Source organism: Larus michahellis, chromosome 4 (genome assembly GCF_964199755.1).
Source record: "Larus michahellis chromosome 4, bLarMic1.1, whole genome shotgun sequence".
Lineage (NCBI taxonomy): Eukaryota > Metazoa > Chordata > Aves > Charadriiformes > Laridae > Larus > Larus michahellis.
In genome coordinates, this window is record NC_133899.1 from 90,949,788 (window position 1) to 91,077,623 (window position 127,836).

Below are 127,836 nucleotides of genomic sequence, written 5' to 3' on the forward strand. Positions count from 1 at the left end.
AATAGAAACAAGTTTTGTGTTTGCCCATAGCAAATTTGAGGCAGGATTATGCTAATAAGGATTCACTGGAAGAGGCGGGGGGAAGTTAACACAGAGAAGCAGGGATCTGGAAGTGACCAAGAAATAACTGACTATACCTCGATGCGTCTCACAGCTGCCATATGGGCCAGGTTTGACAAAAGATAGCAATATTTGTATTTGTACAAATACAGGTGAATTCCATATTGGTTTGACAGTATCTCCGCAACATGCATTCAGCCCATTCTTGGCACGCTTCTGCCACAAAATTGTAAGTACAAAACCCCATTTCCCAGCCCTGCTTTGATCAAAGATTTAAAAAACAAAGAAAAAGCCAAACCCCAATGTATCGATGTATTAAACGGAAAATCATTATGCTTTTTACTTTACATAGTCCAAGAGCAAACGCAGACACGAGTAGGAAAGATTACACCTGGCAGTGGCTGCATTGCCCATTTTTGAACCATTGCTAAAACACGCTCTTCACTTTTTGCTACCCAGAGTTTGTGGCAAAGACACAACTTCAGTTGGCATCTGAGGAGCAGGAAATCGTACCCACCCTATTGTGTCAAGAGTACGAGTCTGAATCTTCTGGATTTCCATGTCATTGTGTTTCTAAGATACTGTCTTGCAAATATTTTGCAGTCTTAAATAGCTTAAGGGTGAATAAGTCTCAAGTCAAGGCACAGATACGTTTCTATTTTTAAACCCTCTGTGCTCTCTGGTCCTGAGCTGTTAATGATCTTTTTGGCTGTTGTGATTTCCAATAAGCAATAATAAAACAATTTACTTTTCACCTCGTTACCTCAGGAGTTTGAACACTCCTGAAGTTTTGTAGATCACTTGAGTCCATTTATATTTTCCTATGGAGCTTTCAGAGTAAACAACTTTTTTTCCTTTTGCCGCTGAAGAAACCATGTCTTAAAATTTATATGGATTCCATTCAAATTCCGGTTCAATTCTTTTCGCGTTTGAGTACTATTTATTCCATGACCAAACACAATATGCCATTTTTAGTACAGCAGAGAAAAACTAAAGTTCCTTTTTTAACCTCCATCTTTTTTTAGCCCAACAGGCCTTTCTGAAGAAGAAACTAACCATTAATCTGGCTTCTTTTTAATTTTAAGCTCTTTCCTTAATTTTTAATACCATGCATGCCGCCTGATTCGAGGCCATCTGAAGCCAAAGAAAATATTTCCTTTTGACTCCCTTTGACTGCAGCGCACTTTGCAAGAGACTAAGAATTGCTTATTGAATGATTGCTTCCACTTATAATAAAAATCAGTCAAACTTAGTCTACGGTGCTTTTATAACCCAGAGTGTCAGCTAAAGCCAAAATACATTGATGCAGATGAGTTGTGCGAGCAGTAAAGTTCAGAAAATCAAATTAGTAGGGCTCAGAAAATCAAAGGCATGATGGGCACGGTCATGAATTTAGTTACACAAGTTTGACGGTTTTGAGGCCATAGCTTTCGTCTTGCTTAGTATCACCTGCATGAGAAAATTCATGCCAGAAAGGGAAATGTGTGCATCACAATGCTCATGAGAAAAAGAATCATAACACAAAATATTTGGCAGAATGCTTGTGCTGAACAAACTTAAAAGCATATCAAAGTCTGGTTTTCAGAGCAAGAGTTAAATGCAGGTAGTTAAGCAACCTTTCTTAGAGCAGAACAAAAGGTTATTCCCTATTTTTACTTCTACATGAAAAAGAGTGGCCTCCTTCTCCAGTTGAAATATAAGAGATGGAGGCTAGGGAAAAGCGCAAATAGGGAAGGGAGGAAGAAAAGGCTTTTGACTGATGTTCTCGGGTTCAGGTTATCTGGCAGATCAGCCACAGTTATTGTTTTTCTGGAAAGAGAAACACTCGTTTCCTAAGGCGAGTCCATCTTGTAGGTAGGTTATCAGGTAGCTTTTGCCAATGTTTTCTAGTGATGTACAATCTCATCCTGCCAAGTGGTGCAACACTGCTGGTCTTGTGTTCGGATGAAAGCTGGACGGCATTAGTCCTTTGGGAGGAAATGAATGAAAACAGAGTAAGAAAGAGAAGAGACCTCTCCGAGCATCAGTGAGGACTTGGTGGCTTTGCCTTTTCCACTGACTGCAAATAATACCATGATCCTCGGCGATCAAAAATAAACAGTTCCTCTAGGAACACACTTATTTTTAAGGTTGATCGGAACGATGTATAAACTCTCACACAGCTTCCAACATTGAAGTCGGGTCCCAGGTGGTACAAGCCCTTTGGTTCTGTAGTAGGTGAGTCTCTCAAGCCCCGAAGGTGAGGTGCTGGTAAGTGGCTGAGACGCTGGTGCTGCCTCCCTTGAGCCCAGACTGTAGTGGTGTGTCATCGCGGCATGGTGCTCACCAGCATGGAATTCCCCTCTGTCCTGATAGGAGCATGTAATTAATCAGATGAGCAGCTCACATTTCTTAATGTATTAATCTTCAAAATACCTCTGTAGGTAAAGAAGGTAGGTAATTACAAGTTATTAACCATCAAGTGGGAAAGTAATAAATCTCAGCAGGCCAGCCTACTCCAGCTTTACTGCACGACCTCTCGGGTCAGCAAGAGACGGTGGTGCATAACGAAACGGCTCCGCAATCTGGTGGATTCTGGGCCACACTCCTAGAGTTACTGAGGTATTTTACTCTACTCAGGAACAGTGAAAGTCCTGAGAGTAAATTAATGTGATTTCAGCTACATCTTCCTGGCTTCAAAGAGCAAAAGAAGACAAACCAAGAGTCAGTTCTGAAATTCTACTAAGCCTCTTCACTTTTGTCCTTTTGAATTTTACATCTGAAACCAAATTTCTCTGCATCTTTATGACACTTGTCTTTTAGCTCTGACCAGAGAGAGCTGTAGAGCTAAGCTGGTAATCATCTCTGGGTCTTCTTGTGGATAAGAAATGACAGTTAATCGTTCAGGTTATCGGCAAAGGTGTAACACAGGCTACTTCTGCCTTAAAAAGCCTCACTCCAAAATTGGTGAGGAACAGCAGAGCTGTATCTTTATATGTATATTTGAGATAGAGGAGAGGGTGAGCTTGGGCCTGATCTTATATTGCAAGTTAATTTTGGTTGTATCTTGAACAAGAACTTCTCAAGAGAAAAGAAAATGCAGTAGGTGAATTTTTTGAGGGTAGGCAGATAAAGCTGTGGCGTAACTTCCTTCTTCTAAAGTATACCGACTGTAAGGAAAATATATAAATGCTATAGATTGTATTATATTAATCCACTATTATCTCAGTGAGATATTATTTATTATTTATTATATCTCAGCTCCTTCATAGACTCTTCATCCCTGATGCAACAAGTTCCCATTATGTTTGTGGATGAAAATGAACTCCGAATTGGGGTTTAAGACTAATTTGTATCTGGTTCTGAGTACAACAGTGTGGACTAGCTCAAATTAAAATGTTTCTTTAGAGAGCAGAAAATAGTACTTCCTCCCCCCCTCCCCCCCCAAGAATCAAGGGAGGGGGATGACAAAACCAGATTTGCTTTCTTATTTATTATATCCAAATCCCTATGAGTAACTAACCTAGTCATATCCTGTGTCACTTGATGGTTGTATAAAGCTATTCACATTTTAAAAGGAAATGAGCGCTCCAGATAATAACTGTACTGTGTTCAAGCAGACAAGGCACTCCCTCTCTAATCGGGTTTGAAAAAAACTTACACCTTCCAACTTCAATGACGGTGAGGTAATGACTCAGGCGGAAAATACTGTATTGGCACATTCTTGAAAGGAAGAACAAAAATCCACCGCTCTTTCCTCTAATGGGTAATTCTACTGCCAGTCGTGGGTATCTAAGGTAATGCTTGTTTTTAGGAAATGTATCCACCTTTCTTGGTTTGTCATTGTGTCCAGTCACTGTAGTGGGCTCACAACACCTGAGTTTAACTCAGAAATCAACCAAGTGTGGCCAGGCTCCTTCATTTATATTTATTAAAGCAAAACTTTAGTAACTCTGGCAGACATTTAGAGGCCAAAGGATTTTCTGGACTGTAAAGAGGCCACTCGACAGGCAGAGACATGGCTGGGAAAAAGGTTACCTTTTTCACACCACTTCCATGACAATGACCAGGTCCAAAGCAGCGTCTCTTAATGCACAAAAGATTGCAGCTGGAAGATTCACACACACAAAAAAAATCCCCGCCGCTACTTTTTCAACTGCAATGCTGTGTATCGGACAATTGAGCGCTGCTGTACTCAGTAAAAAAAGGCGAAAACCCACTTTCCTTAGGTGGGAGGACGGAGTCCTGTGCTACAGCACTATTTGCATGCTTGTAAGAAATGCTGCCAAGTGGTGCAAACCAGTGCAAAATTGATCCATTTTCTGCAAAATAATTAATTTTAAGTTACCTAACCTTTTTTATAGCTGCTCAGAATATTGTGTTTTCCATTGCAAAGAAGGAGACCAAAGAAAAACACCTTCATTTATTTTCTATGGAAGAAAATAAATCTTAATGTGGTAAGTATTTACCTCTTCGTGTTTTTATAGGGCTTGGGAACTGGCAATGTAGCAGCTCAGGAAAACAAAGAACAAAAATTTATATACTCTTCAGAAATTAATTAGTAGTAGCTTTCAAGCCTGGCAATCAGAACCGCTGGATTATTTCCCTGGATGAATAGCAACTTCCAGTTCGTATCTGAACTTTGCTTTGCTCTCCATCAGTCGTAGATCCCACCTCTGCGCAATGGGGCATGGTCCCAGCATGGGTTTGAGAGTCACGGGGTCGGAGCGAGTTTTGGACTCACAAATTGCTTATTTCCAGTGTCTCTTCACCACCCTAAGGGAGATATTTTGCCTTCAGACCCACGCCGGTATTTCTGTGAGGCAGTGTGGAAGACAGGTTTGTGGACATACCTCGGCTTAAGTTAACAGGAGATTTGGCATCTCTGTATCATGTTCTGCGGTAGGTTTACCCTCAGGAGGAAACTGCTCAGAATAACTGCCTCAGACAGCAATTCTAAGGCAACCCTCAGAGAGCGGACACTTCCAATGCTCTACAGGTCAGCTTAGTCTAGTTCCAGCAGGGACTGAATAGAATAGAAACAGAAAGGGCCCAAAAAGAGATCTAATGATCATTCACTGCTATTTGGGGAGGTTTTTTATTTCCTCCCTAGCTTATTTCACAATGACATTCCTGTGCAGACAACCTCATTTTCCATTTCTCTCTTTTTCCAAGTGCAAAATTGATGTTGCAGAGCTTTGAGTATTAAATACTGTTTAGAGGAATGAAATGTGCTGGCCTAATATATACACACAGCTTTATTGACATGTGAAATGTTTGTCTGAATGATTTCATACTTACATGGTATGATGAAAATTCACTACAAAAATAGGTAAAAAGTCAAGTCCGAGGTTTTTAGCTGGAGAAAATAAACAAAAGTCTACAATTTACCCTTCCCCTAAAGTTAAACTAACTTCTTCTGCCAACAATAACACAACGGAACTATATCAACAGAATTATATCAACACTTCTTCTGTTTCAATATTAAGTTCAAGCATCTGTTAACAACTTATTGCTTGTTGTTGTTGTTACTTGGCCAGATCTTTTATCTGTAAACAACCTATTCATGCTGGAGTTCACTTTCTTTTCTATACTTATTTACTTTTCCCACACTCTGCTTCTAATTTTCTCTCTTTCAACACACAGTAATTTGACATTTCTTATAGGCCCCTGTCACGGACAGTCTTCTCCTGGGATCCTAAGTCTCTTCACAAATAGTTTCTTTACTAGAGCACTTCTTTCTATGCTCAACATTATAGCAACAGAGAGGTAATATCTGACAAAAGAAACATGGACGGATCAATTAATTCACAAAAGAAAATGCGGAAACTGTCTTTGCTGAAAACACGCATTTTAGGATTTTGCAAACAATGGATGAGAGGCATTGAATAAGTATATTAAGAAATTTTATGGAAATCAGTTTAGTCACTGAAGGAATAAAAAAGCAAGCTACCAAGCAAACAAAAAACCTGTTACTGCCCAATTCAGCTAGCAGGGAGGGGTTTGCATTTTTTTAGTACTGCTCTTACCTTGAAAACAAAAAAGAAAAACTGAGATGCTCCTAATTCCCTTGAGAGAGAATGGCAGTTTCAATAAAAGAAGTGGAATATTGACTAGACCTCAAAAGAGAAACAATTTCTCAGCCCTAAGACAAGGTTAAATATATCTTCCCTAAGCCAAGAAGTCTGTCCAACCTGTGTTTCAGAACTGTTAGGGATGAGAATTTTATGGGTTATTTGCTATTGAGTTGTCTGATAGGCTAGAAAAGTTTTATCAGCTGCTTCATTTAAAAACACTGTAGCTCCTAAATACTCTAGTTTCTATGGACTCATGCAACTAGAAAATGCATCCCATCACATTTCTTATTCCTGGGTCCAAAAGGCAAGAGCAACCCCCTCTCTAGCTGCAGGGCTTTTGAAAGCACCATGCAGTCCACCCACAGGGTGCGCATCAGCATAAAGATTTCTCTTATCGCAATGGAATGGCTTGAATTTTGACGCCACCTCCACTGTATAGATATTCCCCTTTTCCTTCCGCTTGCTAAAAAACCAAACAAATACACCTTTGACAATTCTACTTCCACCTTGACAATCAGCCCAGCCAATCTAATAACTACCATTAAGCAGCTTGTAAAGAAACAGCAGTAGAGCAGCAAGCACTCCTTGACTTGATTCCAGTTTCTGCCTCTGAAGACACCTATTGACTATCTCTTCATCCCACATAGCAACACCACCATCAAGTCTGTGAAGCCCTGATCCATTGAGTCTTTCACCTCTCTCTGCTCTGTAAAACCAGACAGGAGATCCTGCAGAAGCAAATCCTTTGCACCTTACAAACCCGGGAGCAGAGCTTCACCCTCACGTGACAGGACTGAACTAACAGCAGTGATTTAAGCTTTAAACATATCAAAGATAAGCAAAGTACGTTGTAGCTCAGAACAAAAACGAAGAAGAAAAATACATCTATTAACACTGGAAACTCTACCGGTGCGTGCAGCCCTTGCTGTGGGCCTCAGAAAGGAGAGAGATTTCTTTGAATACCTGCGTTACCATCTCTGATTTGAGCGTGCCACATACTGGGCTGAAGTAGCTGTGTTGCAACCAGCATCTGAAATCGCGAGATTAAAACTAGTTCTGGTGTGCCAACAGCAGGCTGCAAGCACACCCCTTGTTAGTGAAGAGGGGCTGGCAGAAAAGAGAAGGCAAACTATTAATATTTACAGAAAGCTATTTGTCATATGAAGAGTAAGTTGTTTGACCGTGATGGAGAAAACAGTCACCGAAGGCAGACTCAGCAACTCGCACACATGTTAATGAGCACTAATAGCAAATCAGATTACATCAGAGGGATTGCAGTGCCTGCAGAAACTGTCAGACATTTCCACAGCCCCACGGCAGATGAGAGTAGGATGCTAGAGCAAAGAAGAAGGGATAGCCGGAAATGTATGTTGCCTTGGCTGGAAAACACAAAGCATCTTTTGAAGCTTCCATGCAAACGCATCTCAGTCACCTGTGGGTCAGTACAGCTACATACATTTTACCAAAACGTTTACTATTCAGGGCTTTTTTTGAGTCATGAACCCTCCCAAGCAACCTTTCAGCCACCCATTTATTCACACAATGTGACGGTGCAAAGACCCCGCGAAGGGCAGCCATGCGTTTCGCCGTTTCGTGTCCACAGTCTCTAACCGGCTGTTTGTTGCCTGAATGCCCTGGTGACCGACACCTCACTGAAGGCTCGGCAGAAATGAACCCGTTTTGTTCTTTCCCCTGCTCCTTCAGTGAAAACCACGAAGTCAAAAGGCTCAGTTTGAAACACTCCCAGGCTTCGAGCTCCCTCTGCAGCATTTTGCAAGTCTTGCCTCAAGAAACCGCTAACTTATTTAGTTAGGAACTGGATCATTCATAGCACTTTAATTTCTGGGAAACTTCTACTGAAATCTGAGCTGGCCTAATAAATCACTTCTATTAAGTTTTGTTCTGATGTGGAGCGGTTATGATCTGTTGACCTTGGCAAATATTTTCTTTGCTAAAGCCCCGTGAACTGCTTTCAAAGGAAATAACTGGAGGAAAGCACGTTCCTTGGGTATTTCCATCTGTGAATGTGTCAAAGTAGAGTTAACGGGTCAGATTCAGACATAATAAAAGGGACTACTAAATCACTACGCCAGGCATTAGGAGGAAGTTTAAAAGCATTCAAGTGATGATTTATATCTTAATTAAATGATGATTTGTATCTTTTAGTTCCACGTTTGTTACTAATTTAGACTCCCTCAGAGTTACACTGACGTACAGAATCACTTTCACACCTCCTTGTACATCAGTGCTGAATCTGGCCGCTAAGTTCCTGTGAAACTACTAAAATCTTAGTTGATGTTGTTTTCAATTGCATGTCAAGGGACAGAGAATAAAGATATAAATTACACTGATTTAGACTTCCTTCATGTAGACTTGCCTCTGACTTCGGCCGGCTGCCATCACCAGGCACAAGCTATGCACCGTGTGATTTGGTTCCTCCTGTTCTGTAGAGTCATCTTCCTTGACAAAATTAAAATGAGGTTTTTATTTAACTGGATTTTATACTTCTTCTATTGTTACTAGGGCTTACATTTGCTTTCTAAATTAATCCACACGCTGCAAATATATTTCTCAATATATTGGCATCACGCTACTCTTTTTATTAATCTTTTTTCCTTCAGTTTAAAGCATATTCAGGACTGCAGAAAGAAAATACATCTCTCAACTCACAGCTCACCCCACCTCCAATTCTCAGTGCCAGTTCCTCTCGCTATTTACTTTACCGTCAGACGCTGCAACAGGTTAATTCCCTCCACTTTGCAGCATTTAGGGACTACACAAAAATCTCTCTTTTCAACAGGTTTTTTATATTTCACCTGAGAGACTGGGAGTAACACGCATGTTAATTGCTTTTTCAGGTTGGCATGATTAGGTGCCTGTCACCTTTCCTGGATGAGGAACATAACGGGGAGGGGGTGGTGAAGGAGGGTGATGGAAGTCACAAATTTATCGTGAATTTGGGGGTTATCCGGTTAAAATCAAAGAAAATATTGCTAATGCTGTAGCAAAGAAAATTATTTTAAGGGAATGTTTACTTGCAGGAGATGAGGCTGCCCACTGTTCATATAACCTGGGAGGATTATATGGGAAACAAATCTTGTATTCAGTATTAAATATGTATTTTCTTTTGTCATTGTGCCCACTGCTGTGGATGCACAGATGGGCTTTGTGCATGTAGCCAGTTCCAGACATTGGCTTTCTTGATCATGTGTAAGACTAGCTCTGTCTAACGGACTGAAACAGGATGCTGAAAATCTGGCAGTTTTATCTAAGGAGGGCTTGTGCCTGTGGGAGTTTTTTAGAAATGTTTTGGGAGTGGAGCTGTTCATGATGTTGGAACGCGAGACTGGGGAAGTAGATGCAGAAAATACTAATGCTTAAGCTCGCGTATCTGAGATGGCAATCATTTTATGACGAGGACTGTAGGTCTATTTGTGTGTTGCAACAATAATAAATTAAGAGACTGTGCTGGAAATGGGGTAGCTAGGGGAATCAACATGCCAGGTTCAGAAAAGAAGGGAATTCCTGAACTACCTACACATGCTGTGAAGAAAAAAACATTACATTTTTTCTGAACTTTGGGGACCTAGAAATGATGGGACGAACTTGGAACTTTCCCCTTTAGGAAAAGTTCACCACCTTTCACCTTCTATAAAAATTGCCTTCAAAATAAAAGGAAGTAACATTTGCCCCACTTCTTCCCTTCGAAAGGTCAGGAGTTACTTCATGTCACAGTTAATCTTTGTGAGGAACGAAGCACAGGCTGCAAGCCCTGTGTTTGCAAGGCAAGGCCAGGGGTCTCAGGCCAGGCACAGAGGGCAGAGGCCGCTTTCCCGGGCAGCTGCCAGGGAGGGACGTGGAGTGAACGGCAGCATCTCCTTGGGAGCTCTGATGCGGCCTTTATTGTTCTTTGCCGAGCTAGTCCTTTCATCCTTGTACTTCCTTCTCCTCTTTTGCAAAAAAAACAAAACCACCCCAAAACCTAACCCATGTAGGTTTAGGTACCTCACAAAAAGGCAAATAATTCTTATTAAACGGGGAACTTAGGATTCCCCCAACTTAGAGCTCGGCTGAGGCACCGAGACCCGGCTCGGCTCCTCCTACAGCAGAAGACCGACCGCGCCGAGCTTGGCTCCAACACACCTGTTGCAATCGGCACCATTAAACAAACCCGCTCGCCTCCGAAGGCCTTTTGAGCACCGCGGGGTTTCTAAAACCTCGGCGGCGACACCCGCGGCCGGCCGTGGCAGAGCCCTCTCTGCAGCCGCCATCTTGTGGCGGGCAGAGGGGAACGCGCCGCCGCCGCCGTCATGTGATTTCCGGGCAAGGCCGCCTCCGGCGCGCGGGCGGGGGGTCAGGGTCAGCGCTCCGCCATCGCGGCGGCGCCGGGGCCAGGCAGGGCCGGGTCTCGTCTCGTCTCCCCGTGCCCTCCGGCCTCCCGGGAAGTCTCCCTGTGAAAACAGGAACGCTAATCCGCCTGCGGGGGGCGGGGACGGGACTCCGTCAGCCTTCCCTCCCCGCCGGTGTCTCGCCCCGGGGCCTGCTTGTGGTTTGCGGTGTAGGCCTCGGCGCCATGGATCCGTTCTTGATTCTGCTGAACTCCTTCTCCTCGAGCTTGTCGGACTCTGAGCTTGATTCCCTGAAGTTTCTCTGCCGGAAGGAAATTTCGAAAAGGAGACTGGAGTCCGTGCGGAGCGGTAGGGATCTCTTTGGCATCCTCCTCGAGCAGCAGCTAATTGCAAGCGACAAGGTATCGGTTCTTGAAGAATTGTTTAAGAACATTAAAAGGGAAGACTTGGTCTCACAGCTAAAGCAGTTCGAAGAGGAAGGGGAAGTTAATGCTCCCGATGATCAACCAGATGCACACGAAAAACGTAGGTGGATTACTTTTTTTTTCATTTCCTCCCCTCCCCAGCCAACCCCAGTAAATCTGTAGGCATCCCCCAGCGGTGGGTATGCCGAGAGCGGACACAGAGCAGGGCTGCCCTCAGTGCCTCCTGTAGCACAGCCCACTGCTAAGGGTGTTTCAGCTACAAACTGCTGCACGGGGCTGTGTTGCACCCTGGAAACATACCATGAGGGCAGCATATGCTGCAAACAGTTTTCCGGGGTGGAAACTTCTAATTTCTTCCGTTTATTTTTTTTTTTTTTTAATCGAATGGTCACTTGGAAATCCTGCTATGTACTTGGGATTCCAAGTATATCCAGTGGCTTTTCAGAACGTGGTGTGACTTTCAGTATTTGCAAAGCAGCAAGAGTAGTAACGTTTTGCTAAAAAAAAACCAACCCTAACTTAAAAACATTCACCATTTCTTAGTAAATCCATCACTAACTTGATATGTTTTTGCTATTTCAGGTTTTCAGAAGGCAGCTATTGAAGTCATATGTGATAACGTTGGGAAAGACTGGAAAATGCTGGTGCGAAAACTTGACGTTTCTGAAGTGAAACTGGAAAGAATAGTGGCAGCCAATCCATATAACTTGCGTGAACAGTTTTATCAGTCACTCCGAGAGTGGCAGAAGTGGAAGGGAAGAGATGCGAAGGTGGCTGACTTAATAAAAGCTCTTCGGGGCTGTAATATGAATTTGGTGGCAGACAAAGTTGAAAAGAAACTCTTGCAACTGAACACTGAAACCAGCTGAAATCTGTATAACAACACTTCCCTATCCCACAGATACGGATGAAAAAAACTAAAAGTACCGCCTTCTCTTCTGAACCAGAATCAATATCATTGGTTCCTGTTACTTACTCTGCCATTAATTTATGTGCGTTAATAGGCTGATTTGTGGTCAGATGAAGATTAACATAAAAACAAATGCCATTCAGGTAATGCCTTGTAGCTTGATGCTTCCTTGAAGAGATTTTAACTTAGAAGACCTAAACTCCATTTGGTAGAAATTCTTACACTTTTGTTCTACTACCCACCTGAAAACAATATTTGCTGTACTGTTATCTGGAAATACATCCGTGGGACACTCCTGAGGCAACTGTAATTTAAAATTTCGGGGGGGGGATTGGATATTTTTTATTTCTGTGCGCTGTTATAACTGCAGGGTGAAAGGCAGGGGTAGATCTCTTAGCTGTGTACTGGGGTTTGGTTTTTTTTTTTTCATTAGCGTAAGATAATATCTTCCATAATTTATCAAATACATTTGCGCTCCGTAAAAGAATACTAAGACAACTGTAACCTCAGGCCCTAAGACTGCAGTGCAGGAGGGCTAGTAACTATTGTGGTGGCTTTTTCTTGGCAGAAAATTTGCCAGATTGAAAATTAACCAGTTGAAATCAAATGTCTGTATCAAGTGCCTTCATCATCCTGAAGGAAGTATCCTCTTGAAACTATCAAAGAAATTGTGTGCATCTCTCAGATGTTTACAGTAGTCTCTTTTTACCTCTGTGAATGTTTTAAGATTCTTTACTATTCCTTTTGTAACCTATATCACAGAGTCTGGTCATGCCTGCTGGAAGTTGCAGCTCACCTCATAAGTATGCTGCAGTTATCTGTGCTCCTGGGTAACAGAAGTCTGTACTGTAACAAAACAAAAAAAAAAAAAAAACCACAGCAAAAAAAAAAAACAAACAAGAAAACAATTTGGTTTCTTTTTAGTGGAGAGGTGTGAAAGCCTACTGAATCAGTATGTGGTACTGACTTTCCTCTGGTGATACCCAGCGAAGACCAGTTGTCTTTCGCCACAGTTTGTTCTCTTCAAAGGTCGCTCCAGATCCAGTTCCTCATCCAAGTCCTCTGCAGTTTTTTAGTTCATTCCTGCTCCTTCACATTTTTTTGGAAAGTGGTTGTAAAAAACTTGCAGAGGATTTATGAAGTAGACCAGATTCAGTTTTCATCTTTAATTTGGAACAGACTTCGAAAAATGGCCTTCATACCTAACTTAAGACTGGAGAAATTGCACAAGCTTAAAGACATGCAGGGCTGTAGAGGCCTCTGGGGACTATCCCTTATGTGAGGGGGAAAAGTTCTCCGAAATCATTGTTGCTTGAATGAGTAGGACTGTTTGTTACTGCGAACATCCTTCTAACTACATCAATAGAAACTTGAGAGGCTTCTTTTTTGCTACTGTACCTGTGTGACTTTTAGCTCCTTTCAGGTTCTTAGTACATGGTGCCATTACTGTGAAGGCCGGGTGTCAGCACAAAATATACCACTACTCTGCATAAATGTTGTGAGATTGATAATTTTTTTCGAGTTTTTATTGCAGTTGGTGCTCCTCGTTTAGAAGATGACACTTGAATACTTGACTGTAGTTAATGGAAACTGCTGTAAAGTGGACTTACCTTTTTATTAAGGTTTTCCCTTAAATGATTTGCAGAAGTATTTTTTTAATCATAGTATACTAAATATCAGGGGTTGTATCCAAGCAAAGGAACAACGGGTAATACAGAAGTTTCCACCTGTCAGCCTTTTGGGCAGGTGCAGTTCTGTAAGTACTTGCTCCAATACCTATCAGTATCGATTGTCAATTCCAGACTTCCAGTAGGAGATACAGTGCTGTGCCTCAGCTAAATGACTAGATCAAATGTTTCAGAGGGTTTTGTTTAATAGATACAGTCTTCATTCTACAGTATTTAAAGAAAATCGCTTCAGGCACTTCTTCTTCATGCCTGTAAGCAATCTTTGTGAGCAGAGTGGAGTAGAAGTGGAGATGCGTTTTGTTTGTGGTGAACCAGCTCTGCAGCAGTTCCAAGTTCAATTTGACCAGTAACATGTTTTTCTTGTCCAGTTGTAATAGGTCTTCTGGGTCATATAAGATACGTTTATCGGGAATATGAAAAGTAGTGCACTGCCTACTGGATATAACCAGGATCTTTTAAGAATAAGTAGGAATAACTTGTTAGTTGTAGCCAAGCGCTCATCAGCTACAAGAAATATTCTGCCTCAGAAGATAAAAAATCTTGTTCCTTTAAGGATTTGTACGTACTGGTTGTTTTACTGTGTATGAAGCCAATGACCTAGACTGCATCAATCTGATCAGTACCTCAGGGCCAATTTAAAACTGTTTTTATTAGAGATTAAAAAGTTGATGATGCGAGAACAAAATCAAGCGGAACAAAGGGAACAAAAACTTTTTATTGGGAGGGGGGGTAAGGGAAAAGGGTGCAATTTGAAATGTGTTGTGATCCAGTTAGCACTCTTCTTATTTTCAAATTAAGTATTTTGGACTCAAATATACATATTTTTATAAATTGAATTCAATTTTTATATTGTATAATTTTGTGCACATTTCATTAAAAAATACTTCCTTTAAAACAAAATAAATGGAACTGGTTTTTTTTATGTTACAGGATTGTTGTCTATGATGGTCTCTAATTGGGGTAAGATAAACGTTAAGGACAGTTTTAAAGCAAGGAGTGGCGCTAAATGGGCATTATGTTACCGATGTCCTTCTTGGAACATTAAAAAAAGAAAAAAGGCAAAAAGCTTTGTTACTGAATTTCTCAGAAGTGCTAAAAAGGCTATAGTTTTCCTAGCAGGAATAGCATTTGAATGCTGTCACTCAGAGAAGTATAAGAGAAAAAAAATTCTCTGCGAGCCCTCAGGAGCCTAAAATCAAGTGTCAGTGCAGCACGTGCATGGGATATAGGCCTTCTGTGAGTAAGTGCCTTGCAACTGTTTTCTCTGCCAGTCGTGCTGTGGTAAGGATGTTGCATTTGTTTTATAATTAATTAAAAACACAGCTTATAGCTTATTCTAAACCTGTTCAGGCTTTTAGAAGATGTGTTCAGAAGTCAAATTGGTAGAGGCTTCTGTGAAACATAAACTGGCACTGAAGCGTTCACGCACACTTAAAGCTTTAAATGTGTAAGACAAGTAACTTTACCCATTTTATCAAATTCTCTATGATACTCTGCAAGAGTTCCTGCCTGTGAGGAATTAATAAAACCTTTTAGTCACTCGAGAGTCTTGTTTCCTTGCAGCCTTGAGAAAACAACACACCAAAACACGCTGAGAGTCAAAAATGTCATCTCGGGAGAATTCTCAGTTTTGGCGGATTGTTTTTGCATGTCGCTTCACAGTCCCTTTTGGTACTTGCTGCCATGTCCTATGATTTTGGAAGATACAAATTATATATTGCATATTAAGTTTGGTTTGGGTTTGGTTTTTTTAATTACATTCTTTTCATTACTGAGTTAAATTTTCTAGACTTTTAATTAAAATTCCTCTTATACAAATTGGTTGCCATGAATATTTCAAACGCAATGCTTTGTTTTCCTTTTTCTTCATTCCTCAGACACAAGCAGCTGTATTTCCTCCAGCCTTTGTTTCCGTCCTGACATAATTGGCTACTTTATGAAATCTAATTGTTTCATTTAATTGTCTAACGCAAAAAGCTTAGTAACACATGCTGTATCTCCGAGCTCTCTCTGGCACTCAGCATGTTGTTAATTCAGCTTTTTGGTCGAGTATTTTTCAATTTAATTTTACTTCTAATCACTGTCTTTGTTTCTTTCACAATTATTAAAAGGTGGTTTGTGCTATTCTTCCCGTCCCCTGCATGGATCACGTATGTCCTTAAAATGTGTTCCAGCATGGAAAATGTTGTTCTAAGTTGGTTTTGATTTATTACTTCTTTCTTCTGCCAGTGTTTTTATTGCAAGGATGCATTGGTAGAATTACGGAAACTAGTTCACAGTTTTAAATGTATACCATAAAAACAGGAATTGTGGGGGTGAGATGAGGGGTAGGGGAAGGAGTTTCAAGTAAAGGTTCAAGAGCTTGGAAAGAATCAATCTTTGTCTTTGTGAAAACGTTTGTAGCTGAGGATTACTTAACATTACGAGGGTGTGTTGCAATGGGTCCTGGGAATGGTAGGTTTGGAGCAAAGGAAGCACAGCTTTACTCAGCTGCTGGGAAAGCACAGATTAGCGCAGGCTTCTGCGTGGGAATCTGCATGGAATACATTTACAGGCACTCTTAATGATTGCATAGGCATAAGTTTCATCCACAGAGCTATTTCTGCTACCGTTTCATTCTTGAGAGCACTATGCCTTCATGTCTTAAAACAGACTAAAAATAAAATAACAACAGATTTGTTCTTGTAAAATTTGATGTAATATACACAATGAAAATATCTTAAGTTGGTAATACTTACTGAGCTTAAATTCAGTAATTACGGCGATTAGATCAGTGTTGGAAGTTGAAAGCTTTTTCATCGTTTTCCAAATATGCCGTGTGGATGGTAACGTATCTCCTTTCTTTTAGCTTGGGGTTTAGTTTCTCAAAAAAAAGGGTAATGCTGCGTTTCTGGCAGGTCACACTACTTAAAAAAGCTTTCAAAGTTACCAGCTATTGTAGCCACATTAAGGTTTTTGTATGTATTCTGTAAGACTCTGAAGAGATTGCTATATAAAAAATAACATCTATGAAAGAGGTTTTGAGGATTACATCTCCAATACAATGCAGTAAGTACCTTTGCTAAGGAAAACAGCTTCGTGTCAACGTTGTATGTCTGATGTTTCAAAAAGTTATCAAAGTGGCATTTTGATTTACTTGGTAGTGTTCAAGCCTTCAGACCAGGCTCTTGTGCTCTTTGAAGCTACACAGAGAGAAAATTGGACCATTGTCATCAGAGATGTAAAAAACATCCAGCTGGGATTTTCTGTTGGCATTTTAATTACAGGTGAGCCTGGTTTTATAGAACTTTTACGTAAAGCAATAACCTTGCAATTAAAATGTTGACATTTTTTGTAATGTTGTTTTCTTTTCCACTTCTTAATTCCATTATTCCTATTGATCTCAGCAGGACTATTAACTTCAGAAAATAATTTGCAGAATTTAGTAAGTCTAACTTTTAAAAGGGCTTTAACAGCTATTCCGCAAACGTATGCGCTACCTGCGGCAAAGATTTGTCCAAAGGGATACATCAAAAGGGATGCCTGAAGACTGCCTTTCTGTACAAAAGTTAAGTGATTTTTGTATGCAAACCAGATACCAGATTTGTACAGTGAGCATATAAACTGTGAGAAAGGTTTAGTATAAAAATTAAGCTACAAAACTTTCCTTGTCATTAATGCCTTGAGATTTCGAGTATTCACAGGCTTTTCACTTTAGAGTTCCACTCAAAATTAGCTCATCTTTTTCCCATTCTTCAGAATTGTACTATTTGTTTTTAAAAATAGAATATTTTCTTTAAGGAATAGGTTTCCACATCTGTTAAATAAAAAACAACTGAATATGTGAACAATTGAGCTAAATGCTTATCTCTTTTTTTTCTTTTTTTTTTTTTTCCCCACCAGTGGTCTCCCTGCGAGGTGCTTCCTGTCGCTTCAAGGCATATTGCCAAATTTTGAAAAAAAAAAAGTTGCAGAGAAAATATGAATTAAAAGGGTGCAGCACCTGGCAGGTCTTGGCCCATGGTTTCTAGGATCCAAATCCTATATTTTATTATTTTTTTTTCTTTCATTATGCTCATTGTGAGCAGAATTTAGTCACAGCTTCCCGACTATAAAGTCCCTAACGTGGGAAACCCTGGATAGCCTGAATTACCCCCAAAGCCATTATTCCCATGACAACCGCCGTGCCCGGCAGTGCATGGGGCATGTGGCTGCAGCACGCTACCTTCTGGCTATCCCAGCCAGCGGAATAATGTTTGGAAGCTGGTACTAATTGAGAGATTCACTGCAGTCTCCCGTCGGTGTCAAAAAATCCAAGCTCCAAGTGCAGGAATGCCAAATGAAATTTCTTGACTGACTTCTCTCCTTTTGGTTCCCTCACCCCATTGGGACAGGGAGAGCAAGAGAACGCAGGGCTAGAAATTAAGAAATTTACTTTCAACGTTTTTCTAACCACCAGTTTAGCACATGGAGCTTTCATTTCTGTATTCCGCTTGAACAGTAAGATTCAAACTTGTGTGTCTAATTGCATGTTTGTGCATGAAGTAGCTAATATATATGCAGATGAATTAAATCTAATTAGAGCTAAAGCCAACAGAGTGTACATTTCTAGCTAACGGCTACCTGCAGCTCTGTTATATACCACCTAAATAAGTTATTCACTGTGGACCTGCTCATACAATCTTCTGTAAAACGTACTCTACTTCTGACAAAAAAATAGCACTTTGATGCTGAAGAACTTCCTATCTCCGTAGAGTAGGTGTGGTTCTTTAAATCAAAATGTCAAATTCCATATCTTGTCTGGGAATTTTGAGGGATATTTAAAGTTATGGTATATCTTAGATGACTGTATTTATTAAGGCCCTTCGGTCTGTGCAGTGGTTTTTTCCTTTCACTTCCTGGAATTTCGTATTCACCAGCAGTCCTGCCTGGATTCCCTTCACTCTATTGACGAGACCGAATGAGACCAAATGCATGAATAAGAATTTAAACCCCTTATTTCGTGTTAGACGAACAAAATAAAACAGTAACATGAGTAAGTACCTTAATGGGAGCAAGAGGCGTGCACAAACCATGGACTCTGATGGTAACTCTGTGGAGGGGACCCTCATTCTCCATCCTGCATTCAGTACACGAGTGAAATGCTGGAGAAGGAAGGTGCCCAGACCCCATCGGTGCTGAGCCAAGATCCCAAGCAGTCCTTGAGCTCCTCGCCATATGCAACTGATGCTTGTGCTCCCTACAGCCTCGGTGGGTAACTGAACGCAGCTGGAGCATGGCGTAGGGTACTCTGATCATGATTTTCTCCCTAGGAATATCTCCTCCTCTCTCCTCGTGTTGCTTATAGCCGGAATGGACATGGGAATCCTCGTGAGAGTGAGAAATCCTCAGCCCTAGAAATTCTGGATTCTCCGGTAATCATTTCTACCAGATGAGCTACTGAGTAAGGACCAGATCATTTTGCAGCTTGAAAGCCAAAGAGATTTCACCTGTCTTTACTTCTGTGAATTAAGGTTTGCAGAAGTGTCTAGAGCAACAGTCTCGAAGCAGATACCATCGCAAAACCAGCTGGAGTACTTCACCAATTTTACTATCAATCAATACCTTTGAAAATCCTGAGTTTGCTTTCGCACATAATGTAATGCCATTGGTTGTGCATTTCCTCGGTTAGCATTCTTACTGTTTTGTAGAGTAATATTATGAGGGATACTTGCATTTAGGTTGAACTGAATTTTTTAAGGGTGACTTTTAATAATCGGTGACTCAAATAGGGTTGTACCATGTCTTCTGCCAGAAGAGGCCTCACCAGTGAAGTCTGATGTCTGTTGCTCAGGTCTGAGTTGTGGGGAGCTCAATTTGTTTTGTGAGGTCTGAGAAGTTCCCGCAGGCTAATTCAGAGGAACTAGGGAAAGAATTATGGAGAAATTAGATCACAGTTTCTCTTATTTAAACGGTACCTGAAGTGCCCTATAGGCTTGTCCCATTTTCTTCTTTAAAGGTTACTTTCATCCCTTATCTCCCTCCCTCAAACTCATCCCCCCCACATCATTAAATGTTGAACAATTATAACACACAAGCCTGAGGGAGGACAAACGCTTGTTTTCTTGGTGGTTTGAAGAGGACTTTGACATTTCTCGAATCGTCCCTAGTTATTCAGACAGACGGTTCCTGTGATTTTTAATGTATTCAAATAGGATACGACAACCTCAGCGACGAAGAAATGGGCACGGATGGAATTGCCACAGTACTTGTAAGCAGGTAGGGGATATCCTGTTTTTGAAACATTATCATGTCAAATGTTGCAGCAGCAGTAGCAGCTTCCTGCTTTTTCCATGCCAAGAGAAGGAACGGGGAGCTGCTGGCTCAAGAACGCTGCCAGCTTCTTTTGGTCACGTATTTTGGTACTACAAAGGTGGCATTATTAAAGGCAGACAAAAAAACCCAACTCTAATCATGCAGCCAAACTGAAGTCTAGGAGCTGAAAAAACCTTCTATTGTGCACTCATAAACCTTGCTAAGAACTAACTGGTGTCCATATACGCCGGCTTTTCTGCAGTATTTTGGCTGCAAACCGAGACAGGTAAGAGATGCTGTCTCTACGAACGCTTAAAACGGGGAGTCAAGAACCTTCCCCGTTGCTCCCGCTGGACATCCTGACCTTTCTGCAGAATGCGTGATAAAGCAACCCAATCCAGCAAAACATCGCTGGATTTGGTACCTAAAACTTTAAATTGTCCTGTAGATTTTTTTGCTGGCATAAAATTTGATGATTCTGTTTACAGCAAAAACCTGGTACTGCGGAACTTATTTTTGTTGTATCACTTATACCGAATATTCCCCTTTTAGCTGAATATCCACGGATATGTAGCAGGTAAATACTTATGCATTTGTATATTTCGTAAATATATATTGGAATCAAACTTGTGCCGTGTTATTTTGGTGAAAGGGAACTGTACGGTTTATTATGGGAGACAAAGAAAGCGCTGGACGTGAAAATGACGTGCCTCTCAAATCCTGGTATGCTTGCGTATATGTATATATACACACACATCTCCCTCCATGTGTATATAGCCTGTGTATACATATGCATATATACACACACCCTTAAGTAAATTTATTTGATATAATCTGGAAAACAAGATTTTCCTGACAGGGCTATTTCTCAATACTGCTTCTTGAATTTACGTCTCTCACTGTAAAGAAATATCTCCCTACGACAATCTCCAGGAGCAGCCCTAGTTTTGCTAGAAACAACTGTGTCGTATTTCTGGGACAACACTAAACATTAAATACAAATTCAGGGCCAGCTGCTGCATCTTCAAGAGGCAGAGCAAAAGTGATTTTAAGCCATTGTTTTAATCTCACAGATTTAAATGCAAGAGTTGGCTTAATTCCTAGTATATGTTGGAGCGGTCATCAGTGACAATAATTTTCAACATTTTCCTTCAATCTAATATTTTGGGTCAATGCAAGAGCTGCGATGCTGTTTTCTTCCCTGTTACTTCTGCTCTTGCAGGCAGCAGCTTGTAGACACCAAAAAGAAAAGACTGAACAGGTACAGTGCAGTTTAGAAACGATCTACCTGACCACAGCGGATGGAAGACTCCTTCCCTCTCGTTCTGCGTGCACTTTCATGGTGCCCCTAAATGATTACGGCAAAAGATAGGCGAGCCCCTGTCATTTCAGTCTTTGGCTTCACAGGTAAAAACTACAAAGAACGAGTTGGCGCCAAGTTCCTCGATGGCTTTTGTGGCAAAGGCAACAGTTCACTAGACCGAAACCACCAAATTAATCTCACCTTGGCTAGCCTTAATATTTCACATTCATATATGAAGAAATGTTAATGATTTCTGGAAGTTTTAGGCATCAGCACTTAAAATTGCTTCAGGGACAAAGGAAAGTTAGAAGTTTATTTAGATTTGCGAGAGGATGTGACCTGTATCTGGAGCACTGACTGACTGATTGATTGTAACACGAAAGGAAAAAGTGACCAATATTCCTCCAGCTCTTTGCGCAAAAGCTTAAGTGTATTGCGGCAGCTTAACTTACAGGCCTAAGCCAGAACCTGATCGTGAGTCAATATTTATGTTGACTCTTTTAAATGTGAATTACAATGCAAACAGATGGTACGGGTCAAAGGGTCTTTAATACGAACTGTGTTCAGGAGAACAAGGAATTTAGCTTTGAAATAAATCATTTGCCCTCGTTGTTACGGCACAGATGAACAATGTCAAGTCTGCTATTTTTTCATTTATGAGTTATTACCCTTTATATTTTACATGTGGCTTTTAAACATTTCCTAAATGTTTGTGTTTTTTTTATTTTCGCTTGTGAAAAAGTCACAAGATTTTTTCAGCTCTTGTCCACCTTCCTAGAAATAATGATTTCTTAACCAGGAGCAGGGAGAGGACTACCTTTCATACCCTTTTCTCTTGTCTTTTTTTCTCTTGCAAGCTACATGCCGTGTAATCTTACTTTCAGCAGCTAGATTGTAAATGGCTTTTTATTTAATAACTGCCAGCATTAATTACATGTAATTTGATGAAAGCTATGTAAATACCTCTGTACAAAGGAACAAAGCATTCAGGCAAAGAGAAAAAGGCAAAAAGAAAACTCAAGTGACTAAGATATTATTTGGTGTAATAAAGGACAAATCGTTTGTTGGTAGCTAAGATGAGTCAAAGGAATACACGTGAAGACCTGGCACATGACTAGACTGGCACAAGACTACACGTGAAGAACGGCAGCTGAGGACACGCTGGATCAAACCTCAGGTGAAGATAAACACGCTCCTGTAAGACGCTCGAACTCCGAGGAGTGACCCACAGGGATGGGTCAAGAAGCACAACCTGCTTTATAGAAAGTGTGACTCCAGTTAGAGCAGGCAATGTGGACCGTGGTGGTGCCCGTGCTCATAAATGTCCACATGAGGGGCGGGAGTCCATTTTCACTGTTAGCCCTGCTATCGGCGCTGCCATCTCCGCAGGATGCCACTCTGCCGTGAGTGTCTGTGCACACCACTGTAGCGTGGGTACTGCTGCACGCACAAAGCCCAGCCTCATCTGGCACCTGGCACTTGTGGTTTTGGGCCAGACAGAAAGCCGTGTTATGTCAATATCAAACAGGAGGTTAATATAATTACTTATGGCAGCATTAGCTTCAGTTCCCAATGTAAGTACTGCTCAGTAGTAGCTCTCTGAAGCTGCATATGTCTTGCTCTGTTCTTAACAACAGATCTATTCTTTTTTCTAGAAGGGGATGCAGAAATTGGCCGTTTTCAGCTGTATAATTGCACAATTACACGCTGGGTTATCTTAGCAGCACTAAAATTATAATTTCAGACTGGAACCCTGAAACTGCCTTTCTTTAAAGGAAACGTGAATCCAGCGGTAGGGACAACGTGTGCAAGCAGGGCGGTGCAGAGGCAGCTACCGCTCCTGTTGACGTTAGAGAGGATGCTGCTGGCACCCTGCCTTCTCCGGCAGGCACTGCCGGTTCTCCTCCCCGCTGCACCTCTCGCCCCGGTCGTGTGCTGCACGCCCTGGGCTTATAGACTTGCCGGGAATTTTGCTCAAAGTCATGGCATTTCTTTAAAAGCTAAGGACGAGAGCACTCGCAGCTCTCTTGGCTTACATGTTGACAGGCATGCGCTACCTTCCATGTATTTGTTAGTTCAACATTGGGGTAGGGTAGACTTTTCGGCACAAGGTATACTGCTGAAAGGTAAGGACAGACCAATAGAGAAGCAAGCAGGGAAGGAATTTACTTAAAAAGAACCTATGGTAACTATACAAAAGAGGAGGAGGTCCACTTACTATGTTTCCATCATTTTTCTTAGTATTTGTTTCAAGTTCACTTGAGCACTGTTCCCAAAGGTCTTGGGTTTTTTTCTCTGGCAAAAGTAGAGCTGCTTTTTCTAAAGTATTGTCTGTTTTCCCTGAAGGTTCTCTTCTGACTCTGATTGCTCTTAAATGTCACTCTGCTGCTTAGGGCTACTCGTAGGTGGGCTGAGCTGAATGTTTACCATTAAATGGCTTATACCTATACTTATTTTCCATGTCAGATCCTGACCTAATAACCTTCTTCTCAAAATGCCGAGGGTGAAATTTAGTTTTAAATGACTTGCTTGCCTAGGCAGAATTGCTATTAATCAGAACAGGAAAATAATACTGGGAAATTAACTTTCTTTGATAGCAGCGTAATACACCATTATCTATTGGCAGACAATTTCACCTGTGCCTTAGGATCACCTTGAAACTGGGAATGGTTTTTTTGGTAAAACACATTGCTGCCATTCCAAGTTTCCATAGTTTTTAGAATTTGTATCTGTTGCGGTTTTCTTTATCACTTCATTTTGAGGCTGTGTTGTTTTTTAGTCACCATCTCAGCCAATTAATGTTAGCAAATTAATATTTTTAGTAAATACTGTGAAGACAGTGGGGAGTTCTCAAATGGTAAAAATAAGCATTTAACTTGTGTACATAAACCAATGATTCACTGAAAACGTTATTTGCATTGTCATTTGCCTATAAGCTGAAGCTGGTTGCACAGAAAAATCATTTTGCCGTGTTTACACCCATAACAATTCGGGACTGATACCTTAACAAAATTATTCTCTTCACATACACAGGTTAATATTTCATTTCAGCATGCATCTGAATAACGAAGATAGCGATTGCTGCATACAACTTCATGCGGGCAATGTGCATGTAATGAAAGGTATATTATCACTTGAAATCTAGTCAGTTAAGGATTAAAAATAGGCTAACGTGCTATATGAGTTCTCTTTATTTTTAAATGCTGTTCTCTACTTTACAGTAATATGAAGGTCTAATAATAGAGGATCCTGAGTACATAGAAATCATGGTCTGATTTGCTTAGTGCCTACTCCAAAGCCACTTGAAACAGTAGGAGCCTCTGCATAGCAGACAAAGTGAAAATAAACTTCTTTTTCCCCTTCAAATGCCGATTTACAGGAACAGAAGTGTTACTTCCCAGGCAAATCCTTTTTGCTCTAGTCAGACTATTTAGAAAGCTGATTGCATGTATTATTAAAATAATACAATCCTTTATTTTTTTTTTCTCTTAACAGGTCTCAAAACGTTCTAAAAGCTGGAGCCTCAATTTTGAAATGATCTGTGTAGAAACCAATTCCCGTTCTCTCTTGGAGTCTTGCGAAATAAACAGGTGAAAGGCTCAGCATCTACAGAGCTCACCCTGGGCTCAGTGCATGCGTAGACAAGGTGTTTTGGAATAAAAATAACATAATTCTTTTTTCTAGGTAATTGATTTTTTACATATCCTGATAGGTTGCCATGGTTCTGAAGCTATAGGCTCCAGTCTTGCAAATACAGTAACTTAATTCCAGACCAGTTAAAATTAACAAGACAGACAAATCTTGGGCTGCTGAATCCAAAGCAATGGAGCCAATAACGGCACTGCTTATTTCTATGGACATCCACATTCATTTTACTTGCTTTCCTACAAACAAATTCTGCTGTTTCTTGCACGTATCCAGCATCCCAGCCCAGATTCATCTCACGCTGGTTTAGACATCTAACCATGGCTCCCACGGCAGGAGTCCGGCTGCCTTAGGCTGCCTCTGTAGTCAATGAGAAGAGACAAGCATCTTGAGCGGGTGATTCATGGACCACACCAAAGATCTGAATCACTCCCATGGAGCGGCTCTCTCGCTCCACTGATTACAGAGGCAACCGAGGGTAAATGGGTTCATGATGTAGGTGGTCAGCCAGGTGGAATGTATCCAAACCTGTTCTAGTTAGTCAGGAGCTGCATTATCACAGCTGGTTCTGAATTCTTGACTCCAGACAGTTTCTTCTTCCAATATTATTCACAACTATGTCACATGAATCTGGCCTTTCCTAAAAGTATTCTTTAAAAAAAAAAACGCATAGCTAAATAATGTGCAACCCTATTGTCCTGAACTTATAACCGAATGTACTTTCATTATAGTTCCAAAAAAAACTATTTGAAGTTGTGCTGCAAGCAGTACATTCACTTAGTGTAGACTATGTTTGCATTAGATATTAGAGGTATATTTCACTCAAGATTGAAATAAATGATACTTTGCTTTAGAAATTCTTTTTTGCTCAGGGGGATTTCTGCTGCTGTAAATCCATACAAAAAAGACAACAGCTGCAACAATTCTGAGCTGCAAATTGCACAACTGAAGCTGAAACTAAGCTGAAAACCTTTTCGAGTTCAGTGCGTTTGTACTTGAGTGGGCTTATGTGGCTTTGCAGGAATAGCAGCTAAATTTGGAAAATATTTATGGCATCGACATAGGGTATGATTCCCATTAAAATGAATCGTGTAAGTTTATTTGGTCTCTTAAGAGCTTTCTGCATGTCTTCACTTTCCTGTGTGTTTTGTGCGGACTTTTCTTCCTATCAGATGCAGTACGTCCAAATTCGGATTTGATTTACACCTGCTTAAATCTGACATAGATCCCTGTAGACCCATATTATATAAATAAAATGTCGATGTAAAGAAGAACTGTGTCAAGGCATGGTTTCTACAAGTCATGGCTTCTGTTGCCGAAGGGCTGACACATTTACTAGTGCACTTATCTTTATACATGGGCATAACCATTAATTACCTCCGTCCTCTTCTTTATAGGCCACCTTCCAGCCTCTTCCCCTCTTGTTCCTTCTCCCTCAGGCAAAGCGTCTCTTCTGTCTAGCAACCTCTGGAGACATTTGTTACGGTAACAGAATAGCCCAGGTCACATCTATCTACTGACAAAAGAATAATCAGTGCTGTTGGCAAAAATCCTGTTCTTTCATCTATTCATTTTGGTATGAAATGCCTGAAATGTGTTCAAAATGCATTTTGCTGATAAGTCATTAAGTCATCTGTAAAGGACAGGGAGTAAATAAGGTACCATCGGCTTGATTCAGAAGGAAAAAAAAATGCGTAGGCGCTCTTGGACTATTTTCAGCGGAGGTTTTGTGCTGGCACAGGGTGGCTTTGAGGCTCACAAAGGAAATTTCAGTACAAATGAACCATGAAGCACTCTGTGGGCAGAGAAAGCAGCGGATGCAAGCCTGTGCTGCTGGGAAGTGAAGAGAGGAGCGCTTTGCTCCTTCACCTTCTGGTGAGAAGCTCTTCCTCGCGGGGAGCGGGTGGCAGCAGGTGTTTGTCCTCAGAGCCCCGCTGCCGACAGGGAAGGCAGCTCGGAACGGCCGGACCCTGACACCGACACCTCGCCCTGCAAAACTTGCTGGCAGGAAGAGGTTGCTGTTTTGCTGAGCTTGGATAAACACTAGGATCTAATTTATCATGTGACAGGAAAGGAAAGCTGCCTTTTTTTTTTGTTTTGTTTTGTTTTTTTTTTTCTCCTCCCTGTTTTTAACAGCTTTTGTTTGAATTGCATCATGTGGATTCTAGGTGCAAAGAGATAATTTAACCTGGGTCTCTGAACTGATTACTTTGCTGTCAGCTGCTTTAGAGCATGGCTCTTTCTGGACATGTCTACAAGGGCGATGTTTCGCTAAATGACATGGACAGGGAGCCAGACCTCTTGCTGAACTTACAGAAGAAATATCATACTCATTTAGTTAAAAAGCCCTCAGCTGATAGTACTCATAATGTACATGGTATATCACGGGTTACAGGCCCAGGAGGAAGAAAGAAAGGCAACTGTTTCCCTTGTACTACAAAGTAAATAGGAATGCTGAAAAATATTTTGGTATTTTGCAGTAAACACCTAGGAGTTCTCCTGACTTTATTAGTTCATGTGTATTATGTGCAACACAGAGCGTTATGCAAAGACCTGATTATTCAGTCATGTTTGTGGTATTTGAAGCACTGACCCTACAATGATCCACTCTGGGCTAGGGTGGACTGCACACAGGGATAGCAGTATGGCTTCAAAATCAGGCCTTTCAGATATTTTTGAGGCATCGCAGAAATTCTGCTGCATCCACAGTCTGGACTTTGAGCGTAACGTTCACAAAGCAAGGTGCCTAACGAAGGTATTTGCAGTATGACACGTGGGAGGCATATTCCTTAGCTAGGATATTCTGGATTCAAGTTCCCTCCTGGACTGAGCCATCCTTTTGGGCATGAATAAATACCGAGCTCTTTATACATGAGGAGACAGTGCCTCCCTTTTATATAGCAGACATTTATATGCCATGGGAACGCTGTTCCCACCTGAGGCTGAAACCCATTTCTCAAGAAAGTGCCTAACCACTGACATTTCCATTTCTCCTCTGAAAGTTGTGTTAGGAGCGATACGTGGTTTGAAGGTGACAAAGATAAAGGTGACAACTCCTTGAGGCAGAGGAGGGTCTACAGCTAAAGCCGCTTAGATGGGAAGTCCAACCAGAGACGTGAGGAGCTGGGAAAGCTGAATGTGAGAGTGTTTGTGCCTTGTTAACAAACTGGTTGAAGTGAAGATTAATATACAGAATTCATTCGTATTTATTCTCCAGTTCAGAATTGTGTGGAAGGTTATTTGCTTTCATAACAAAGCATGATTATAGTTGGCAAGACTGGGTTTTTTTTTTTTATTTTAACCATTTAAGGACAAAGCAAAACTTAATTTCAAAAGAAAAAACAACCTCATTCCAAGTCATCCAAAATGGAGAGAAAAGGTAACGACACCTTTTAGGATCTAGGTGAATACTGAGATTCACTTACTAATTTATTACACATAACCTGGCTCAGGATCAGTTAATCTGACTGGATGTATTGCAGTGTCCAATCTGATAGAGATTATCAACTCTGTGCCTATTACGGTGTTTAACATTTTGCCTTTGCATTCACAAAGTCTCCATTTGACTCGTATCTTAAATGCAAATCAAATCAGGCCAGATGCTTTTTACTAACGTTATTAGGTTTCAGTTTTTATGTGTGATGAGCTGAAGTGAAACTGTGTTTGTTCATGCAGATGTAAATTCCACTTTACTTTTCAGCCTTGTTTTGGTTTTGCTTGAACACGCTGTTCTGAAGATGCTACCTTGACGGTTCCTCAGACTGAAGTCCGCAGAAGTGGTACAGCAAAAGTAACCAAGACGAAAGGTGAGGACTTTGCCTTTCCTGGCATGCACTTGAATTCTGACGTGGAAGGACTTCCTCAACTTGCAACATTGGGTAGGCGGAGGCAAGTCAAACAGTTTCAGCACACTTGAACTCTGACTCCCTAAGGATGAGGACAAAATAATGAGCACTATCCTATCAGTAAAGGTATCTCATGACTCCATTGCCCTCACCACCACAGCTGACACGCCTGAGAAACACATTCACAGGGAACAAAAATTCAGACCTCAGAGCTTAGGAAGGGGCAAAACACAACCTATAAGGTCTGCAGTGAAGATCTCCCCTGTGATGCTGGAACTGTTCATTGCTTGTCGACTAGTGGCAGGAAAAAAACCTTGAATCTCCCAAAAACTTACTATAATTTTTTTAAAATGCTTTTCAGTTTTTAAAGTCTCACTTTACTAGACTGGTATCAATTTGATTTATTTATATTTTTATATTACCCTGCTGAATATTGCATAACAGAGGAAGGAAAGAATTATCTGAAATCCTAGTCAGAGAGGTAAGGAAATACTATCTCTCCTTTTCTGCCAATACATTTTCATTCTATGTATTTGTGATCATGCTTAGAAAACTGGGTTTGTTTTTCACTTGCACATGAAGAGTTTAAGTATTTTTACTAGTGGTTTGCTTAACTTTTTAACAAGCGGGTCAAGCTGGCAGGGTATTTTTGTTTTCTTTAAAGAATCAGACAAAATCAGCACCTCTTGTCTATAAGGAATACAGTCATCGATGAATTGTGAGCTATGGGAGACAATTTTGTTGGTGCAGGTAAAGACAAAGAGAGAGTTTGGGGCAATGAAATAGAAACATTTACCTGTAGGAATGTGCTTAGAAATAAAGAGCTGATTGTGTTCAAGGTAATCTTCAGGACCTAGTTTTAAGCATTAAGTAACTGCCTTTGTTTGACCCCAGAAATACGTTGCTGTGCTTCTTAAGTACGGCCCGCATTCTGCTGACAGTTCTACATTGATGCGAATTATGTGAAAGAAACCCTCAGTTTGGGTTAAACCCTCAGTAGCAGGTTGAAGGAAAAGGCCAGGTGAATGATGCTTTCCTTCCTCCCCTCCCACAATCATTTTAAGTAGTTTAAGTTAAAATCGAAGCCTAGAAGTTTCTAAATATATCAATATAAATATATCAAAGCTTGTAATAGCATTGAGCTATGCTGAGACTATTTGACAACACAGGTTAATTCACAACATTGGGAGGTTTCCTCAGGAAGAGCAGAATTGATTTTGGAAATTTTTTTGCTACTCTCTTTATATTGAAAAGTCAGATGTCAGTATTTATGCAATTACACTTAAATAGTGTATTACTCGGCGTTAAACCTGTGCTAACCAGTATTTGGCAAAACTTGTGATTTGAATGTGCCTCATAATATTTGATTTTTTCCTTAAAGTTCCAGCTCCTGGAGTTGTGTGATTATATGAGAAACTTCAAGAGGAAAAAAAAAATAATCTTAGACCTCATGGCTGTAGAGGAAAAGTTTAAAAATGTAATCTGAATTCACCCTAAAGCTCAACTACCAAAGGAAAAGAACACAATATAGTAAATTTGTAATGGTAAAGATTTTCGTATTTGGGGGAAGGATGAGTGACTCATTAACGATCCTTTCTATGCAGCGCTAGGTGTCGATATGTTGTATTTACAAATTAAGCGTCATGTAATCCAGTCACAAACCTGCACATCCTTCAGTGCAAGGACTGCTGCTTTTTGGCACGACCTGCCTCTCTCTGCGTAATTGGCCCTTGATGCTTTTCAAAGCTTTCCACTCTGAAAAAGCAAGAATAGGGTCTAAAATGCAAATGCTCTATTCATAGTGGTAACACAAATGGAAGAGAGAAAAGCTACATTTTTTTCTAAGCTTTGCCTACAAACTCCAACCTTACTCAGGTGCATGTAAAAAGCTTTAGAAACAGGCTCATCCAGGAACAGCGTAAAAGCAAGTGGAAAATGTTTATATGCTGTTTTGGAAACAGATTACAAAGGGAAAAAATGGAGTTATTTTGTCCGTGCAGCCCAAGCCAGTTTCCTGTGGAGAATAGGCGATGACGGCGAAGTCACCCCTCGCTGGAGCTGTGCTGAGGACATGGTGGCACCGCTTCCTCACAGGGCGAGGCGGGAGAAGCCTTCGTTGCCCACGCCAAGCCTTCACACAGCACATACGTGGATGAATTACGGCAGCAGATGGCTTTGTTACACCACTTCAACTGTTCACTGTGTCCCACAGACTCACACAGGTGTTGGCTCCTCCGGTGGCTTTACTCACCACACAGCCATTAGTTACACCGTTTAATTGGTTAAACCCATCACCTCACAGCTCTGTGAGGCATAAGGCTTGCACACAGGGCTCACCACCACTCAAATGTACGTTGCGAGGGTGCAGGTGGAAGGCACTGGCTGCCGGCTGAGGCCGGGGGAGCAGGTCAAGGACGAGAGGGTGGGCTGAGGCGACGGGAGTGGGCTGAGGCGACGGGAACGGGCTGAGGGATCGGGGCAGGGCCCAGCTCCTGCCCAGCGGGCGATGCCTGTATGCAGGAGCGGGCAGACCCGCCTGGCAGGGCCCTGCCGTGACACGCAGGCCCCGGGAAGGACTGTGATTGCCGGGGCGACTCTGGCACAGGCAGCGCTGATGACTCCCGTCCTGCCCTGTTGCTCAGCCCCACAGCGAGCACGCCTCCTACCCCGGGGCTCTGCTCCGGAGACACGGCAGCTCTCCTTTTGGGCGGGCACCCGTGGGCGGCGGGAGTGTCGCTTGCCGGGGAAGAGAACGGGCGCTCGCCGGGGCCTCCGCGGGGGAGCGGGTCTCGAACCCGCGCTGAAGGGGCGCCCGAGCCTCCCCGCGCGGTGCATTCTGGATCCCGCACTGATTTATGCAGGAGCCGCAGAGGGCGCCGGGAGAAGCGGGAGGAGGCGGCGGTGGCGGCGGCGCTCGGTGCTGGCGCGGAGGGTCAGGGGCCGGCGGCGGCGATCGGGGCTCTCCCCAGCGCGCAGGGCCTGTGCCGCCCCCTCGGGCCGCGGCACCGTCGTCGCGGGACACAGCGGCACCTAACCCGGCCGCAGCCGGCCCATCGCCGGCCACCACGGACGTGGAGGCGGCGGAGGCGGCGGCGGCGGGCGGAGCCGAGCCGGGCCCGGCCCGGAGGGACGCGAGTCCTCCCGCCGCGGGGGAGCCTGCCCCGCCGCTCAGTAGCGAGGGCCCTCACGGCGCCGGGGCCTCCACGGCCGGGCTCGCTCCTCCGGGGCAGCGCGGGCAGCGCTGAGCTGCAGCCGGCTGTGTGCGGGCTGCGGGGCTGCGCTCCCGGCGCCGCTGGGGCCTCCGGCGGGGAGGGAGGGAGGGAGGCCCGGCCCGGCGCTCCCCGTGAGGGGAGGCGGCGGGGGGGGGAGAAGGGGGTGAGCAAAAAAGCCCCATCTCCGCGGCCAGCAGCTTTGTTTGTCGGGCCCTGCCGCGGGGAAAAGGAGCGGCGAGACCCGGGCGGGCGAGGTGCCGGTGCCCCCGTCTCCCTTCAGGGCCTTCCTCGCCCGCTTCTGCTTCCCGGGCGCTGCCTCCCTTCTCGGCGGGTTTCTTTCACCCCCCTCGGCTGGATATCGCCGGTTCCGGAGCATCGCCGGTGGGACCCGGCTGGGGCGAGAGCGAGTGGAGGATTAATGCAGAGGAAACAACAGGTCTCCTTTCTCCGCGCCTTCCAAAGCGATACCAGCGCCTTGCTCTTGGGATTATAAATGTTTGAACTAAGACCCAGGAAACTGGAAGGAGAGCCTCCCGTTGGAATTAACAGAAGAGGAAAGAAGGGAGGCTTTTCCAAATCCTTTACGAGAAAGCTCGTGCCGTTTTCCCATGCTGTCCACGCTCTCTTTAATAATGCGATTGTGACCTGAGTGGAATTTATGAGCGATGAACTATTGAAGCTTATTGCACCACTGCATCGGACTACATTTTTTATTATTTTTTTTTTCCTCAGCACATGATTCCCCCATGCCAGCTGTTTCAGGACCTATGGGCCAGTAATAGAGGGACAGGAAGCTGAGACAGTTTATTTTCACATTCTTGTGTTCTGGGGACTTGGCTAGTTAGCTGAAGCTGCTGCTGCTTTTTACCGGATCTGCTCTTTTCTCAGCAGGTTTACTTGTTTTCATGTGCACGGGGTGTTTCAATTAAACAGACATTGAACTAGAGCTGAATGGATGCTTTGCAATCCGAAAGGTTTTTGGGGGTAACAAAAAACTACTAAAAACAGAGAAGAACTGGTACTGCAGGAAACCTGGGGCCTGTTTTCCAAGCCTTTATAGTTTATTGAGCAAGGTAAATAATGTAGGGGTGTTGAAAATACAGGGCTTATGGTAATCATGCATGAAAATGTTATAAATCACTTCAGGCTGTTCCAAGTCTTTCAAGGGATTGAGAGGTCCCACTGTAAGGCTCAGAGTAAGTTTAACTGTTCTTTAAAATAAGTGTGAAATTGAAGGCTAAGAACAAACTTTGTGGTACCTGAGAGATTGAAAGAACTATTTTTTTTGTGATCTGCCTTACGTTCTTGTAGGTTTGTGATGTTGAGAGAGGCGGTCTGAAGAACTTTAGAAGCCTTAGTGATTCAGCGAGCATTTGCAGTAATTATATTAGGGATTTTTTTCCATGCTTTTAAAAAACGTGATGCCTTAGCCCCTTGTAAGGATCTGTTAGGGTGTCTTAAAAGTCTTTCCAATTTAACAATAGTACAGTGTTTACATTTGCATTGTTAATTATATTCGTACTCTGCCTTGAATTATTTTTGCTTACTTTTACTTTTGTTATCCACAGTGACAGCTGCTACCACTTCATATTGATATTTTTGCTTTTTATCTTCCTTTACATGTATATCTCCTGAATTGGACTATGTGGATTTACCACTAATTTACATGCATCACTTTTACCATAGACACAGCCAGCATAAGCTCACAGTACTGTTTTAGATACTATCTTTGTATGTTTCAAGTGTTAGAAGAAGCAGATAATGATTCTTAAAATATGCAGTGTAAGCACTTACTGGTTTAAGTGTATAATTTTTGGTGGCGTGCTGCATGCCTTATCTTTGTTTTTTTAAAGATCTCAGCAGCAGTTTACTCTTAACAAAAATATAAATCCATTAAAATGAGATCACAGTTTGAAACATAGCTGTAAAAATCTGGTTTTGCAAGAAGTCGCAAGATTCTCATTATGAAGTGATGCCTTGATTAAATTGACTGTATACCTTTTCTCCTGCAGTCTTAATGAAATAGTGGCAAACACTAAGGTGTTGGCAACCTTTGCTGATGCTATCATTGGGAAAGCTGAGTTGGTATTATGGGTAGTATCCAAAGTTCCTATGCTTATCCTGTTTAGATTTGTTTGACTTTAAATTTATGGTCTTTGTTTTGTCTTATTTTGTTTCAAGATGATGTGTGAGGTGATGCCAACCATCAGTGAGGCAGAGATTCCCTCTGGGGGAAATGGAGGCCATGGTTCAGGTTCCCCGTTACAGTCAGATGCTGATTCCCATTTTGAGCAATTAATGGTATCCATGTTGGAAGAAAGGGATCGCCTTCTGGAAACACTAAGAGAAACTCAGGAGACGCTAGCATTGACCCAGGGCAAGCTTCATGAAGTTGGTCATGAGAGAGATTCCTTGCAGAGACAGCTCAATACTGCGCTTCCACAGGTATGGACATTTTGAAAGGAAGGTATCTTTCGATAATTTTTGTATTCTTTGTGGGTTTTTCTGTTGGCTTTTTGCATATTTAATTTACTGAAGAGTCAGGCTATGTTAGGGGAAGGTCAGTCTCGCTTAGTACTTTCCTGAAGTATCTGTTGGTGCTTGCTCACTTTGAGAAGGACACAAAAGCAAGGTGAGCAGGGAACATCAGCCCTTTCCCTCCAGTATGCTTTCCCAGTTTCTGCCATTTCTTTGGCTTAGCTCGAGCTTGAAGTCTTACCTACATCCTTTTGTTTTATAGAACTTGATGGACTTTCTTCTGTCACTAGTATTTTTTAATGTTGTTTCTAACCAGCTGATTCGTTCACATGCTGAAGAATAACGTGCAGGCCATTCTGGGAAAGAAAGCGGGCCTTTCTGTTACAGTTACGAACTTTGATGTAAAAACTTGAAAAGTTTAGGACTGCTACCTTGTCATGGCAGTGTAGAAGTCTGAATGTGTTGTTTAACTCATAGTTTCTTTTGGAGAGTTTGGATTTTTTCTTTTTTTAGGAGTTACTAATTGACTGCTGGAGGATGCAGTGTACCAATATACAGCCTGTAGTGCTCCATGTGTTACGTAGGGCAGTAGTGTGTAGTTAGGAAAGGTGGTTGGTGTCTACAGGACTTGTTTTTTATCCATCCTAGTTAAAAAGGATACAACTGAACTTTGAACGCTTTGAAAAGCATTTGACTGTAGGCAAAGCAGAGGCCGCTTTCAGGTGTCAGTTAACTGTTGATAGCCTTAAACTTTCTAGCATGGTTGGTTGTTGTCCCAAGCATGTCATGATGATATTATACTTGCATACGTTATTTCAAGAATACTTAACTGTTTTTACAAACGTTTACGTATGCTTAAATATTGTGGTTCCTGTTTATACACTTTAAAACAGTAGTTCTAAACCCGTCTGTTTCTACTGCTCTCATTATAATGTAATCACCATATGACTCTTGGTATGGTAATTGGTACTGGCAATTACTCAGGGATAGAAACTAAAAAGTAACACATGTTAATCTAGTTGTGTTACAATGGTATGATGGAGATCAGAAAGGGGATGTTTTCAACCTTTGCTGCTCCCTGTGCAAAAATCATTCTTTGGTGGTTTTTTTTTTTTTTTGTAATAATTGTGGCTTCTCTTTAGCCGCTATTTCAGGTCTGCTACATTAATGGATGCCATTAACCAATTGTATCATCTGTAAACTGTTATACTTGAATTTGTGGATAAGTAGAATCACCCAAGCTCTAAACTGTACTGTTCCTCTTTTCCCTTTTCAGTTCTCAGCTTTCTTTCCTAAATCTAGTAAGCTACTTACATGTAAACATTTCTTTCTAAACATTTCTAAAAGATTAACGCATTTAAAAAAACCAATTCCCATTTTCAAGAATGTCATAATTGTATGGTTTCATGTGAAATCTGTAGGAAGGCAAGTCTCACGGTTCAGCTGAGAGAGAAATTTTAGTGCAATTTTATATAAATATATAGCACTGTAGATTTTGTAGATTGCTGTTGAAAAATACTGCTGTCGTGGTGTGAAAACTATGCCACTTTTGTCCTCAGTGGTGCTTAAGCTGAAAAGATTGTGGAAGGTGACGATTGATGATGCCTTCAAAAGTCAAAAATACTTCATTGTTCTTGCTGCAATCAGGAATAACTTCTGTATTTGACAAGTTTTTGTTGTTGTTATGGTGAAGATTCACTTACTTCATAGGTGTAAATTTCTGATGAGGTGAAAAGATGTGGGTTGTTTTTTTAAAAATTCTAGTAAGCGTTCACTAGGAAAACTTTGCGGTGACTGTAATATTTCAAACTATTCAAACGTTTTTGTTAATTATTTCAAGCTGAGCATTCTTTTGAACCTACTGCCTCAAATGACCCGTTGTTTAGCTGTGGATTTCAAGGAGGGGTTGAAGCAGGATAACTTTAAATTTACTGACAACCACGTTGTATTTTTTCAGGAAAGAAGGGATTTAGTAGTCCACATTTTTTTTTTTTATCATAGTAGTTGTTTTCAATTTAGTAGAAAGAGATGTGAAGATCAATTTACCTAGTTGTAGAAATACTAGTATAACTGCATGAATTACTAAATCACTGTGTAACCAATGTATTATTTGTCCCTCAGACTTGGCATGTAGCTGTAACACGTCTTTGCAGCTGATTTTGGAATACTTTATCTTAAGGAGTATTGAATTGAATTGTTTGTGTGTACACTTTGCCTGTTTCATATATTTAGCTGAATCGGCCAGTTAGACCATTCTGATAACAGATGGAAACTCCTTGAGTAATAGAAGGAATGCCAGATTGACTGCTTCTGTACCAAAAGGACTTTGCTGTTTTTAGTATGAAGACACACAATTTTTAATGGCATCACTGTACTTGATTCCTTACATTAGCTGAGTTTCCGTGTGTAAAGAAGAGGCTCACACTGGTGTGTATGTAGTTATAAAGTGGCAAATTGGTAGTTGTGTATTTGCACATCTTGTAGATTATAAAAGTAAACAAAATTTTTTCCGCAGCAGTGATGTGCATTCTCTGAAGTATCAGAGAAGTAGACTTTTCTAGTGTACTTGTAGTGTGGTGGTCAGCTAGTAATTTAAAGACATCAGTTCTAGCACACGTAAACCCGAAACAACTGTTTAAAGTAAGGAGACTTTTGTTCTGGATGTCTAATTCACAGAGAGGAGAGCTTTCTACTCTTACATAGATGTGCTTTATCTGTTCCGTTTACACAGAGTAAAACTGACAAGTTTTTCTTGTACGGACAGCTGGAAATGAAATACATCAACACTGTCTTGATAAAATAACTGGATTCTTGGCAATGCTTTTTGTTTTCTGGGAGTTACCTTCTATTACATATTACCCTAGTCAAACTGTACTCTGACCTTGGAAAACGAACTTGATGAAATCAAGTTGCTGTGCAAGAACTTAAAATTAAATTTATTCTTCCTATAATTTTTCATGGAAAAAATGAAAATTAACTGTACTTTGAGAATTTAGAGAACTGTTACTTTTCATGTAAACACATTCAATTATGATTTAATTATGGTCAGAAAAATAACTCCTCTCTGTTATTTTTCATGCCCTCAATGTGTCTTCTAGAGTGCATTCCATAAAATTCAAGGTTAGCATGCTTAAAATTTGTAAGTTAATCTGTGAAACATACAGGATGCTACTGCATTTAAAAGTTAAATTTTGAACTTAAGGTAGTTGGGGTCCAAGTGACTATCGATTCTTGCTACGAAGGTGTTGCAGGCTAGGGTTCATTTTGCTGGTAGAATTTGATGTAGAAATTTCTGTAAATAACAAGAAGATGGTTGTTTTAGATGGAGAAGACTAGAGTTGAATTTACAGGGAGTCTGGTACCTAGCACAAATAAAAGCATAGTTGATGAATGTCACAGGATGACAATTTTAATATGTATTTTAAGAGTTTTATAAGCTGACGTACAAACATGCTTCTGTAAGACAGAAACATTCTTATGAAGATCCATCTTAAAATTGCGCTTCTAACCTTTTGGTCTTAAATTTGTCATACTTTCTTTTCATTTCTATGCAAGGTAAGGAAAATAAAAGAAGTTTTTTCTGCATTTGTGATGGTCCTGTTCAGAATTTCTGTATTTAGCAATGTATATATAGGGGCAGATGAGAACTTTCTGTCAAAGGCTGTGAGTGTCTGTGTGTAAATATATTGTAATGTGGATTTAAATGTGGGAATAAAAACTGCCTATAACTTTGGTTTGGCTTCAGCTTTACTAGGTTGCCCGTCACATCTTAATTTAAAGTGAGTCCATGGCAGGCTGTCTTTAGTTGCTCTCTATCTATAGTAAATATTTTATTGCTACTGCACACTTCAGTTAAAAATAGTGTGTGATCGTTTATATTTGTATTCAGGTAAATTCAGGCACGTCCCTATAGAATGATCTTCCTTAGACCATCTCAGAAATACTGTTTGATGTCTCACACAAGAAATATCTAAACGCTTGGTCAGAAAACTGCCCTGTTATTGTTTTATAATGATGAACTTAAGGATCTAGTTGCCATTTTAATAATGGTGTTACTTGGATTTCCTCCAGACAAGTTTTCAATAATACAGGATGTCATAGATGTAGAAGGGAGGTTTTGAATTGTACATAATCTGAAGAACACAGTTGCAAAAAGTACATTAAGTAAAGGGCTTGCCAAACTTTGCAGCAGCTGAGATTTCCTTAACATTTTAAGTGCAATTCCATTTACAGTATTCACAATTGTTCAGCCTTGAGGTGACGTAGCTTATATTTCTTGCTCTAGCAAGATGTGGTACTGACTTCTAAATAAAAGACATTAATCTCAGCGGAGCCATGTGTCCACAAATGATAAAGATCCAAAAGGATTTCAGATGTGCAGATGTCTGTCAGAGCAGACATGTCCTCCGTTTCTCATCCCGTTCTGGCAGCAAAGATGGACATGAGTCTTTCCGTTGCGTTTTGGCAACTGTAATTTTAGTCTCATCTATGTAGAGTTTCAGTTGCTAAATTTTACTTGGCTTTTACTGTTAGTAAATTACTAAATAGATTTGTCTTTACCCTAAGTGAGATGGAGATGGGAGTTAATGTTTGGAATTCTTCCCTGACCAATAAACCTTAACTTCCCTAACATTTATTTCTTTACAAGGCATAGAAACAGACAACTTCTGTCCAAAACCCTCAGAATATGAAGTTATCTGAAAGTATGCTCTACGATTGGGCAAAAAGAGCAGTAGCTACGCTTAAATAATGTAGTGGAGTATATTGAGGACCAAGTCTCTAGCATTTGTTCTGACTTCTTAGTTTCTCATTTAAATACGTTTGGATGAGTTTGTTTATTGAAACATCCCATCCCTGCCCAGCAGACATCTGCTTGCCTATTGTTAGCAACTTGCTGTTTATACTGTGCTTTTAATTTAGGTTATCTTGATTATAAATAAACCTTTTAGCTAGATTAAATTTAGAATGAGTTTTAGGTTTTCTTGTATTTGAGGATAAACCTTAGTGCTGTTCTGATGTCCCATCAATCCCTTTAATAAAAAGATTTTATGAAGTCTAAACCTATTGTTTTTATTTTCCTTAGTTTATTTGTAGGAACAATGTTTTGGTGACTACGCAAAAATGCTTTTTGTTTGTTTTTAATAGTGGATGTAGCCCAGAAAGATGAGCTGGTGATTATTTTTTCCTACTCTTCTGTTACTGTGTACGAATGTCTGATAATGGGTTTATTAATGTTTGGTGGGCTGCAGTCTAACAAACAGGCTGTATGTAAGCTTGGGTGAAAAGAGCTATATAGGAAACAAGCTGTTTTAAAAATATATGGTATATTTAGAACCAGGTGAACTTCACATATTTATTCATCTATGCTAACTTGCTTGTAGCCTCTGGTATAGCAGGTAGTGTTTATTTTGGTATTCTGGGAATTCTTTGTCTGCAAGCCCTTCTGTTTTTCTCAGTTCTTTTTAAGAGTATAACTAAAAACTACCTTAAAGATGTTTGTTAGCAACACCTACAGATTCAGTTTGTCTACATAGTTGCAATTTCCACCTAGATCTTTAATAAAAAAAAAAAAAAAAAAAAAAAAAACAAAAAAAAACCTCTTGGATTTTTTTTTAAAAGATAAATAAGAATTAAAAATGTAATTCCCTCCCCCACTTCTCCTTACAAGGTCTTAATGTTTTAACATCCAGTGGCCTGTGGCTTTGGTTTCTCCTTTCTGGTACTTTTTTAGGAGAGGTGGATGTTGGTTTTACACACTATAGGATTTGATGTTAGAACTAAGAGTACGCATTTGTTTGTGTTTTGATATATGTAGATCCCTTATAGTTAACAATGTTGTCAGAGAACTTGAATTTTTGGAGAGAACATTTCAGCTATCTATTAGTAATTTTGGGTTGCTTTTCCTAAGTTAGCACTGCATCCAAGAACTCAACTAATATACCTCACACTAACTTAATGTTGCCTTTTTTTTTTTAAGTTTTCCTGCTTGAAAGAAATATGATAGAGGTCTTCGTGTAAGCTACTTTTAGCAATTTAGGCAGCTTAAGTCACTTTAAGCATGTAAGGCTGACTGTTATCTGTTGACATATATTAGAAAATACTTACCATAATCTCTTGCGCATATGGATCTCAAGCTACAAATACTGAGAAAGGATAAATTCGCATTGTGTGTGTCAGGTAATGTGGGTGTTCATCATTTTCCAAGTGTATTTTTTTGTAAGCCTGCCTGTAGATTCTCCCAAGTGTAAATGGGGAAATGTGTGGCAATTCTTGCCAGGAAAAATGTTTTCACATTCTCCAGGCTGAAGGAAGAATGATTATTTTGCTGTCGAGTGGAGTGAGCTTTTTATTCAACTTGACTTTTCACGGGAGCACTTGGAAATACTGTTTCTGCATTTTGTAAACCCCAGATAATTGTGTAGTGAGCTGAATACGTATCTGTAGATTGCTTGAGGAGATGACTCTCCTAGTTCATATATTCAGAATTGGAGGAGGACTGCGGTTACAATACTTGTGAAAGTCAATGCTCAGTTTCCTTCTGATGTGTTGTTTTCCTTTAGGTTCTCTGTAAATTGATGTGAATAGTTGGTTAACTTGGTTTTTGCCTATGACCTTTATCTGTTTCAGACTTTACTTTGGGTTTTGTATAAGCTCTACTGAAAATCATCTCTCTTCCTTCTAGTCGGCATGACAAGGCTCTGGGGCCTGTTCCTACAGTGTCCGGTGTTGTAACATTTTTAAGAAGAAAAGCTTTGTTGCTTAATGTTCTCTTCTGCTATTCCATGGTGGCTAGCCTTGAACTTTGCTCAGGTGTTTATGTTCATGTCTACTTGGGATATAGTTTTTGAGGATGGTAGTGAAAATCTTAATGGGAATACAATTTTGGTTGCATTTGAAATAGACTATGACTTTTGATGGGTACATAAGAATAAGAACAGTCAACATATCTTTTCCTGCAGTTCATCTGTTTTATGGTTATGTTTTCAGAAATAGAAATGTTTAGAAATAGTATTTTGTTTTAGAACTTCCATGAAGTGCTCCAAGATTCCTTAATGAAAAGATCCTTACACTACCAGTATTAGGCATCGTCAGATACCATCAGGACAGATCTTAAACAAGGACCATCCCTTGTTTAAAGGGCCACATGGAAAAAAGCTTGAAAAATTTGATATGAATGTCCTAGTTTTGTTGAGGAGAAAAAAGAACTGCCACTTGGAAAATAAGCAAGTGTTTTCTATTTCTTGCAATAGGAAAATGTGCAGCCTTTGGTTATTTTTTTAAATTTTCTTTAATTTTTAATTTTTTTTCTTTTTATTCTCCCCCTGCATATAACGTTAGTCTCTATTTGGGTATGCTCTGAGCCATGCTGTGTTGTGCTGTACTCCTATTGCTAGTACGTGGTGGAGTTTGGTATCTAATTCTGTTTCACATCTAATTGTCTAGAAATATTCTGAAGCACAGTGCTTACTTTTTAAAATCCTACCTCCCATATAAATACATACTGGATTTGGTTCTGTTCAGTTTACATTACATGTAGGGAAACATTGTTTTTAAATGTGTTATTTTCCTTTTATAAAGAATTGCAGGGTAGAATATCCGGTAAAAATGAGTAAAGAGTGTAGACTTTTTACTGTTGAAAGAAGTGAGATTTTTTTTTTTTCCACCTCAAATTTACAGAACTGCACACAGTATAAGGATATAATTATATAAGCTTAGGTAGCTGAATAATTTATATAGTAAACAACAAAACAAAGCCTTAAGATGTGTAGTTTAAACAAAGAATTTTTGTGTCGACCTATACAAAGTTTAGGCTGGCTTGATGGGTAGTTGAAAGATCTAACTAAGAATGTTCATGTGAAAGAACTACCTTGGAACTGGTGCCCATTATTAATAATTGTCTTCTCAACATTGACAATTTCCTGTAATGAGAAATGGTGTTTATTTTGAATTCCTTGAAAAGAAATTTTGGCTACCCAAATCCTTGGTGTAAAACCTAAAACTTTCTTTAATGTGGAGAGGTCTCACTCAATAAAGAGGATCATAAATTCCTGTTATTTTAATGGTACTGGATTCCTGATTATCTCAGTAAATAGTAACCAATTTTGTTAAGCTGTTTTAGTACTATTTCTGAATTTTCAAGCACGATCATGAAACAACCCACTGAAAAGGGGGAGAGAGAGAGAGAGAGATCTGAAAGTGGAATTGCTTGTTTGTTTTATTGTGAGCTTCACAGAATGCTTGATATGAAAGTTTTCTCACGGTGTAAATCAAAATTGTTCTAAAAAAGAAAATTAGGGGGAAAAGGGAATTCTTCTGTACGCATCTAAAAACATCTAAAAGGGCTTTTGTCTTGATCAACGGCATGATTTAAATTGTGGATTGGCGAGTTGTGGATTCTCAAATGTCTTATGTGAACCTATCACAGAAATAATTTAGCAATACATACTTTTGCCAATGTCATAGTCAAAACTCTCCTTTTCTTTGCACTCCTGCCCATAAATGGGAGATCTGCTAGCTGAAATGGTGGGTTCATAGGTCTCTGTAAAGCTTCTGGAATGAATAATACTGGATCAAAACTCTGTTACTAGTTGTGCTTTTCACTGTAGTTTGTGCTTGAGTAAGAGATGTGCGTTTACTGTTACCAAGGGGAACCTGAATTCTGTGTAATTCTATGTTCTTTAAGGTTCTGTTGTGTATTGTATTTAGAGTCCTGACTCTCATCTCCCACTTGAATCTCTTGCTTCTACTAGGATTTAAGACACGGGCTACCTTTTGTGTTTTAATTCAGAAACCCAGAAATAAAAGAAGCTTTTGACCCAAATCAAAGGTCATTTAAAGATTTAAGTGGGATTCTATTGTTCAAAGAGTTACCTGTAGTACTAGAAGTTCTTCCGATAACCTAATTATGGGGGTAAAGGATGATGTGAGAGGCCAAGGTTGGAACAGCAGAGCATGTATGGAGAGCAGTCTTGAATATTTGGGTGAATCCTGTTGGGGTTTTTATGTGTGTCTTAAGTAAACTTGTAATTTCAGAATATCTCTTCACAGCGCTCCCTATTTGCTGGATTACATTTGGGTGAACAACTAAAAGTTTGATTTAGGTAATTTCAGGGGATGCCTTGGGATACCACTGTGAATCTTTTTTTTTTTAATTATTACTTAGGAATAAAAATAATAATACATTTTTCATGCAGTATTATCACCTTTTTGTAGTTCATGGGGGGAAAAGGCTTGGAAGGTCATAACATTCTTTTAGCTTTGTGTGGAAGAACACGAGGCAGGTGCATCTAGGAATTTATTTCTCTTAGAACATGCAGCTTGAGTTTTCAGAATGTCTTTGGAGGGTGTGGTTCGACAACATTATCTTCCAAAAGATGAGCCTTTGTTTTAAGAAATCTGGAATTACTTTACTTCATGTAAAGTGGAAATGAAAAAAGCTTTTTAGGATTTTGGCTCTCGCTGCTTGTCCATGCAGGAAAGAAGCCGTCCTTTTCCCCTCCTGTAATCTTATTTATGCTGATGCTTATATTCGTGTAACTCTGATCCCCTACAGGAACTGTGGTCTTTAGAGACTGCGTAATACTCTTCTCTATTTTGTGCAATGGTTATAAAAGATTAAGTCCTGGGAGGCAGGGAAGAGAAATGGGCCAAGCATGCCTTGGCTCTCTGCGGAGTAGGAGGCTGCAGGGTTTCCCAGTTGCATCATCTTTCCCTTGTTTGTAGCCCAGTGTGGAATAGAGCAGGAGCTTCTTCCTCTCCTCAGACCAGGTTCCTCACCAATCCATCTTTCACTTCAGCCTTTGTTACTGGTTACAGCACATTAACAGACCGTCTGCATCTCTTCATCTCTTCCTTTTTTTTTTTTTTTTCTCCTTCTCTGCCCTTTCGCGTTACTCATGTCCCTGGTTTTGTTCTGTGATGCTACACATTTTCTGGGTTGAGGTAGTTGATTATGGATATCTTTTGTGGCATACATACTTTGAACCTTAAAAGAAGCTTAACACCCCCCAACACACCCCCGCCTCCCCCATAAAACAACTCAGTCGGTGTTGCTGAGTTAAGTTTTTCAGTGTTTAAATGCCAGGCTTGTCTGTTGTAAGACCTGAGACTATACTCTTTCTGCATGGGCTTTAGAGTTGCCTTTATTTGTAAAAATTGAGCAGTTTTCCGTGGAATAGTCCAGTTATTTTTATTCTGTATATTGCAGATTTGGATATATTTAACTTCAGTCAGCCCAGTAAACACACTTAGCATGTAAACTGGGGTGATAGAGTACAAAGAAATAGAAAAATAAAATGCAAAGAGCCTGCAAGTTGAATTTCCTGCTGAAGGCATGTATCTGTGCTCATTGAGTATTACTTGCTTAAACAAGTTTGAAGTTATAAGACTGAAGTGTTCATCACTTGGCAAAAAAATTAAATAAATATATATATAAAATAGGAGAGCACTGAGGGGGAAGTACGTGTTGATGCTTGTTTAACGAGGGTGGCTTGGCCAGCCTTATTCAGAGATTCCCAAGCACTCCCTTTTAACATGGTGTGAAAAACGTACTTTACAACTACTGGCCACAGAACTAAACCTGACAACTGGAGGCCAAGATGAATGATTAGAATAGGGCAGGGCTGTGCCTCAGCTGCTGCTCACAGTTTCTGCAAGCAGAAGTATCTTGTCACTGAAATAATCGTGCATGACGGATCTTGTCCTGGGTCTGTTTCTAAAAAATAGTGAAGTATTAGTCATGTGAGGATTAATTTTTTTTTAAACAGACTAGAATGAAGTGTTTAGGATTAAATAATTTTTAGTTCATAAAAGTCACAGGAATTTAATAATAAATGTCAGCTGAGCCAGAATTGTGCTGTTTCTTGTGAGTGCAGTATGTTTAGAGTTGATAAAAACAAAAAAAATATATTTTTTTTTTCTTGCTCAAGGAAACTGACAGTTTGTTGTTGTTTACAACTTAGAATACCTTGCTACAGCTTTTGTAGTAGCTACTTAGCCTTCATAATGGGGGATCCCAGGAAAAATACTGAACTTGTTAAATTTTCTCAGCGTATCTTGCAGTTTTATGGTTTGGCATTTTTGAGGGACATCGTGTGCTGTGAAATCCTGTATGGGATCCCCGGAAATCTTGACCAACTTTATGTGGAGAGTAGAAACTTCAATGCAATCTCTATAGTGTCATATTAAAGATGGAGGCTGGCTTTGTCCCATACCTTGTCAAACTGGTAATGCAAGATTCTTCCTCTTTAATTAAGTACAACTGTATTCTTCTTTTGCCATAGTGGGTATGGGTGTGGGTAGGTTTCTTCACTGACATGGACTCCAAAAATGGAGATGCCTAAAGCTACAACTAAGAAGTTGTGCTACTACTTACTGTATTAGTAACTAATCAAAATAGACTGGGCTAGGGGTGCAGGAATGTGGTAATTCAAATTGTGGAACCCTTAGAATTCACTTGATTCAGAGTGTATCTGAGAGGCATTTGGTTTTCTATCGCCCCTCCCAAGTACTGTAAACTTATTTCTGTGTTAAGATAAACTGTTCTTCTGAAATGTTGGTACTTGGACTGGTTAGAACTTGGACTGGTGCAGTATTGGAAAGGATTATTCTGTTATTGACCAGTCCCAACAGTGACAGTTCTACACAAAGTAGTCAGATGCATCCCAAGTTGAAAAGCCTGTTTTTCAATGATGACTAAAGTTTTCCTGATACGTATTTTAGCTGATCTTGTACATTTTTTCCAAGTTGAACAAGCTTGGTATGGTTTTGAATACTTTGGTGCCATATCTGCCCTTTCAGGGGGCGTGTTCAGGTACATCTAAGAGCAGCTTAAGGTGGAGCGTAACCACCACGATGAAAAGATTCTAGCCATGTGATGGAAGATGGTTTTCTGCCACCATTGCATGTGAATAGATGTTAGGTTCTGTGCAAGTCTGAAGAACCCTTCTGTATTTCCTATCTTGCTGCTAGGCAGCTGTTACCTTAACAGCTGTTATAATGGTTCCACTTTTGGACTTCCTTACTTAGAGGATTCACAATGCTGCCTGAGTAGGGATAAAATTTTAAAAGTATTTTACAAAGACAAGAGAAGAAAATAGCTTAAAACTAGAAACTAGTGTTTCTAGTTAGTGTTGAGTTTGCTTATTTCTTCTTAATCCTCTGTGCGTGCTGTTAAGCTGCAGGGTTTGCCCCCCCCCCCCCCCCCCCCAGTTGAGTATTTGGAGAAAGCTTTTCGGAGGAAAATAAGTATTTTGGTAGTTGGTTCACTGGTTTGATATGTAATCTTTGATACACACCTGTAGCTTTAAAAGTAGTTTAAAAGTCTGTGTTAAAAAGGTTGTGGTGAAAATGGGTAGTGTCTACTCTGGATTATCTGAAAATATACCCTGTGTGATCTACCATGCTTTGAACAAGCCTCAGATGCTGGCAGTGATTTGTTAAGGTCGATGAAAAGATTAACAAACTACGTGGAGAAATTATGGATTCTAAATCTTTCAGTGATCACGAGGCTAGTTGCCCCACAGGAAGATGCTTTGCAAACTGCAAGTTGTTAGACTTAAAGAGGAGTAACTGGATGAAATTTTCTGACTTATTTAAGGTACTTCATATTTTCTTTCCTTAATTTTGCAGACCTACAAAGAAGTTGTAGGATGCAGCTGTGGCTTAGTTTTGACTTCCAGCATGTTACCAGCAAAACAGTCTTAGAGATATCATTTGTTTCCTATATGACTGTTGTATTCACTGTGTTGTATGTTGGTCTAACTAATGGTGGAGCTTGGAAGATGCTGAGAGATCGGCGTGTGTACCTAGGAGTGCAAAGTACGGTATGTAATCAGTGACTGTTGGCTCTCTGGTGATGAACAAAGCCATGTTTTAGCATGAGGCTTTGCCCCTAGTCTTGTGTACATAACAGTGCTGTTTTGCTGGGTTTAGAGAAAATTAAATGCAAGAGTACAGGCGGTAATGATTTTGCTACTCTGGGTGGTTTATACAGGCTGTAGTTAATGATTTGAGTGTAGGTGGCTCCTGTTCGCCCGTGTTCGACCTACGCTTTGCTGTGTTTACTCGGGTTTACAGGCTCGCTTTCTGAGCTGTCCGTAGGGTGTATAAAGTTTGAGCATTGATTAGTGTGGTGAAAGGAAGACCTCTGGTCCTTCAAGGAGTAAGAGGCTGGATCCATCCATGTCTGCATTTCGGTACTTTTACTGCCCTGACACCAAATAGGACCTGTCACAAATGTGTTAGTCTGGTGAGGGGGAGCTACAGGAGGGAGAACATGGAACTTGATGTCTTTCTACCTCCCTTTCCTGTTACTTTTGCATTCCTCTTGCAAAGCTGTCAAATACCACCCTCCTTCTTTTATGTTTTCTTGCACTTCAACATGCAGCGCTTCCTGACAGCTCCCAGCAATGAAGTCCGGATTTAGTGTTTTGCAGTTCAGGCTCAGTGAACACCGCACATAAATTTAAGCAACTCAGTCAGGATGGTAACTGGAAACCTATTTATCACCATGGAGACTTGGTCTTGCTATAAGCTTTTCCATTTTGCTCGTGGGCATATGTTTGGTACCTGCTGGCTGTGAGTTAAGAGTTCTTTTGCTCATCGCTCGTCAAACGCTACGCAGTTGATTCTACCTTCAGCTCCAAAGTGGACTGGAAACAGCGAGTTTCATTCCAGAGCAATAACATTATGCAACTGTAAACACTTTAAAACTTAATTGCCTGTTTAGGATTGAGCAGTGTGGATGACAAAGCCTAGATAGGGCAATCCAAGAGGTAAACTTGAAGAATACCGTACTAAAAAAGAGGGACGGAATCATAAAAAGTTACTCCGGTTTAGTATCAGTCACTGACTGTCATCTGGCAGCAACAGTATCTTGAGTGGGTCTGTGCTGTGTTACAGTTTTTCTAGAGTGGGGGAAAAAAAAAGTATTTTTTTTGAGTCAAGAAAAATGCAAACTTCTGAGCATTGACCAACGATGGTATTAAACATTTTAAAACACCTCAATGCCTCAAGTTGGCATGTGAGATTTTTTTTTTTAATAGTAAAGAAGTCTGCACCTGTGTTTTGGTAGCGGTCTTCTGAGTTATAAACATCTTATGCATAAGGAGAAATAGGGAAGGAGGTTGATATGCTGTAGTTTATAATTAATGTATTCTCACTATGGTGAGTAGTTGGCTCTAGGTGGAAAAATAGCTACATTGAGCAGGAAAAACCTTTCAATGCTCTGAAACACAAGAATTCGACATAACCACATTTCAATACTACATTAAGTATTTTCTTACATTCCCTTTTAAATTCTTGGGGTTTTTGAGAACAAAAGAGAAACTTATTTCATAGAACTGATTCTCTTAAAGCTTGAAATAAGTTTCATGTTTCCAGGTTAGAAAATCCAGGCTTCTTGATACTTCCTGGAAGTTAATTTCACTAGGTGAAAAGCAAAATATTTTTCTTTACACACTGTAGGTTGATTTTTCTCTTTCCCATTAGCACATGCCAGAGATAAGGGAAGGCTGAAAGCAATCTGATTTATATGCACAACAGGCAAAGCACAATTTTATTTCTTCTGGATTTGTTGTTGTTAAAGTGTCTCTAACTCTGTTTGCTTGGAAGGCTGAATTTAATGATTAAAACATGTCAGTTCTTTTCAGTTTTAACTCTAAGTACCCTTGAACTATTTCATAATTCTGACTGTTAGCTTAAAAAAAAACAAACCAAAACTGGTGTGACATAATAGGTACAAAAATTTGCTTGCTAGGAACTTCCAGATACACTGGGGGTATTGGTCACTGTGTGCTATGTAAACCCCTTAGGTTTCAAATGAAGTGGCTATGAAATACCCTGTTAAGCTTAGATGTTTAGGTTTTCTTTGCTTGTTTTGTTTAAGACTGTTTATTTGGCATTTTCACGCATGCATCGTTTGGAATAATTGTGGTTTATATGTAGTGTAAATAACATGATGGAAACTTATCTCAGATTCCATTGGTTTCTCCTCCCTGATGGCCTGCACTTTCCCCAGTTGTTCTTCTCGTGCTCTCTTCAGCTTCTCAGGTTTTTGAGTGGGTTGTTTGATATGCAGGCTACAGAACAGAATGTTAACAGTAAAACAAAATATTACTTAGAGATTAAACAGATAAATTCCGCTATCATATTTCTGGTAGAGATGTTCCTAAAGGCCTAACAGTTGCATCTTCATCCTTGTATTGCGAGAAGATACTACTTTAATACTAATTTAATAATTTCTGTGATAAATTTAATTTTTTTTTTTATATATAGTTTCATCCTTTAGATAAGCTTTCTGGTCATGTTGTTGACTATAATCCATGATTCCTTTTGCAGTCAAGAGTGGTGTTGCGTATTGTTGTGGAATAAACTTTTTTGTGTGAGCACATTCCAGGCAAACTTATGGTTCTTTGTAGAGCATCCCTAATATGCAGCTGATGTTAATTGACTTTCAGGGACTACCTCTGTTTCTTCCAGGTATTTCCCTAAGTTAAACACTGTCTTTCCTGTCATGTAGCATTTATTGGTTTGTGATGTACTACCTGGAGAACCTATAAATTACGCTTGTAATAAGCATGAAGAGAACCTGGTCCCTGAAAGCTGTAATGTTCCTACACCGAGATCTCACAAGTAACCAAGTGGCTGTCGGCTGGGACATCAGCAATGGACGGGATTGACATCTAGACACTAGTTGGTCCAACTTTTAGAAAGATGTTTATGTTGTGGCCTCTAAAATACTAAAGGCTGAAGGTCAGTTCTGAAGGTTGATGTAGAAGAACCACTATTGCTTTAAAAAATTATGGAGTTTGTGGACAAAAAATCCCCCAGAAAATGTATTACTGAACAACAAAAAACTTACTTCTCTTATTTTAGCTTTTTGTTGAGAGTATTTATTTCTGGCAGCAAGAGTCATATTTGGAACGATTCAGTTGCTTCAGAACGTTACTTTCTTCAGTAAACATTTCAGTTCAGCATTGAGTATGGGTGTTTGTCAGTATGTTCTAATCAACAGGGGATATTTACCTAATATATTCGGCACTCTCCGACTAATTCTTGTAAGTGCTCTAAAGTGCATATTCTGAGTCCCATTCTTGTCAGTCCTCAGAGTTGGGTATTTATTATTTTGGTGGCAACCAGAAGCAGAGCAGAACTTCATTCCGAGATTCCAATCTTCTCCTTAATTGCAGAATAAGTAACCCAGCTTTTTGGATAAGCAGAAAAGTTTCTCAGGATTTTTCTTTTTCCTTTACTTCATTCTGTACATTCATCTAATGCCAAGGAAGAAATGATGAGACAACTCAAACTTTTTTGAGATGATAAAGTTGCAAATAGTTTCTCTCCTTTTGAACTGCTTGAGGAAATAAGAAATTTTCTACAGTTGAAGGTTGAAACTAGAAAGGACATGTCTTTTGGCAGTGTCAACTGAAACTAAGGACATTCAAGTGTTTATTAGGCAGCTTATGGGACTCAAAGCAACTATATTTTGTCAAAACAAACAGCGATGGAGGTATTATGCAATGCCAGAAATACGTGTCAGTCTGTTTATGCAGCAGCAATATAAATTCCTGTGTGCATTGTTCTTTTTTGGGTCATCTGACCGCATGATGGTTCGTGTCATAATTGTGATATATTTGTGCTACAATTTATATTTGCACAGAAGTAGGCAATGGAACAGAACTGTATGTACTACAATCACTTGAAGAGCGAATAGACTGCCTTTCAAATATACAGCTGTTTTTCAGAAGATGAAGCTCATACATGTCTGAGATAAGAAAATGTATATTAATGCTATACCATGAGTTTAAGTTGAGAAAGGATGATGAAACAGTGTCTGGTAGTCTATACTGCTTTCTTTATCCTGTTCTCAGAGGTAGAGACTGGAAAAATAGACACTTCCATGTCAGTCCGATGTCCTTTGGAGAATTTGTATTGTCAAAGCTTGTAAATTTTGATGTTGTCATTTTGAGTTCTCTTTAATTATTTGTTTTGAAAAGGGCAAAAATGCTTATAAAGAAAACAAGTTCACATCAAGCTCTTTTGTGAATACTCTGATTCTATTAGTACTTCTGGTAGTTTCAATAGTACGTAATTATCAAAGGCATAAAGATAAGTAGGGAAGAACTGCAACTTTGAAACCATATTCTGATTTCCCGAAGCTTGTATTGGAGCAAAAGGGATGTGTTCCATCAATTGCCTGTGAGTCTTGGAAGTTCCCACAGGTGGGATGTTGAAGGTACAGGAAAAGTTGGGACACGAAGGAGCATTCTGCAGGGAACGCTCAGAATAGAGTCAATTTTTCCATCAGCTCTTGTAAAGCTTGAAGTAGGTTTTTCCTTTCTTGGTTTACCTTGTACTCAGGAACCTTTTGTAGTTTAATTTGTTTGTTTAAAAGTTCAAGTAGCTGTATTTACAGCCCAGGTTGTTTTATTAAGTGTATTTCCAGGGATTTTTACTTGAAAATAGCAGGGCTTTTTTTTTTAAGGATGCAAGTGAAATACTGCAGTGAAATATTTATGTGAGCATAGTTATTAAGTATGTTAAAGAAATCAAATATATTTTTTTTATCAGTTGAAAAAGGAAAATAAATTAAAGCTTTTTTGAAGTCATTTGCTGATTAACTAGGGGGACTACGGTGAATATTTTTCCCAATGAGCAGGTTTTATTTAGGAAGAGGGATTATGAAGATGGATTCTGCATCTGTGATGGCGGTATTACTGTCTTTTTCATAGCAACCTTTAAAAGCCTAATACGTTAGTAATTCCAAAGGGGTTCACTATAGGTACATGTTACGCAACAGTATTTCTTGTCTTTACAGTCACAAGTATGTTTTAAAATAAAGTTTACCAAATTAATCTTGGAATTTGCAGAGAGTGTCTTTTGACTCTGCTTATTTTAGCCGCATGCTAGAATGCAGCTAAAATAAGCTCCTGAAAGGAGGTTGTAGTGAGGTGGGGGTCGGTCTCTTCTCCCAAGGAACAGGCGATGGGACACGAGGAAACGGCCTCAAGTTGCGCCAGGGGAGGTTTGATTGGATATTAGGAAAAATTTTTCACTGAAAGGGTTATTAAGCATTGGAACAGGCTGCCCAGGGAAGTGGTTGAGGCACCATCCCTGGAGGTATTTAAAAGACGGGTAGACACAGTGCTTAGAGATATGGTTTAGCGATGTTTTTTGTCAGAGTTAGGGTGACGGTTGGACTCGATGATCTGGAAGGTCCCATCCAACCTGGGTGATTCTATGATTCTAATCTGCAGATGTGCTAGTATAAACAGTTGATACGTCCTTTTGTTTTTACGCATGTGTTTTCTGTCACTTTGAATTTCACTGCAAAACAGCTTCATCTTAAAGCTTTTACTTGATAGGCAGCTACTGTCTATTAAGCAGTATATCTTGCAGAGTTTGGAAAATTTAGAGAAGCAGCATTTGCACGCACAGTGTGTTTCCACAGTATGTGCTTCTTAGTTGGGTTTTTGTCCTGTTCGTCTTGTCTTGGTCATTGCCAGTTCAGCTGTACTAACCTCCTGTTTATTAGATGTGACTCTTGTTTATTGAGTGTTTTCCTTATTTTAGACAATAGAGAAGACTAATTAATTTACTAGCATTTCAATGTTTTCTTATACAAGTGCTTCTGAAGTATTCACTGACCATTGGAGTGACTGATGTGTATTTATTTTTGCATCCTAACTTGCACTGATGACACAACAGTTTTTATTTTTCCTGTTTCCTACAAAGCCCTCTTCTAAAGCATGGACTTTCACGCTTACTGTTAATAATAATTTCTAATGTGGTTCAGATTACAACTTAAATTTTGCCAGAGTAAGTGGGTAGATAAGCTACACTCCGTATTTGCTTGTAAAGGTGGTGTATAGTTGTCTGTCTTGTTCTATCCAGCATCTGCTCACTGAGTTGATAGAAAGTTTACATGCCTTTTATGTTGAGTATTTTTAGTGAGGCTGTTGATAGAGTGGAAGTAGTTTAGGATGTAGTAGCTCTTTCTGATACTCAGTACAAACGTGTCTTCCTGACACAAACCCCAAAATCTAGAAATATATTCTTTAGATTTGACTAATCTCAGTGTTCAAAAATGTTCAAATAAACATGCAGTAACTGCTGTGATTTAGTTTAATTCCTGTTCCCTGATGACTTTGTACTGTGTATACTATTTCGCTTTGGTTCAGTTTTGTTTGGTGAAAGCTTTGTTGAATTTGAAGCGGAAGCCTTTTGAGGGTTTTGAACCCAAGGGCTTGGCTTCTAGAAAATTCTGATTCCAGTCCTCCAAGTTTTCTAGCAGGACTATAGGGAAAGGGCTGTTTCAGTTCTGTTCTGCGAGATTTGAAAGTAGGTATAAATTAAATCCCTGTGTGTAGCTTAAGTAAATAAATATCCATAAAGGTCTGAGACCTCCAGTGGTGAAGCTTCAAGCATGCTCTATTGCAATGAAGTGACCTGTGTATTCTGGTAGGTGCCAGGTGATTGTTTCTCACAATTAAATACTGACTTGAAATTTGTCATGTTTTGCTGGGTTCTGTTTTTGCTTAGCACACTGGTTTTCCATGTCTCCCTCACCAATCTTTTAAAAAAAACAAACTTTTTGAAACAATAACAAAGTGCATTACGAATAGGTTTTTTCCTTTGCTTACCAGGGATACCTCAATTCGGATAACTGCTTACAGAGATAAACAAATTCGCAAAAGTACTGGTCAGACATCTTTTACCTTTACATTTGACAGTGTAACGGTTTTAAGTGTTTGAGCTTAAGCCTGCTTAGCATGACTAATACAACTGTATTGGCTTTAGATACCCGAAATGAATACTTTAAGAAATATGTGAAGTGTTCATATGAATCTACTCTCACTGTATCCTGATATTTGATGTGCTTATATTTCTGTCTGGTTCATTTCAGGAATTTGCAGCGCTTACGAAAGAGCTCAATGTATGCAGGGAGCAGCTGCTGGAAAGGGAAGAAGAAATCGCTGAACTGAAAGCAGAAAGAAATAATACGAGGGTTAGTTCCTTGTCTTCTCCAAGATTATCGTTGTTAAAGCATCCAACTACATGGAGAAAAACATAGAATGTTGAATTTGAAAAGCTGGAAGTGTTTTTTTTTCCCCTGATATTTGCACGTGAGCACCCCTGGAAGTGCGAATGTGTGTTAATTAAGAAAGTTTGGAAGCTTCTGTGCCGCTCCGAATACTGCTGTGCAGAATCAGGAAAAGCTTGTAGGACTGCACTGCTGTCTGTCATTCAGCATGCTGCCTTGTTAAAGTTTTGTAATCGTACAACACCCAAGATCAGCGGAATAGAGCGGCCAAACTGTAGCGATCTCTTCCAGCAGCTTCCACGGCTGCCAGCAGAAGAGTTGCTCTCCGCTTTCGAGCATTTCCTATGTGTATCCTTCTGACAAGCGTGCGGTTCCCCAGGTTGGTGGCGGAACTGAAAGGACCTGGCTAAGTAGAAGCCTCATGTAAAAGCTGGACTGAACGAGAGAGGTAGGAAACGCGTTAGCCCTGGTATCGCTTCTGATAGGGCTGAAATGTTAAAAACAGGTCCTTATGCTTCATGCAATAGTCATGTGCTCTCCGATTTGAAGTTTAGAACTCAAAGCTTTAGGAGGCAAAGTTTCCTGTAGCTATGCAGAACAGGAATAAACTTTGTTCCTTTTTTTTTTTGTTTTAGCTGTTACTGGAACATTTGGAGTGTCTTGTCTCCAGACATGAGCGATCTCTCAGAATGACTGTTGTGAAGCGCCAAGCTCAGTCTCCAGCAGGAGTTTCTAGTGAAGTAGAAGTTCTCAAAGCACTAAAATCTTTATTTGAACACCATAAAGCCCTTGATGAAAAGGTAATGAAATATGGTAGCTAACATCTAATCATCCTCTGCCCTCTTTCACGTGGACCATGCAGCTTTTTGTACTAAAGTTGTAAAAGTCAGGTCCTCAGAACTTTTCTGCGTTAAGATAGTGGCTTTGCTAGAACTACATTGGTAACTGCCCTCCTAAATTAACATGTACTTCGTTAACTGTGCTAATGTAAGCTAAGGGTGGTTCAGGGGCAATATATTTGTTGTAGGAATGCATACATTTGCTTACCTGTATAATATCAGGATTTAGCCTTTCGATCATGTAATACAAGAAATGGAGTACAGGGAACAGAAGGAGAGGAATCTGCTCGGTCTGTGATACAAAATAAAACTGAATTAAAGGCGCTCCGCCCTTTAGCTGTGCCTGGTGTTGGCAACAGGATATGCAAGTGGTAAAGTTTACTGTGAATTTTGCTGCCAACTCATCGTTTGCTTAACTTTTGTGACCTTTGTGTGTAAAGTCTGGCAAATTAGTTTACGTGGAGTTCTGTCTCTTCTTCCTTGTGGTAAGTAAGCAAAAGCGTACACACTCTGTGCCTTACAAAAGGATAGGCAAATTCTGGATATTTTTAATTCTTGCCTAAATGTGCAGGTCATGTTGAGATATGACTTGCTTATGACAAAAAAGGAAAAGCTAAATTTTAAGATACTCATTGTTTCTCTAGAAGGTTTTTTTGTAGCATATGTTGTAATTAGTATTTAAGATTAAGCAGGTCTCTAAGTGTAATGGAAATAGTGTCATTTACAATTTGAAAGGGGATGGCAGCATGGCAATTAGTGAAATTGATTTCTTTTTAATTGGAATGATTTCAAATTATTTGAAATTACTCTTTCAGGTAAGGGAGAGGTTACGAGTAGCACTTGAAAGATGTAGCTTATTGGAAGAAGAACTAGGTACTACGCATAAAGAGGTAGGTTTCTTTTTTTAAAAGAAGTCTTCATGTGTGCATTGTGGGTGTATTAATCAATATTTGAACACAGTAATTTATTCAGTTATTTAAGGTTCACTTTCACTTCTTGTTTTTGATTATTTTTCCAAATGGGATAACTATAATTTTTAACATAGTCACTTTGAAAGAGCAGGCAAGGGGGGAAAAAAAACCCCAACACTACTCCCCCACCCCCCCCACCCCGCAAACCAACAAAAAAACCCAACAAAAAGAGTTCCTGTGGCTTTCAAATAAGAATTTTTGGGATGCAGTGGCATAAGTTTTTGAGTGCCTGTGCCATATTTTATTAATACATACCTTGCAGTAGAATCAGTAATTGTTTCGCTCCTTTGCTTTTGCAGCTGTTCCTTATATTATTAGTGAGAAAGGAATTGACTTGAAACATATGTATATAAACTTTTCTTTTCTTTTAGTTAATGATTCTGAAAGAGCAAAATAATCAGAAGAAAACACTTCCAGATGGGATGCTGGATATAAATCATGAACAAGAAAATACACCAACTACAAATGGGAAGGTACAGCTATTGACTTTTTTAAGCTGATGTCTGATTTTTTTAACCATTACCTATATTTTAATTTTAAACGATAATAAAATAGTTTGAGTGATGCTTTAATTAAGACGTCTCAGTTACTATAATTTCAATTTTTGCAGTCTATCCGGTAATAAAATTATCTTGGGGGAGGGGTGTTTACAGATAAGTAACAGTTTGTTTTTCAATTTCTGTGTAACGTGCAAATTTTTTTCCTGTTTAATAGCGATCCTCTGATGGTTCTTTATGCCACGATGAAAACCTTGCTAAAGTGATTGAGCTCCAAGACATCATAGATAAGCAAAACAAAGAGCAGACGCAAATGAAAGAACGTCTTACTGCTTTGTCTAGCAGAGTAACAGAGCTGGAAGAAGATCTTGACACAGCTAGAAAAGACTTAATAAAATCTGAAGAAATGAATACAAAGTTACAGAGAGATGTACGAGAGGTGAGGAATAAACTGTCAAAATTTGAGTAGTCGCAATTGCTTTATAAAATCTCAGTGTCATTGGCGCTCAGTTAGACCTTTATGCTTTTGAATGCCTTTGGTTTGACAGGTGATGTAGCGCATGGTGGTGCTACTTCTTATTTAAAAGACCAGTCACTTAAGAAAACTTGTCTTCACAATTAATCTATGAATAACTACATATTTCATGAATATATTAAAATATAAGTTTAGTACTGTGAACTTTAATGTGTTCTTGAAGAGGTGCTTGATCTTGCCATAAATGCTAAGCTTATTCATGAAGTTTAGATTTTTTATTTTTAAAGCTGGTTGAGGAACCACTTTCATTTCAGGGGTGTGATTGACAATTCCTGTTACTGATCAGTCACTGATCCCCAAGGTGCTACGTATTGCTGTGTACTATATCCTTATTAAACAGAAAGGGAGCTTACTTAAATGCAAGAACACTCTTTGACTGTCCCCAGGAAGTAAAGATTTGCTGTTTGCTGTTGAAAACGTAAATAGCAGATCTGTGGTGGAATAAAATAGACCAGTCTCTTTTAGCATTCACCATTTTAAAAAAAAAAATCATTGAACTTGTAAGCCTAGGTGAGACTATTCTTTCTTCTCCCTTTTTTTTACTGAGAGAAATAACAGACTATATCTGCTTTTTATTTTTTTCTAATCACTATTTTTGGTTTGTGGGTTCTCCCCTCAGTTCGATCGCTAAACAATTATCCCTTATATTCTAAATTCTCTCTTGTTTCTTGCATAGACTATGGCCCAAAAGGAAGACATGGAAGAGAGAATTACAACTCTTGAGAAACGCTACCTCGCTGCACAACGTGAAGCTACATCTGTGCATGACCTCAATGATAAACTTGAAAATGAAATTGCCACTAAAGACTCCATGCATCGACAGGTTGTGATTTGAAATAAGATAAAGTACATTTTGCTCAGCATAAAAGATGGGAATAATGGAGATAATTAGTGTTCATACTGTACTAAAGCTTTTGCTTTTAGGAAGATAAATATCATCTGTAATGCGCTATTGTTAGCGATTGTATTCCAGTAACTGGAGGAATGCATTGTTCGGGGTTTTACCCTGAAAATTAAGATCAGACAGTTTACAGGAAAAAGGAAACAGTTTTGAGCATTTTAGTGCACTTCATCATGGTGCAGCAGGGCTGTGTTCCCTACTAACGGGGGATTTTTGTTATATGTGTATCCAAGCATCTTTAGTTTCATGTGTGAGATTACTCATTCTAAGCTGAAACAGTTTTAAAATTTGTGTAGTGATTATTATAGCCTGTAATAGAAGTAAACATTGCCATCCTGCGGGAGGAAATTTGACATGTGCTTGTCTTACTTTAAAACCAAAGTGGTTGTTTAGCCAGTCGCTTTCTAACTAGAGGATGCCAGGCAACTCTTAGTCAACAAGAGAAGTCCCTTTTAATAGAATTTTTAAAAGAAGTTGTGCACACACTTTAAATAAAAATAAATTGTGCGGTAATATGCATAGCGTTACTTAAAATATGAAGGAATTGTTTCCTTGCTGTAACTTAAAGCACAGCCTTGACATTGAAAATTCACAACTTGTTCTATGCTGCTTCCCGTACCGTAATTATGTTTATCTGGTGATGTAGTTGCTTTCGGAATACACAGAATTGTCTGCAGAAAAAAATTTGTAAAGAAAAAAGTTTTCTCGGGTAATGAGGGAGAGGATGCAACGTCTTTGGTTATGAACAATTTTGGACAGTTTGTTCTCCATGGGTCTAGTAAAGGCAGTAATCTGTATCCTTACCTTCCTCTTTGATGAAAATTAATTGCCATTTTAACACTAAACATTTGCTGATCATAATCTTCTGTAGAGTGAAGATAAGAACAGGCAATTGCAAGAACGACTGGAACTAGCTGAGCAAAAGCTGCAGCAGACTTTAAGAAAAGCCGAAACTTTGCCGGAGGTGGAAGCTGAGCTGGCACAGAGAGTTGCAGCACTTTCAAAGGCGAGTCAACGTCCTCAAGAGACTTTCTTCTCCATTAGTGTCCCGCTACATGAAATCTGTTCTTAAAGCGTTGGGTTTGTTGTAGTGTGTTTCTGATTTTTGTCCAACTAGTTCAGAAAATGTTTTTCCTTGTTTTCTGCATTTTCTGTTCATCTCTAAGAACAGACTCTGATTCGCTTTTTTTTTTCTTTAAATTTCTGCTCCTTGGAACTTGAGCAAGTTTTCTGTTAACTCTCTTACATGATGAAAATGTCTCTCTGAATTATTGTTTTGTTGCTTTTTGTTAAAATTCATTCAATAATAGGCATAAAGTCTTCTAAAACAAGAACTGTTTCTGGAGGGGAACCCCAAATTTCTTCCACTGTTAACAAAGAAAGGAATGTGGGGAGAGAGAGAGAAGTAATAGTACTCATTAAGATTTTTAGAAGGCTGCAAATGGAATAATGAAGCCTAAAGAATTCTATGTTAGTAATGATAAATGAGCCTTTTTGTCTGCGTGTGTGTGTGTTTTCTTTTAAAGCCTTAGTTTCATTTCTTTCCCTGTTATCTTTCCTGTCCCTAACTGGCTCTGTAGTCTGACCTTTTGTCTCCTGGGAACTCTGCTGCTAAAGATGCTAAACTATTGGAACTTACCACCAAGCTTAGGAAGGTAGAATTTGTATCTTAGTCCTTGTTTCTGCTTGCTGCTTTCTGCTTTGTCATGATTACTAACAAAGGGTCATGTTGTCTAGGTTAGTGAGGAAAAGCTGAAAATGCATTTTTTTTTTTTTAATTTATTTTTTTTTATTCTTGGGGATATGAATGAACTTCTGCTGTTGCAAGCTCGTTTGCAAATAGTAGTGGATTCGTGGTACTTAAGGTTGAGAGGCTTCATCATTTTGTTACTTACCATATGAACTCTTAGTAGGTTCTTTTAGTGACAGAAAGGCATCTGTTCTGCGTTATGATTTACCATAAATGGCAGTTGCGCAAAGCATGTTAGATATATTACTGTGCTTCAATGTTTCTATGCTTTTGAAACCTTCTTTTAAAAAAAAAAAAAAACCAAAACCAAAAAACAACCAAATTCTAATTTTGTTTTCCAATTGACAGGCTGAGGAGAGACATGGCAATATAGAGGAACGACTGAGACAGATGGAAGCACAGCTAGAGGAAAAGAATCAAGAACTACAAAGGGTACCGTATATATTCTTGGCAAAGATACAAAGCTGGAAGAAAGAATCTAATTCCCTCCATGGCTGCCTACCATTCAACAAAGCTGTTCTTATTTCTCATCTCTAAAATAAAGCCAGAGTTTAGGCTGGCTGATAGTTGGAAGATTGGAGCCGCTGCGCTGTGGCTGACCTTAGATCTCAAGAAAAAGCTGAAAGTCTCCAATGGAAGTTTGAAAATACCTAATTGCTAGTCGTACTTTCTAAAGAGGAGACAGATCAAAAGCTTGCTGAATTAAATGCCTATGGAAAATTTCGTTCCTAGGTTATAAATAATGGAATTGGTTCTGAAATGTGCTTTTTCTTGAAGTGTAAGCTCAGACTTTCAACCTTCTGATCTTGGAGCAATTACTGAAGTCTTAAGTGTCCCTTGTACTCCCTTATAGAGCCATGGAGGTACATGCAGTATTCCTTTTTCCTTGGGAAAAACATTTCTATTAAAGAAAATGCATTTGGATTAAATAAAACTTACTGTTTTTACAAACTGGAAATTGTTGTAGACATTATAAATTTTAAGTTGTTTCAGTAGCTTTTATGTATCTTAGGCTAGACAGAGAGAGAAGATGAATGAAGAGCATAATAAACGTTTGTCAGAAACTGTTGATAAGCTTCTGTCTGAATCTAATGAAAGGCTCCAGCTTCATCTCAAGGAAAGGATGGCTGCCTTGGAAGATAAGGTAATGAGTCACATTCCAGCGTATACATTAATTAGATGTTCAACATTCTGTAGTGATTTGTGTATCTTGCAATATGTCTGTAATTTCAGTGAATAAATACTAAATCTTTATTAATAAGTAGTTTCTGTTAAGGCTGTTTTCTAGTGAGGATTTGGAAAATACAGTCTTAAAAATCTTTTTGGTTTTGAGGTTACCTGTGGGCATTGTACCACAGTGTTGAGAAGGCATCTTTTCAGAAGCTTTATCCTTTCCTAAGTGTGGACTGGTGTGGACTGCATAAACAGGCTCATCCAGTGTAATACAGGACTACAGAACTAGGAGTAGAAGTTTGGCCTTTTTACAGTTCGGTTTCTTGTATTTCCTACTGCTTTTGTCTGCAGCAGTTACCCTGAGTCATTGTGGGATCCTTGCAAGTGGAAACAATCTTGCGTTTTCTTCCCACGTAGGCCATACTTCAGAAATTCTTATGGTCCTTGTTATGACATCAGCAAGGTTGCTCCAACACTCTTTGTAAATTCCATTTTTGGGAAACAGCTGACTGTGTTTATTTTTTTTTTAAATGCTTGAATATTGGGGTGTGTGTGTGTTTGTCTTGGGGTTAACCTTTTACCTTCCAAACCCTAATTGCGTTCGTGAATAATGGGGAAAATATGGTTGTCCCTCACTGAGTAACAGCTTCTAGAAGAGTATTCTTGCTGTGGCTTCCAGCTCATTCTTTTATGATAAGTTGGGAGGAAACACGCATGTAAAATGTTAAGACTTTCTTCTGATCACTTGGGCTTTTTTCCCCCGGAATGATTTATTTGTTCATGTATGAAACTTTATTGCATGTTTAAGATGCAAATAATGGTATTACATACTTCAAAGAAATGTGTTCAGCAGAACTTTTTGGCAATGGTGGAAAAGGCAAAGAAGGTGACGCAGTTATGAGTTTCCTATTAGGAGGAATTTCTGATTATTTTTTTTTTTCTTGGTATCACCTACTATAGTCAAATACAGTTGTTGAACATTGATCATTGTAGCTCAAATGTTTCTTAATTCTCAGGTGATTCTTAGTCTGAATTTGGAAATTGCTTTGAGTAAAGAGATTGTGGTAGTCATAAGTATTTATATTTACTGGAGTTGTTTAGAAGTCACAGTATAGCTGTAAAGATGACAGCTCTGACGTTAATGAAGGCCCGTCAGTCAGTGAGTGTTGCAGTTCTGGGGGTACAGTACATCCAAGAAATTACTGTATTATAATTTTGTGGGTCGGGCAAGTGAAAATAAAATGAAAACCTAATGATAACAGCCAGTAAATGCCTTAGTAACCGCTCAGTGAATTGCTTTGAATTATTTTAGCTGCCTAATTGTTCCTTTTTTACCAATTTTGTCAAACAGAGCTTTAAAAGGCTGGTATTGGTATTAAATTTTTTTTGGAGCTTGTACTATTGCTAAATCAGTTATTTAGAGGGCTGTACACTTGAAAGGAGAAAACTTCAACTATAATCAAAGTGAAATGATGAAAGCAGCAAAGTAGCTGTAACTTCAGATGCATCTGTATACTGTTGACTGAAATTTTTTGATACTCAACTTAGTTATGGTTCAAGAGTTAAAAGCTTTTATAAGTAACTTAATTTGTGATACATTTTATTTTAGAATTCACTTCTTCGAGAAATTGAAAATTCAAAAAAACAAATAGAGGAACTTCAGCATGAAAAGGTATAATACACTTTTTTTTTTTTTTTAAATAATATATCGGAAAATAATTGCTGTGTTGCTACATAGCAGGACCAGGTTTGAATTCCCTGATAAAACTTAACACGACCTGGTCTGTTTAAAAGTAGGAGGCTGTTATTGCTCATTTTATGGTATTGTGTGCCTCAGTTTATGATGATTTTATAGGTAATTCATAGCTTTTTACCCAGAGACTTAACACACCTCTGAATATGTATAGTGGCTGGATATATTGGCAATTTGCCGAAGTTTGAAGATTGCATAGAATTTTTGTGAAAAGATATATAGATTTTTTTTTTTATATTAATCACAATGTGTGTATGATGTTGAACAGAAAAAAGAAAAGATAAATACTCTTAATGTTGAGTATTTTCCCCCAAGATATATATATTTTTTAAAGCATTCAGTATCATGAAATGCTTGTTCAACTGACAAATATTGAAAGTTTTCTGAATTGGGAGGGAGAGAGAGCAATATTTATTAGACTTGGCTGCTCCTTCGCAATACCAGCTGTCTGGTGTTTTGCTTGTCCTGGAGCTGACAAGTTCCCTTCTTGAATTTTAGTGGTGGGGCCTTTCGTTTCTTTGCATCCTTAAGCAGCGGCAACTGATTCTTGTGGTCCCGCTATCTGTTCTGAAACAAGCCTTGTTATTGCTTATTAAATCACAGGTGTAGCGCATCTCCCCAAATCATTCTAGTAAGTAGCTAGGCCAAACTGTAGAGGCTCTGCTTCTGTAAGAAAAAGAACGTGTTCAGAATGTTTTGCAGAACGTGCCTTGAATTTTTGTGTGTGTAGGCCAGCGGTTTTCACACAAGGCACAGATGTTCATCATCAGCCACTTTTTATTAGGCTTTTGCTATTTTCTCATTCATTGGATTTCTCTGTTGGTAAATTCTGAGTTTCTAGAGCATGTAAAAATGTCCAAGTTAAAAATGAATGCATTTAGAACCTTTTGCGTGCAAGGCTTGAAAAAAAATCTTCTTGTTTCTTATTAAATATTATCACTTAATTACAGTAATGTTAGTAATACGTAAATTTCATTTAGTAGCTGTTTTTAAAATGCATATTGTCATTACCTAGAGTCACAGCGTAAAGAGGCAGCAGAATTGTTCTTGGGTGCCCTTTTGTGATGGTACTGTATTGTGTGTAGCAAAAAACATTTTTATATTTTACGTTGTTGAATGGTATGTTTTAAAATCTGTTATTTCTGAGTTTCGTAGAAATGAGGTCAAAAACATAAATGTTAATTTATAAATTAGTATTTGACACTGATTTTTATTTTTTTTTTTAAAGCATATTGTTAAGTATTGTATCTGTTTATTTTACAGGATCAACTTGTATTAAATGTTGAAGCGTTAAGGGCTGAAAATGACCAAGTGAGACTCAGAGCCACATCACTTCATCACAGGTACCAGCACTTAATTGTAGTTCAGTTTTTTCTTATTTCTTTAAAGTCACTTTGCTAAATGTAATTTTGTCTATTATAACTGAAAATACTTTAGTCATAGCTATAAAACTTTATAGCTATGTATTCTTTATAGAGCTTATAAAGGAGTTCTAATACTGCTTAAAGAAAATTGGCACTGGTGGGACAATCGGAATCATTTGGGTGGGTTTTTGGGTTTGTTTTCCCCTTCCCCCTACCTTCCAACGGGTAAAATGTCTCTTTGTGTTCTAGCCGACCAGATTTCAGATACCCTGTGACATCTTCGTCTGTGGCTGACAGTCACACAGACTCCTATGGCACCTCATCAGTGTTAAGACGTCCCCAGAAAGGACGTTTGGCAGCTCTCAGAGATGAACCTTCAAAGGTAATAGAACTCAGAAATTAAAATGAAAATAAAACTTTGGGGAAAAAAAAAGTTAGATGAGGCTAATCTGTTGCAAGGAGTTTTTGGAATAGGAATACATAGCAATAAACTGATATATATATCCTGTTTTACTAACTAATGCACAGCTAATAGTCTTTTTAATTGGTAACAAATAATTGCAAAATTATTATTTTTAATTCCCATTTGTATTAAGTACGATAAGCCTGTAAAATATAGTTTGAAGGCTTTTTGTGTCTATACACTAATCTAACATTACTCTTCTGCAAGCAATTTTAAGTCCCTTTCAGGACACATAAGTTGTCATTACATAAAGCTGATTCCAAAATTCTCATTGGATTTGACAGTGAAATTCTACTGTAATTTAGAGTATATATAGCCAAGACGTGACATTTTCATTTATTCAATAGGGTTGTCCATTTTAAAATTCCACTTAACTGTAAGATGCCAAGTTTTCTACACTATAGCTTTTTTTTTTTTACATTTCTCTAAACATTGCTGTCTTGATGGATGCATTCAGCATGTAAGTGGGCTTTTTAAAAATTATTTTAAACATTTTGAAAAAGAGTAGAAATGCCATGTTTTTCCCATTTGAGTTTGGATTTTTTTTTTTTAAATTTTTTTATTCTCTTAGGTTCAAACTCTGAACGAGCAGGACTGGGAGCGAGCCCAGCAAGCAAGTGTATTGGCAAATGTGGCACAAGCGTTTGAAAGTGACGTCGACGTGTCCGATGTTGAGGATGACAGGGAGACTATATTCAGTTCAGTTGATCTCCTGTCACCAAGTGGTCAGGCTGATGCTCAGACTTTGGCCATGATGCTTCAAGAACAGTTGGATGCAATCAACAAAGAGATTAGGTATGGTCTATCTGCTGTTAAGGTTTTAATAAAAATGAGTTCCTGTGATGCTAGAAATCCTTTTTGTGTGGTTACGCAGAAAATGGTGGTTGCCCATTCAGTTTCCTGGCAGAGAGAGTTGACAACATAACTAGTTTGTTTATGCCCAAGTACTCTTCGTTTTTTTTTTTTCATCTTCAGTCCAATTTATGGAAGGGATTGTGCGTTACTAGTTTGACAGAAACCCCTGCACAGTGGTAATAGCAGTGTGTTCACCACTTTTTCAGATTTTTCAGTCTATTTATATGCTACTTGTTTCAATGTCATGTTCCTTTGGAACTTTTTTCTTTTAGACTTATACAAGAAGAAAAGGAAAACACAGAGCAGCGTGCGGAGGAGATTGAAAGCAGAGTGGGTAGTGGAAATTTGGATGCCCATGGCCGATTCCGGTCCATGAGCTCCATTCCTCCTCCCTATGCCAGTGGTTCACTTGCTGGTTCTTCCCCACCTGGCAGTGGTCGCTCCACCCCAAGGCGAATTCCACATAGTCCAGCTCGGGAAGTGGACAGACTAGGTATCATGACACTGGTAAGTATCCATTAACTTTAATTTTTTGTAAGAGTGTTCCTTTTCTCTAGGAAATGGGTTGTTTAATTTCCCCTTCCTCTTCTTCTTACTCAGCTGTATTTTTCCTTTCTCTAGGTTTTTCTACTGCTTCCTTTCAACTTCTATAAAAAGTGTAAGATACAGTCATAATGATTAGGAAAAACGTTCACAACTCAAGTCTATTAATTGGTCAACATCTCATGCCTAAGTATTCCGTCTGTTGTTATGGTCTTTCTTCTGATTCCTCTCGCTAGAAGAAATAATGTTTTCTTTTCAACCCCTGGTACAGCAGTCAGTTTCTCCCTCTGCTTTAAAGTTGACTGTTAGCAGTCCACTGTTCCACTAAAAACTCATCTAAAAAGTGATTTGCATATATTGCTTTAATCTTGAAGACCGTGGAGGTATCACGGCTGTTTTAATGAGTGCTAGTGTCTTGTTTTAACCTGTTAAGACTGGCAGGTAAAGGAATGATCTGTTAGACCTAGTAGCTGGTGAAGTAGCTTGGACTTAGCAGTTCAGTGAGTAGAGAACGATGGATCCATTCTTTTGACATTCTTATGACCGCTTAGAAAACGTAATCCTTCTAGGAGCTGCTTTGTGCATGTAAGCGTATCTGTAAAAACAAGATACAAGTTTTCCACTTTTTTGGCTTTACATAAATGTTAAGCAAACTGTAAGAGTTTCTCATATTTGGAATAGCTTTCGCTAAGGTGCCTCTTGGATACCGGTATTTATTTGCAAGCGCTCTCCAGGAAAAGCTCCTTCTCTAACTTAGCTCTAGATGCATTCCTTTGTCTCCATATTTGCATATGCATTTGGAAACTGTACTTCCTAGTTGTACATGCCACACCACGCTTACTGTACTTTATTGTCGTGGATTACTGCCCCTGTATCAATGTCTGTACTATACCAGCCAGTAGCCAAGGAATGCTCCCCATCGCTCTAAGAGCAGGTGGACTGTAAATGGTCCTGGTCTTGTGAATGGACTTGACTCATTTTAGTTTCTTATTTGTTTTTGAACACCCCTAGATTTCAGCTAGCTACTTTTGCTGGCTTCTTAAAATGAATGTGTACCTATACCAAAAAGTTTTGGGTTTGTTTTTTTTTTTTCATAAAAAAGTAATCATTTTGCCTTTCTTGCATTAAATAAAAAAATCATTGTACTAGCTGTAGCCATATATGTAGGGTTCAAGCACGCTTCTTTTACAGAAACTAACAAATTTCAGAATGTGGAGTGCTTTACATCCTAATTTTTCACAGTAGTAAGTAGTTAAGCTAAGTACTTCTCTTACAGAAAACCCTATACAAATTTTAGTAGCTATTTTCATGAAGACTAGATCAGAAGAATGTTAAAATTCAGTGTAACTGAACAAAAGTAAAAAAATTAAGTTCACTTTAGATCATAAGAATCGTGACTCAAAGGCACTTGATCCATTGTTTGCGGTTGTATTTGTGTGACACTTCAGTACCTGGCAACTGATTTCTGAAAGCTTTTGTGAAAGCATGAAGCCGTGCTTCTCGAATTGCAGAACAAGAGCTTTCTAGAAAGTTTTGGAATGGCTTATAAATTATCAGACTGAATGGGTTCTCATGTTCTCTTTTCCAGTGTTTTAATAGAAAGTTGCATTAGTTTATGAGCAGGATGGCAACATTAAATTAATGCCAACTGCAGTAATGGTGTTAGGCAGTTCAGTTAGCTGAAAACCCCTCGTGATTAAATTAAATGAAAAGTATCAACATGATAAATTGTGAAACCTACAGCTCTCTCGAACCGTTCTTGTGGGCAGTTTTTATTCCATATGGTAAACGTTTTCATTTTTATGGATTATCAGATTTAATAGGTGAAAGATCCAGTAAGGTTAAAAAGAGTCTGCTGCGCTTTGTCTAAGAACTTGAGGAGGGACTAGATGATCTTTAAAGGTCCCTTGCAACCCTTCTGAAATAATTTGTCCCCGAATACAATGGTAATTATTAAACAAATTATCTCAATTAAACTTTTGTCAGCCTTGGTCTGAATAATTTGATAGCTTGTTTGTTTGTGTAACTCAGGGTTGCTGCCTTGCTCTGTGCGCCGGCAGAGGTGGGGAGCACCTGGGAAGCGAGATAGAGGAGAAATGAAACTGGTGGTAGACTTCTGTGCAAACATTCCAGCAGTTTAAACTTAGTAAAAAGTACAAAACACTGTTACTGTATAGAAAACAGCTGTTGTTGGCACTCTGTCTTTCGCAGCTATTAAAGCGTGGCCGCTGTTCATGCGGTGTAGGAAGCGGCTGCAGGAATGGCTAAGGTGTGAGAAGGGACTAGTGCAGAGACCGTACGAAGCTGCTGTGGCTACCCACGTGGCTTGTAGAGTTCAAGGCGAGTCCTTGACATACGACAGGAAATCCTCTCGCTTTTTAAAAGCAACACCTTACACCCCCGTGAACCTTACTGCTTTTCTTGCTGAAGACAATGCACGTTTCGTGTGCTAATTTGCCTGTGGTACCAATACATTGAAATATCTACAGTACTTCTGTAGATAAACAACACTAAGTCTTGTTTATGGTGTTTTTTTCTTCCTTATCCCCTCTTCAGGGTTGCATTTAAGTAATCTGTGATTTGAAGAGTACTTCATACAACGTATCTTTCTCTGTGCCATTGCTGTAATTGTTATTTATATTCTCCCTCGTGTTTTGTCTGTAGTAGTTGTTTCAGTCTTTGCTACAGTTTACAATAAATATGGCTTTTCCAAATTTCTTCTCTTTGCATGCATCTGTCAGCCTAGTGATTTAAGGAAACACCGTAGAAAGGTAAAAATCTTTAGTTTATTTACTGGTGTACCCCTTCTGTCTCCTTCCCTGTCCCCAAACTCATTAATGGATAACAGGAACATAAAACAAAGCGCTTGCAGGGTAACCTTAATGCAAGATTATATGCTCTTTGATATTAAATGTAAAATGGTTTATCATCTTAACATAAGTGTGAGTTGGGTTTGTTTTGTGGGTTTTTTTTTTTGTTCGGCTTTTTTGCTGGTACGGGGCACTGTTCTGTTGCTTTCTGTCTGTAACCACTATTTTGCGATCTTCATGAAACAACATTTAATTTTAAAGGTCTGTTAGTGCACACACAAATAATTTCTGTTATTCAAACTTTGAGATAAGCCATAGCCACAGGTATGTAGAAACTGACTTCATAGAATTGGTAATCTTGCTAACGATTGTCTAAACACACAACAGTGAGAACTGAGACGCCTTCTGTTCACAGGACTCTGTTTTTTTTGTCTTTGTATATTAGTTTTATGGTGCTGAAGATGTTACTTTATTCATTCATAGAGCTAAGAACTAAAAGATGAGTGCAGCTTGCTCATTTCACTAGTTAAGACTGAAATTTAGTAGTTTGTCACATGAAGGTAACAGAAAATCCAGAAAGTCAAACAAAAAATAGGCAACTGCAGAATGGTAATGGCAAGAGTAATTAATCACCGAAATAACTGAGTTTTCCTTTCAATATTTTGTGTAGTGTTGATGTTGCATTCGTGTTTTGGTATTTCCAACTAACCCCTCAAGTTTTCATTAATTTTCCTTTAGTCTCCAGCTTCTAGAGAAGAGGTACGAGATGATAAAACCACAATAAAATGTGAGACATCACCGCCTTCTTCACCTCGGTCGTTGCGTTTGGACAGAGTCCAAAAAGGAGCTTTGCATACAGTGAGCCATGAAGATATCAGGGACATAAGGAAGTAAGTAGCTGTGAATCAGTCAAGCCTACCAGTAACTTGGTATTTCACTTAATGTTTCAGGATTTTGGCCTAGCTATTGAAGTGTTTCTCAGAAGTAAAAAGCATGAATGCATAAATGGGTGTTTATGTTATATAAACAGTAAGAGCATAGATTTTTATTAATGATCAGAAGTGGCTTTATGTGAAGAATTCTTCTGGAACTCAAGGTCTGCATTAAGTTTGCTTTGGAAATGCAAGACATACAATTCCAGACATACAATTCCAGTCGTCTTTCATAGATGGGAATTTAGCTAGAAATTCAGAAATAAGTTGCAAAATTACCATCATTTTGACTGACAGATGTTCTTTTCAAAGTGCCTGGGTATCTGGGGTGGACTGAACTCAAGTATTGTAAACCCTTGTCTGCCTCAGTTTGTCAGGAACTTGTGTTGTCAACTTTAGTCTCTCTGAATTGCACTCTAAACACTTTAATTCTTGTTTCTTAAAAAAGTAAGAATTGACCTGTAGTTCCATGTTATAGCATATAAATATTATATCCCTTCGTTTCTTGCATGATTTAGTCCTTTCCACTGTTTTTTCTATTTAATGATAAGTATTTCATAGATACGTTTCTTTTCATGACTCATTAAAAGGTGAAATTAGATGTCATTAATGAGTTACTTTTATAAACTTGCACAGAAACCTGAACTTGTCCCTCACTGTTATCCCAGTGAATTTGTTGTACGTGCGCTTCTTTATGACTCGTCTTTTTTTTGTGAAGTTCAACAGGCTCACAAGATGGGCAAACAAGTAATCCTAGTAGCAGTAATAGTAGCCAAGATTCACTTCATAAAGCCCCCAAAAAGAAGGGGATCAAATCCTCTATTGGCCGCTTGTTTGGCAAGAAAGAAAAGGGACGACCTGGACAAACAAGCAAGGAATCGTTAGGACAAGGTTGGTTTGGGGTTTTGTTTTGCACAATAAGAGAGAGAGTGAAAGACTGAATTTTATGATGTATGTGTCAGTTTGTGCATATTTATGACTGATTATTATGATGCTGATGTACAGCATTTTTTGGAATTAGTATCACTAAATCTTCTGGTAGTCCTTTTATGAGTGTAGGATGCAAGTTCAGCTGTTCAGCTATTGCTGTCTTTTAGTCTCATGTAGTCAGGTTATTGAACCTTATTGACCTGTTCTGGCTTGTTTTATGAAACCAAAATTCCAACTGGATCTCGGAAGTGAAAGAGGCTTTTGTTATTATTGACACCAACAGTCATGTCTTCGTTTTGGACCCAAAGGAACTCCCTTGAAACGAACCCAGCTGGCTTAGTAAACGCTACGGTTACCTTTCTCTTTTGTGTAATTCTTTGCCTAAAGCAGTACTCTTCATGCTGATGCCAGCCGTTAGTGATATTGGAACACTGAGAATTCACCTTACAGGTAGCTGAAACAGGAGGTACTTGGTGTGACTCCAGCTGGTTTTAGACAGCACCTGTTTGAGTCCATACAAATCTGATTTTCCTGTTTTTATACGCCATGTTGATGGGTATTAATTTAACTAGAAAATGGAGCGATAGATGGGACTGGAGGTTTGGCTTTGTACATTTTTGATCACTAATCACCATAGAATCGTAAAACGTTTTGGGTTGGAAGGGACCTTAAAGCCCACCAAGTGCCACCCCCAGCCCTGGGCAGGGACACCTCCCACCAGCCCAGGTTGCTCCAAGCCCCGTCCAACCTGGCCTTGAACCCCTCCAGGGATGGGGCAGCCACAGCTTCTCTGGGCAACCTGGGCCAGGGGCTCACCGCCCTCACAGCAAAGAATTTCTTCCTAGTATCTAATCTAAATCTCCGCTCTTCCAGTTTAAAACCATTAGCCCTTGTCCTAATATTAGCAAGGATTAAATACTTGTGGTCAGCAAAGCAACAGTGATTTTTGAGTTATAGCTGGCCAGAACTGAGAAAATAACAAGACTGATTTTTGTCTTGGTTTTTTGTAGTTGGCATGGCAGAAGCAGATGGTTCCTCTCAGGATGCATTAGGTCTCAGCAAGCTTGGAGGTCAGGCAGAAAAAAACAGGAAAATGCAGAAAAAGTAAGTCATTGAATATTTTTAATCCTTTTTTGTTAAGGTATTGCTTTGTTTAAAAATGTATTGTTTTCTTTTTTTATTTTGTTTTGTTTTCAGGTATTTTTCCCTAGTATGGTGCTATGGCTAATAAGCCTCTGTAGAATGTTTTTAAATTATTTTTTATTTATTTTTTATTATTTTTAGTAGTGGCATAGTTCATGATAAGTTTGAAACTAATTTCAATGCTGAAAGCTTATTGCTGTAATAAACAAACTTGGAGATAAAAGTGGACTCTTATCAAACCTTTCCCCCGGATTTGTTATGTTTCATACCTGCTTTGGGTTTAATTCATTTGGAAGATTTCCCAGAGTTGCCTTTGGCTGTGACTTGCTCCAGAGTGTGAGAGAGTAGAGAGGGTGAAAGCGTGAGCTGTTCTGTACAGCCATCCTTCTGTCCTTTCTAGCAGGTGACTCTGCAAGTCTTTCCTTTTGTGCTACAGCTGCTAACTGCTGCTGTGTGCACTAATTTTTTCACTTCTGTTTAAGGTTCTCTCGACATTTTCTCTCGTACATTTCAACAGCTGAAATCTTTTTTCCTTGCACCATATACTCCTGATTTCCTCTTTTTTATAAATTGTGACTATTTCTTTTTTTTTAAGGCACCTTTTAGGTACGTAGTTACCTGTTCCTAGTCATGAGAATTTTTTCAGTGTGTGTCTGAGGACAACCTGTAGTTTCATGTTTACCTTTTGAGTAATGCATGCTTTGTTGTTCCCAGACTTAGAAGAGATGAAGCAAAAGCTTTAGTCATAGTCATAGCTGAAAAATAGCTGTTGCTACTAGTAGAAATCTTGACTTAACGCTTATATGGTAATACAGGAAACGCTAAAATTTATAGAAGTAGGATCAGGCATTCTTAGCATTTTTCCACCCGAAGCTGAGCCGTATACCTTGCACTTTTGTTGCTTCTGTTCCGTTCAGCTGCCTTTACTCTGCCCAAGGTCAGACATGTTTTCCTTTTTTTACTTGCCTTCTGAAGACAGAATAGCGAATGTTGAAAAGAAAATGTGCTCGTTTTCTCTTTGCAAGAGATTTCTTGCAGTACCTAAATTCTATTAACAAATAAGAATAATGCCCAGTGACTGCTAATGAAAACCAGCAGTGTGTTGGTTTGAAAAGTCAGAATGGAATGTGGTTTTGTTTGGATAACAGATCGCTCAGCTGTTTTTCTTCAGCCTGTTACACTGAAGGCAACCGTACATTATTATGATCCGGTATTTTCCCTTTTCTACAGAGCTTTAAAGTCATACCACATCTTGGTTGAATAAATAGTTTTAATCTGGTCATGTCAAAGTAGCGGTAGGCCTGTTCTTTGAACAATACAGATCGTTCTTGATGCCAGCAACAAACTGCATTCTAAAGTAAAGCAATCTATACTGTCTTGCTTTAATAAATGCAAGAAATGCAGTTGCAGATTAATCATGGCTTTCAAAAACATCATGGTATTTACTAAAAGTATGCCTCATGGCTGCATGTTGTGGGTTGCTTCAAGTGTCTGTATTAGACAAATGAAAACTTAGTTTGAAATTGCCTTGCCTAGCAATTAAATATGAGTATGTGCTTTTTCACAGGAAAGTGTCTATGATTCAGATACTTTAGTGAAAGGGGGTATGAAACAAGACTGAGACGAAGATAGGTATCATCATATTTAGTTTTATTACTCTTACTGCTGAGAGCAGCAGCAGGGTGCTTTGAACTTGCATAAGAAGTAAATCTTACCATTTTAAAAATCCCAGCAAAATACTTCAATCCAGCTGTTCCAGAATCCTGACAGGTATTCTGAATGTAGGAAGCAATATTATCACAGAGTGTCAAAGATCCCTTGCTGCCTTCGCAAGGTGCTTTGTTATCAAAAAGAAAAAGCGATAAAGCTGCTCTGAATTGCTTTTCACTTTGATATTGGAGGAGGGTGGGGTTAAAATAAGTTCTGGAGGCCGACTGTTCACTTACAAAATCCCGTATTCAGTGAAAATAATTCCAGTTACCTGAATGCTTGGAACAATGACAGCTATTTCTATTTATAGTTGTCTCTAATCCCTATTCGCTTGCGTATCTTCCTGATTTCTGCATGCATGCACACAAACAGGCCGGGGGCGGTATTCAATGTCTTTACTAACAAAACCCTATTTATAGTTACAGAATTAAATTACAGTATTCATTATTTGTCTGTTTTTTTATGCTTTTAAGTTCAGTTTAATCCTAGTTTTATATTTTTTTCCTTCGTTGTTTTATTTTCCTTTTGTTTACCATTTGATGTGGTAGTGCAAAATCAGGGTAAGTTTATATTTATTTTATTAGGATTGTTGTGAAATTATGATAAATCTCAGTTGGATTTTTTAGCAATATATTAAAAGCTCTAATTTTTTTTCAAAAAAGTCTAATTATGAGAGGAGATATGAGATTAAAAAGAACTTATTGTGAAAATGTGTTGCTGAAATAAATCCAGTGTCGTCTGGTTCAGTGTGAATGTTACTTCAGTGTCTCGTCTTAATTTGCACGGTGTGAATTTTTATAATGGAAATATTAAACCCTACTTAGATGGAATTAGTTTTGTAATTTGGGTTTTGAAAGCTGTTTAGCAATAGTAGATGTTTGTGGCAATTAATTTCCAAGGTAGATGTATTTCTGTAAAACTGTTGCTCTTTGTCTACTAAATTTATGTTAGTTTTAGTGTTTTGTTCGTGCTGTTCATCTTCTTTGTGAGCTGTACTGTTGACAGTGTTTGCCACAACCGTACTTGTGCTTTTCTGTGTGCAACACAACAAACTTAATACTGTATTAATCAGACAGGAAGGCAACCCTAAATTTAAGATAACTGCTCTTAAAAAAAAGTTATACAGGAAAAGTTTACTACATACTTGAAGTCAATGTATAATATGGATATTAACTTTACACTGATGCTCTGCCTGAAATTAGTCTATTTTCATCTCATATTTTAGTACTGTTGCTTCTCAGTTTTTACACCTTGCAACTCTGTCGTTGCCATCAGTATCACTCTCTTCACCACCTTCCCTACAGTCCCTCTTCTCTTGGCTTCTTCCAAATCCGTTATCTTCAGTTCCATCCGAGAAATCTGGAATATGGCGTTCCCCTTTGGCTGCAAGTTCTGGATTTATCCATTCCCATGCTGTCTTAATCCAGTGACAAAGTGATGTTGCCCCGAGCTGCTCTGTTTTCCTTGTGGGGTCAGCGTATGCTTGCCTGCCAAGAGCCATTCTAAATACAAATTCTTCAAATAATCTTTAAAGGGCCTCGTGTGTTGCTACTACATCGAGCACCTGTGGTTTTGACATCATTTCTCATCCCGTATGACCACAATTTCTATGCTCTCTCCACAGCTGGCATTAGATGCTTTTTGAATGTGTCTAACAGCAGCATTCCCCTCCTGCAGCAGCACACTTGGTCTGCCGTTCCAAGTGAGGTTCAGCCAGCTTTTTATTACGTCCGTAGACACCTATCCCTTGGGTTTGTCACCTAAGAGTTATTCCAGTAGCCAGCTACTCCTTTGACATTCTTTTGACCTTGAAGGTGCCAGCTTTATACTATCTGTTAAGATTGCCAACACTACTGCAAGATTTGTTTTCTTTTTTTCCTCACAAAGATACGAGGCTGGATTTTTGCACTTGCTTCTGAAATGGTATAACTGGTTGGCCTGGGAAACTGAACTGGCCCATCAGTTGTGATCTTTACGTAATCGGATCATGTATCGCTGGCACGCAGTGAGTTTCTTGGTGAAGTTGGAAGGGGATTGTTGGAAAAGTGAAGTTCCCTGCTGCAGGAAAAACCCGTTGATGCATTGCTTGCAGATAAAACAGCAGCTGCCTTTGAATTCTTTCCATGAGCTGTTTTCTGCCTGTGCTCTGTCTTGAGCTTTCAGGGGAGTGAATGATTTCCCGTGCAAGCAAGCTTCTGTCTCTTCTTGCATACGAACAAATTCCGCTATTAATTTTCTACTTCATGGATGTGTTTGCTCACTGAATAATTTCTGCATGAAGTTATCTCATAAACATTTTTGCTTTATTTGTTTCTATTTCTCCATGTTTACCTCCATCACATAACCCTTCCTTCCAGGCAGATGATTGTTTTCTGCATACGATTCCACCATGAGTTTAGAGTTTGCATCATAACCTCTCCTTGCACTTTCGGTACATGCCCTGTACTGCTCATCTCCGAATGATTTGCTGAAGTACCCAGGGGGACTTATAAAACTACCAGGAATTAAATTGCACTTCTCTGAACTCCGTAGGATACCCCAAGCAGCTGGGGCAGAGGCAGCGGTAACGTGCTCTCGTAGGGCCATCTTTGGGCATGTCTGTGCTCTTTCATCACTCGTGGACCTTCCTCTCGGCACCCTCGTCTTACCGCAACCACCAAAAGACAAAGATGCCAATTTGGAAGTTAAACTACTTGGGGAAAAAAACTGCATTCCTTTCTGGCAAATACAGTATTAAGCATTTTATTCTGTTCTTACCAAGCGGTATTTTTTAATATCGTATTAATTTATTTTTCTCGTTTTTTTTAATCTTTAAATAACGAAGTGAAGCAAAACTGCATGTGTTCAGGGCTAGAGATTTGTGGGATTAATGTAATGTGTTCCGCCGTAGCAGGATAGTAGGTGATCCTTTATTCCTAATTTTGAAATATATGTAGATTTTTGAAGTGCACAAATATGTATTAGCTTTTATGGGCTTCTCTTCTTTGTTAGTGAAATCTAGCTATTGAGCTGCCAACTGCTGAACACTATTTCCACCTTAATTGTTGGGTCTTAAAGTGGGTACGTTAAAATGGTTATTTGTAACCAGTGATCTGGCAGTTCCTTCCTCTCCTTTTTTTAATTTGTAGGCAGCACATTTAATTAGGATCAAGTATTGGGAGATTCTTGTAGAGCAATAGGAATTTACTGACATGCAGTGGAGAAGCAGTATTCATAAACCAGTTGCTAGTATATTTATTACTTCATTGATTACTTTTTATATTTAATTCTGTACCAATAAAACGCGAGGATCCTAGGTGTGCTGAACACTGCATATCTGTTTTGCAGAGGTAGCAAAGAAAGCTACTAGTCTGTCAGTGACCCCTTTTCAAGATGTCTTGCGGAGTAGCTCTTGAATATCTGTAGCTTTTAAATATTTCATCATCTTAGGTCTATTCAACGGTACGTTTCTGAAGGCAGGGAGATTTTATTTGTTTTAAATTGTGAGAAAATGATAAATACATAACATGGGATCTTGAATCTGTAGTATTGCTGCTTATCTTCTTAATTCTACTCTTGCAGGCATGAATAAAAAGCATAGAACAGTAAAAACTCTCCCATTAGGTGAAATTTTTCTTCTGAACTTCTGAGGAGAGTGAGTGGAGACTTAACCATATACAATTAACTCTCAAAGGCAACTTAAATATCCTTTTTTCAGACTTGATCCATTTTTTTCAGACAGATGTATCCAAGCAACATTGCTTGCTTAAACCTGCAACACTAGTTTTTGTCTCTTGGTTTATCAAATATTTTTGGCAGCTATTTATAGGGCTCTTGTGGGCTTCTATTGTTTCTGTAAGCTGAATTGTCAATATTAAACGTCAGTCTCTTCTGTTTCAGAATAACAAAGGAAATGGTGTCATCGTAGGAGATGAAAGCTGAGTTTCAGTACCCGGCCTTTCAGAATACAATTGCCAAAGCGTGGCGCTCTGAATAGGATGCTTGTCTGAAGCTGGGCCTGAAATTCTGACAGGCTCACTGGTGCAGACTAAAATTCACCAGTTAAAGGGTTACTGCCCCAGTTCCCAGCCTCGACAGCCTGGTGGACAGTACCGTTTCGATGGCATGGGTATCTGATGTGCTCAGACATTTCCCCAGGTCTTAAATCCGCATGTGGAGGAAAAATGACTACTTTGCTTCAGTCTAATTTGCTGAACGGAAGATTGCAGCAATTGAGAATCTGAATGACAAATAAGTGTGACATCTCCACTTTGTGTTGGCAGTGCTGGTTAGAGTGTCAGTGACAGTTTCAGACACAAACTTCCGAAAGGCAAGGCATCTCTCCCACTCTGAAATTTCCCGTCCGCTTCAGCTTCCATCGCTATGTAGTCCTTGTGCGTGTGCTGTGACTGCCTTAGTGGCTATATCATATAAGGCTGAGAAAGGATGAAAGTTAACTGTTGAAAAGGAAATAGTAAATTGAATGCAAAGTTTAAATTGTAACATCTAGTTATAACTAGCTTCTCTTTTTTATTAATAACTTTTTCCGTAATTGTAGGCATGAGTTGCTAGAGGAAGCCAGAAGACAAGGTTTGCCTTTTGCACAGTGGGATGGACCTACTGTGGTGGTGTGGTTGGAGGTAAGTGGTCTCTCCAAAATAAATAAAAAAAACCCCGCACCTCAATGTACAGACTTCTAAAGAATTACAGGTTTTGGAGGCCAGGAATGTTTTCCAGATCCTGCTTACTTCCTTTTTTTGTGTTTCAGCTGTGGGTTGGGATGCCAGCCTGGTATGTGGCTGCTTGCCGAGCAAATGTGAAAAGCGGTGCTATCATGTCAGCATTGTCTGATACGGAAATACAGCGTGAGATCGGAATTAGTAATCCTCTGCACAGGCTGAAGCTGAGGTTGGCCATTCAAGAAATCATGTCGCTAACAAGTCCATCTGCCCCTCCCACCTCAAGGACGGTAAGGAAAGTCATCCAGCATTAAACATCTTTTAGAACCATTAGAATTTCCAAAAATTCTACTGCAGACATGTAACTGAAAGGATTTGAATGTCAAATAAGAATTTCTGGAAACATTAAATCGTAGAGGAACGCATTATTTAAGTATAGGGTGTTTCTTCCTTTCATGAAAATTAAATGAAGGAATATCTACGCTTTCTTTCTCAAAGGAAAGAAGTTTATATCAGTGTAAGTATGTGGTCCAAAATATTTAGAGGACATGTTATTTGCCTCATCTTTTGGACTCAGAAGAATTTATAATACAGATAAAGTACGTAAAGAATGTGCGTACAGAAATTAGTAAAATAGTTGGAGGCTCTGTTAATTGAGGTATGAGGCCTTTAACTCCAGAATACATAAACTAGGAGTCTACGTGTCTCTCTATACTATACTATATTTAGACACTTAAAGTTAGTGTGAATTCCCTCTCATGAATCTGTCTGCCCTGCAATCTAAAATTATTTCTGAGATTCCTGGGATTACGTACTAGCCTACAAATGCATTTTTCGCATTAGAGCAAAGTCAAGTGTTTGCCCATTAATTACATCAGCGTAAGCTATTTATCGCATTCGATTTTGTTAATGTCTGTGACGAAAAGTGATCCATGGTAATAGGCTTTTATTCCATGCCATTACTTTCGATAGATCTACCTATACTTAAGACTTTAGAAACCATTGCTTTTGCCCATGCCTGCTCCTTACGTGTACCGATTGCTTATATGTTCTGCAACCTTTCCTCTTTGTTACTGCTTTCCTTTCACTGGATGGGATTGGTTCCCTGTGGGGTCATATTAGACCACGGGAAATGTCTGGGTAACACATGAAGAAATGGAAAATCTTACAGCCACACAACAAACGGTTAGTTTATAGTGTTGCCACTTCTGTTCCTTAGAGTGCTTTTCCCACTTTTTAAACACTTGAATCAAGTGCCTTTTGGTCTTTTTTTCTTTTTTTTTTTTCTTTTTTTCAAATTAATACATTAAAATTCTGGATCATTGCTTCTTCTAATTATTAACCTTGTAATCTGCATCTTGATAGTTTTTTTTCCAGAAGGGGAGGGGGGAAATCAACACTGATAAAATTGTAAACAAAGCTCTTTCTAATCTGTAAAATGGAGCTCTGATTTGATTAACTAATAGACAAATTGAATTATTCGTGTGGAAATTTCTTCTCTCCGGAAAATTTAATCAGTAGTTGGGTTTTGCAACCTCTCATACGAAAATGAGTGCCTTACATTTTCTTTTTTTACAATGCATGATGCTTGCTTGATCTAGATTTTTTTTGGTATGCAGTAGACGTAGAGTCTTGCAGTGCATCTTTTATCTTTGATCTCCTTACTAAACTTAAAATACTAATATGTATGTGTTCTTTTGCTTTTCTAACCACGTAACAGGAAGATGAGGAGGGAAGCTGGGCTCAGGTTGGAAACTTTATGTAATATTATGTAAACTGTCATGATAATTAGAGCATGTTTCCTTTATAGCAGTTTCTTTTAGTGATTTTTGGTGTGGCTTGGGGGTTGGAAGTGGGCTTATCTCTGTGTAATACATACTTGGAAGATACATTTTTATATTTAGGTGATTTAAATATTTTAATGTTTTCTAGCACTTCCAAGAGTTGGTGGTTCATTATTCAAAATTTGTAAAATACGTTGCTACACAGTACATCACAAAAAAGCTATGCATGAGGATTTTTAATAATAGGGCTGTTAGGGGGAAGAATATTCGGAAGTCTTTGTTACCATTAGCTTTCCGAAATACTTATCCTCTAGCTTACAAGTCACCAAAACGTGGTTACTCTTTCTTTATAAGCATTGTTGTATTCTATGCATTGAACATACTAGATCAAATTTTAAAATAATTTCATGACATAAAGCGTGGAGTGTTTTGGTGGGGGATGGCTCTCTGGGAAGCCAGAAGTCCGAGAAGAATATCTGCTTTGTGCAGAAAGTCCCTGTTCAACCTGGCCACCGTCACAGGTGTGCTACAAGAGCCTGGGTGGTTAAGTAGATTTCTGTGCACTAATTCTGTAATCCTCCTCGATCAATTGTTTTCCCTTAAAGTGGTGACAAATCCTAATTGTATTTTCAGGCATTGATATAGTTGAGTATTTTATACAGGGATATAAACGAAACTCAGGATTTGCCTGCGACCCATATCTTTGGACAGTAGAGTTTCTTCTCGCCTGGCTGCCCTCCAGCTTAAACCTGTTTAAGTCTCATTAATTACGACTGGGATACTCATTTGCAGATTGTCAGTGGTAATAATCGTAGCTTGCCTCCCTGTTTCAGGAGTAACATGCTCTTTCAGTCTGCTACCTAGTGATGGCTTGTAGAAATGCGTTTCTATGGGGCCTTGCTCCTTTCTAGAGGATACTTCCTCCAGAGGAGAAACCAAGCTTTCGACATTTAATTGCACAGTAAAAATGAATTATTACCCTCGACTTTTGAAAAAAGGAGCTGCGGTTTTTTCTTGCTCGAGGAATGATAAGATGCGTAGTTACAAACTCTTCTCATGCACGCTTTCTCCAAAAAAATGCCTGGTGATTTGCAGGTCAAAAATGCAGTGAGATAAGTCCCCCGTCCCCCCCTGTCAGGATAAGGACTAGCATTTAGAATTGCTTGTTCTTCAGTAGTGGGTTTTTATCAGTTTCTGAAAACAGTTAAGTGTATTAAAAAAAACCTGCAGGGTGGTTTGTTTTTTTTTTTTGATATCTTGTGTTTATATGGTCATGTGAAAAATAAGATCCCCACTCGCCCCCCTAGTTTTCAAGAGATACAGTATTTTCAACATTTTAACAAAACGAAACTCCATGGCTCTTGCTATCAAGACCACGTAGATTAGTCTTTCTTTTTTATTTTCATTAGCTTTTGCATATTTTTTCATACTTGCTGATCTGGGTGTTTAAACTTGCTTTTCTTCATGCAGAGGACTACTTCTTCAGAAAACACACAGTTTTCAGTATTCAATTGAAAATGTGTATTCACAGTAGTATTCAATGCTTTTATTTGCTTATATTTACAGGCTAAGAATTAAGCAAGCGTTGTTTCACTTTTCTTTTTTCTTTAAAATATGTTGCCTAAAAAAGCTTTTTCTCTTTTATTTCTCACTTTAACAAGCTTATTCCTTAATCTTTTAAAACCAGACGCTAGCATATGGTGATATGAACCATGAGTGGATCGGCAACGAATGGCTCCCTAGTCTGGGGCTCCCTCAGTATCGCAGCTATTTCATGGAATGTCTTGTGGATGCTCGCATGCTGGATCATTTAACTAAAAAAGATCTGCGTGGGCAACTTAAAATGGTGGACAGCTTTCACAGGTAAATAGATTTAAGTTGGAGACCTAACCTACAGTAAATGTTTCCGTTATCTCTAAATGATTTTATTTTCCTAATTTTTTTTTTTTCCTAAACAGAAACAGTTTTCAGTGTGGAATTATGTGCCTACGAAGACTGAATTATGATCGAAAAGAACTTGAAAGAAAAAGAGAAGAAAGCCAGAATGAAATTAAGGGTTAGTGCATTGTCTTGACCTCGGTCTGATTCTACTGTCTTTTCACTGATCTGCCTCAAAAATTTATTAAAAAAAAAAAGGCATTAGAGGGAGGAATTATTTATAAAATATCAAAAGTTAGAGATGTGTCTGGATGGACGCCCTGAACAGCGAATCATGAAACACGTCTTTAAATTGCTCACTCATGCAGAGATGTGCTACAAATGCAGGCATTTTTGAAACTCTGACTGCTCTGAAGTTTGAAACAGTGTTTTAGAAGGGTGAGGTTTTTGAAAATCTTTTTTCTTTCTCCCCCAGTTCTGACATAACAACTTTGCATCTACATGATTCTGTTGTTGCTTGTGGCTGGTAATTTTTATTGCCCATCACTTTATGAAAAAATATCCAAGCGACTTAGGTGTTTGTCTTGCAGATTCATGGTGATTATTAAACAAGAGAGGAGGAAGAAGAAAAAAGCGGGGTGGGAATTCACAGTCGTTTCCAAGACTTCCCATAGAAGTTTTGTCCCCTGCCTAGTACGAGATGTCTTAGGCTAAAATTTTAGGGTTACCTTATACGCAATTTCCTTAGAAGCCTCTGTGCCTGCTCTTCCCCTTTTCCTTTTAAAGCGTTGATACCCTCTGGAGGTTATTCTACTAATTGTGCCTGAGAACGTTCCCAGGAGTTGCAGGTAACTGCCATGAAACAAGCCTGTGTTGTGGCTCGTAAGCCTTTTTTAGTCTCTGAAGTGGTATGGCTGCATCTGTTGCCTACAGGGAGTTGCTTCTTGAAATATAAAACTCGTTAATTCCTCCTGGGAATTGTTTGGGTAGAATGCTAGTTGTCACAGGCCAGAAACATGCTGTGGATCATTATAACAGTTCGATTGACATAGACATTCCTGAATAGTGTAAAGACACCTACCTGTAAGAACACAGTTGTTTTCATGTTTGGGCTGAACATGTAAATGCTGCTTTATAATATTTTTCCTTGAAAAAGTTCTAAGATGAGAGTATATTGGTTGTTAGACTGTTACAGTATGAAATGCCTTCCAGAAAGCTTCAAATAGGTTTACTTTCTACTTTAAATTTCTGATTGTGGGAAAGCGTAGTGTTATGCGTACACAAGCTGAAGGAAAGTCTGCATTACTGAACCGAACACCTTCAGAACTTGAAGGTAGATAAGATATAAAACTAGTAAATAATAATTAATTAATAAATCATTAAACAATAATAATATAACTATTATAATATTATTACAATGTATTTAGAAATAAAATGTTATAATAATATTAAATAGAATAATTACATAATAATAAATAATAACTGAGGCCCCATCCCTGGAGGGGTTCAAGGCCAGGCTGGACGGGGCTTGGAGCAACCTGGGCTGGTGGGAGGTGTCCCTGCCCAGGGCAGGGGCTTGGAACTATATCATCTTTAAGGTCCGTTCTAACCTAAACCATTCTATGATAATAAAGCTTTAAACAATAATAAATAAAGCTTATTGTTCAAATTCAGTAGGAGGTACATGAGAAGCTGCTATAAGATGTCTTTTTTTTCCTTTCGAGTAGTAAAATTTTTTCCCCAAAGTACTCGATCTGTCTTGGGCGAGGTCCAGGCCCCTAAGTGGCTGTGTAGAATAGAAGGTCCTGTCTTCCCCATCTGCGCTTCTGAACTTCAGTGCCCAGCTGAACTTCTCACTGTGACTGTAGCCTCCCTCTGCAGGCAGAGAGAAGAGGCTGCGCGAGGACTATTCCTTCTGGGCGCAAGGAAAAGCGCTGCATGGAAAGGATCCAGCACCGAGCGCTGGACTCGAAGCATGAAGTTTTGTTGCCAATTCAGAGCATTTCATGCACACTAAAAAGGCAGGGGCAGATTAGATCACAGCCTAAATGTTAAATAACACAGTTCCTTGAGGGCTACAACTTAACAGCATTTATGATGAATTGTGTATACGTGAAAATCAATCCTGACACAAGCATACAGATCAAGAAAGAACTGTGGGTTTTTTCTTCAGAAAGTTGTATTGTTGTAAATTGGACAACTTTTTTTTTCTCCACAGATGTCCTTGTCTGGAGCAATGAAAGAATGATCCATTGGGTAGTGTCCATTGGTCTTAAAGAATACGCGAATAACCTTATAGAGAGCGGAGTTCATGGTGCACTTGTGGCCTTAGATGAATCATTTGATTACAATGCATTAGCTCTCTTGTTACAAATACCCACTCAAAACACACAGGTAAGCAATAAGTAGTTACTTTATTGGCAATAGGATTTTTCTCCTCTCTAGGAAGGTTAAAAACGGAACTGAATGTGGTTTGTTTTTTTTTATCTTAGGTAAGTGTATGTCTTTCTATTCCCAGCTCTAGAAACTTTGGAAGTGGAAGGTTATCCTTAATCATTTTATCCTGTAAGAGAAAAACATAGAACTGTGCTTTTCTTACTGTTTTCTAATCGTTACTAACAATTGTTTGATAAATTTGGTTTAAAAAAATATATTAGGTATTATCCTCATAGCCCATCTTCACAGCATTAGTGTAAAACTCATCGTTTTTGTTCTTTGCTAGCTTTTACTTGTAAATAATTAAGTTTGAGCAAAAAATAATGAACTTTCTTATCACAGCTAAGGGAAGGGGGAGCTGTTAAGTTTTCCTTAGATTTTTTTAATAAGTTACAACTTCAATTGTAACTTTTCAAATACTAAGTATGTTTATTAACTTGATAAGAAGGCATTAAGCAATTTGGGTTATATTAAGTTTTAAAAATTACTATAGGTTACCAATTAGTAATCTTCTGGAATTAATTTCCGTTTCTTCTGTACTATAAACTTCAGGCTCGTGCTGTTCTGGAGAGGGAATTTAATAACCTTCTTGCTATGGGCACTGACAGAAGACTTGACGAAGTAAGTTACTTGACTCATTTTATGGTCCTGGGAACTTTGAGAATTGTTAAGTGAAAGAAGTTAGCTTGAACCTCTTTAAGCTATTGACAGAATAGGGACGGAAATCTTAACTTGAAATTCTTTGTCTTGACAGTTTCTGAGTATGGCAGGTCTTGTGTATTTAGGTGAGATGACTTTGAATGTGAAAGTATTGCAAGTTTGTTTTGTGTGGTTTGCGTGGTTAATATCTAATAGCAGCACTTTAGGCTGAATTTTTTTCTGTCTAAAATGTGGAAAAACTAGTGACCAGTGTTGCAGATGAATAAGCTGTAATAGAGAAAAGCACTGTATAGCTTGTCCAGTATTTCAAATAGTTTGGAATGTATTTCAAGAAATTTTGTGTGTTAATACCTGTTAATACCAGTATAGATGACCACCAGCTATGTTTGCACATCAAAGTGATTTCTGTCAGGCAGTCTGTGCTCTTACAGTGTATACGCTTCATTCAAATGTAATGAGTATAAAACTCTAACAAACTTCTGTAAGACTCTTCTGTAGACCCTGTGAACCCACAGCGTAAAGGAGAGAGCGTTGCATCTTTAACGTTTTAAGTTGCTATACGCTGTAACTCAGTGAAGGGTTTCAAGCTGGTGTTACTTCCCCAGAGACTCCGAACTCTGAGCTACCCCTTCTTTGGTGCTCATGGGAGTTTGTGGTCACCCGTCTGGGCGGAAGTGGTTTGGGTTAAGACTAAGGTGGTGAAACCCTGACGTGGTTAACCAGGCCACGGAACCAGTCAGATATCTCAGAAACATTTGTGTTAGTATGAGGAAGAGGACAGGGGAAGTGTGAAAGTCCTGACTTCGGCTGCTTTTGGATCAGCGAGGTGAAGCACAGGCCAGTATGCTGAGGAAGGAGGCTGCTGTGACAGACCTTGATTGGTTTTGTGCTCATTTTTTGCCTAACCAACTTGTTGCAGCCCTTTTGTGGCACATCCCAACAGCTCTCAGGATGCATCTTTACTAAGGTTTTAATAACATCATCAAAAAGCAGCTTGATATTTTTCTAAGGTATTTTTCCTTAAGTGATTTCAAACTGCAAGAGTAGGAGCTTTGAGGGAATGGATGTTTGCTCTCTTCTAGCAGCACAGGGCAGTTTGTTGATCTTGAAGCTCTCTCCAAATAATGCAGACGCTTGTCGCCTAATTCTAAAAAGGGATAAATTTTAGGTCAAATGGCATTCAAGTGATTGAACTGTTTCTAAAGGTGAAGTTGGCAAATGGAGATGCACAATGGGTATATCTGCATTGACACAATACCTTCACTGCAAAAGACATTTTTGGAAGTGAGACTTAAACTGTTGTATTTAGGAAGTGCAGTATTGTATTTCTGAAGTGGAATATTCCTTCAAAGATGCACATTTCTTAATGGGGGTGGGAAGTGCACCCGGGTAATTACAAGTTAAGTTTATCCAAGTGCTTAAGGAAAACGTTGCATGGCAATATAGTATTTGCTACGCTTTATTTTTTTTTTCTTCCTCACTATCATTTCCCGGAATTTGGAGCATGAGAAAGCATAATAGCTGTATCATCATTCCTGTAAGACAGAATTAAAGGTTAAAAGCAATTGTTCAAATTAAGCCTCTATATGGCAGTGTTCCCAAAGCAGCTTTTGTGACCTGCTCCACTCCTCATACCCCCTAAGAACGAGTGATGTGACACTTAGGAATTAATGCAAACCATGAAGTACAAACCTTTGAAGTACAAACCTTTTTCCTAAATGTGCCGAGCGCATGAATTTCCATAGTTACTGAGCCGAAGAGCCTACACTCTAGCAAATGAACACAGGCTGTTGCGAATGAAGACGTCCGCTGCTATTGCACCTGAACCGTTAGCTCATTGGGTGGTGATGCGTTTCCTTAAGATTGTCAGTAATCCTTTTAATGTCAGTAACAGTCCTACATTTTCTGAATCGCTAATGATGTTTATCAATGTAACAGGATGATGATAAGAGCTTTAGGAGAGCACCTTCATGGAGAAAGAAGTTTAGACCAAAGGACATAAGAGGTTTAGCTGCTGGATCAGCAGAGACTCTTCCTGCAAATTTCAGAGTTACAACCTCAATGTCTTCACCCTCTATGCAGCCAAAGAAGATGCAGATTGATGGTATTGATTTTGTTTTATTTTAAGCATGATGCACTTTTTTGCTTGAGTTTACAGGGGAATTAAATTCAAATTACCTTTTTGCTGCATAAAAGCATCTGCCTTGTGCATGGTTGTGTGTATATATGTATATATAACACCGTGTTTAACCATAGGGTGCTTTATCATTTCAGGAAGCTGTAATAGATTTGGAGTTTCTTTTTACTTCATTGGAATAACAAAATGAGAATTGTCGTTAGAAATAAATTTATGTTAAAGTAGGAAAATAAAATTACATTTTAGTAGAAATCTCTTAATCACATGATGCATAATTTCTAGTTGGCAGCACTTAGACCAATGTAAGTCCTATATCTGAAATGCAGTAAAATGCATTAAAAAATGCAGTAAACTCCCTCGGATAACTTTGCGATTATTAAAACTTCATTAAAAGGTGCATTACTCCCCTGCAATGGTCATCTAAGTATTGATCATACTTGAAATCACAACTCCCGCCGTTGCTGTGTGCTTAACGATCTATGTTGTGTATGTGTTCATGTGCACAACACACACAGAGAGATGTATTTAAAAAAATCAAACAACCCCCAAAAAAACCCACCTCGAAGTGGAAATTGATCACCTGTCATGTGAGGTATCTTGTCTGTTTAAAAATGGTGTCTTTACTACCACCAGAATAAACTTTTACTTGGATTTGATGTACAAAACACAAGTGAAAATAAATGGAAATGCGTATAATTGGAACAGACAAGATGAGAACTTCAGCATAATCTGTCAGGGTTGTCTCAGATTCCGAAAATTGTATTTATGAGTAAAGCTCAAAGAAACAACCTTTGCCATCTGATGTTGCTCTCTAAAATGTTTTAAGTATTATCACTAGCACAAAACATTTTCCAGAATTCATGTGGAAAATTCTGTAAATTAAAATAAGTGAAGTCTTTACCATGTAAAGCCCCTTTCTTACTACGATATAAAACCCCGGAAAAATATGTAAAAACTATATAAAATAGAAGATAATTTACTTTTAAAATTACCTTTGTCAGTTTCTGTGTGCTAGTTGGCACGCAGGTTTGTTTCTTAGAATTCTTTTTGTTCACCGCTGAAACTGGAAGTGGGTAATAGACAAACTGCAAAACAAATTCTGCTTTTCTAACTTGTAACCTTAGAGTTGGGTGAGTGCGGTAGCTGTAATCACATTGCTGTGAGAAAGGGTGTTGTGGGTTTTTTTTTGGTTTGGAGTTTTTTTTTTTTTTTTTTGGAAAACTAACATGCATGCTGTGTTCTGCATGTCTTCCCATGCTTCTTGAAATAGGCAGTGTATCAGGAACACAAAGATTGGATTCTGCTACAGTAAGGACCTACTCCTGTTAAAGCCTTCTCCTGGTGAGTAAAGTTGATAGGTATAATAGTAAAGCAGCTATTTAGGAAATAAAATGTCAGGTGTTCTAATACAGTGAATTCACACGCTTACAAAACTGTTTCAAGTTTTCAGGGTAGATTGTTACATTGAAAATCTGGAGATTATTTCCTACCATGAAGACTATGAGTGTTTGAGTATTTAAATATATTAAAGATTGTATTCTTTTGAGGGTTGTTTTTTTTTTTTTCTTTTAAACAGCCTCAAAAAGGACCCGTACTAATTAGCTATGCAGAAAGTGTTGAAATCAAAGGTTGGATGAAAAGTGGGGAGGAGGGAAGGGAACTAAGGTAGGCATATAGAGGAAAAAATAGTTTGGAGTGTGACGCTGCAGTTCAGACTATTGATCTTTCAGAATCTTCGCTTGGTCAAAGGTATCCCACAGTATACTTCAATATTGAATTGTTATAGGGGTAATTGCATAGTTCTGCAATTCTTGGATACTTCATGCCACCGTGATTGCTTAGGCTGTCTGCTTGGATTGAGCTACGTGCAGACTAAATTTGGGTAGCTGTGAGCAGTGCTGGCAATAAAAGGCAGCTTGATAACACAAAATACATGCATGAAAGATTTGAAATTATTTTTCTTACTCCAGGATTTGAAATTATTTTTCTTCAGCAGTATTTCTTCTGCAGTATTTTCTCATGGAGCAATATTTCTCTTGTTTTGCAAACAAGTCTGGAAACTAAATTATTTTTTTTTTTACTATATTGCGTTTTAAAAAAATCAAAATCCAGTGAATCTTTCTGTCACCAGCTGGTATCTTCCACAGGCTATAAATTGCCTGTCTCCTCTGCTTACAGCTTCTTTCTTTTCTTCTCACCAGTAAGATCCCTACCAACTCAAGTATCGGCTGCCTTTACTTCAAATTCTGAACCTTTTTGCATATACAAGTTTAGTTCTAAGGAGTTCTTATGTCTGAAATGTTGAGAAGGGGAATCTCTTGCACATAGCAACTCACATCATATCAGTTTCTAATCTCGGGGGCTATCTGAAATTTTTTTTTTTTAGTTTCAAGATGATTGAAGTTTTACGCCGTCCCCTCCCCCTGATTCTCCCCAGTGTTTCAGGATTTTCTGTAGTCAGATGACCTAGGATAAAAAACTAGGAAGCAGAAATATTTGACCTCATGTGCTTTACTTTGCATTGCAAGTGAAGATTACAGAAGGCGATAAAATCGTATACATCATGGCATGGCAATTACTCAGTGCATGACTGCTACAGTACGGAGCCGTTTGTGAAAAACTTAGAATTAAATGTTTTTACAAAAATGCTAATGGATTTTTGTGTGTTTTTTGTTTGTTTTGTTATTGTTTTTACAGTTTACCCACACTATTTCTACCGGTGATATGCAGCATTTTCAACATTTGGAACCCTTAACCTGTTAATACTTGTTAAATGGACACTTTGAGATATTTTATTACAGAGTTTTTAATTAGCAAATAAATTCATGAGTACTATAGAGAAAATATTTTAGAATCTAAATGTTTCTTATATTTATGTGACTTCTCATTTATATAGTTACTTACTTTTTCTGTTTCTATTCAGTCTACAAATCGAATCGTTGCTGATTTTTTTATTCTAATTTTAGTCTTTCCAACTGAATGTACTGTAATGCTTGTATGTATATGTCCCTATAAGTAATATAGGGTTTTTGTAAATTATGCAGTTACTGTAATTATCATTGTTTTTTAATAATGAAACTGAAGGTGAAAAGGATTTTAATACCTTTGTAAAAGTATCATGACACCAAGCAGTATATATTTTGTCTTTTGGAAATGTTAGCTTAGGTCTGAAAACAAGTCCGGCTTTTTTTCAGGTAAGCATATGTTGTTGTAGGCGGTATGGTACCTGCTTGTTCTTCTTTTTCAGAACTGTCCCTTTCCACAAAGAGGATTTGTCAAGTAGTGGGAATTTGTCTTTATTTAAAATTATAACTTGTTTTAAAAGCTGGGAAGAACTATTAACACTATGGAACACGTTTTAGAAGTGATTGACTCGGTCATAACACTCTGCTGTATTTATATAGCGTGTCTTCACAGTGACTGAAAACAAGCCATAAACCACGAACTGTTTTTATTTTATTTTTTTTTCCTTAACTGAGGAAGATAGACTTCACGATAATTCCTGGTCGTAATCCACAGGCCACAGAGGTTTTGTCCTTGATCTTTTTGATTGAAAACACTTGTGGAAAGATGCTGGTGAAACTAATTTTAACGGACCAATCACGAAGCACTGCAGGCTCATGTCAAACCAGTAGTGAAAGATGAAGGTACAATGGGCTGAAAATTAAAGCAGTGCAACTTCTAATAAAGGCCTTACTTTTCTTATGTAAGTCATCTTTTGTGTTTTGTAAACTTGTTCTAAAGAGTTGTCTGGACTTTTAATTTTGATGGTTGTAGCCATTTTGGACTGTACGAGTAGAAAATGTATCGAACACTTGTAAATGGCATATTAAAAAGCCAGCAAGAATCTGTTCAGATGGTGCATTATTTATTATGCAACAATATATATAGCATGTCTTTTTTCTTATTTTGTTTTCCACTTTTAACTTGCTTGTAAAACTGAAATTCATTGTTACTGTTCTGTTTTTCTATTAATCTTTTGTGTATTTTCAGATTATGTAACAATATGTACAGTCTACTTTTGAACTATTTTTATCACAGTATTATTTATTGCTTTCTTTCAATAAAGTACTGATGCATTTTTCCACTGCCAATAAAACACTATTGAAAAGCTAAGCTCTAATTGTATGCAGGCAGATACTTTTGCGGTGAGTGGATATTGTCAATAAAGCATCTTAATGATTGTTTGCTGCCCTGTAGATCTTGTTTCAAATGACGATTTTTCTCCAGTAGAAAAATGTTCTGTTAGATGTGACGTTTTCTTTGGAATTGTTCAAGTTCACGCGCATTAATCAGTTTTTGAAAAAAACCCAAACAGTTTTCCGAAGAAAACTGCTTTATTGCCTACTTATACTAGTATTAGAGCTATGATTTGCTTTTAAAAATAGTAACAAAAACTATCACGCAACTTCAGTGTATTCTGGTCCACGTGATGAAGACTGAAGTGTGCTGTTCTATATAGCAGCAATGGTTGCTTTGTTAATAAAATGAGATTATGACCATAGTGATATTTGGGGAGAAACATAGGACTTGAGGGAACCGATACAATATTGGGTCGCAATGGGGCTGTTTATGTCGATTTTAATATATTGTAAACCATTTCTTGTGTAGAAGAGAAGACAGAAGGATAAAGTTACAGAATAATCGAAGCAGTAGTGAAGCCTATTTCATCATGTCCTCTAGAGCGACAGCAGGATGTGGAATGCATGGAATGGAGAAATATTGTGATTGATGCTTTAAACATTGTTCAATAATGCATCTCTGTTTGTCTAGCTTGTCTGTATGAGTTGCTATCCGATCATTTGCAGTCTCTTTTATATTTCCAGAGAATCTATCTTTCTAGAAAAAGCTAAAATGGAACTGCAGAAAGAGATCCTGACTCACTGTTCAGCTAAACCTCACTGTTTAGAAAAAAAACTGCATAGACGTTTCCGGTCACTGATGTGATAGTAGGTGTTCAAAGTCATGTATTGTTGCTTCTCAAAAGTTGAAAACAACGCGGAATAGACTTGTAAAATGTGAAAAGAAAATACGTTTATTATTTTAAGGCTGTAAACCTTAACTGTTACGGAACAATGGAATTGACATGAGAGCTAGAATAAATGAGTGAAATAGAAAAAGCTTTCACGAACTGGCAAAACTGTGTGGTGACTTCCTTCTGAATTATACAGCAAAGCTATCTCGGAGAAACTGGGAAAAACACTTCTCGCTCAATTTTAATAAACCCTCCCGGAAAGAAAAACACGCAATGCGTATGTAAAAGGCATGGATAAGTTACAGTAGTCTTTAAATAAAGCTTGGTTAAATATAACTTTTTGTAAACTGCCAAATGTCTTTAAAGGCTTTAGTTGGAAAGAGTGCTATAACAATTAAAGTATGCATTTTATCTGCAATAAGGAGATGGTAGAATTATCTGAGAGAACTTTAAACTTGCAATCTTTGCATGCTTAGAGGGCAGGGCATCTCAAAACTGATGTTATAACTTAATCTTTCTCCTTTCAAACTGATGTAGAATTGAAAGACGAGACGTTGCATTTGCATTGTCTTATGGACAGTAGTAGATTTATCATGCTAAAACTCAGCAGCAGAATTTATGCTTGGAACTAGGTAGGTGAAGATTGGGGGGGGGAGGGTGTCAGCAAAACTAATTATTTTCAGGTAAATAAGAATTGACACAATGTTATGTTTGAGGAGTTATTTGAGGGGTGATATTTTTGTTGAAACTAAGGAATTACTTTGCCTTTAAAAGGAAAGTGGTTTTTTTAATTCTTACTAATGCAAGTTTTGGGGTCGTAGTTTTGGTGCACTGCTTAAACTTAAGTTATTCTAAATTTTATTAATTTCATTTTTTGTTAATAGTAATTTTTGAAAAGAAAAAGAGGGAATTGTCTAATTTAGGTAACGGCACCTTGTGGTTTTATATGGCATGTAGGAATGGATGGATGAAAAGTGGCATACAGGTGTTGTTGGTATTCCTACCTGTGAACAGAGGGACAGGTGAAGACTCTCCGAAAGGGCACAGCAGCAGAACCAAAAGTAATGCCAAAAGGATCGAGGTGCTCAGAGCCTGCGTTCTCCTCTAGCAGACATCTTTTTTTAAGAGTAAGTTTAGCCCAGCTTTTAAATTATGCTATATTCAGATTATAGGGTAAATTACCCTATGTTTAATACAGAAAAAAATTTATACTGTGAACTGACCACGTTTGGCTTCAGGTGACTGGAGGTGGCAGTCCCATTAAGACTGGGAATTAGTTGTGTTCCTCCTTCCAAAACTTGTGAAAACTTCATCTGGATTTTTTTAATCTTGCCCTTTATTACAGTTCAAATTTGTATATTTATTCGTAATGGGGTTTTTTTGCTAGAAGTGACATTCCTTGGAGTCTTTTCTATAAACAAATAATGGAAACAACAATTAACTCCTAAAGCATTCAGGCTGCATTTTAAAACCCGGTTGTTTTTCCTTTTGGCATCTGTTGGCTTTAGATACCTTGTGCCCAGCCAAATGTGACATTTTTGCTCACTGATAAAAGAGGTGGAAACCCTCGAAGACAAAACCTGATGCTACAAAAGAGTGAGTATTGAGACTTAGAGAAAAAAAAACAATCAAAAACAACAACAAAAAAAAACCCAGTATGTTTGAAGCCATCTATTCTGCTGGAGCCCTTTTTAAACCCCCTGACGGTGCATTTTTTGAAGTAGTAGAGCTGGTTCTTCATTTAATTTAGTTTTTTAGAAACGGGGAAAGGAGCAGCTACGCTATAGATTAAAAAGAATAATAACATATATGTTCCCCCGCTATTTTTTTTTTTAAGGGGCTCGGAGCCGTGCTGTCCGTTGATACCTCCCCCCCTGTGGAGCCCGGGGAGGCCGTGCCGGGGATGGGGGGGGCCGGGCCGGGCCGGGCGGGAGGCGGTGCCTCCCTCTTCCCACCTGGAGCCGCCCCGCCGTGCGGGAAGAGGAAGTGGGAGCTCGGGAGAAGCGGAAATTGCAGCAGCAGCAGCCGCCGCCGCCAGCCCGGGAAGCACCGGCGGGGAGCCAGGGCAGCGGCGGCCGCAGGAGGAGGAGGAGGAGGAGGCGGCGGGCGGCAGAGTAAGCGGGGAGGGGGCGCGGGGCCTCTCCCCGGCCCGCCGTGCCCGCCGGCGGAGTGGGGTGACACCCTCACCGTACCCCCCCCCCGCCCTCCACCGGAGCCACGGGTGGCTTTGTGGGGCCGGGGCGGCGGCGGGCGCGCCCCGCGGGGGAGGAGGAGGAGGAGGGCGGCTGTGGTGGGCCCGGACGGGCGTTCCCCGGGCTGGGGCCGGGGGGGAGCGGCCTCTCGCCGCAGGCCCGGGCGGGGCGGTGAAGGGGTTCTCCCCGCCGAGCTCCCTGAGGGGGCCGGGCCGGGAGGGCGCTCCCCGCCGGGCAGCCGGGCGTTCCGCTGGGGAAAGGCCGAGCCAGGCTTACGTGACTATCTCTCTCTTTTTTTTTTTCATTTTTTTTAAACTCTATTAAGCTGACCGTAGCTCAAAGGCAACTTAAAAAAAGAAAAAGCGTTTGCTCTACGACTCTTGGGGGGCCTGGAGAAGGGACTGGTGGCGATGAGAGGAAAATGGGGTGGCCGTAGCCTGCGAAGGCTGGGCCTGAGGTTATTTATCACAGTGGACTCAGAAGAGAGGAGTTTCCCTGCAAAAATCCTTTTCCTCGGGTGTCCTGACGGTGCTGCCGAGGGCACGGCAAGCTGCTGGGGCGGCCAGCGGGTCCCCAGCAAGTAGCCAGGCCGGGATGTGTCCCCGCTGCCCTCATCGAGCCTTGGCGAAGGCCTAGAGCTGCTCTTTGGTTCCCTTCGCCTGCGGTGCTGTGTCGTGGCTTACGGCCTTGGCATCCCCCTTTGTTCCTTCCAGGAGCTGGTCCCAGGCCCTGGGGAAGAGGGAGTTCCCGAGGGCGCCACTAAAGGTGCCCGGTAGGATGCTGTGATCGCTGATTAGTCATAACAGCGGCGGAGAGCGGAGCTGGCCGGGTAAATTCAAAGCATATATTTAGCCTCAGTTTGCATTTGAACCGTGGCGTTTTCATTTTCCTTCAGAAACTTGACCATGTGAGGCGGTGACTCATAAATAGATCATATTTCTCCACGTTCTGCTTCGGAAGAGATGCTGGAATAGCAAGCTGCTGCGGAAACCGGGCTTATTCCTGTTAGCTCCCCACCAGGAATCAGAAGTCTTGCCTGAGACCCCTTGTTACTAGGCTGCTTTGGTCCCTTTTGTCACTCACTTTACAGAACACAGGCTTGAGGTGTGGAAAAATGTTGGCGTTTATGTGCATAATGTAGGAAGAAGCGTGGTGGATTCTGGATTTTGTTAGGGAGTGTGAGTGAAATCCTTCCTTCCTTCCTGTTCGTGAGAGTTTGAGGAGGAAGCAAAGAAATCTAGACTTCAGTCTGGCTTTTGTTCTTTTAAATGCCCGAGCACAGCTGAATGCACAAAGCAAAACAAAAAAATCAAGTGAATGCTCAGACTAAGTAGTTGGGGAAAAAAGTTGTGTTTTGCACAAAATATATATAGTAACCACATGCGTATTTATTGTCACTTCGGCTCTTGTCACCTGAATTCTGTTTCTGAATGACTCGTACAGTGTGGTGGAGCACGGGGCGGGGGCGGTACCAGCCGTCCCTCTTAGGAGTGACCATAGGTTTGTGTTTGCTTACAAAGTTAGACCTTGGACCCCACGTTGAGTTTCCTCACTGAGCTGTTTCGGTTCCGCTTTCCAGCAGTTTTTATTATAAATATGTAGTCTCATGAGCTTTCTAGATATTAAGTAAAGTAATAATTGCTAGTTCCTTAATTGCTGTAGGAATTTGGAGATGGGAGACCTGAAGAAACAGAAAGGGAGAGGTACTCCTACTTTGTCAGGATGTCATCTGCTCTGCTCTTACACCCTCCTTCCGGGCTGCTCTGTCATTTGCTACTTTGGGGTTTGACAATCAATTTTTTTGTTGCTCTTGTTTCCAGCCCTGAAATTTCTGAAATGCTCCATAAAACTGGCTGGTCAGCTTATTCTGTCCGGCTGCAGAGCCAGCAGTGGTTTTTTTCTCTGTGCACTTTACCTTTGGTTTATTAGTTACTCGTTTAAAGGGGGTTTTTATTCTGGCTACTGGATTATGCTTGTGTGAACGAAATAGTCCATGATAATCATCCTTATAATCTATTCTTAATTAGAAAGATAAAGGTAAGCGGACAGAATTATGGTGTGTTAAAGAACTGAATTCTAGCAGAATAATGATGAAGAAAAGACATCCTTCTTCGGACTTGTGTTCCTGAACAAGCTGGGAGAACAGAAAGCTTTTTTTTTGTTGTTTTTGTTTTGCTTTTTGGAATTAATTTGTTTTGATTTTGATAAAGAATATAAAATACAGCCACTAACACCAGGCAGGTCAGATATTCTGCTTACTAGTCATGTTCCAAAGTGTTAATTAAAAGCGTCCAACTTGATACTCCATGGGGGATAAGGTTTCCAGAAAATGAGATGCCCAAAATCATTAGCCACTTAGGTGTTGAATGTTGTTTCAAGGTGTTATTGCTTGTCTTTTTATGAGTTTTGCTTCCTGCTGTCGGTACTCCAGCACTCGCCCTCCGTTTCTCCTGAAAGTCAGACAAGACACTTGAGTTTGTGTATGTGTTTCACAAGGGGTTATCTGAGAAATGCAGTAACTCACGTACTCGGTTGTTCCAAGCAGGTGGACTAATGTCTACACTGCATGCAAATTCTTGCAGTTGTTTGGATTTCTTTCATAATGCTGAAACTCCTTACACAACAGAGGAAATGCGTAGGTTATATTGCCTAATAAATATTATCATGCTCATCATTAGTAGTGGCTGGGAAAAAAAGCGACTGTTCCTATACTTTAAATATATGCATGGGATCTAGAATTAGCGATAGTCTTTGGAAGTGGATGTTGGGTTTTTTTGGTTTGGAGACCCGTTTAAAGAGAAGTCTTTCAGTGCAGTGAATGAAGAAAAGACACATATTAATTTGGGTGAGAAAAGACTTCCTTGTGCTATTTGAAATCACGTCAGCGATTGCTCCTAATGTTTTTGCAGTGCCAATAGGAAAACTAAAAGGGGTTTTCAAAGTGGCTTGAGAAGACAACCTGAGAGCCAATGTTCAAATCTACTTTCACTGCAAATATAGCTTCTGTTCGTGTGGTTAAACAACATACTTTATTGGGAATTTTGGATTGTGTCTCCATCAGCTTACACATAATATAACATGAGTTGACGTAACTGGAGTGTGACAGTACTTCTTCTGATGGTGTTGCAGATGTGGAAGGCTACTGTAGGCCACACCATTTCTGTCAATCAGGATGACGGAGCCGATGACTGGGAGACAGATCCTGATTTTGTGGTACGGCTTTAGAATTTTGTTGATTCAGCAGAAGTGTGTTCTGTAACGCGATAAAGAGTAATTCTTCAGGGCGGGGGCTATGTCTCAGCAAGGTAAACTGATGGGAGTGTATTCCTGGAGGGAGGGAGAATGAGGGTTTTGTGCCTGTGGGTGGTTAACTATGAGACTGCCTTGTCTTGGCTGGGTACTGCAGGGAGGTCTGTACAGAAGAGATTTGTGTCAAGAAGCAGCGCCTTCTTGGGGCTGAATGTGTGCTCCATGCGTTTCAGCAACGGACAAAGCACGGGGCTCACAGCAGAAGTGAAGGTGATATTAACTGCTTTTCTGAACTCTTCTGATCTCACCGACCACTGAAGGCTTTTGCTGTGAACTCTAAAGTGCAGATAACTAGTAATGTCTTTGGGTTTTTAACTCTTTGTGTGTGTCCTTCGCAGAATGATGTGAGTGAGAAAGAACAGCGCTGGGGAGCTAAAACTGTGAAAGGATCCGGCCATCAAGAGCACATCAAGTAAAGCAGCTCTCTTTTGAATTTATTAATAGTCACAATCCCAGGCGACTTAATCAGCTCATGTTCTCCGTTACTTGTATCTTCATAATTAAAACAAGAGTCTCGTAGAAGATTGATTATTTGCCAGATTGCTGATCTTTCAAATACGTCAGCATCTTCAGATCTGAAATTAAGATGAGAATTATGGTGCAGGGACTCTTAAATCTTTCTTTGTAACTGGAAATGTTACTTTTCCTGACTCTCTGTGTCTGGAAAGTTTCTTTGTTCTGTTTTGGTGTAAGAGCCAATACTGCCGGGGAGAAATTTGTGTTGGGTGATCTGAGCAGCTCCAGTTTGATACTTTAAGGATACATTTGGTCCCTTAATTCTTAGGCTTTGTTTAGCAAACTGCTACCAAACTCATAAAAATTCTGGCAAAGTAACAAATTGAGCCCTGTGGCAGAAAAGCAGATGAATGCATCATGAAGGGCTATGTGAGACAGATGATCCACATTCTGAATCTTGTACTTGTTATGAAAAGTGTCTAAGACTTCTCTTTAAAGTAGTTTTAGGAAATCTGTGATTGTGATCTTCATTTTGGTTTTGCTTGTGTATTTCTGGGGTATCAGCCCGCGTGGTACAAAGCTAGGAATAAATGTCGTCAGTGTTGTAAACAGAGAGAGACTGAACTCTGTGGCTTACTTCAGGGCTCAGTTTTATTCTGCCCTATTTGGAGTGCAGTGGGGACGCCTACTGGCTGAATTACGCCTGAGGAAGCTTTAAACTCAAGTGGGAAGTGTTTTAAGGTACAGATTACCACCTCAGTTTGTCCTTCTTGTATGTACCCTGCACTACTGTTAGTTCAGTTCCTGCATATTGCAAGGGAACGCTTGGGGAAAAGGAGGTGCATGTCTCCTTGCATCCTCAGTTTGCGTTACAGTTGTGTCCAGAATGCTTAGTTAGAATTAGAGTCCCGTTACCATAGGGACTGTATGATAAGAGATGATCCCTATTCTGAAAAGTTGCCATCTAAATAAAAAGTGTTGGAAAGAACTTAAATTAGGACATAAGAAAGTATGTTTCAGGCACATATGAATTCTGGGTGATTGACTGTTCAAATAGCAAAATAGCCTTCCAAATCCGTCTTAAAACCAACAATTTCCTTTTGGTTCTTTTTTTTTTTCCAGACAAGTGTTTTGCGGTGGAATAAATTCTGTTTCTCAGAATCTGATGAAGTGCTTTGTGCACTGAAAAAATAGGAAGGGCTTGAAAAATACAAGTTGTCCAACTTTTAAGATGAGATTTTTATCATCATACTTTTTATTTTGCATCTTTTTGAAGTTGTCTTCTGAAACTTTTGTAGTAAAACTTGCTGCTTAACTATCTTTCTTTTAAAGTATTCATCAGCTGAGAGAGAACGTATTCCAAGAACACCAGAACCTCAAAGAGAAGGAACTTGAAACAGGACCGAAAGCTTCCCATGGCTATGGAGGGAAATTTGGCGTTGAACAAGATCGCATGGATAAAGTAAGTATGAATGCTTCCCTGGGATGATATCATAAGCCTTGCCTTGCCTTGCCTGTGGCCGGTGCAACTATATATGTAAGTTAAGCTTGTAGAAGCTGCAAAGTTGGAACAACTTTGCTAGGTTTGGAGACATAGAAACTCAGATCATGGCATAAGCTCATTTTGAGGGCAGAAGCACAACACTTACAGTGTTCTAACAAGAACACTTGTAACCACTATTACCCAAATCTGTCAGACTATCATGCTCCATTCCCCAATTAAATCAAGGTACTCCTACAGAAAGAACTGAACTAAAGTACCTGAAGCATCAGGAACAAGTATTTCAGGTGGCAAATTAGGAATCTGTGAATGATGAGAAGTTCTGGGCTGTGCAGTGGCCCCACATATTTTTGTTTGATGCTTGCTCTGAATTTAGAGCAAGTCTACTCACTTATGTCCTGGGTGGATTCCCCTGGAGTCAACATTCAGGTTTCTAAAAGTATATTTCTAAATTAAGGAAGTACTTCATGCATGAATAAATCCAGTAGTTTTTTTTATTTCGATGCTGCGCCAGCTCTTCTGTGCTTATAGAGGTTGCCAAAGAACAAAGAAGTGCTGCGTCTTTTAAATTAGAGGGCAGTTTTCATAAACAGTGGTAAACTGTGAACAGTGACAAGTAATCCAAGTATTTAAAAAAATCATTGTACTTCAGTCAGACGGTAGCGTTTTACATAAGGACTTGATGGCTATTTAAGTTACGCTCTATTAACAAAAGTAGTGATAATTCTTAAGACGCGATGATTAGACAGGTATATCAACTTCTGGCTACTTTATTTCATGTACTCTGTTAAAATAAGAGCCAGACTGTTTCCTGAGTGAGAATGATTTTGTTTTCTTACTGTATTTACTTTCTGGGTTTCTAGTAATTTGACATCCTTAAATTTTTTCTGAATTCTGATATTCCAGAGTAAATTGCTGTATAATTCTTAATGGACCTTTGAAATAGGCTAATCTAACCTTTGAATGTGGGCAAGGAATTGCTGAGCAGATCTGACCATTAGGCCTGTTCTGCAGCCGCATAGCTCTCTAATGTCAGCAGTTTACCCCTCACCTGTGTCCATGGGGGAAAAAAGAAAGAAAGAAAAGTGAGTACTGTTTCCTGTAGGCCAGAATTAATCATCAGGAAAAACATAATGGTCACACCCATCTGAGTGATACTGGTGGCAGGAGATGTTCAGAATTTATTTTTTTAATAAAACTTTCTTCCTTATAACTATAGTTCTAAAACCTTATCATTGGGATCTCTCCTTTGCAGGTATCTGTGGCTCTGTGCAGGTGTGCTAGTATTAAGGCTTGACTCACCTTAAGTAAATGAGTGTTACTGCAGTATCGTCGATGGTACAGGTTTTTCCTGCATTTAGGACAAAACCTTGATGCTGACTTAAAATGAACAGTTACATCATTCTATGTGCTAGACCTCCATAACTGATTTAAAATGTAGCAGAGTGTTGTGCTGAGGAATTATGAGGGCAATTTACTCTGAAGTACAGATTTCCGAGAAAAATCTATTTTCTAAGTCTTTTCTGAAAAGGGATATGTTGTAATGCTTGGTATTTGATGAAATGCAGAAAGTGCTGGTACCAAATAAAGAAAACAACATGCTTAAACCTTTACCTACCTCAATTGGCATAACAAAAGAGAGATCATGTAAAACCACATAAAACCTAGGGTTTTCAGAGCTTCGTGTCTTCCCCATCTAATGGGAAGAAGGAAGGGAGGTGGGAGCCTTTTCTGTCACATTTAACAGTTACTCTACTACAGAACACCTGCAAAAAGAACAAGTAAGTCAGGAAAAGAAAGGACCTTTTATATTGCTTAGAAGTTACGGTGGTGTCTTATTATTGACATCCTTGTTCTGTTACCTGGTAGTTCCTAAGTGCTGGGAATGTTTCCCCCCAGCACCTATGTAAAAAAAGGCAAATACTGTAAAAGCCCAAGTTACTTACAATTTGTGTCCTCAAATTAATTAACCTTGGTCCAGCTCTTTGTTACTGGTACGAGATAAGCAGGTTCTCATTCCCCAAAGGTCAGAGCTCGGGGCAGCTGCATGGAGGCAGCTCTGCTGCAGCCACACATGCTGATGGCCCCGTGCACGGTGCTGGGACCTGTGGTGCCGCAGGTGGTGGTGTTGGGTCAGGAGAGGTGCTTGTCACAGGGTGCAGCCTTTCAAGCTCAGTTTTGACACTGGGCAAGAAAAAACTGTTTTTGGGGTATAATACTTAGCACCCCTCAAGGTGCTAGACTCTAGCATCAAATCCAGGATCTAGAAGGGTATCCTAGTACTAGGTTAATGTAACACCAGCAAACGCTGCATATACTTTCAGGTGTGGAATTACATATCCTTGTATCTTACCTGAAGCCAGTCACAGTGCGATGTAACTGCACTTTGGCTTGCTGTTTTCAGTTCCAGGGACAGGCTCAAATGGGAGACTGCGGGGCTGGGATGCCTTTAGCACGGAGAGCTCTGTCTTGATGTGGATGCACCGCTTCATTTTGCGATGCTGTTTTGCAAGTGAGGAGAAGCTATAGAGAGAAGATGCCTAATTTTGATTCATGCAGAAGAGCAGGGTGCCTCCCTAAAAGAATGTCAATAGAAAACCTAGCTGTAGTTGCGTTTGGTTGCAATCTACTGTTAGCTAAAAGAGAAATGTAGCCATGTGCCTAAATACAAGGCTGTGAACTTTATCTAGAACTAACTCTTTTTTTAAATTCTGCATGAACACCATCAAGATTCTGTCTGTATCTTTCTTGTTCTCATTCCTGTGATTTTGAAGTAAAAATCCAGAGTGTAAAACAGTCTTCCTAAAATACAGTTGTTGCTGTCAGAATCTTTCTTGGCACTTCCCTTGCCTAGGCTGTATTGGTCACAGCGTGACAGTCTTTGTAAAGACTACTCAAGTGAGTAGCAATTTCCAGGGAAGTTATTTTCAACAGGAAGAGTGGCAATGATGCATGTAGGCAATGAAGCTTATCCTCAGGTTACTTGGTTGCAGTGTTTTCTCTTACATACAGAACTGTATAGAACTGCTGGCCATTTCTGAACTTCCCAATTTCTTTTAGTCAGCCGTTGGACATGAATATCAATCCAAGCTTTCCAAGCATTGCTCCCAAGTGGATTCGGTGAAAGGGTTTGGTGGCAAGTTTGGAGTACAAACTGATAGAGTTGACCAGGTAAGCAGTTTCAACTCGTACTGCAGCTGCTCGCAGTAATTGAATTTATCATTTTGTATGTACAGCTGAAAAATTCCAATACCTTAAAATGCTGGCGTGGTCTGCTCTTCCTGCTGGATTCAAAGTTTAGCAGTAAGCTAACGCTGACTGTTAGGGAGATGAATTTCTGTTTAAAGCAAAACATAAAAAAGCCCTTATGGCAAATTGAAATGAGTTGAAAAGAAAACTGAAAAGTTAAAATATGCCTTTTAGCTAGGCTGGGTTCTTTGATGAGGATAAAATCAGTGTGAATACTACAGAACAAGGAGGACTCTGGGGATGTTTTGTCCTGTGTCGCAACATGAGCTACTGGGCAGGATAATTGGCATCCCGTTCCAAGACTGTTTAACAATCTCTGCATGGAAATGCTGAATTCCTGTTGTACTGAATTGATGAACCTGGCAAGACTACAGTATGTTGCTAGAACAATTTGCTTTGGCAAGGGGTGACAAAATCCTTGCCACGAGTACATGTACTAAATTGTCATGTAAATGAATATGGGCTATAAGTTAAATAGCTATTTATGTTCCTGATCAAGAAGGTCAGAGCGGCATGGAAAGACACAGAAGCTTTGCGTGCTGTTTGTCCACTGAAGTGCGTGCGGTTTTTCTACTAATATGTAACTCTTTGTTATATATGCATTTTTATTTCTCTTCCAGTCAGCTGTTGGGTTTGAATATCAGGGGAAAACTGAGAAGCACGCCTCCCAAAAAGGTAAAGTGGTGAGGTGGTCACTTCTGTAGACACTCAATTTTTATAAATAATAGAGTAGTACTCTGTTCTTCTACTGTTTGTAAAAGACCTTGTTTAGTGAAGCCTCACTGTGGTGTGCTCAGTGAATCAAATGTTGAGGGGTTTGGGTGGAAGAGAAGGTGAAAAAATGAATTTCAAAGCAATTTCATGAGGTGATGGGGTTTTAAGACAAGGAAATAGCCTGTCATCATGAGTCTTACTTTTCTTTTAGAAGTGAGGTTCAAGGACATTTTAGAAAGACTGGGAGTTGTTCTTTGCTGTATTGCACCCTGTTGGAAATGGGGAGTAGATTTAAGAGGAACCGTCATAAACTATAGGACTGTTGCCTATCTTGTTTTCTGTGTTTAAAATTAAACTCGATTTTGTGTGCTAATGAGTAATATTTCAGTTCTGAAATAACTTTTTTTTTCCGCTCAATTGCTAGGATAAGAGGCTGTTCTATTAAAAGCTTCTTAATTTAATTTTTATTGTGCTTCACTCTCAATGCAGACTACTCAAGTGGTTTTGGTGGAAAATACGGAGTACAGGCTGACAGAGTGGACAAGAGTGCCGTGGGGTTTGATTACCAGGGTAAAACTGAGAAACACGAGTCGCAGAAGGGTGAGTAGACACACGTGTTGGTGGGCTCGTACTGTGATGTGGTAGGCATTCATGATGGGCAGTGACGTAAAATACTAATTTTTTACATCTGTTGCACTCCTAACCTGCTGAAAGTTAGCACTGAATAAAAGTTATGTTGCTGAAAGCTTGAACTCCTGAAAAAGAAACCTAAAACATAGGTCTGACTGGCTTTAAGTGATGATCCAACTGCCATTACTTTGGAAGAAGGGTACGTGGGTTTCTCTGCAGGTTTTTTGCAACTTCTTTTGAAAAGCTGTACATTAAAGTACTGAGACTGTAAGCAGCTTAACCGCAACAGAGAAGCGTTTCTGGAAGAATGATCTGTTTATAGATTAAAACATTTATCAAAGTTGGTAGTGCTTAGAGTTAATATTGTGTTGCTAATCGGGTTTCCAGGCATATCTGATCAAAAATCAACCATCTTATTGGAAAATTTTGACATTTTTGCCATCTGTTTTGTGTTTATCTCAAAGAAATGTTTGCACTCTAGAAATGCTAAAGAGAAGAAGGGGGTGTTTGTTTAAAAGCATCCAGGCTGTTGCTGACATGGTTTTTGAAGTTCACTTTGCTGTAAATGTCTTTACAATTTTATCAAGGAGTCAAGTGGCAGAATTGCTGATACTGCCCAGCAGTTGAACTATATATGATGTTATTTTATTTTCCATCCTGAGAGAATGTATTCTGAAGAATTTATGATTTCAGTGCCTGGAATCAAAATTAACTGGGGATGTCAGTGCTTCTTTTAATATGTAATGTAGTGATAGCAGGTCTGACTATCACAATTTTTCAAGGTAGTATTTTGTTATTGAACACTTCTTTTCACTCTTATCTCTAGATTATTCCAAGGGCTTTGGTGGTAAATATGGTGTTGACAAGGACAAAGTGGACAAAAGTGCTGTTGGCTTTGAATATCAAGGCAAAACGGAAAAACATGAATCGCAGAAAGGTTTTTATTATCTTATTTAAAAATACAAGTTCAAATCAATCAGCCTTTTAAACCTGGGAAAAAATACTTTGTTTGGGATTTTTTTGTGTGGTAAATATGTGTTTGTCCTTTGTGTATGCGCAGATTTTTGTCTCCCTTAAATGAAAAGGAAGGCATTGTAAACTGTCCCTGAGTTTCACAATCTGATTTCCAAGGGACCTTCTGTCCATATGGATGTTATTGCAATAACTGTGTAATTGCACAGATCTATAGTATTCAGAGGCACTGTGAGGTCCTTCATTATTTATATATATCTATGTTGTGCATATATATATATATATATATATGTGCGTGTGTTATATGGCTTTAGTTGGAAAGTGCATCAGATTCTTCAAATCTCAGAATATTATTGAGTCTGTGTGCTGTAATCTTCACTGGATTTGTGGTGCTTCCTTGCATCGTGATGCTGGAGTTACTGAATGGGTATCCTTCCCTCTGTTGAGGTAGTGTAGCAGGGGGAAGGAGTGTGAAAAGGTAGTATCATTAATGACAGGACAGCTTATCATGTCATATGTTACTGTTTTTTTATTAAATACTGTTTACAGTCATAAACTGCAATAATGTTTTCTGAAACTTCATGCATACAGATTATGTAAAGGGGTTTGGAGGCAAGTTCGGAGTGCAGACAGACAGACAAGACAAATGTGCGCTTGGCTGGGATCACCAGGAGAAAGTGCAGCTGCACGAATCCCAGAAAGGTATATCAGTTCACAATTCTCTGCCATTCTTTCGGACTTCCCTCATTTTGACTTTTCTCTTCCCTGTGTGAACCCTCCTCCCCGGTATCTTTGGCCACAACCTTACAGTAGCTGACATGAGTCTCCTTTTTCCATGTTTGAACAGTTGCTGTGTATCGGTTGTACTGGTGTCTGCAAAGCAGGTTTAACACATCTGGGTCGCTGAAAGTTCAGGCTTTCTTACTGCAGAACCTTCATGGATCTGCACGTAGCCTGGATTATTTTTTTCCTTTTTCAGTTGAGTTGTGCAAACCACAAATTAGCAATTCCTTTGTACTTTCCACAGATGATCTCCCTTTTCTGGTTTCTGTTATGTATACCCCTATTTTCATGCGAGGGAAATCTTAATACCTAATGCAGTCCTGTCTCATTGCCTGTGAGGTACCTATTCCCATGAAATACTGGTACCCAGACAAAAAGTTACAAAATAATGATTACTCCCCACCCCTCTGCCCGTCGCTACTCTTTACTTAAAGAAATTAAATTAATTAATTTTTTAAAAATAAAAATTAAAGAAAGTAAAGTGATCCTCGGATTATTGTTCTGTTGGATGCTCCAGCAGATTTCTTGTAAGACGATTACCTGCAGCCCTCTTTTTGTGCCCTTATTTTATACCATATATTAAAATGGCTGTTCTAAGGCAGCAGTAGGGAATGGTCATAGCTCTTAGTTGAGAGCTTTTTTTCCTCAAGCTGTGTGGCAGCAGGAATATTCTTCCTTCCTTTAAACAATGCTGTGTAGAAATACCTGAAGGATAGTCTCTGTGGACCCTATCTTAACACCTCTTTAAAAGTCAGATCTATAGTGTACAAATGTTAACCACATTGATGAAGGAAGCTCATTTTATTCTCTCGTATCCTTTTGTATGTCGTTTTGTTTTGGTGAATATACTATGTGTGTGTTTGTGTTCACAAAGTTGATCAAATGCAAGTGCATTGTGCAGTATGTATGAAAAATGTTGAAAAGTGCTTTTTTTCTGTGACTTCAGAATGGTGTTCTTATGTCTGATAACTGATGTTGACCTCTTCTTAATCTCAAGTGGAAACTTCTTTTGAATTTGCTCTTACAAAAATGTATTGCGATTTTTTTTTTTTTTCCACCATCCAAAATTATTGGTAATTGAGAAATACTGCAAAAATTATTTTGAGTATCTCTGACTAAACTTCTTTATTTTCCTCCCTTCATTTTAATTTATTACATGTGGCTTTTTCAGACTATAAGAGTGGTTTCGGAGGGAAATTTGGTGTACAGACAGAAAGGCAGGACCCATCTGCTGTGGGGTTTGATTACAAGGAGAAACTAGCCAAGCATGAATCTCAACAAGGCACCGTTTTCACTTGTTACTTTCTTAACAGTGCAGCCACTTCTCACACAGTCTTAAATAGTCGTCTGAGTAGATTGATGCTAGTAATGTGCAGACACTTTCTTGCGCTTCTGTTCCTACATGATCTATCAATGTTCTTCCATTTTATTCTTAAAATGTTGCATAAAGCAAGCCTGTATTCAGGAAACAGATATCCAATGTTCAGTTAACAGCTCTACAGCATTATGCATTTAGTTAATAGCTATGCATACACTGTGATAATAATGACATTAGTATGTCAAGTATTATTAGTATGATGTTAATGACATCCTGCTTACCAGTATTAGAGTCTAAATGTGAAGTTTTGCCTAGATAAATTGGTGGGAAAATATTCAGATAAGAACCATGCATGTAATCTTTAATAAGCAATGGGTTATGGCAAGATCATTTTAAAGTGATTGTAGTCTTTAAAACAAGAAGTAGGGAATGTTTGTGGTTCTTGGGTGAGCAAATACTGTTATAATGCTCTCTTTATTCATTGTGAAATAGTTGGGGTACAAACCATGAATTCCTGGTTTTCCGTTATCTTAAAGTGAGAAGTCTGGATCAGGAAAATGTAAGTGTAGTATATTTATTCTGGCTGAAAATACATACAAAGCTGAAGAAAATTAGGTTGTTCATTTTGATAGTCAATATTTTTCCGTGCTACAGTGACACAAATTCAAACTTTTAGAGCGTCAGATGTGCCTTAGCCAGAGCCGAAGTACAAACACTAAAATAGCTGTCTAGGGGGCCCAAGTGGTTTTGGGGCTGAAAGGAGAAGGAGTAATTGTAATTGTATTCCAGGGATGAATAGGAAAGCCTGTCCATCTACAGAGTCTAAGGGCACATTCCTACAGCTCACTGCCACCAGAAAGAGGTTTTTTTTCCAGCCACACACTCTTGCTGCTTCTATTGCGCTGGCTCTGGTGCTCATCAGACATTTCTCTGAGTACAACTCACTAGACAGAGCAGAAAGCTACTCTTGTTAGGGTTTCTTTGTTGTTTTTCTTAGTAATGCCACTAGTGAGTTTAAATTGATTTGGGAATATAACAAGTGCTGGAGACAGCATCAGGTGAGAGCAAGAGTGTGGAGCTCAGGGGTGGTACGGAATAGTGTGGCCACCCCATTTCTGTGGTGGTGAGTTGTTGCAGGCTCGTGCTGTCTTGTGGAATTGCCCCTTTCCATATGTAGAACAGGAGTTACTACCAATGACTTCAGTGTTCATCAGTTGAGTATCACGACTAAATCCACTGGAATGAGAAATTTGTTATATTTTCCTGCCATTCATAGAATTTACCAAGTTAAAGAGAATAAAACACCTCTGTGGTCACCGAAGACTGGATATCGCTCCTTTGAGCAAAGCAAAATGGCTTAGGTTTTATGATTACTGCAGAGGGCTAAGAATTGGTGCTGTGAAAGGCTGTGTTACAGAAGTGATGCATTAGAAGGGCTTATCCCTTATTCCTTGCTTGATACCTTATCAGTCCTCAGCTTAATGTTTACTCAAAGAATGCATGTGGCCCACAATCTGTCATCTGCTGGTGTACCTGAAGGCTCTTGCGGTTATGTATCCTTTCTGCATCAAAAAACAAGTTGCATTTTCTTTGGCGGCTGTCACTGTATCTCTGCATGCAGCTGAAATGGCTATTTGCATTTGAAATGGCTATTTGCATTTGGCAGAAAGATGGGAGGGATGACAAACTCCCTACCCTAACCTTTTTATCCTGCTTTTAGATTATTCGAAAGGATTTGGTGGGAAGTATGGTGTACAGAAAGATCGGATGGATAAGGTAAGTTGCTTAAAAGAGCCGTGACTTAAATAGTCTGTAGAGATGCAAAATAATCTGGTTACATCTGTAGCATTCAGCTCTTTATTTCTGGATACTTCTCCAGCCTAACAGTAGAGTTCTTTGCTTTTCTAATCCTTTAAAAATCAAGTTTATACACACAGAGCTGATGCCAGTTAATGCACACATATGTGTGTGTACATGTGTAGTGTATATATATTTAAGTAGGGAAAACTGAAGCATGGAAATAAAAGAATAGCAAAATTTATATGAAAGAATGAGAAAATCCATTAATTCCACAAGTTCAGTCATGTCTTCTAGCAACTAGCTAATGCCTTATATCTTGAGGATATCCTTTTAGTGGCCTGCTTAAAATAGGTGTCTGATGTCTACCAACTTTGCCCACTTTGATTATGGGGGACCTTGTCTTTAGGAGAATTTCGTTTAGTGTTCTATAACAGTGAAGAATAGGGCAGCTGATACCTCTTTTTTACCTCTCCATTTCTAAATTTAAAAGAAGATGAAAAAGTCCTTACTGAGATTTATCTACTGAATAAATTTACTCTCAGCTTTATGTAGGACACTTAAAAGTGAGAAAGTACAGGAGTTTGAAAGTCTGTAGGATTTTTTTACTTGTGGCTTCAGGACTCAAGACCATTCATTTAAAAAAAACCTAGCTTTTTTTAACAATATCTGCTTCTTTAAGGGAACTGGATGCTTTTACCTTGGTAGAAATCCTGCACAATATGGATTAGAACAGTGACAGCTACACCATAAATGTTTTGGACATTGCCTCGTTTTTAGTTCTGATAAGTCATTTGTTCATAAACAACATTTTTTAATTAATAGGATTTTAATGTGCTTAAAACTGTCCCTGAAGATTAATTCTTACATATTTTGACGTACAGAAAGAATTATTCCATTTGTCACGTTTTGATTCTTCCTGATTTTGTTTTGGTGTTCTGAAAAAAAAGCCATAGGTGCAACATCACAATAAAACGTCACAGATTGAAGCTGTCTGAATGTCTTCATGAATTTGTGTTTTTTAAATGTACTCTTTTTCTCTCTGTTGATAGAATGCAGCAACTTTTGAAGATATTGAGAAACCAACATCAACTTACCAGAAGACCAAGCCAATAGAAGCTGGTAAGGCATTGGCCCCAAATCCTTTCTTTGGAGGTGATTGTTTTCAAAAACCTAGGAGCACCTATGCTATGAGGACAGGCCGAGAGAGTTGGGGTTGTTCAGCCTGGAGAAGAGAAGGCTCCGAGGAGACTTTATAGTGGCCTTCCAGTACCTAAAGGGGGTCTACAGGAAGGATGGGGAGGAACTCTTTATCGGGGGTGTAATGATGGGACACAGGGTAATGGCTTCAAACTGAAAGAGGGTAGATTTAAATTGGATATCAGGAAGAAATTCTTTACTGTAAGGGTGGTGAGGCACTGGAACAGGTTGCCTGGGGAAGTTGTGGATGCCCCAGCCCTGGAGGTGTTCAAGGCCGGGCTGGATGAGGCTTTGAGCAGCCTGGTCTAGTGGGAGGTGTCCGTGCCCAGGGCAGGGGGGTTGGAACTAGATGATCTTTAAGGTCCCTTCCAACCCAAACCATTCTATGATTCTGTGATATTACTGTTGATGTAGTAGTGCTGAGTAAGCATCATCTAGAGGGAACTGCTGTATTTGCAGGTCTCTAGCAACCTCAACTGCTCGCTCCCTCCTCCCTTTAGAGGTTGTTTTGGTTTGTGGTTTTTTGTTTTGTTTTTTTTTCCTTGAGGGTCATCAGAGTTGAGAAAGGGAGAATAAAAAGCATCAGAATGGAGAATAGACTGAGTAGGGGAGCAGAGTGGTGGAGACTGTACCATGAAGGAGAGGAGGGAGAAGTGTTGCGGAGGTTTTTATATAAGAGAAAAGTGGTGCACAAGAGGTTTGGACTTGAAAGGGGAGGGGGAGAAGAGGGATAGAAGGACTTCCTTCAGCTGAGCTCAGAGACCAGAAGAGCTGAAGCATGTTCAATCCTAGCAGAAATTTGTACCAAGAACTCATGCCATACTACCTTTGTAGAGAACGTCAAACAACAACATTTGACTTGAATTTTTTTAAAATGTTACAGTTGCTAATAAAACAAGCAGCATCCGAGCTAACTTTGAAAACCTAGCCAAGGAAAAAGAGCAGGAAGACCGAAGGAAGGCAGAAGCTGAGAGAGCACAAAGAATGGCCAGGGAGAAACAAGAACAGGAGGAGGCTCGAAGGAAACTGGAGGTCAGTAAGATTCAGATTCCATTCGAGCAGGGCGTCTAGTCTTGTTTCAACGCAATGTTGGGAGAAAAGATAATCTTTTAAGAAAAGATACTTTTCCTTCTTTCCAGCTAGGCTTTAAAGCTCTTTGTGCATTTGCCTGTGTTTGTGCCTGTGTTTGTACCTGTGCTTTACCTGTTTGTGAATCCAGACACCTGTGAGCAGGCACCACAGGTATATCAGACATCAGATAGGGTGATAGGGTAAAACTTAATACTATATCATTTTTTTTATTCAGCCTATCCCAAAATATGTATGCTAGTTTTGACCACTAATCTTTGCAGTCTGACCTTTTCCTACTGTACTTCTGCCTTTTGGTGATACCAGATTTCCTTGGGCATGGAGCAGCTCATAAGGGGACATGTTGTCCCCAAAAGGCCCTGTATGAATGCTTATTCAAGAAGTTTAATACCAGGGTGATAGTTGGTGATGCAGGTTTTTTGGAATCAATATTGTAGAGGATGGAGGTGTTACCACCCATTGGTGTAGCACACACCCATGAGGGAAATAATCTTCCAAATGTTAATTGAATCTTAGTTTGAGAATTAAGAAAATTAGTTTAGTATTGGCACGGCCAAAAGCTTTGTGATTTCTGTGTTATTCATAAGCAAAATAATTCCAGGAAATGTTTAGTCAGAAACTCCATCTTATCTGCTTTATAGAATTTGCATATTTGGTGAAACTCTGCTGCTGATATGGACAGACTAGTGCGTTAATAGCAGCTTGTCCTTCGTGTCTCGTTCGTTTGCTTTATTACACGGTGCCTGAGGTGCCTTGTCATCAGCAATCCTGAGGGCCTGCTGTCTGCAGCTGTGTAACCTTTCCTGCCGTAGCAGTGTTTGTCCAGAGCCTCTGTGGCAGTTTCCCTTGTGGCCCCATGCTGTTACTCTGATTTCATGGCCTCACGCTGATATTATGGCAGGGAGTGGGAATCAATTGATGCTGGCATAAGAATAGTCCCTCTGTTCCCCTTCTCCTTCACTTCTTGTTTTACAGATACTAGTTTATACTAGAGAAGACTGAACATAGGACACAAAAAGATAGGAGTCTTTTAAATTCTGAATAAATGCTACTTAGCCATACGTGTGCACTGAGACTTAACAGCCAACCAGTATGCACCACTGATGCTGAAATAGCATGCTCCAGCTAGTGCCAATAGTGTCCCAAGCAGGAATAACCAGTAGGGAGACTGAGCAGGTCCTGATGAAGAGTACATAGTACTCCAGGAAAAATGATGATCCTCATCATCTTCATCTTTGCCACTTGCTACGCTGAAGAGATCCCCCCCAGAGGAGAATTCTTGTCTGGGACCCTCATCACTGCTCTTGCTAGCTGGCTATGTGGGAGTTTTCCTGTTTCCTTCTTTCTTCCATCTCTCTTTCTGCTTCTTTGTTTTTATTTTCTGCCAAAAGTGTCTTTCATTGTTAGAACCAATGTATGCTGGCAGCTGCAGACCCCGCTAATAAATCCTCTTGCATATGAACTTGCCTCAGCATCCTCTGTGAGACATCTGGAATCCAGGAAAGACTGTCAGATGGTTTCTCAGATCTGTTTGGTCATTTGCCTAATGACAAATGGGGCAGACCCAATGGCTGGTTTCTCAGATGTGGTAGATACTTCCGCTTAGTGGGATGCTGCTACAGGATGTCAGGGTGAGATGTTCATCCCGTTCCATCAATGTGGTCTAATTCATCACAAATTTAGACTTGGTGTAAATAATTTATTTTACAAGCATGAAAAACTAAATGCATGGTAGGCTTATGGTAACCTAGCTATGATCTTCCTAAACTAAGGAAAATACACTGCAGTGAAACTGCACGTTAACTTCATATTAACTAAGCCAGCCTAAACTAGCACGGCTGCTCACAGCAGCACTCATGCCAGCAAAGCATCTGTCTCGTCACACAAAAGTGGAAAATGAACCCTAACAAATAAAACATGCAGTTTACCCCAGCCAGTTCCCCTGCCCGGTTCATTGGTTGGCTTCTCAACTCCGCTGTTCACAGGTGTACAGTGCAGGCCGCTGCTGCTTCTGAAAGGGCTCTGCAGTTTTGCTGTGCTGAAATTGCATGGCTCATGTATCTTGTGTATAGTTTGATTTCTGAAAACTGCTAACTTCCTTTTGAGTTCTGTTTGAAATCTGGGAAATTCTAGTTTTATAGTATAAATCAAGTCTCGCTATCTAAAATGATTTCTGCGTCTTTTTTTTTTTTTCTTTTTTCTTTCAGCTTATCACCTCTTTTGCCTTATGGCTTCAAGATGTACAGTGTGAGCGTACGTTCACTGCATACATGTGTCACAAAATGAATGAGAGTTCATCTCTGTATCAGTGATTTCCTCTAAGCTGCCTTTCATCCCTGTGTTCTTTGTGGACTTTCCCCCAAATACTGTTTGGGGTTTTTTACTGTCCTTGAGAAAAACATGTTACACCTTTAACAAAGCATCTGCCACTCTCTTAAAGCTGGGAGAAGAAGAGATAAAGAGCTGAAGCTAAGAATTCAGTCTTTTCTACTTGATAAGGTCAGGAAGCCTGTTCCAGGGTGCTACTCTGTTAGTCAACTTGAACTGCTCTGTGTCATTCTCAGCATTGGCACCACCCTCCAGCGCTGAGCCACACAGAGAAAAGTTGAACATTTGCCTTGGGGGGAGTCACTTGGTTCCCCTCTCCTCGGAGCGGTAAAGCTGAAACGCATCCAGTCAATAGAGTTGTTCTGGGAGCTCTTCAGATGAGAAAAGTTAAATGCCTCAGCACTTGCTCACTCAGAGCCACAGCAAAATGCTATCAGCTTGTGTCACCACGTTCTAGTGTAGCCATTCAGCTGGTAGCCCCATAGCTCCTCTACCTATTGACAGGCTGTCTCTGCTCCTGAACTTCTGTCCACTGTTCCCAGCATGTTTCAGTGTGTTTAAGCTTATGCGTTGCCAGTATCTAGCTCTAGCACCTGGTTATTTCCCTGACAAAGCGATTTTTCACTCTTCATCCTCCTCAGTCCTTGTCCTTGCCACCAACACTGCAACTCTACTCAAAGAGCTGTAGTCCCTCAGCTCTGGGGTCTGTTCCACGGAGTGACAAAGAACGGGAACAAATACTGTTTTTGGACACAACTTGGAGACAACCTTGAGGTGTACACTGCTCTTGGAAGTGCAGTTTTGCTCCTCCTTCAAGAGATCTCCCTTTTCTTGACATTTGTTTTCCTCTGTCAGCACATTGGATCAGGATAACATTAGGACTTGTGACTTATGGCGAGTAGCATTTTTATCTTTGCAGGATTTAGTTTAGTAGTTTTATCCTTAACTCAGTGCTTCACCTCTTAGGTAACTAGCTCATGAAAGGGTCTTTTCGCTAGGGCATGTAGCAATTCTGATACCTCATGGTGACCTTTTCTGTACTTCATATGTGTTTTTTGTTCTGCATCTTTGCTAGAAGCGAGTCAGCATTCCTCAAGATGAAAAGAGGTACTTCATGTGGTGGCAGCTGTGTCTCCAGGGGCATGCCCTTTATGTTACTCTGTCTTGACAAGTAGGGATATCAGTATATTCTAAAATACCATGTGATTTCATGGCAGCGCAGTTGCATTTCACAAGCAGCAGCAGCTACGTGCCAGTGCTCTGGAGATCTGGTCCATTTGGAGGACAAAGCTTTCGTGCTTTGTTTATGAGTGATGACAGTCTAATATGGTTTGGGAGAGATCCTCTGTTCCCTCAAAGCAGCAGTTGCCCTAAGTGATAAGTGTTGGGGGGGAAGCAACTCTCTGAAGTTCACCCATGTCAGTCCTTCAGCTCTGACAGATGAACTGTCTTGCAGTCCTTGGCAAGAAGGGGGAAATCTGCTCTGGTGGCTGTGTGAATTTTTTGGAAGGTTGCACAGCTGACAAAAAGTATTGATGCTTCTTTTTCAGAGGAGGTTTGTGTCAAGGCTTGGTCTTGGGTGCCACCCTGAGATTGGCCAAACGGACTGGTGCATGCATTTCTCCAGGTACCCCTGGCGCCAACCGCTGTGGTTAGGGTAGGGCAGGACATCGTCCTGTTGGCTCTCATTGTGCCAGTGTGACCTGTGCGTTTTGACACTGGGCCTTCTTTGCCTTTCAGTCACTTCTTCAGTTCTCTCGGTTTGACCTTTATAATAGTTTGTCTTACTCGCTCATCTCAATCTTGAAACAATCCACTTCACGCTACAGATGCTGAATGGCTCTCCGTTAGACTATTCCTGTTGGCCCAGTTGGAGCCATTTTTTTTAACCAGTGAGGAGGAAATGACTGATCATACGAATCTTGCCAAAGTAGTCAGGCTTTCTGCTTAGTATTCCCTTCTGTTGCACAGGTTTGTAGTCTGGGCTGAGTTGGGAAAGAAGTTCAGCTTCTCCATTAGCTCTCTTGCCGTTCATTTTAGGTGATCGTATGCTCATAAGTAAGATCTGTGGATGGAGGGTGGTGAATTTAGGCTTTTGTTACCCTTTCAGCTTTTCATTGAGGTTTCTTCCTGCTGAGGAAGCAGTTCCCCAGAAGGCTTTAAATGTAGTAACACAGGTTCTCATGAGTCATTGAACTGTTATGTCTTTCCCCCCCACCACCCTTTCTCTCTCAAAAATTACTTTCTTTCTTTACTGTTATTTTTGCCGTAAGTGTGGGTTAAATTCAAGCCGTTATGCTTGATTTTTCTTGTGTTTCATCAAAGATTCTGTTGCCTGGACACAGCTGAAGTTTTTTTCCAAAGCTGGTATTTAAATTTCACCGTAACCAGATGATTAATGTTCTTCCAGACTTAACATCTCCATGGTTAATTGTGTGATTCTGCAGACACTGAGGGAGGAAGGATGAGGTTAAGGGGAAACTGAAATGGCGCTGTCTGCGCTGCCCCTTGCACACAGGCTGAGCGTGAAAAGGCAATGGATGAAAGCCACACCATCCACAGATACTGTAAAGGGTGGGAACGGACTTTGATTTAAGTGAACTTTATTTCTTTAAGTGAACTTTATTTCTTTAAGTGAACTTCCTTGCACAGACAGAAAGTTCTCTCACTTTAAGTAAGTACGTGGGCATACGTACTCCCACAATGGGACTGTACATATGGACTGCATTCCTTCAAGAACCCTGTTTACTGGTAATCCTTTTTCTGTTTTGCTTTTCACATATGTCACATAGTCAAATGGTGTTCAGGGAGCTCTTTAACTGCTGCTTTGAATCAACGGGTGCCTCATGATTTAGCTAGCCTCTGCTGCCTTAGAGAACAAGGCAGGATGCTCTTTCACGTGGAGCGTTTTGGTGTAGAAGAAACCCAGCCTGAGGGGGGGACTGTGCAATTAAATGTTTTATGGCAGTTCTGTTGTGGCTATTCTAAAATGTTGTCTGTAAATTTGTCCCCAAACTTAGATTTGACATCTAATAACACTTTGCTAGTGTTTTTTTATCTGTAGCACAGGAGTTAAAAGTGAGGGAGGCTGTTCACATCAGGACTGACTTTTTCCAGAAAGCACAGCACCAAGCTTTGAATTGTCTTCAAAGCTGGCTCTGTTCTCAAGACACACTTTGTTTTCTCTGTTAGATGTACTTTTTTTTTTTGAGCCGTGACAAACAAAGGAAAGGAAGAAATTTTTTTGTGGCAAAGTCCTATCACTTCATCTCTGGACTCCAGTTTCTCTTGAGGATCCTTTGAGGACTTACAGCTTGATGGACCTAAACAACTGGAGTGCAGTGTCTCCCATAACATATATTCTCCCTTCTTTTTTACAATAAAGAATAAAGTGCGGTCTTAGATCCACAGTTTTCTTTTTACCTATGGTAAAGAGAGGCAAAATCTAATAGCTAGCTTAGAGCCTGTTGGGTGGGGTGTTGTTTTTTTGGTTGGTTTTTTTTTAGGTTGTGCAAGCAATGTAGCATTTCTTGCACTACTGTGTCCTGTCTTTTTAATGAATGGCTTTCTAATGACGGTTGCGGATTTGCCCTCTGATTCACAGGTGGGATGGCACAGCGTGAAGTGCTTGAGTGGCAGAACACTTGATTCAGATCCACGTTCTTTGTGTCACAGAACACAATAGCAATACTGCTTTTATTTCTACCACATATGACTCTTCTGAACATTGGAATCTCTCATTGTCAGTATATAGGACTTAGTTTTGCCTGAACTATTCAGTCTTTTGCCTTGGCAGGTGTTTTGCAGACCTGCAAGAGCCTGCATGATCATTTCTCATCAAATATAATGTATCAGTTGTATAATTAGAACATGCGGGCTTCAGGTTCTCTAAACTTATGCTAAAACGGGACATGAGGCCCAGCGAGCTAATGAACAGAGTGAATCTATTGAACACAGAAACCCTGCAGCTCCTATGGAAACGTGCCAAAGAACATTGGGTACTCTCTTTTTAAACATTTATGCATACGTATTGTGTGGTTTTTGTTTCTTCACTTTTTTTCTCTTCTGCTTTGCTATATTTCTGAGGCTTTAGTGTACAGACAGTCTAAACTTTCAGGCAGGTCTAATGGTCCAGCCTGCTTCTGCTCCCTATTTGCATCAGTTATTTCAGAAGTTGCTGGCTTATCTTTCTTGTTGGAGGGTTTTTTCTTGTTCAGTGTCATGACATCAGTGATTAAACTGCGCTGAAGTTTTTCTTTTTCTTCAATTAAGGAACAAGCTAAAGCCAAGAAACAAACTCCACCATCATCTCCTACCACGCAGCCAACTGAGCAGAAGGCACCCTCAAGCCCAGTCTATGAGGTTTGTTAGAATCGCTTTCAGTATCTGGTTTTTGATCCTCAGCGTAGGAACATTTTTACAAAACCCTGTTGAACCTCACCTGTGTTTCCACAGGATGCAGTTTCCTATGAAGCAGAGTCTGCGTCTGCCTACAAGAATTCCAGCACAACGTATTCAGCTGCTTGTGAGCCAGAGTCCGGCTACAAAGCTGCAGAGTCGGACTACCAAGAAGCAGTGAGTCAGCGAGAGGCAGAATATGAACCAGAGACTGTCTATGAAGTGGCAGGGGCAGGAGACCATTACCAAGCAGGTAGAGTGTTTGTTTCTGATATGAAGCCCTTTAAGATAAAGATTATTTCCTTGGGCAACAACTTAATGAATAGTTCTGCTGATAGCACTGTCCTGGTTTTCTAAAGTCTTAGTCTGATGAGACTTTTCACGTTCTCCACCAACAAACTTTAATTAGGAAATTAAGATGTGGCTAGAGCAAGGTTGAAATTACTTAACTTTTGTGAGATGATGTTGGAATAATTACAGCGCTCTGTAGAATGTCAGTTCAAAAAGAAATGTAGGGGTAACCATTTCCGTGCTGTGTGATGTGGCTCAACTTGAGAAGAAAGTGCAGAGATGGAGATTAAATGTGTGTTGAGCCAGTGCTGGTGCTGGGCTACCAAGCCAAAAATTCTGTCAGCAGTTCTTGGACTTCAGAATCGATTGTGATGTGTTCCATGCCTGCGAGGCAGTGGAGTGAGGGTGTCTGAACCTAATGAAACTGAAAGAATACAGCTCTTTTGAATTCCCATTTTTGTCATCTCTTCTGGTTACTAAATGAAGGGCAAAGAATGAACCTCCTTGCTCTGGTATGAAAACGGGCAAGTTTTAAACAGGCCCCTTCCTCTCCCCCCACAACATGCAACCCTAACAAAGTATTAAATAGTCCCTTACACACTGATCTTGGGCTCAGCTGTTCTGTCACATTTTACAAAAGTGTTTTATTTTGTGCTGTATTAAATGCCTACTTGTGAACGCTTCCTTTTAGGCTTTAATTGTGTGTGATTTAGGGAGAAAATCCATTTCAGAAGGTACGTCAGCACTGCTGAAAACTTGCATACTTTGTTCCCTGCTTCCTCTGTGGGTTAGCAGTAGAATTACAGGAGGAGCACCACAGAAGAGAACTCGGGGTGATGGGTAGTGTGCTTCATGCTTTTCATTTTCCTTCTCTCTCTCTTTAGAAGAAAATGCTTACGATGAATATGAAAATGAACTTGGAATTACAGCCATAGCCCTTTATGATTATCAAGCTGGTAAGCAAAGCTCTTGTTTTTAACCTTGTCTTTGAAAACTCTGTTCTGCACAGCTAAGTCGGGATTTTTCCTTTGCCTTTCATCGTATAGACTCTTGTAGTAATATCTGAAATGAAGATATGAAGAACTAGGAATTTAGTGATTTATTAATAGCATTGAGATGCTTTTGAAAATGCCTAGCTGCTGTTTCTGGAAACGGTGTAAGTTTTCAAAATCTTTTTTAACCAAGCGGTAACACTCTCGTTAAACCCTTGGCATACATAGTTGTGTAAAATCTTGACTGGTTCATTCTGAGGAGCGATCAAGAAAGTGAAGCGGTTCTCAGTGTGTTAGGTAGCAACTGTTGCTCTAAGTTAGAAACGCACCCAAAATGCAGTAGGTAAGAACCAACTACCTCATCACTCGGAGGAGGAAGCGTCCATCTCTATGGATTGCAATTGCCCCGTGCCCAGTTGGGATGGGTGTTCTTTTCAGCGACGGCGGGTTGGTAGGCGGGATTGTAGTGTGGACTCCTGTGTCAGCACTGAGCCTCTTCACCTCTCTTTCCAGCGGGTGATGACGAGATTTCCTTTGACCCAGATGACATCATCACAAACATAGAAATGATCGATGACGGCTGGTGGAGGGGTGTCTGCAAAGGCCGATACGGGCTGTTCCCCGCAAATTATGTGGAGCTGAGACAATAAAGACTATTGTCTACTGGTTATGCCTTAATTCCCCAGTCAATAAATCTGACTTAATACACTACAAATCATGATGCTTTTCTGAGGATGGAGGGGTATATACATATTGCTTTTATATTTAATACTTTGCTGATGCTTTTTAAAATGTTTATGCCACAGAAATCGCTAATATATTGTAACTACTATGTTCTTCACTAAGGCTCTTAAAATGATTTTCATGCATTTGGAAACATTTGTTCTCTGCCAAACTAGCAATTGTCATAAAAAGCTTTTTTGAGGACAATTAGCTGTCTGTCGTAATATTGCATGTTTTACTCATAAGTGAGCGGATTTACTTAGTGTTTAAGTCTAGTTAGTCTTCCACTAAATGTTTTCAGCTAAGAAAATCATGGCTATGCAGGTTATTTGCATTTCCACTAAGTAGGAGAGGAGAGGACTGGGGAAGTGCATAATTTTTTCTTTTCTTTTCCAGATAGTGCGTGAAAAAGCAAAGAGAATGCTTGAAAGTTGCAGCTAATGGCAGTTAATCAAATACTGTCCAATATTTATGGAATATTAATGTTATGAAGGAAACAGTCTGGTTACTTTTTCCTTCTTTTGAAGTTCCTTGGCTCTTGCATTGATTTTTTTTTTTTCTTCTTTTTCCTGCTCCTACTCCTCCTGTTCATGTTATGCCAGAGGAGGGCTGCAAACACTCTCGCACTGATTGTCCCAATTTTTTTTACTTTTTGGTTTTGTTTCACCCTCCTCTTTCCCAGGAAAACTTGGAAAAGTTACTTCTGCAAGTGTTGAGTCACTCGGCGAGATTCTTGCTTATTCAAAGGGAAACTGGCATCCAAATCTGTGCGACTGCCTGCAGGAACAGTCTCATTGCTTTAAACGGGAGAAAAAAGGCAGGATGGGATTGCGGTTGTGTTCTGTGTGCGATACATCCTTTGTTCATGCAAGGAATTGCCCTGCTGTGCAGTAATGACGTTTTATGTAACCATATTTGAGTCAAGGAATGTGAATACAAGTAATTAGATTTAAAACCCGTATAAATGATCTCGATTTTTAAACAGTACAAGAGACAACTGTACTTTTTGTACATTCAACAGAAACTGCCAGTAACGTTCTACTAAGCAAACATTAAACCTCTTCTTTGCCAGAACTAAACCTGAAATTCTTGTCGTTCTAGAAAGCTGACTTCACTGCAGATTTAGGGTCCCTACCAAAGATAGCAAGTTGCATCTACTAGTGCACGTGTTCAATGTATGTATTGTCTGTTTCCACCTTCTGATCAAAACGGGAATGGCAGAACTGGTGTAGTAGCTAAGAAAGATTGCAAAGAATTTATTTAAACTCTAAATTTGGACCAACGGAATATAGAAAACCTGTATAAAATGGTAAAATGTATAATGCATCTAGGAAGGAAGAAGGCATCATGTTGAACCAATTCTTGGACGGTTGGGACAATCCTTAATGAATGTCATATGTGTGTCATGATTATTTTTTTTTTTCCTTTCCATGGTCTCATTTCTGTGTTGTATTTGCATTACTAGGGTTGGGTTTTATATGCAGTTTATTTTATCCAATTTTGCATAGAACACCTCATAGGGATATGATTTTTTGTAAATTAAATATTCAATAAACTTTTTGAACCATTGGCATGGAATATTTCTGTATTTTTAAATTGCTTTGTCAGGCTGTTACGAAGAGTTCGTCTCGTCTCAAGCTTATCTGGGATGAGCTTATATCCGACGGATCATCCTTCCTACGGCGAGCTGCTGCGTGATGCTCAGCGCTGTCGTGAGGGGCACCTACGCTCAGGTTCCTGCTGCCTTCCATGTCCTTCTTTTCCTCAGAACCCCACTTGCTTTGTCTTTTTTTACTCCTATTTCCCTGTGGAAATATTTAGATCAAAATAAGCCTTTGGGTGAACTTAAAGGAGAGATGGTTATTTTGTTTTGGTTTGTTTTTTTAAACACCTTAGCATCAGGATCTGTTTTGGTTTATGTGTCTATTACTTTTGCTAAAAGTACCAGTGAGCTGTGGTTTTGATGCCAAGAGTTGCTCCTGCCTTTTGGGAATACTGGTGGCTGCAGGACACGGAGCGCTCCTGAAAATGCGGCCATCGGTTACGGTCAAAGAAACATTTGGCATCACTTTAAAGCTGTTCTGCTCTTGCTCGTGTTCCCTCGGTCAGGTGCTCCCCAAAGCTTTGCTCCTGTGAGCCTGCGGGGGGCCTGCCTTGCTGTCTAAGCAAGCCCTTATTTTACAGTTTCTAATCCTGATTTTTGCTGAGAAGCTGAAGCTTGACAACGCGCTGCTGGAAAGGCCAAAAAAGAAAAACCTAACACCCTTTTCCTAATTGTTCTTTAATGCTCCTATATTAACAGGAAAGCCAAAGCTTCAGAGCTCGCTGCCACGAATCCTAAAATAGCGAGTGAGAGCCGTTGCTTTAGCAGATCGCTTAAAAACACGCGATTTGAGAAGAAAACGTGCACGTACAGGTAGGCCTTCTGCCCGAGAGGGGGTGCAGGGTGAGTTTATTAAAGCTTTATGGTGCTAAAGGCAGATTTGAGGGTCTGGTGTGGGCGATGAGGGGGAGCGTGAGCAGGTGGGATGGTGCCATGCGAAGGGTGGCTGCTGCGTTAAGGCTTTTTGATGGGTTTTGGGTGAAGGCAGGTGGGGTATGGCCACAAGGTCTGGGGATGGGGGCTGCAGCTGCCGCTGCAAGGCAAACGGGCCCCAGGGAGGTTGCCACAGCTCCCTGCAGGGCAAGAGATGAGCTGCTGGCAGGGAGGAAAAAGCTCCAAGGGAAAGGAGAAGTGTCACCCTGCGTGAACTCGCTGCATTATCTTCATAAACAGCATCGTGGGGAAAATCCTGCAGTCCTGCATCCATCTGTGTTGGAGAGTGAGATCAGGAGGAACTGAATTACTGGGAGAATAAATTAGGTGACGCTTTCAGCAATATTATTGGTGTTAAGTCTTGGAAGCTTATTAATGGATTGCCTCACCTAATGGAGAAAGTTTCAGCTCCAATTTAAACTCCTAATCTCACTATCGCAGCGTGGCAAGATGTTCTATATTAGATTGATTTAGTCTCTTGTCAAGCCCATTCAGGTAGCAGCGTTACGACTGTACCATTGCTACTCTGAGACTAGATATACTCAAGTCTTAAAGTTTTAAGATCACTCTTGTTCATCGGCAGTCATCGCTCAAGTTATCCAAAACGCTGCTGGAAAACACCGCCCCAAACTATCTGCATTTACCATCAGAAGGGCTGGCTCAGCCCTCCTCGTGGGGAACTAACGCGAGCAGCCAGCAGGCCCGTTAACGTCTGTTAATGAACGTCTTGCTGATTCGCTGGCTGACTTTGGGTGAGCCATTTGCTTTCCTGGCCTTGAAGTCATCATGGCGCTGCTTAATGTACATCCCCTTGTAGCTCCTACGCGCGCTGGGGCTTCAGCTGACAAAAGGCAGCAGCAGCACTGATTTTATTCGCTGTCTAATCGATGATTTTACACTTCGGAGTGTCATTCTTCTAAATTAATTATAATTCAGCACATAGTAAGAATGCTCAGTGAAGTGGGTTTATATGAAAATATTTCATAGCATTTTATAATATTTCATTTGCCTATTTCTGTAATAACTGCTAGTGACAATAGTGAGAGAAGGACATGGTTTGAAAAACGGTTACGTGGGAGGTGGAGAAATTCTGGCAGACACGAGACACCCTTGGCCATTCTGCGTGGCCACGTTGGCGGGACAGAAACTGCAGCTGCCTTAAATCCCTGACTGGTGGCTGTCGATAGAGCGGAGGGAGAGTTTCATGTCATACAAACTCATGGTATTTCCCTACGTGCGTACATTAGTCCCACTTGGCGCCTGAGCATCTTCTCATGTTAATTGTAGGTAGCTAATTGCCTTCTTTTTCACTCACTTGAATAAATTGCCTGAATTAGCTCAGCCTTTTCTGCCAGTTTGGCAGCAACTTTGCTCTCACGGAAGAAGAGCTCTTGGCCAACGCCGGCACCAGCCAGCGTCTCTCTTATGACCTTGGCATTACCCTACCCACCGAGCGGGTGGCGCAGAGGCCAGCTGAGCAAGGAGAGTGATGAAGATCCCCTCTGCGACACAGGGTGAGCATCTAAAGGCATCTGAAGATCCTGGCAGAGCCTTACCATTGCATTCCTCGGATGCATTTTATCAAACCTCTCCTTAAGCTGCTGCTTTATTTTTAGTCTGCACAGATGGCAGGCTTAAGAGGATGGTGAAGAATGCGCCTGCATCCAATTTATTTTATATAAAGCCTTGAAGCCGTGGAGTATTTTGCAAGGTTTTTGTGTGCGATGGGCCATTACCAACCTGTTAATTTTGCCTAGATTTTCAATAGCGAGAATCAAGCTAACTGGTTTTTGACTGTTAACCAAGGAAGGGGAGTGGGAGGCCGGGGAAATTACACAGTGAAGCGCAGGGAAGTTCCTCTGAAGAAGTGGTTTGGCTTAGATAAAAGGTACACCAGCAAAATTTCCTATTGTGTGCAGCGTGCGAGGCCTCTGCAGTTTTTCCTGAACTTGGAAGGTCGACTGTCACAACATCTCAGCATATTCTCATTTTTTAAGTCCCTTTTCAATCAAGTAGAGCAAATGCTAGTTACCAAGGATATTTATCTGAAGCACCCACTTTCAGATGAGTGCTTTTGCAAATGCAGAACTGCAGCCACCTCTGATTTTCTGCGAGACTTCAGCCTATAACAGGAGCTTTCAAAGTGCAGCCCACGGATGTTTAATACACAACCAGCGAGTCGAATCCTTGTAGTATGAAGTTCAAGAGCTGCTGCCATCTCCTGTAGTTAGTATTCACCTCCCTGCAGGCTTGCTACGTTATACCGGGACGTGGAGCCTTCAAGATTCGGGCTGCGATAATGTAGGCACATTATTGCGTGCTTGTCCATATCAAAGTATCAACAGGGTGCTAATGATGTGGCGCTTAATTTTTTTGCTAAATTTGAAGAAGCTTCCTCAAATTCTCCTCACGTCGAGCGCGCTGCTTCTACCGTGATTTACGGGCGCTGCTGTAAAGTTAGTTGGCGAAAGGGAAATTGATATATTAGTCCATGGAAAGAGGAAAAGAAGAAAAATCGATCTTGACAGTGCAACGCTAAGTGTACAGAGTACTGCCTTGGATGGCTTCCAAAAAGGGAATTTGAATTGATCAAAATAGCTTTCCTTGACACATTTGTCCCAGAATCTGGGGAGCTCAGACAGAAAAGGGAAGATGCATCTTCGACTGCGGCAAGGGAACCTTGAGAGGAGGTGCCTGGTGCTCTAGTACAGCTCGCTGCAAAAATCAGAGTTTAATGGCCATTTTCTAAATTGGCCAAAATTAATTTAACAGTTACTGTTATTTAATTAGCCAAAAAAAATTTAGCTGTTTCAGCTGTTTCCATTATCTAAGCCCACTGAAAATGAGAAGCGGGGGCTGTGCCCACCGGGACCAGGAGTTGATGGTCACCTTTTGCATTTGAGCTGGCTGTTTGCACGGCAGCCATCCGTCCATGCGCTCACCTGAAGAGAACGAGACGGCGGCACTTCAGAGTTAAAGATCCCGCCGCGTTAGCCTTCAGACGAGGCGCGGTGCCCATCTGCTCCATAAAGGCTCCGAAGAGCAGAAAATCCCGCAGCTGTGCGGTTCGATGCCTTCACCTCCTCTCTTTCTGCAGGGGAAGGAGGATGGCCAAATCGCAACCGAAGAGCCAAAAGGACATTTCTGGCGTCCTTGTCCTCCTCCGAGCTCAGCTGAGAGCCCAGGGGGTGGCTACACCAGTTCTGGCTGAGCATAAGCTTCTAGCAGGATTCCCACCGTAAAGGCGAAGATGATCCTCAGAGCTGGGCTCACGCAACTTCCCAGGTCGGTTTTTTTGGTGTCAAATTCCAGATTTTTGCGTTCTAGACGTTTGAGGCAGTGCAGAGTACTGCCAAAACACAAGATGTCAGAGGTACTGAAAATTAGAAGCTGAACAAGGTTAATGAGTTACCTAGACGGCAAGCTCCACGGCAAGAGAGAGAGTCCTAAGGGAAGAATAAACTTCAGGCAAAGGCCAAGTCAGGAGCTGGGGCATCGCTGAGAACAGGATTCAGTTGATTTTCTTTTCAAAAGCGTGTAAGCCTATGCCTACAAAACTTTAGAGAACTCATGCAATTTGCTTTCTTGTCCGTTTTGGCAATGTCAGGTAAAGAGCTTTATAGTTTTTATTAATAGCCATTTTCCTCACGGTTTTGAGCCTAGTAAAGCTGTCACTGAAGAATTATTAGAACTTTTTAACTGGATAAGGAAATCTTTTGTTTCAGTAGATCCGTGACTGGAGAGCAGGCCAGGAAGCAGGCAAATGCAGGAGCTCGTGCTGGAGGCGCTGAGGCAGGAGTAGGCGCGATGCCAGCATCCACCCTGTGCCCATCATTCATCTGCACGGAAAAGCTTTAAAAAATTACATTCTTCGGTGCATTAATGCTCAAAGTCTTTATGCTCAGGGGATGACACTAACCTAAAAGGAGTCCGTGGTAATTTTATAGCCCCATGGAGTAACTGATTCGTGTGTAAGTTCAGCATAAATTACTGCATGAACAAATTACTCCACAGCCCCTGGCTTGTTCGGTGGCATCGGAGCTACTGTGCTACGCAGAGCGGGGCTGTGTTCCATGGCCTCTGGCAATGCGTCCTTTGCCGGCCGAGAGTACGGGCAGAGCGTTGCCTGCACTCGCAGAATGGTTTCTCCTGTTAACAGCCTCCAGCGCGTCAAACTTGGAAAGCAAAATAGCTCTTGGACTGTGCATAAAACGTCGCCTGGGTGCGAGAGCGTAAGGTAAGGCCTAAACTCCATCAAAAGCAATTTCATTTGCCTTAGAGCAAACTTCTCACACTGAGGCTTTTCCTTTCATTCTCGGTGCTGCCTGGTCCCGCGTGCCTGATGTCCCCTGACGTGACATTTTTGCCAGTGAGGGTGTGCAGGGCTCCACCCTGGGATTTGGTGCCTCCTCCCTTTCCCCAGCGTGGGGGCACCTCCTCTGGCTGCTGCTGCGGGGGCACCTGCTGAACCTGCGAGCCCTGGCCCTCCTTGGCTATCAGGGAGGGACCATCTCAGCTCCTGGCACTGCTGCTGTGGCTGGGCACTTAAAGTACATGAATTTACTTGTTTGACTTGTTTTCTTCTGCAACTAGTTGGGCTTCTCCAGATGCTCAGTTGCATCTGCTCACACAGGGCAGAAATACTGCTGGTAAGCGCAGGTGCGGTCACAGCTGTTTGGGTTGCATTTCTTTCGCCAGTTGTCGTCCTCCTGGTTGTCCCACTGTGATCTGAAGATCTCCAGTTGACAAGCACAGTCCTCTGTGTCCCGCTCCGCGTGCCGGTGTCCTCTTGCAGTAGCTGGAGTTCCTATTTCGCATCTCCGACTTTCGGTAGAGGAGAGCGATGGTGGGAATGGTTTAATGTTTGAGCTTTGTTTGCCCTTTCTGCAATCTTTTCGCAGAAACCATCCTTTCTGCGCACTCCGGGCCGTGGCTGTGCTGCAGTGTCCTTCCTTGGCAACATAAACCCAGGATACGAGCGTGATTTCGATGCTGGCAGCCAGCAGGGCGCAATACAAACCCCTGGGTAGCGCCCTAACAGCGCCATGTCCCTATTTTAGGATGGGTAAACCATTGCTGGACAATATCACTGTGAGAGAAGAGTCAGGCGAACCAATTCTACCCCCAACTGTCCAAATAGTTTTGTTTTTTCATACACGCTTTTGGCCAACCTTGTAGTTGGTGTCCCTGCTAGAGAACGTTTTGGGTTGTATTTAGAGCTACAGGCATCTATGACAAGTAGTTGCTGTAACAGTGGAAGTGATGTCACGTTGATTGTTTTAAGGAAGGTCCGCTGTCTAGCATTTAATGTAAAAGATCTTAAATTGAAGGTCTGGGTTTTCTGGAGTAAAGCCAGCAGTGCACGTGCCTGGC

General features: G+C 39.9%; 3 protein-coding genes across 22 annotated transcripts; all 3 read left to right on the forward strand.

Annotated features, from left to right (window-relative positions):
• Positions 1-10,455: 10,455 nt before the first annotated feature.
• FADD (Fas associated via death domain) lies at positions 10,456-13,291 on the forward strand. The gene is made up of 2 exons (XM_074586349.1): positions 10,456-10,990; positions 11,473-13,291. The coding sequence occupies exons 1-2, from the start codon at positions 10,690-10,692 to the stop codon at positions 11,757-11,759; spliced, it is 588 nt and encodes a 195-aa protein (XP_074442450.1). The 5' UTR covers positions 10,456-10,689; the 3' UTR covers positions 11,760-13,291.
• Positions 13,292-31,877: 18,586 nt separating this feature from the next.
• PPFIA1 (PTPRF interacting protein alpha 1) lies at positions 31,878-92,137 on the forward strand. Of its 14 annotated transcripts, XM_074586350.1 has the most exons (32): positions 31,910-32,839; positions 33,948-34,211; positions 54,151-54,252; positions 54,924-55,088; positions 55,943-56,017; positions 56,470-56,571; positions 56,813-57,034; positions 57,807-57,953; positions 58,903-59,037; positions 59,612-59,686; positions 60,130-60,213; positions 60,794-60,925; positions 62,564-62,626; positions 63,971-64,050; positions 64,321-64,453; positions 65,106-65,329; positions 65,662-65,896; positions 68,674-68,703; positions 69,481-69,632; positions 70,393-70,565; positions 71,615-71,708; positions 77,995-78,076; positions 78,205-78,405; positions 79,238-79,300; positions 79,836-79,862; positions 81,587-81,762; positions 81,858-81,955; positions 83,996-84,171; positions 84,766-84,834; positions 86,812-86,977; positions 88,281-88,351; positions 89,708-92,137. In XM_074586350.1, the coding sequence occupies exons 2-31, from the start codon at positions 33,948-33,950 to the stop codon at positions 88,337-88,339; spliced, it is 3,804 nt and encodes a 1,267-aa protein (XP_074442451.1). In that variant the 5' UTR covers positions 31,910-32,839; the 3' UTR covers positions 88,340-88,351; positions 89,708-92,137. The 14 variants fall into 14 exon arrangements, with proteins under 14 accessions (XP_074442457.1, XP_074442467.1, XP_074442460.1 ...); XM_074586356.1 differs by lacking the exon at positions 59,612-59,686 and having other exon boundaries at positions 31,878-32,839; XM_074586354.1 differs by lacking the exon at positions 88,281-88,351.
• A 1,823-nt stretch (positions 92,138-93,960) lies between these two features.
• On the forward strand, positions 93,961-121,496 carry CTTN (cortactin). Of its 7 annotated transcripts, XM_074586368.1 has the most exons (18): positions 93,961-94,099; positions 94,891-95,006; positions 97,307-97,390; positions 97,825-97,898; positions 99,275-99,404; positions 102,504-102,614; positions 103,313-103,367; positions 103,896-104,006; positions 104,863-104,973; positions 105,600-105,710; positions 106,963-107,073; positions 108,830-108,885; positions 109,959-110,028; positions 110,990-111,138; positions 117,796-117,885; positions 117,979-118,174; positions 119,097-119,168; positions 119,718-121,496. In XM_074586368.1, the coding sequence occupies exons 3-18, from the start codon at positions 97,307-97,309 to the stop codon at positions 119,852-119,854; spliced, it is 1,668 nt and encodes a 555-aa protein (XP_074442469.1). In that variant the 5' UTR covers positions 93,961-94,099; positions 94,891-95,006; the 3' UTR covers positions 119,855-121,496. The 7 variants fall into 7 exon arrangements, with proteins under 7 accessions (XP_074442469.1, XP_074442471.1, XP_074442473.1 ...); XM_074586370.1 differs by lacking the exon at positions 106,963-107,073; XM_074586372.1 differs by lacking the exon at positions 104,863-104,973.
• Positions 121,497-127,836: the final 6,340 nt, after the last annotated feature.

Excerpts from the sequence above, each read along its gene's own strand:
- CTTN (XM_074586368.1), top strand. The coding sequence starts at position 97,307 with ATGTGGAAGGCTACTGTAGGCCACACCATTTCTGTCAATCAGGATGAC. Across the intron at positions 108,886-109,958 it reads AGAAAGATCGGATGGATAAG|AATGCAGCAACTTTTGAAGA; the intron begins GTAAGTTGCTTA and ends CTCTGTTGATAG. Across the intron at positions 119,169-119,717 it reads CCTTTATGATTATCAAGCTG|CGGGTGATGACGAGATTTCC; the intron begins GTAAGCAAAGCT and ends CTCTCTTTCCAG.
- FADD (XM_074586349.1), top strand. The coding sequence starts at position 10,690 with ATGGATCCGTTCTTGATTCTGCTGAACTCCTTCTCCTCGAGCTTGTCG. Across the intron at positions 10,991-11,472 it reads ACCAGATGCACACGAAAAAC|GTTTTCAGAAGGCAGCTATT; the intron begins GTAGGTGGATTA and ends TTGCTATTTCAG.
- PPFIA1 (XM_074586350.1), top strand. The coding sequence starts at position 33,948 with ATGATGTGTGAGGTGATGCCAACCATCAGTGAGGCAGAGATTCCCTCT. Across the intron at positions 65,330-65,661 it reads GCAATCAACAAAGAGATTAG|ACTTATACAAGAAGAAAAGG; the intron begins GTATGGTCTATC and ends TTTTTCTTTTAG. Across the intron at positions 65,897-68,673 it reads GACTAGGTATCATGACACTG|CCTAGTGATTTAAGGAAACA; the intron begins GTAAGTATCCAT and ends TGCATCTGTCAG.